General features: G+C 41.7%; 6 protein-coding genes and 1 pseudogene across 9 annotated transcripts; all 7 read right to left on the minus strand.

The window, feature by feature from the left end:
• Nucleotides 1-237: 237 nt before the first annotated feature.
• Nucleotides 238-17,863, minus strand: LOC145356945 (acidic mammalian chitinase-like). Its single transcript, XM_080209957.1, has 11 exons — nt 17,839-17,863; nt 14,821-14,850; nt 14,533-14,734; nt 11,058-11,114; nt 10,492-10,642; nt 8,980-9,104; nt 7,393-7,519; nt 7,107-7,289; nt 5,342-5,458; nt 3,388-3,523; nt 238-524 (listed from the first exon to the last, which is right to left on the minus strand). Exons 1-11 carry the CDS (start codon nt 17,861-17,863, stop codon nt 238-240), a joined length of 1,440 nt encoding a protein of 479 aa, XP_080066083.1.
• Nucleotides 17,864-23,993: 6,130 nt separating this feature from the next.
• LOC145356946 (acidic mammalian chitinase-like) lies at nt 23,994-45,647 on the minus strand (annotated as a pseudogene).
• A 10,322-nt stretch (nt 45,648-55,969) lies between these two features.
• LOC145356947 (acidic mammalian chitinase-like) lies at nt 55,970-70,640 on the minus strand. Its single transcript, XM_080209958.1, has 11 exons — nt 70,616-70,640; nt 67,522-67,551; nt 67,237-67,438; nt 66,945-67,001; nt 66,370-66,517; nt 65,089-65,213; nt 62,623-62,749; nt 62,321-62,503; nt 61,081-61,197; nt 58,353-58,491; nt 55,970-56,211 (listed from the first exon to the last, which is right to left on the minus strand). Exons 1-11 carry the CDS (start codon nt 70,638-70,640, stop codon nt 55,970-55,972), a joined length of 1,395 nt encoding a protein of 464 aa, XP_080066084.1.
• A 10,919-nt stretch (nt 70,641-81,559) lies between these two features.
• On the minus strand, nt 81,560-91,069 carry LOC145356948 (acidic mammalian chitinase-like). 2 transcript variants are annotated; one of them, XM_080209960.1, is made up of 11 exons: nt 91,045-91,069; nt 88,735-88,764; nt 88,447-88,648; nt 87,950-88,006; nt 87,386-87,551; nt 86,636-86,760; nt 85,819-85,945; nt 85,546-85,728; nt 84,665-84,781; nt 82,997-83,135; nt 81,560-81,801 (listed from the first exon to the last, which is right to left on the minus strand). In XM_080209960.1, exons 1-11 carry the CDS (start codon nt 91,067-91,069, stop codon nt 81,560-81,562), a joined length of 1,413 nt encoding a protein of 470 aa, XP_080066086.1. The 2 variants fall into 2 exon arrangements, with proteins under 2 accessions (XP_080066086.1, XP_080066087.1); XM_080209961.1 differs by having other exon boundaries at nt 81,560-81,779; nt 82,993-83,135.
• A 7,836-nt stretch (nt 91,070-98,905) lies between these two features.
• On the minus strand, nt 98,906-107,784 carry LOC145356790 (acidic mammalian chitinase-like). The gene is made up of 10 exons (XM_080209658.1): nt 107,706-107,784; nt 107,418-107,619; nt 105,726-105,782; nt 105,157-105,322; nt 104,409-104,533; nt 103,587-103,713; nt 103,303-103,485; nt 102,297-102,413; nt 100,620-100,758; nt 98,906-99,177 (listed from the first exon to the last, which is right to left on the minus strand). The coding sequence occupies exons 2-10, from the start codon at nt 107,549-107,551 to the stop codon at nt 98,906-98,908; spliced, it is 1,320 nt and encodes a 439-aa protein (XP_080065784.1). The 5' UTR covers nt 107,552-107,619; nt 107,706-107,784.
• A 5,643-nt stretch (nt 107,785-113,427) lies between these two features.
• On the minus strand, nt 113,428-121,415 carry LOC145356757 (acidic mammalian chitinase-like). The gene is made up of 10 exons (XM_080209625.1): nt 121,391-121,415; nt 119,635-119,664; nt 119,347-119,548; nt 118,430-118,486; nt 117,864-118,029; nt 117,111-117,235; nt 116,297-116,423; nt 116,012-116,194; nt 115,140-115,256; nt 113,428-113,610 (listed from the first exon to the last, which is right to left on the minus strand). Exons 1-10 carry the CDS (start codon nt 121,413-121,415, stop codon nt 113,428-113,430), a joined length of 1,215 nt encoding a protein of 404 aa, XP_080065751.1.
• Nucleotides 121,416-130,717: 9,302 nt separating this feature from the next.
• On the minus strand, nt 130,718-142,275 carry LOC145356791 (acidic mammalian chitinase-like). Of its 3 annotated transcripts, XM_080209661.1 has the most exons (11): nt 142,231-142,275; nt 141,952-142,153; nt 140,172-140,228; nt 139,544-139,709; nt 138,633-138,757; nt 136,682-136,808; nt 136,380-136,562; nt 134,559-134,675; nt 133,353-133,491; nt 132,862-133,090; nt 130,718-130,867 (listed from the first exon to the last, which is right to left on the minus strand). In XM_080209661.1, the coding sequence occupies exons 2-10, from the start codon at nt 142,083-142,085 to the stop codon at nt 132,876-132,878; spliced, it is 1,263 nt and encodes a 420-aa protein (XP_080065787.1). In that variant the 5' UTR covers nt 142,086-142,153; nt 142,231-142,275; the 3' UTR covers nt 130,718-130,867; nt 132,862-132,875. The 3 variants fall into 3 exon arrangements, with proteins under 3 accessions (XP_080065787.1, XP_080065785.1, XP_080065786.1); XM_080209659.1 differs by lacking the exons at nt 141,952-142,153; nt 142,231-142,275 and adding an exon at nt 140,352-140,400; XM_080209660.1 differs by lacking the exons at nt 141,952-142,153; nt 142,231-142,275 and adding an exon at nt 140,369-140,377.
• Between the last annotated feature and the right edge of the window lie 1,904 nt (nt 142,276-144,179).

The following is a 144,179-nucleotide window of genomic DNA, read 5'->3' on the forward strand; positions in this document are numbered from 1 at the left end:
ACTTTGTTGCCTAGAGCATCAATTATTGCCCACTTCTAACTGCTCCTGTATAAATTGTACATCCAGTCAACCACATTTTGTAAAATTTTACCCAAAGATTCTGAAATCCTGATGCATTACCTTAGGACTTAAGGCAATACTCGTATTTTAAATGACTTCAACATTGATCTTTTTCACAGGATATTTGCTTTCAACTGCTGTATAGGTTATTAAGCAAGCTTACCTTTTACTTTCTCATTATGCCCAGTTGCAACAGTCACAGGAAGGATCAAAGACTAATCCAGGAGCACAACTATTCTCATAGGTCCTTCCATTGACACATTGATAAAACTTGTTCTTGTCTTTTGGATCAGCGTAGGTACCATTAGCTCTGCCAGCGCAGAACCCACTTCCGCCACTGCTGCCGCCGCCAGTTCCGCCACCACCACCACTGCTACTTCCACCACCACCTCCACCACCACTACTACTAGGGACTGGAGTAGGAGGAACAGCTGGTGCCAGTGTTGTTTTGGATGGAACACAAGCTAGAAGGAAATAAAATTCACAAATTCATTCCTTCAAAATTAGTAGCAAAAAGAGATGAACATTGCAAAGTCATGAGTTATTGCTGCTTAGAAAATCTCAGATAAGGCTCAATTGCTTACAGTATCAGGAACAAACCCCTTGCAAATTCAGTCCAATAAAGGCTCCTGACAAATTGTTATTACATATCCAATTCTGTCTGCAGTCTGTTTGCTGGAATGCAAGTTTTGACACATGATTTAATTATAGTTTCATCTTAAATTCAGGTTACACAAAATAGGGCAGCGCAGTGGCACACTGGTTAGCACTGCTGTCTCGCAGCTCCAAGGACCTGGGTTTGATTCCAGGCTTGGTTCATTGTCTCTGTGGAGTTTGCACATTCTCCTCATGTCTTCGTGGGTTTCCTCCGAGTGCTCAGGTTTCCTCCCACAGTCCAAAGATTAGGTTGATTGGCCATGCAAAATTGCCCATTGTGGTCCTGGGATGTGTACAAAGAACAAAGAACAAAAACAGCCCGGGAAACAGGCCCTTCGTCCCAATAAGCCCACGCTGCCATTTTAACATTACCAGTACCCCCTCCACTCATGACTCTTATCTATGTAGGTAAGAGAGATTTGTGGGTTTAATGTGGGGGGTAGTGGGGATAAGGCTGAGATGGGATTGTTGTTGGTTCAGGCTCGATGGGCTGAATAGCCTCCTTCTGCACTGTAGGGTTTCTATGATTCTATGAAAATGTGTGGCAGATGTTATTGAACCCCATCTGTTAATAACTTAATGAATCACAATACATTTATCTTTTAATTGACACAGTAATATAACATACAACTTCAATTTATTCAACTATCAACATGCACTGGATGCAGCAGCCAGTACAGATTCATGACTTGGTCTATTATTACTTTTATTAAGAAGCATTATATAAAATATTAATTCATAAAATCCTCAGCTGTACCCTATATTCATGTGTATTAACCTTTTTCAGAAAAGACATTTTTCGCCAGTAAAGGACACTGGTTTGCAGCAACTACCACGTTGCATTTGTGAGAGATACAAATTGCTTTTTATCGAGACCAGGAAATCTTAGAGTGAGGCCAAATAATCCAGCTCTGGTGAAACGATACTGGATTTTGAACAGTCAAAGATAGACCTCATTAGGGCCAAGACATACTCCAATTCTCTTACTTCTGAAAACTCTCTCATCAAAGCTGAGCTGTTGGTGATTTGAAAAACCCACCACAAGAACTTATTGCAGCAAATTTATAGTAGTCCAAGTAGAATGCCACAGTCACCATGGGAATAACGTGAAGGACCATCAGTTAATGTGGACCAGGTCTCTTCAGCTACAAACAAGCATATGGTCACGTATGGTGATTTTCTTTTCAGTGACTCTACTTGTTACTTGGTCAAATGTTTAAAAGCTGATATTCAGAAGAGATTTCTTTTTTATGTCTGCTTGTTGGGTAGGGAGTGTGTTGCTGGACTGTGTATGTTATATATTGCTTGGACTGCTGAGAAATGATTCCTAACCTATTGCCATGTACAAATAATGACTGCTTACAGATGTGCATATCTGGGTATTTCTTTGCTGATTTTAGCAAAATTCTCATGCTTTGGGGTGGCACGGTGGCACAATGGTTAGCATTGCTGCCTCACAGTGCCAGGGGCCCAATTTCAATTCCCAGCTTTGTTTGTGCCTGTATGGAGTTTGCACATTCTCCCCATATATGCATGGGTTTCCTCCGGTTGCTCCGGTTTCCTCCCACAGTCCAAAGATGTATGGGTTAAGTGGATTGGCCATATTATATTGTCCCTTAGTGCCGGGGGATTAGCTAGGGTAAATGAATGAGGTTATGGGGATAGAGCCTGGGTGGGATTGTAGTCGGTGCAGACTCAATGGGCTGAATGTCCTCCTTCTGCACTGTAGGATTCTATGATTCTATGATTCATTCTTGGTCATGTGACCTTTGCATCATCATTATGGACAGTGTTCTTTACACTGTCCCACACATTAGACCTTGCCACATTTATACTACAGAATGTGTGTAGTTTATGCATTAGTGAGTTGTTGGACATATTTGCTCATTTTAAATCTTTTGAATAACTTTGGCATCTTTACGTGAGTGAGTTTTAGCAATAAAGCCAACTCTTTAATTGTTAACTTGAGCCTAGCTAGCTTATGGTATGCACCAAGCTATAAACAGTTAAATATATATTAAATTACCTCCATTTTAAATTCAAAAATTGTTACAACCAACTCAGGAATGAAACAAAAAGAGGAACCAGTTTACCGTGACAACACATAAGCATGTTTCAGTATTTTACTGTGTGTCTTATTGTGTTTTAGGAATTTTATGCTTGTAGATGCTTAACAATATTTTACTTCTTGGATTTTTTATTTCATGGGATGTGGGCACCAATAAGGTATTTATTATCCATCACTGATGATATTTAAGTGTCAGTTACATTGCTATGGGAGCCACATGTAGGCCAGACCAGGTAAGGATGACAGATTTTCTTCACTAAATGGCATTAGCGAACCAGATGGTTTTTATGATAATCGACAAGGGGTTCACAGTTGTCATTAAACTTCTAATTCAGAGTTTTATTTTAGTTGAATTCAAATTTCACCATCAGCCAGGGTGGGATTCAAACCTGGGTCCCTGTGCCTCTGGATTACTAGCCAAATGACAATACCACTATGCCCCTGTCTCCTCTTAATTTCCATGGATCTAACATTGTTGAAATTGTAAACATTTAGGGGACTCCAAGTAATTGCTCAGTTATATTAGTTACTAGTCGCTGTCAATGGATTTGTAGCAGAAACAAATAATCTGCTCCAAAAAAATAAAGAGCTCTGATATTTACTTGAAATTCCAAGTCCAGTGTGCAGCGCATTAACGAGAGGATAAGGCCGTTGGTTGCAGAAAGAACCAGAGAAATCATCCATAGCTAGAGTCCACACCATGGCTCCTCCAAAGTTGTTCTTTTTCAGCCACTCAGCCTGAAAGACATTGTTCACAACTTTAATTCACAAATCCTTGTTTGCAAGCAATTTTTAACTGAAATAGAATTTATTCTCCTCCCCTTGTTTTTCCTCATATATATTAATGACCTAGACCTTGGTGTACTGAGCACAATCTCAAATTTTGCAGATGACACAAAACTTGAAAGCATTGTGATCTGTAAGGAGATTGTGCAGGGCTTCAAAAGGCCATTGGTAAATTGGAGAATGGCAGAGAGGAGGCAGGTGAGGTTCAATGCAGAGAAGTGTAATTAGTTTTAACAGAAAGAACATGGGGAGACAATCCAAACTAAAGGGCCTAACTTTAATTAGGGTGCAAAAGCAACAGGCCCTGTGTAAATATGCGCATAAGTCATTGAATTTGACAAGACAGGTTGAGAAAGTAGCCAATAAAGGATAGAGTAGCCCAGATTTCATAAATATGGGCATGTGGCACAAGTGCAAAGAGGTTATGTTTAACTTTTATAAGTCACTATTGAGACACTGGTCCTTAACACATACAATATTGTGGGCTTTAGTAATAGGGATATAGAGCACAAGAGAAAGAAGATTACTCTGTACTTGCATAAGTCATTAGTTCAGCCTTAGATGGAGTATTGCATCCAGTTCTTGTTGCAGCACTTCAGGAAGTACATGAAGGCATGGGAGGGTGCAGAAAAGATTCACAAGGATGGTTCCAGGGATGAGGAAGTTTACTTATAATGATTATGAACATATATGGGAGGAAGTGGAACTATTTTCCCAATTTTTCAAAGATTGCTGTGACTTAATAGATGTGTTCAAAATCATAAGGGGTGTGGATAGAGGGGTCTAGTCAGCGGGGGCTGGATGTAGACAAACTTCTCACTCAGAAAAAGGATCAAGAATGAGGGGGCAAGATTTAAAGTGATTATTAAAGGAACCAAAAGTGATGCGAGGAAAAACATTTTCACACAATGAGTGATTCGGCAGTGGAATGCATTGTATGATGGAGGCAGGTCGAATTGGAGCATTCAGAAAACTGTTATGTGTAAAGAAAGAATGTGCAGGGCTACAGGGAGAAAGTAGGGGTTTGCTACTAGGTGAATTGTTCATTCAGAGAGCTGGTATAGCCAAAATGGGCCAAATAGCCTCCTCTCTACCATAACAAAATCTGTGATTCTGTAAAGATTTCCCACATAACTGAATATAGAAAGTAGCTTCTAAAATTGTGTAAATGCCCAAAGGTCCTCTGCTACCTTTGCATGAAAATTATTTCATTTGGCTTTGGTCATAGATCAGGAGGACACAAAAGTATTTACGCAATGTCAATTAAAACCGATATTCCAAATATCATTGATATTGCTGTATTAGTATCTGGGAAGTGAGTCACTTCAGAAGACATCTCTATTTCTGTGATTGACTGTATCTTGGCTACAAAGAGGTGTGTTGATTGAAATATGAACTTTCCCCAAAACTCTTGCATAAGGAAATAAATTAGAAATAAAAATAGTCGTTAAAATACATCAAACAAGATAGGTGGGATCTTACGGCCTCGCTCATTTCAAAACCATAAAATCCCATCCGAGGTCAACAGACTTTCCCATGTTCTGCCCCTGGCCTGCTCTGATCCCCGTGGGGCACACGGGCCGGTAAAATTCCAGCCATCAATATTTCATCCATGATGCATGCTCCACTAATAGTACAATGTTCCTGTTATTCAATTGATGGATATACCAAGATTCTAATACTGACTGTGACAATCTAACTGTGTTTCACAATAAATATTGTAGCAAACCACCAAATAGGAAGTATAGAATATCACTTTGTCAAAGATACCTTGTCTGCAAAGCTTTTCACATTGTCATATCCAACCCACGTATTTCCTTTATAACCATATGGAACCACCTGTGGAGCATTCCATGCTGAAGTACCACTTTTTAAAAGTGAGCAGATCTGTAAGAAGAATGAGACATTAGGTTTCATAAAATCAGTGGCCACAAAGGATCAATGGTTTGCAACATTCCCAAGATAGACTGACAACATTTCTCACTTCACTTTTTAATGATTTATTCAGCTATCATTTCATCATAATTGTTCCTGGCAAAGGCTGACTAATCACTTTATTCAATGATTTGGCTGGAACTTTGCAATTCCCGCCCAGGCGGTTTTTCTGCAGAGGAGGCAGATCACCATTGACCACTGACGGGATCTTCCAGTCTCACTGATATTGTTGACATTTTGCAGAAGATCCTGCTGCAGGAAAGATCAAAAATCCTGCTCAATTCCTCACATTGAATCTTTCTGGCCTGAGGCATTAGAGGAGCCAAAGAATTCATTCATGAACACACTGAGATTGATTTGCGTATGTAAAATCAACACCAGCTTGCTTACCCTTCCATCAATGTGGAAACCAGTCATTAGTTGTCACACAAGCCACTGAAGATTGATTGTAATCTTTGTACAAAATCCCCTGGAATTTTCTGCAGGGAGGGAGGTTGAGGATGTGAAAGGTTTTAGCCTCTATTTTACCTCCTTGTGCATTTTCCAGCCAATGGCCAGAGTAAGACAGTCAAACACCTTCCGATGATGAAGAGTGTGACATTGTCTCTGTTCATGATGACATTCATTGCAGCTCCTGTTCCTTTGGTACCTGAGTTGAGTGATGCCATGTGTTAATGATGCTGGCAGAGGCAGCAGGATCTTCATACAAGGAACAGATGATCAGCTGGAGGTGTCTTTGATAAGGATGTCAGAATGCATTGGCATAAATTTAACACTGGGCCATCCTGGATACTTTTATCACTTGAATGGCACAAGGTAGTAAGTAGACGTTTTTAAAATATATTCAAACACGTTGCTTAATCTGCCTGAGAATGTTCATACAATTGAGTTAATGTCTCACAGTAAAGCTTGAGTTTGTTGGTGTGATAACTCACATGAGTTCCATGGGGAATCACGAATTGATCTCCCTGTGGGGGTTATTGAATGTGAGCTCCCTTAGTAACAGGCAATGACCTGCCCTTCTGGATCTCATCACTTGTAACCTTTATAAGGCAGACAGCAGGAAGGGCTGAAGAACTGTTGCCCTGGCTGGAATGCCATGGAGCAGTGGCTTATTTTTATGCTTAATAATAAATACTGTTCCTTTCCAATTGGGCTTACTGAGCTATTACAGTTTCATAGAAACCCTAGAGTGCAAAAGAAGGCCATTTGGCCCGACACCAACGACAATCCCACCTAGGCCCTATCCCCATAACCCCACGTATTTACCCCACTAATCCCTCTAACCTACACATCCCAGCACACTAAGTGGCAATTTAGTATGGCCAATGCTCCTAATCTGCACATCTTTGGGCTGTGCACCCAAAGGAAACTCATGCAGATATGGGGAGAATGTGCAAATTCTACACAGACGCTGACCCAAGGCCAGAATCGAACCCAGGTCCCTGGAGTTGTGAGACAGCAGTGCTAATACTCTGCCAGTGTGCCATCCCAGTTGGGATGTAGAATCATAGATAGGGTGTAAAATTCAGTATTTCGTTGGTTAGTACTTTTGAATATGAACTCCTATGGAATAAAGAATGTAGCTCAGTATCAATACCTCATAATAGGACAGGATTCCAGCCTGTTTCGTGTACTTCCCAGCTGGTCCACCGCCGACTGATGGTGATCCGACCCCAGTCCTGGATGAGGTCAGTTTGAAGGTGTGGCCATATGAAGCAAATCCAACATTCAGTTTCTCCGAAGGAGCTCCATGATCTCTCCAGAATTTCATCGTATAGTTCTGTAGAAAAAACATGAAATTACCCGTTAGAAACATTTGCCAAGAATCAGGTTGAAGATGGAAATAATTAGGATGATTGGATTCAATGTCCATGAACACTTACCACATTAAAGTAAAGGTTGGTGTAGCCTCTGTTATTTGGAAGAGGAAAAAGAGGACTATTTTCTCCAGTGACGCTATTCCAGGGTCCAAAGAAATCGTATGTCATCACATTGAAGAAGTCCAAGATTCTGGATGAGAAGAGGCCTGAGTTATACTGATGCCCAGTTCTCTAAAATAAATGGTAATGGTCTAACTCATTAAAATAATGAGCTATGACATTTAAAATGGCAGAAAATAACCAGGGATCTTGCATTTATATTTGACCTTTTATGGCCTCAGAATACCCCTAAACAGTTTGCAGATGATGAATTACATTTAACAGGCTGTCACTGCCAAATGGAGACAAATGACCAGCGAGGTTGATTTGCTGCTTTTGGCTGTAGAATAAATATTAGCCAGAACAAGGCCTTTTACATTTAGTTCAGAGATTGGATTGGACTTCAGGTTAACATCACATCCAAAAGATGGCAATGCTGCACTCCCTGAGCATGGCACTGGAGTGCCAACTGACAACTCAGTTGTGGCTTGAACCCACAATTAACTGTTTGACTCAGGGCCGAGAGTGCTACCACTCAGCCTGCACTCAGACATTTGTGTTTCTATTGTGCATTCAAACATTTCATGTCTTTGTAAAAGAAACCAGCACCCTGTTTATGTGGAAAAATTGGAGTCTTGGGCACTGACAGCCGAACATATGCCCAACACAATGTCAAGCAAGCTTTGAAACAACCAGCGCTCACCTGCACTGAAACTGTAAAAGGTGGTACATCATTCAAATCCTTTCTTCTATTATTCACCTCCTGCTTTTTGTATTTTATTATTCATTGAAAGAAAGATACATTTGTACAACTTTCTGATCAGTAACCAAGCTGTGAATACAGCATAACTGGGATATTGTCAGGCAATGACCAAACTATCAAACCCCAAACACTGCAAGAAGCCAAGCTCAGATTCAGGGAGGTAAGTTCAATCCCTCTCTATCTTCAACTCCCCTGAACTCTGTCTCTCATTCTTTCACTCTTTATCCCTCTCTCTCTACTCCCTCTCCTCTCTCTCAACATTCACCCTCTTCTCTGTCACCTTGCTTTAAGAACTGGCAGAGTTAGACAAGATTATTTCTCTATTTCGTTGCCAACTTTCAGTTTTACAGGCATCACACAGCAAACTAATTATTATTGATGCCTAACTTTGACACTGAACACTGGTAGGCAGTTAACTGTGTAGAGATTGAAAGCAGAGCCCAACTCTATCTTCACATTATGACTGCGCTCGCCTCAAAACCGGAAAATCCAACTCAATGTCAACGGATCATTCCATGGGCTGCCCCTCTCCCACTATGATTCCTGTGGCAGGTGGCATGGGAAAACTTGCCCAAGTTATTCAGGATTATGGGACAGCACGGAAATACCAAGAGCCTCTAACATTGCCTCAGCTGGATTCAGCCAACTCAAAATCAACTGGAGGTTGAATGGGGGACTTTCCAGGTCTGGATGGTTCAGTTGCTAACTAATTAAACTTGCTGAACTAGCAGGAAGCACAACATAATTATCTCCATAGACAGTCCTGTGCAACAAAACATGGTACTTACTGTCCAAGCTTAGGAACCTGATATCGCATATGAACGTGACCCGGTGCAGCAGAAACTGCAGCTGAAATCAGCAGTCTGGATTTTCCAGAACTTTTCGCCTCTGCTTTGAAAGCTGCCAACATTTCCTAGAAGTTAAAAATGCACAAAGTTTCTCTTAGCGCCAGAACCTCACCATATGGAGGGTTTCGAAAAACTATAGTATTGTCCATCTTCAGATGTACTCATGGCCAAGTGTCTTACAATAATGATCTATAAGTTCCAGGTTCCCTAGCGTCAGTTTTGGGTGGGCCCCCAATGCTGCACTGGGGAATCCCTCCAGGAAGTTCCCACATAAAGGTTTACCCAGCAATTGCCCAGAAGCACTAACTTCCTCTGGATAATTGTGCTGAATTGGGAACCATGCAACAGAAGTGATTTAACTTTCAAACCTCAGATCGTTCTGCTAGTTTTATCCTGAAAGTTGTTTAGAAAGAATTCGAAAAAATAAAAATCACTTCTAACTCCAAAGAAACTATCTAAACCACCAAACATCCACCCATCCCCACCTCCCACCTCTGCTCCCATTCAGCTCTGACCCCCATTCCCAGTCTGCTATCAAAAGGGGGCATGACCTACCTCTCTGCACTTTAGTTACTCTGCACTGATTGGGATGGCATGGTGGCACAATGGTTAGCACTGCTGCCTTACAGCACCAGGGACCCAGGTCAATTCTGGCCTTGGGTCACTGTCTGGGTGGAGTTTTCATGTTTACTCCGTGTCAACGTGGGTTTCCTCCAGGTGCTCCCGTTTCCTCCCACACTCCAAAGATATGCAAATTAAGCTGATTGGCCATGCTAAATTGACCTTGGTGTTGGGGGTTAGCAGGGTAAGTATTTGGGGTTATGGGGATGGGGTCTGGCTGGAATCATGGTCGGTGCAGACTTGATGGGGCAAATGGCCTCCTTCTTCACTGTAGGGATTCTATGATGCGGCTGGGGATGTGCTACTGTCTCCCCCAACCTGAGTGTAGAAGATTGGGTGAGATTGAAGTTGTGTAATTACAACAAGTGTAAGTCTGTTAAAAGTGGCAATCCAACAGGTATTGCCACTCTGTGGAAGTTATGGGACAAACTATCAAATCTAAAGATATAGTCAGAGGTACGCCCAGGTTTAAATAAAGCCTAGATCAATAGCTGTTCCTGCACAATAGCCAGAATGGTGACTAATAAGGATGTACTTAAACTATTTTTCTGTGTAACTTCATTTGTTTCACATTCAAATATTCAAAATTTATGTTTTACAAATCCTACAAATCTGCCTTTTAAAGCTGTCACTCTCAATTGGTTAGCTTGCCGATCAGCCATGATCCCACTGAGTGACCAAAAAGTTGGAAGAGCTCAGTGCCAATGTCTGTCCCGGTGTTCCGTGTCTTTGGTGAGGACCTTGACAGGAAATTTACATTTGCAAATAGGATGAAAGATGTCTTAGTTCAGCTAGTGGATGAAACATCTTGTTAAGTCCATTTGGTCCTACCTTTACCAACACGGTGAAGTACAGTCTGCCTTCTGGTCCAGGAAACTCCCAGTCAATATCCAAACCATCAAATCCGTAACCTCGCAGGAAGTCAATCACAGATTTGATGAAAATCTGGCGAGTTTGAAATGTGGAAGCCATGGCGGTGAATCTAGAGGAGAGTAGAATGTTAAACAAGGTCACAAGGTTTCAGTAGTTTAAAAGCTTTGAATCTTTTATAGTTTCACAATATACAAGGAAACCAATTGTAATTTGCTGAAAGAAAATTAAGATACGATGTTGCATTGTTACTTCTGTTGATAAACAGTTGAATCAATCTTCATTGTGTGCATTAATGAAAATTAAGCCTTTGTAAAAATTATGAAATCTTTCCTTATAAGTATCATCTCATAAATATTGTTTGAATTATATTTTGCACACATTTGAACACAGTCACAGTAAGCTCAGTATTAAAATTCTATTATTCTCAAATCTATTTCTTTGACCCTAGTTTATTTTATATTATGAACATTAGGAAAATAACCACTTTTCATGTTAAATATTAAAGGAAAATATTTTCATCTTACTTCTGACTTCCAAACTTCCAGCCTCCAATGGACAGGAGTGTCTTAAGGTTTCCATTTCTGTTGTAAGAATGAATAAATTGTTCTTTTAGGATGAGGAGAATAAGCAAGTGCATTTATTAAATAACAGCACTTTTGAAATTAATATTGTCAAAATTGGGATAGTGAAAAGGGTTGTTTCTTGCACACTGGACAGACAAACATAGCATTCATAAAATACACAGAGGAGAAGGGAAGTAGAGGGTGCAGAATATTGTGTTACAGTCATAGCTAGGGTGTAGAGAAAAACCAGCTTAATAAAGGTTGGTCCACTCAAAAGTCTGATGACAGCAGGGAAGAAGCTGTTGTTGAGTCATTTGGTACATGTTCTCAGACTTTTGTATCTTTTTCCCAATGAAAGAAGATAGAAGAGAGTCCAGGGTGTATGGGGTCCTTTATTATGCTTGCATGCTTTTCCAAGGCAGCCGGAAGTGTGTGTTTTGTATAATAAAAATGTAAATGCCATCTCACTCACTCTAAGTTTCCAAATACAGTGAAAATTCAAGCTCTATCCACAGCCCAGTGTTTCTGCACTTACATTTTGTATGCCACACATGACAGCCTGTTGGAACCAACTTATTCTAAGATACAAGAGCAACATTTAGTACATTTAGCAAGTACAATCTAGCTGACGCTAATTAAATTAACTTCTCTGTTTGATCTACCATTTTTGTTGAATTTGGCAGTGCATTAATCAGCAGAAAAGAACCGTTTAGTTCACCAGCGGCAGTGGTGTGATTTTGCATCATGCTTTTAGTCACTCTGAAAAAAATAATTCTCTGAGGCATAAGGCCTCTGATTCACCACCCCACCATCAACTGAGTACTTCAATCAGCAAGATGCTCCATTTAAAAACCACCTCAGCACCAAGGAGGAACTCAACTGTTCCTGTGCAAAGGGTAACGTGAGTCCCAATAAACCAAGCGAGGACCCAGAACACCATCATCCATCACACCAGACTAATGTGAGTCATGTCTTATCTATTTGAAGGCTCCTGCTATGTATTAATGAAATCTCTACTCTTGCAGGCACATCAGAAGGGCAGCCCTGGTATCTATCAGCCAGCTTAGTCCACCTCAGAGACCAGCACAGCTGACTTCTCAGAAGTGGAAATCAAGGTGCCATTGCAGTTCTTACTAACACAGTCTATAAGTGCAGAGAACATCCTCAGTGGGACAGTATTAGAAAGGCCTTGGGGTCACAGTCTTATGAGCACTTCACTCTCTCAGATCCACAGTAGACAGAGACATGGACGTACATCCCAGAGTGCCAGCCCTCGAAAGGTTGCTGAAGGCCAGAAATCTGCTGCGTCCCAGTCAGACGAAGAGCCTCTGTATTCAGGCATGCCTCAGTCGCTGGAGTTCCAAAGGCGAGATGGGTACAGGAGGCCTCCCATTCACTGACTCTGCCTACACTTCCCATTGCCTTGGGAAAGCAGCCCTCATAATCAAGGACCCCATGCACCCAGACATATTTCTTCTACCTTTTTCTGTTGGAATAATGATACAGAAGTCTGAGGTCACATACCAGCCGATTCAAGGACAGCTTCTTCCCTGCTGCCATCAGACTTTTGAGTGGACCTTCCTTGCATTAAGTTGATCTTTCTCTACACCTTAGCGATGACTGTAACAATACATTCTGCACCCTCTCTTCTCCTTCTCTATGAGCAGTATGCTTTATCTGTACAGCACACAAGAAACAGTACTTTCACTATATCCCAATGCACGTGACAATAATGAATCAAATCAAATCAAATCAAACCAAATCAAAAGAAGGTATTGAATGACTAATGGAGGAGTTCTACAGCCTTCTCCCTGAGAAGATAGTGCTGGCGCTCAGAGGCAACCAGATCAACACAATGAGGCTGGCAGCTGCACTAGAGACATTTGTCCTGCACTGGTGCAGAATATTCAGCCATCAGTGCAATGTCAGAGGATTGTGGGGCTTCTCAAACTCACTCCAGCTTCCTCTCTCTGTTATGAAGAAAGCCCAGGACCTTGGGTCATCCATTGAAAAGAGGATCGGCCGGTGCACATCCCTTATCCATCCATCCAGGTGACTTCAGAATTAAACAACCCCACTCCCCTATCTGAATCTGAACCCTCTTTCTGTGACCACTTCAACTCCAGCTCTCAGGCTGAGGAGGATGGCACTGTCACGCAGCAACACCTTAAAGCAGGCCATGGCATCCTCAGCCATCAAGAAAATGCCTGCCAAGGTCATCACAGACAACAGTGTGGTGAGTTATTGAGCATAACTTGTTCAGCTGTCAGACTGAAGAAATGTTAATTGACTTGTAGATGAAAGATCTCAGCTGCAAAGGAATATTCATGGCTAACCTGCTTCTGCATTAGACTTGACCTTGTCAGTAATGAATTTGGAGACTCCCCTCCTGCCCCACAACTGAATGGAACATTAGCCCATGATGACTGACCACCCATACAAAGCACTCGCCCCGGCATTCCTTTCCAGTGACAGGACCCACCAAGAAGGCAGAGGCAGGAGCAAAAGAATGCAGCATCATGAAGGGTGTATTTAAACATAGAATCCCTACAATGCAGAAAGAGACCATTCAGCCCATCGAGCCTGCACCGACAACAATCCCATCCAGCCCCTATCTCTTAACCCCATGTATTTACCCTGCTAATCTCCCTGACACTGAGAGGTAATTTAGCATGGCCAATCCACCTAACCTGCACATCTTTGGACTGTGGGAGGAAACTGGAGCACCCAGAGGAAACCCACGCAGACACAGGGAGAACATTCAAATTCCACACAGACAGTGACCCAAGCTGGGAATCAAACTTGAGTTCCAGGCCCTGTGAGGCAGCAGTGCTCACCACTTCTGATGCTTTCCTCCCCTTCTGATGCTCAGACTCCACCTGCTTCTGGGCTCAAATGTTCCCATGTTGTAAATGGTATCCTCGAACAATCACTCCACTTTGGGCAAATGTTGTAGCCTGGTGGATTGTTTGCTTTACTGAGGCCTGATAATGATTTGCAAATGTATTAAAATAAGATTCCCAACTTAGCACAGTGGTAACCCTGTTATGCTACTAGTGATGGGGAGGTTGGTAGGCCAATCGTGTCAGGGCTTCCGCTGATATAAAACACAATTTGAACCACTTGTGAGGTTTTCCGCTCCTGTCATTATTCACACTAGATGTGAGCGAGGGCAGAAATTCCCTGCCAAAGTATTTTTTCTTGTTTATGTGGTACAACATGTTGCTATCAAGATTATATCAGCCATTATCAGACTCATTGGGCATTGACTCATCTCTGTCAATGGGACACAAATCAACATAATCCAATTTCACCCATTCATCAACTATCTGACTGGGTATATAATTCCATATAATTTGGCATAATGAACAGAATATGAAAAGGACCTCAAACTCTACATTGCAAGTAGGTTCTGATATTTATAGAAAAATTATACTTGTTTTTAAGGCTGTTGAATGAGTGGTAGAGAGTCGCATCATTCGCTTCAGTGGTGGTGATTTGATTGTCCTTCATCCCAGCGAAAGCGTAGATCAAATGTGTGCACAAGCAGGGATCCACATTCTCTGGTGTGTACTTTCCTGCTCCTGGTCTGTACTGAGCCCAGTTTGTAAAGTAACAAACCAGTCTGTAGGCAGAGCCTGAGAGTGAGGAGAAAGGAAAATCAGCACTGAGCGTCTACTCATTACACATAATTCAAAATAGATCAAAAAGCACAAAGACTCACCCAGTTCCAGGCACGCCAACAAGACCACCACTGTAATAAAGAATATAGAAGTGTTGAAATAATGATCAAAATATTCTAAAAGATTTAAGTGTTCACAACAATGCTGTTAGAATCAATCCTTGGTCAAACCCCTTTCCTCATCTATTTGCTACCCTTTGGTGCGATCAGTGACAGGCATGGGGTCAAGATCTGCACATCCATTGATAACACTTGGCTCTACCACATTCACAACTTCCCCAGCTCTGCCTTTGTGTTGTCAGATTATTTGCCCAGCAATCAGTTTGAGATGAACTATATTTCTCCAACTAATTATTATAAGACTGAATTTATCATCTACAGCCCTCATGTCCAAATTTGCCACAGATTCCTTCTTGTTTAGTGTCTCAGTCTGAACCAGGCTGCTCAGCAGCTCATGTCCTTTTCAGTTCCCATTAAGCTTCCAAGTCCAGATTGTCTCAATCACAAAGCCAAACTATTTTCCAGCTCAGTAACATGGTTACTATCTCAAAACACCTTCAACAAAAAGCATTTTAAACAACTTTGTCATCTTCAAAATCAGTAGGTTAGAAATTAGACTGGTCCATCCTAGAAATGGACCACGGGTCTCGACTAGATCTTTTGGGTGAGCTGTCTGTATCAGTCCTGTGCCTATAGCTTGCTTCCCATAAAGTAGGAATACAGTTTGGTCAATGAGGGAGGGAAGGCCGTGTAGCTCCAAGTGTGTGATGCTCCAGGCAGCATTCCTGTTCCACATAACTCCACAGAAATTGAGTGATTTGCTACATTAAAGGCACTATACAAACTTGGCATATTCTTGCTTTAGTTCATATCCTCTGAATCATTACTTTACTTCAGATACATACTTTTCAACTCACAGAATCATGGAATCCCTACAGTGTAGAAAGAGGCCATTCAGCCCATTGACTCTGCACCAACAACCATCCCTCACACAGGTCCTTTCTTTGTACTTACCCTGCTAATCCCACTGACACTATTGGACAATTGAGCATAGCCAGTCAATCTAACCTGCACATCTTTGGTCCTTGGGAGGAAACCAGAAGAAACCTGCACAGACACAGGGAGAATGTGCAAATTCCACACAGAGTGCCCAAGCCAGGAATTGAACCCAGGACCCTAGAGCTGTGAGGCAGCAGTGCTGACCGCTGTGCCACCATGCCACTAAGTGTTCCACCTAGCTCTGGTTTTGGAAGTATTGATGTAAAACAGTTTAAATGACAAAGGCTGCAAAATGTTTTTTTCAAGTCATTGTGAAATTGATTATGTTTAAGTAAGATCTACAGATGAACCAATTTTTAAATGCACCTGGAAGTATTAAAGTGATATTAATTAAGATTTCCATAAGCTTGAAATATCGAGCACTATAATTGAGATGAATTGTAACACTGCAAAGCACCCCTAACTGGAGTAAGTCACTCACTTCAATAATAGCACTTCCACTGGATACAGCCAACCTTTCACTACGCAGTACAATCTGCCTCAGTCCTCATCTGTTTTGTGGCTTTAATTCCCTTTCAAAGGATGCATGGAAGGATCCTTCCCTGGAAGGATCTTTTTCACTTTCCTGGAATTTTCTCTCCTCCTTTCTTTCCTGTCTCTGCTTTCTTTTTCCTGGAAATCTCATTTTCCTTTTCCTGTTCGCTCTTGACCTTTCCTTTCCTCTTTTGTTTCTTTGAAATTCTAACTCTAGTTTCAGTGGCTCCAGCTTTGTCTTTGCCGATGCTAGCCTGCCCATTTCACACTCCATGTCTGCCTTCTGTTCTTCAGCTTCCATTGAAATGTAGCTGGCCAGAGGTTTGAGGATTTGCATTTTTCTAGCTTTTGAGCAGAAATTCATTTCTAAATATCCATCTCCCTAATTCTTCAATATAAAAAACTTTAGAAGTATCTCAAGGCAATCTTTCTCTATGATGGCACTTTCCTGATATGTGGTCATGTTAAGATTTTTAATATTGTAATGCACAAAGAAATTCTTAACTGGAAGGTTAAAAATACTTTTAAGGATCAATGTGATTTTGCACTTCCAATTCCTCATTGTCGATGATTCCATTGCAGACCCTGCCCTCAAATATTTGTTAAGATCGGGTGGGAAGTGTTAGAATGGCTCCTTGCTCTTTCCACCCATGTTAGCTGACTGCAATTGATGTTTCTAAAGGATTTGTTTACCAACTCAGTGAACGTTCAACTATTTAAATGCTGTGACCGTAAAGGGCACAGACAGGTTTTTCACATGCATTCAAAACACACACACACACACACACACACACACACACACACGCACACGCACACACACACACACACACACACACACACAATGTTAAATTGCTTAAAAGTCCAATGATGCCGATTGTATCAGGATCTTATAGATTGATGTCTTGGATAGTTTCAGACAAGACCTGATGTCCTTTCCTGATACTGTATCAAAGCAACCCTCAGATGTTTATGGACAATTTCCATCTTCCCACAGTCAGCAGCTGCTGTGTTGATACTTAAGATGCTGCTTACTGCGTGTGAATGGTGCACAAGCTTGTAGGACAGTTGGAGAGTGAGGATGCCAACTGAGGATCCTTCTGGTCTCATTTTAACTGACCCGGTAAGAAGTAAATTCTTAAAACACAAAGAGGGCTAGCTTGCTCATCACGTGATCTCTCTCACAAACAGGCCAGTTATCCAAACATGGTCATAGTGAATTAATTTCATGCCCACTATTTAAAAGTTATTAGATTATATGGCTGATGGAGTTCCTTTCCCTGTTAAGATCCATTGTCCAAGATGAATGATTTCATGGCTTACCCCACACCCACCTGAATCTATAGGTTAAGTCTGGACGTGTTATGAATGGTTTAGGAGATGGGCCACGCATCACATTTCAAAAGCTGTTGTTCAGCTTTTCTTAAATTTGTCTACTGGGTCGAGCCCCTCAATAAATGAAGTAATTTTCAATATAAAACGTGATTTCAGAACAATATCAAAGGTAGTGAAATGATAAAACAGGCTTACCTGTTCCAAGTAGAAGCTTTGCCATCTTGCAGCTGGTGTGCCGTGGGCATTGGCTCTCTCTTTTATACACTGAGTTTATCATTAGTGCTAAATAACTCCAAACATCATTAAGTTTATCACTGGGAAAGGGTCAGGCACAACGGAAAAACAACAAGCCTTACTTAACCTTCATGATATCGTTTTCACCTTCCTATGAGTAACAAAATTTCTCCTCTGTAATGTCACCTGATTTGTCGACATTCACTGTAGCCCCAGATTTGTTCTTGCATGGGAAATAAGTAATTGGTGGGAAGGGTCAAGGATCCCATGTCCTTTTAAGGTGGGATCAGGAAAAGCAGGAAAGCTTGTGCTTCAGCTCCAGGTAGGTATGGAGCTTCTGATGGACAGCGTCATGTTGAATTGTGTGCATTCAGCACAGAGTGAGTGAACTAGAGAACAATTCAAAAATCAAACTGATCCTGTAAGATAAGCAGAATTCTAATTTAAATAAAGTATTTCTGCCTTTCAATGTTCCTGATATGAGCTTTTAACATCAGCACAAACATTTTAACCAATATTACAAAGGTTACACTTTCAACCATCTACAAGGCACAAGTCAGGAGTGTAATGGAATACTCCCCAGTTGCCTGGATGGGTGCAGCTCCAACAACAGAGGCGATGACCTAGTGCTATTATTAATCTAGAAATTCAGCTAATGTTCTGGAGACCCGAGTTCGAATCCCGGAATTTGAATTCAATAAAAAATATCTGGAATTAAGAATCTACAGATGACCATGAAACCATTGTCAATTATCAAAAAAACCCATCTGATTCATTAATGTCCTTTAAGGAAGGAAATCTGTTGTCCTTGCTTGGTCTGGCCTACATGTCGCTCCCGAGCACAGCAATATGTTTGATTCTCAACCGCTCTCCAGCTAGGGATGGGCAATAAATGCTGGCCAGCCAGCAACACCCATGTCCCACGAATAAGTAAAGAAAAATCAAGAGGCATGGCACCATCCAGGACAAAGCAGCCTGCTTGATTGGCACCAGATCTGTAAAATTCAATCCCTCTACCATCGACGCTCAATAACAGTAGTGTGTACTGCAGTGCGTACTACAAGATGCACTGCAGCAGTTCACCAAAGATTCTTAGGCAGCACCTTCCAAACCTACAGACACTTTCATCTAGAAGGACAAGGGCAGCAGGTACACAGAAACACCACCACTTGCAAATCACTTACCATCCTGACTTAGAAAAGTATTGCAGTTCCTTTGCAGTAGCTGAGTCAAAATTCTAGAATTCCCTTTTTTGATTTTTTTTGATCTGATTTATTATTGTCACATGTATTAACATACAGTGAAAAGTATTGTTTCTTACTTGCTAATACAGACAAAGCATATCATTCATAGAGAAGGAAAGGAGAGAACGGAGAATGTAGCATTACAGTCATAGTTAGAGTGTTAGAGAAAGATCAACTTAATGCAAGGTAGGTCCATTCAAAAGTCTGATGGCAGCAGGGAAGAAGCTGGCCTTGAGTTGGTTGGTACATGATCTCAGACTTTTGTATCTTTTTCCTGACAGAAGAAGGTGGAAGAGAATATGTCTGGGGTGCATTGAGTCCTTAATTTTGCTGGCTGCTTTTCCGAGGTAATGGAAAGTGTAGACAGTGTCAATGGAACACGGACTGCAGAGATTCAAGAAGGCAGCTCACCACCACCATCTCAAGGGCAATTAGGGATGGGTAATAAATGCTAGCCAGCCAGCAACACCCATGTCCCGTGCATTAATTAAATAAAAAAGAACACTTTAAGTTTGGAAGAACAAGTGGCAGAGAGTGATGTCTCTGAACCAGTAATCCAGAAGCCTGAGTTAATGCCCTGAAATAGTAACTGGATAAATTTAATTAATTAATCTGCAATATAAAGATGGCTTCAGTTATAATGACCATGAAACTATCGTTGACTGTTGTAAAAACCCATCTGGTTCACTAATGTCTTTTCATGGATGGAAATCTCCCATTCTTATGTGACCTGGATAACATGTGACTGCGGACTTACAGTGGAATGGTTGACTCTGAAATGGCCGGGTCTAGGGCAATTACAGATGGGCAGCAAACGCTGGCCTTGCCACTCATGCCTACCTCTCACGAAAGAATAAATTTAAAAATTCCTTGCTGCCTCACATGCTGGGCATACTATCGACCTTTTACTGTCCAACAATGGTTGATGTGCAGCTTAGTTTGGAGACCAGAGAGTCCTTGAAATTACTATTATGAATTATCAGAATTCCACACAATATGTAAGGCTGAAGATAAAGTAAATGAGCCAAGAAAATGGTTAATGAATAAAATGAAGAACACTGAATAAGCTCAATGGATTCTGTTTCCTAATTCTTTTCCTATTTCTTCTGTGAGGGAAATAGCCAACAACTTAAGTTGGACTTAAATCACCCCAGTTCTTTAGTAAAGCTATCCAATTAATCTATCAAATCTTCCAAGTTTCTCATCAAATATCTATCCAATTCTCTTTCGAATGGTTCTGAAGCTGCACCCACCATCCTTTCAGACATGGAATTCCAGTTTAAAACAACTCACTGCACACAAAAATGACTCCTCATGACAAGTGGTTACCTTAAATTGCCACCCTCTGGTTACTGAGCTTGTGTGGCCAGGCATGGCATCAGAACTACTCAGTGTTGGTTCAGGTAGCATTGAAATTCCTAATGGGTGTGTGAAGTTCCATCATTCAATGCAAATGAGAGTGAAGTCCCCATTTCAATGGGGCATAGTATTTATCTGTGTTTATTCCTTTGGGCCTCTTTTACTGAAATAAGTGATTTTTAACTTAATTTTACATTTTAACCTGAAGAATAGTAGAGTGATCTGGGATTCAAGGCTACCCTCAAATTTTATGAGGGAACTATAAATTGAATCCAATAAATTTGATGTCAGATGTTTCATGTTTGATAGTTTAATCCAAATCATTAAAATACTAATTAAGATCTTTTACAGAATTTGAGCCATCATCTTCACAAACAACAGCTAGAATGATGTGGGAGAGGGAATTCTGCTATAGAGCATGGTGGGTAAGTATGCTAAATCACACAATGGTCAGTCAGTTCATTAATTGTGCAGGCATATGATTCATGATTAGTCTTGTTGCAGGGTGGACAGGAAGTTGGCTGCCGCGCTGTCATGTCCAGGCACAATGTTGAAAAGCTACATGGAGGTTGCAAACTCCAACCCCAAAATTTTGTGATGCCTCTTTGGAGGGTCTCCTCCAAGTCATGGGCTTTCTCTTTCAAAGTGATGGAGCAGGAGGCTTTCCACAACTGACCACTACCTGGGAGTATGCCACAAAGGTGGTCAGTGCCTAAGGGGTTCATAGGAGGATAGCTCTGCAGTAAACGGAACAAGTCAATGATCTAATCTGCTCTACTAAGGAAGGTGAACATTATGCTTATTCCAAACTCACATCACCATTCATTTTTGCCTATCTCTAACTGTCTTGAGGAGATGGTTCTATGCTGTCTTTGCAAAGTGTTGCAGTCCATACACTGTTTTATTAGGGAGGCAGCTTCAGGATTTTAACTGAGCCACAGTGAAGGCACACCTGTGAAGTGTAATCCCAAGTGCCTGTTGCCATTGTCTGATTAACAGGCAACACTCACAAGTATGGAAGATAATACCAAAGGAGTCTTGCTGAGTTGCTGCAATGCATCTGGTACACTGCTGTCACTGCATTGGTGGTGAAGGGACTGAATATTGAAGATGGTGGTCAATGGGGTGCTGATTAAGCAGGCTGAATTGTCCTGGATGTTGTCTAGCTTATTAAGTTTCTACGGAATTGCATACACACTGCTAATGGGAGAGTAATCCATCACAGTCCTGATCTGTGCCTTGTATATAGTGGCAAAGCATTAGGGAGTCAAGAGGTCAGTTAGAAGCTATGTAATTAGTAGCTTATGACCTGGTCTTTCATCACACTTACTCACAATTAATCCATCTGTCTTTGTTCAGAAGAGGGCAACAGGGGAGAGAGAGAGAAGACAGAAGATGCATTGCCAGAGCTGTTATCCCTCACTGCATCTGAGCAACAGGCAGGGGAGAATAGGGACCATGTCTATGCCAAGGGTGAGGCCGACATTTCCCAACAATCCAGCATGCATTATCCTGAGACCTTCAGAAACTCAATGTAATGTTTGAGCCAGACCGTCAACCACTCTCAAGTTTCTCCATTCCAGGCTCCTACAAGAAGAGAGAAAGTCCAGTCCCCTCCTATGAAAAAACCCAAGAACTGAGGCCTCTTCCTTGGAAGAGATTTTCTCACCTGTAGACCAGTCACAGTATTCACCTGCATCCTTCCTCAGTGATACACACTTTGGTGGCTCATAGGCTCAGGTTCACACTCCTGTGGTCACTTCACACACATGGGTGCACAGCAGATGCAGGCAAGGACAGTCAAGGTTTCTGGCATTTGGAGTACTTAGAGTCCACAACCTGCTATATCCAAGTCAGTTGATGAGACTATGGAATTGACTATCAAGGAAATGCTGGAGATAGAATGAGAAGCACGGAAACATTTGCCAGAGGCCCTCAGTGGAGGGGTCCGTCCATGTGCTTTCTGATATTATGGCTCTGGATTTAATTGCGATGGTCTAATGCGTCCTAAGTAACCACAGATATATATTGATGTTATTATATTAACTGTTATGATAAATGATTTGGTTCTGAACAAACTGATTTTATGTTTAATATTTAAATTAGCAGAGAATCACACAAATTAAAATTGTTTGATTATTTCTAAATGGAAACTGACGCAATGGTGCCGACACCGTATCTGAGAATGATAATAATCAGCACCTAGACCCAGAAAACAACAGTGGGTTGTTCCAGCTGCCCTACCTCCCCCCACATCAAGACCTCCTGTCCCATCAAATGCTGTAAGAAGTCTCACAGCAGCATGTGCTGGAATGAGTGTAGATATCAGAGACCATTTTGTTTTGTGTCAAAGTTTCAAATGTCTGTTTCTGCCTTAAACTGTTAAGTTTGAAATGAGTTCATGCAGGTGATATACAGCAGATAATGTTATATTTCAATCATTAAAAACACCAGTAACTGTTTTCTTAATGAACCAATGATTTTATTTTGTGGTTTAAAATGCAATTCACTCAATCTTCAATTAAGACAAATTAGATGTGGTACATTAAAGGTCTTCATCCACAAAGTAGTGTCACTTCAGTAATTAAATTGAAGACCAGTTACAGCTTCCCTGGTGCCCAACGAAGATTAATGGCAGGCTGGAAAAATAAAGAGTATTTTAGTGTTCTCTTCTTCAACAATAACATTCTAATACACATCAGTCACATTAAAAACAGTTTTTATATTAGGTCTGTTTTTTAATTATAATTCTTTTCTTGTTTCCTCACCTTTCTTCTTCCCCAGCAACACATCTTCACCCAACAAAACTGACCAGGACCACACAGGATTCCCCAATTCTACAACCAGGTTCTGGAACATTTAAGGAAAGGCAGCTTGGGCTGAAATAAACCCAGCAACATCGCTTTGTGAAAATGTCACTGCAGATGTTTATGATGATGTGGATATGCCGGCGTTGGAATGGGGTAAACACAGTAAAAAGTCTGACAACACCACGTTTAAGTCCAACCGAATTATTTGATAGTAAATTCACAAGCTTTAAGTCCAACTTAAGTCCGAAAGCTTGTGAGTTTACTATCAAATAAATCGGTTGGACTTAAACCTGGTGTTGTCAGACTTTTTACAATGTTTATGATGTCAGAGTATTGTCGCGGGGACTGCAGCGGTTCAAGATAGCGGCTAATCAAGGGTAATAGGGGATGGGCAATAAATATTGCTGATGTCAGTGACACCCATATTTCATAACCCAGCACAAACTACACCAATATGAGATCATAACATCCATTTCAACCCAAAATGAACCATTCATTTGACGTGGACATTGTCAGGATTTTTTAAAATTGCATTCACAGCAATTAAATTTTAACCATTCATGTTGAAATCCTGAGGCATTATTTTATGATGCCTGATAAAGGCTACTTTAGCATTTTATATCACCTCAACATTATTGTTTTCCACACAATGCCTGCTTTGAATTGTTACTTTGGTTAGAAATCAAGCCTACATTCTCCTATCTCATTTCGGCCAGTTGCAATAGGTACAGGAAGAATCATAGACTAATCCAGTAACACAACTCTTCTGGTAGGTCAGTCCATTGTCACATTGATAAAATTTGGCCTTGTTCTTCGGATCAGTGTAGATCTTGTTTGCTTTGCCAGCGCAGAACCCAGTTCCACCACTACCACCAGGGGAATGACTAGGAGGAACAGCTGGCAGCAGTGTTGTTTTCGATGGAACACAAACTAGAAGCAAATAAATCTCACAAATTCATTGCCTGCTTCAAGATTAGCAAATGAAGATAAACATTGCAAAGTTAAGGTCTGTTTGTGCACTGAAGAACCACAGGTGGAGCTCAATTTCTTATGGTAGCGGAAACCCAGTTAAACAAGAGTCACTGAGGAAATCCTGTAACATAGCCAATTCTTCTGGAGTGTCGGAGTGCAGATGTTGAAGTATGATATAAATACAGAATGATTTTATGTCAAGTTAGACAAAATGTTACTGAATTCTGTCTGATGGAAAGCTTGATAAATTTGTATGACAATATATTATCCTTTTAAATTCCACAACTACAAAGCACATTTTCCACTTATTAATATAATAGAATAATAGAATCCTACAGTAACAGTCAGCCCATCGAGTCTGTACCGACCACAATCCCACCCAGCTCCTATTCCCACAGTTCTACACGTTTACCCTGCTAATCCCCCTGACACAAGGGTCAATTTAGCACGGCCAATCCAGCTAACTCACACATGTTTGGAGCATGGGAGAAAACCGGAGCACCCACAGGAAAGCCACACAGACACAGAAGAATGTGCAAACTCAACACACAGTCACCCAAGGCCGGAATTGAACCTGGGAATCTAGCACTGTGAGGCAGCAGTGCTAACATTGTGCCATCTCACCACCCTATCAATAGCAATTAGCAATGCATTCCGGATCTAACAACCAGCACAGATTCATGACTTCGCCGATTAGTGCTGTTATGAACGTGTGTTATATCAAATATTAATTTAAAGTTAAGAAATTAATTTATAATGTTGTTGATTAGATACTCATTTATATTGATCTTTTTGAATGGCAAGGTAGTGGTGCTGTCACTGGACTATTAATTCAGTGACCTAGGGTAATTCTCTGGGGATGAGAGTTCAAATCACACGGCAGATGGTGAAATTTTAATTTAAAATTCTAATGATGATCATGAAATCTTGGTCGATTGTTGTTAAAAAAAATTTGGTTCACTAGTGTCCTAAAGAGAAGGAAATCTACCACCTTTACCTGCTCTGGCCTACATATGATTCCAGATCCACAGCAATGTGGTTGTCTCTTAAATACCCTCTAAATTGGTTTAGCAAGCAACTCAGTTTAAGGCAACTTCAGTATGGGTAACAAATGCTGGCCCAGCCAGTGACACTCACATCCTATGAATGAATAAAAACGACACTTTTCTTCAGCAGAGGACACTAGCTTACAGCAATTACCATGTTCTATTTGTAAAGGACACAAACTGCTTTTTATGGAGTCCAGGGGATCTCAGAGAGGGGTCATATAATCCAGATCTGGGCTGAAAAGACACTGGATTTTGCATTGTCAAAGAGAGATTGCATCAGGGCCAACAGTCTTGCCGCATCTCTCTTTTTTCCTGAAAATTGATCAAAGCTGAGCTATTTGTGATTTGAAAAACCTAGCAGAAGAACTTATTGCTGCAAGCTGAAAATGCCAGAAGGAGAATTCTGAAACATAACTATTGTGTCCAGGAAAAAACTCTAAGGAGCAGCAGCCATTGTGGACCAGGACCCTTCAGCCATTTACAAGCATCTGGCTACCCTGTAATTTTTTCTTCTCTAACTCCACTTTTATTTGATCAATTTTTTAAACATCTCATAATCTGTGGAACCGTATTGCCTGTTTCACGTCTGTCGAGCAGGGAATGGGGTTGCCTGTGTCACTTGTATCATTATTATGGCCAGTGCTGTCTATAAATGAAGCCTCACAATCCTAATACTACAGAGAGTATGTCTGCTGTTTTTGCATAAGTGAGCATTTAGACACATTTATTGATTTTAAGCCTTCTGTAGGTAAATTCTGCATCTTCACCTGAGTTGGTTTTAGCAATAAAGCTGAATCTTTACTTACAGGATCATAGAATCATAGAAACCTACAGTACAGAAGAGGCCATTTGGCCCATCAAGTCTGCACTGACTACAATCCCACCCAGGCCCTACCCCCACAACCCAATGTATTTACCCTAGCTAATCCCTCTGACACTAAGAGGTAATTAGCATGGCCAATCCATCTAACATGCACATCTTTGGACATCTTGTTAACTTAAGGGAACTGGCCAGCTTATTTCTTGCACCAAGTTATAGACAGTTAATTATTTATTAAATTGGCAATATCATCTCTTTATTCAATGCAAACTGTCTATGATAACCAACTCAAGAGCAGGATAAAATAGCAATCAATTCACCCCTGCAACCTTCTGTCATTCGTTCAGAATATTATGCTTATAGGGATTTTTAAGGAGACAGATGCAGTTTTAAGTAATCTAAATTTGTATTTCTGTGTATTAGGAATCAGGAATAAGTTGAGGTTTAAGCTTAATTCATGTTTCTTGTAGTTGTGTGCTGAGAAATGGTAAAATCTTCAGTTAGCTTCATGTTAAACAAAGTTGCCTATATGTCTGTGGGTTTTAGTTTCATTTAAAACTGTGCCTGCATTCTAATTAAAGGGTTTACAATGTGAAAACAAATAAAGTTTAAAGAAAGACTAGGTTGTTGCTTAGCAACCAAATGCCAAAACTGAATTGCATAAGCATTTGTAGTTTAGTTGGGACCAGATACCTGAGAAGAAAGCAGCTTTCACAAAAACTACCTGCAGAGAGGTAGGACAATGGAGTAAGGAGCAGAAAGCAAGTCCGAGACTAAAGAACAGATAGTTAATGTTAAAGTTTAGTCATTAGTTGCAAGTCGGCCTACATTCACACTGCAAATAAGTTACTGTGAAAATCCCTTAGTTACCACAGTCCAATGCCTGTACGGGTAACACTGAGGGAGAATTTAGCAGGGCCAATTCACCTAATCTGCACATCTTTGGACTGTGGGAGGAAACCAAAGCACCCAGAGGAAACCCACACACACACAGTGAGAATGTGCAAACCCCATTCAAACAGTGACCCAAGTCAGTATTTGAACCCAGGTCTCTGGTGCTGTGAGGCAGCAGTGCTGAACAGTGTGCCACTGTGCCACCTATTTCTATTCCAGAAGCTAGGGAATGTAAAGACAAGTCCCAAAAAGCTGAAGTCAAAGGAATAGAGAAGTGGAATATGAATAGGGTAAAATTCACTGAAGTTAAAGACCAAGCTGAGAGGTGCAGAACTGAGAGGGTGGCACAGTGGCATAGTAGTTAGCACTGCTGCCTCACAGCGCCAGGGACACGAGTTCAATTCTGGCTTTGGATGACTATGTGAACTTTGCACATTCTGGGTATTCTGGTTTCCTCCCACAGTCCAAAAATGTGCAGGTTGGTGGATTGGCCATACTAAATTGCCCCTTAGTGATCCAAATTGTTTAGGTTAGATGGATCAGCCATGGTAAATGTGTGGGGTTATGGAGATAAGGTCGGGGAAAGAGCGTGAATAAGATACTCTGTCTTGGTGCAGACCTGATGGATTAAATGGCCTACTTCTGCACTGTGGGAAGTCTATGATTCTATGATGAAATCTAATAGGGTGAAGCTAGACACCTGAAATACTAAGGTTGGTGACACCTTAATACAGCCTCTGAAGCAGTGGTGTTTTGTTGGAATGGTTAGGTAACTTAGAGATCGTGTGGAAACTCGAATGTAAGTAGCAATCCAAAGCAGAAGAATACCATGAGGAGAGACTGAAATCCTGGAAGTGGATCACTGGTGAAGGCATCTGAAATCATTGAAATTGGAGTTCCAATGAGGCTAGCTGGCTCACAGTGTGATAAATAGCTGGGAAAGGCGGGGGTGGGGGGTGCGGGTAGGGGTGCAGTGGTTTATGGAAAATCAACAGAAGGTGTATTGAGTGGCATCTGCCACTTGGTTTCATACATGTGGTGCGTATGATCACAATGAGCCTGTTGCTTTGCAGGGACTGTCTGTACTCGCTGAGAATATTATAGTTTAAGATATATTTTGCAACTTGTGTTACCATTAAAAATATGAGTATCTGGGAAGATATAGTTGCAGTGAAGGAGTATTATGTTTTAGTATTTTCAAATTTAATAAACGGTTGGTTCTTTTGTTAAAAGTTAACTGGCAGTCCTGTGACACTGTTCATCCAACTCCCTAAACAAAAAAAAGTTACAGTCTTTGAGCCAGTGTTCAAACCGGGAACCTGACTGTCCAACAGTAACATCAGCTGGGACTGCAACAATTTACAATATCTTCATTGTCAGATTTCTGTGACTCTCACAAAGCTGAAATTGAAAAGTATTTAGGTACTCCAAATGATTGCTAAGCTATATCGGTTATAAGTTGATGCCCCTTTTGAGTTTGTGACAGAAACAAATAATCTGATCCAAGGATAAAGATTGCTGATATTTACCTGAAGAAATTCCAAGCTCAGTGTGCAGAGCACCAATGAGAGGATATGGCCCTTGGTTGCAGAAAACACCAGAGAAATCATCCATAGCAAGAGTCCATACCATGGCTCCTCCAAAATTGTTCTTCATCAGCCATGCAGCCTGAAAGACATTGTTCACATTAATTCACAAATCCTTGTCTGCAAGTAACTTCTACCCAAATATAACTCATCCTCCCCCCAGGAGTCAGTGTTGGGACCTTTGCTTTTCCCCATATATATTAATGACCTCGGTGTACGGGGCACAATTTCAAAGTTTGCAGGTGATGCGAAACTTGAAAACATTGTGAATGGGGAGAAGGGTAGTGCAGGACTTCAAAGGGCCATAGGCAAATGGTGAAATGGGCAGACAGGAGGCAGATGAGGTTTAGTGCAAAGAAACATGAACTAATTCATTTTGAGAGGAAAAACATGGAGTGGCAATAGAAAATAAAGGATATAAATTCAGTAGAGTTGCAGAAGTAGAGGGATCTTGATGTATATGTGCACAAGTCAATGAAGATGATAGGAGAAGTGACACAGAATATCATCATACAATTCCTACAGTGCAGGAGAAGGTCATTCAACCCATTGAGTCTGCACCAACTTTTTGACAGCGCATCTTACCCAGGTCCCAGCTGATTCCCCCACGCTATCCCATAACCTCATGCATTTACCATGGCTAACGCATCTAACCTACACATCTTAGGACACTAACGAGCAATTTACCATAGCCAATCCACCTAATCTGCACATCTTTGGACTATGGGAGGAAACTGGTGAACCTGGAGGAAACCCACATAGACATGGGGAGAACAGACAGTCAGCTAAGGCCAGGATTGAACTCAGGTTCCTGGCACTGTGAGGCAGCAGTGCTAACCACTCTGCCACCTTGCTATCCTGAACAGCAAGATCAAGGAGATCATATTTCTCATGTATAATCCATCAGTTTGGCCCTAGCTGGAACATTGCACCCAGTTCAGGACACCGTGCACTTGGATGAATATGAAAGCATTCAGGGATACAGAAAAGATTCATGAAAATGATTAAAAGGGAGAAAAACTTCAGAAATTAAGATAAATGCAAAATATTGGGACTGTTTTCTGCAGAAAAAGGAAGACTGAGAGGAGATCTGAATGAGGTATTCAAACACATGACAGATGTGGACAGAGCAGGAAAGGAGAAATTGTTCCCATTCATAAAAGGATCAAGAATGAGGGGTGACAGTTTTAAAATAATTCATAAGAGAAGAAGAAGCGAGTTGTGGAATATCTTGTTCACACAGTGAGTGGTTCAAGTCTGGGACGCACTGCCATCTTATCTACAAAAAGGCGAGTTGACTAAATATGCCTTCCTCCCTACAATATTGTGGAAGAGACAACATCAGAAAGAAGGATGGTTAAAGCACATCAAACAAGATACCTCATCCATAACGCATGCTCCAAAAGTCATATGTATAATGGTGTAATTTTTGAGTTATTTACTTAATCAAATAACATCATGATTCGCGTACTTATTGCAACAAATTAATGGTACATCGCAAATGTTTCACTAACCCAGCAAATAGAATGTGTAAACTATCAGTTTAACAAAGATACCTTGTCTCTAAAGCTTTTCACATTGTCATATCCAATCCACGTACTTCCTTTATAACCATATGGAACGCTCTGTGGAGCATTCCACACCGAAGTGCCAGTTTTCAGAAGTGTGCAAATCTGTGAGAAGAGTGAGACAGTTAGCTTCCATACCATCAGTGGTCACAAAGGATCAGTGGCTAGCAATGCTCTCTCTGAAAGACATTGTTCACATTAATTCACAAATCCTTGTTTGCAAGTAACTTTTACCCAAATATAACTCATCCTCCCCTCAGGAGTCAGTGTTGAGACCCTTGCTTTTCCCCAAATATATGAATGACTTTGGTGTATCGGGCACTATTTCAAAGTTTGCGGATGATGCGAAACTTGAAAACATTGTGAACTGGGAGGAGGATAGTGCAGAGTGTACACTCACAACCTTTCTCACTTCATATATCTTTAATAATTTATTCAGCTATCATTTTCTCTTATTTGCATTCCTCAAACTGGGAGCACTGTTCTTTTTTGCTATTGAAAGATAGCAAATTGGAAACAGTAAGGCCCTTTATTATAATCACTGATTCCTCACACTGTACATTTCCATTCTGAGGCATGGGAAAAGCCAGAGAAGCATCTGGACTTCACTCGAGAACAATATATAGAGATTAATTTGAATAAGCTTCCTTACCCTTCCAACAATGCAGTAATCAGTTATAGGTTGTCACAAAAACCGCTAAGGATTGACAATAATCTTTGCTCAAAAACCCCTGGAATTTTCAGCAGGGAAGGAGGTTATATCCTCTATTTTGCCTCCTTGTGTATTTTCCAAGGCTGACAGACTAACAAAAATGTGCAGAGTAAGACAGTCAAACAGTTTCTGATAATGGAGGGTGTAACATTGTGGGGGCAATTCTCTGACCTCTTCAGACTCCAGTGGCAATCCAGATGCCCCAGCGAATGGGATCTCAGCCAAAGAACTGGATTCCCGATGAGCATGAGGGGTCTTGGGATTCACTTGACCCACTCCCCAGCCCTAATCAGGTTCGCACAGAGCACACAGCAGCCCAATAATTACGCAAACCCACTGATTTAAATGTCATTAACCAATTTGGGAGCCCATTCACCAGTGTCCCACCATTCACCTGCTTTGCCAGTAACAACAGCACCAGGCAGCCTTTATAATTGCTACCCACAAGTGGGGAAATGGCATGCTGGACCCCAAGAGATCAGGGGAGCACCACTAACCCTTCAGAAAAGAGGAGCATCCATCCCCTCCACACAAATCACTGCTCAAACCCGCCCTCCACATACAGCACGCAGACATGAGGGTTACTTGAACCTGCTGCAGATCCCCCCACTCAACTCCCTTCTCACTCAGCCACCCCTTCCCCCTCAAACATTCCAATCAGCCCCTCTCCTCCCTCAGACCCCACTCAGCCTTCCTTCCCTCTTAAATCCTCCCACTTAGCCCACCCTTCCTTCAGACCGCGTGCCTTCACAGTGCCAAAAGTGCATCGCCCCTGACATTCTGGCACTGACACCCTGGCCTTGTGCCTTGGGCCCCAAAGAGGGCTTGAGGAGGTAGGCCCAGTGGCCATTTGCCACTGCTGCTGCCAGGCTGCAGATGAAGTTTCCCTCAAGGGTCCTGCGGGGTGGACTCAGATTGGGGACACTGGATTAAGTTCACTTCTTCATTAGGATGGGATGTTTTGGCTGGACTGCTCTGGAAGACCTGAAGATCACCCCTGACATGATGATTTCAGGCAGCCCTCTGATCAAAATCTGCATTCCTGCCTGCGAACTGTGCCAGCTAACGTGAATCTCTATGCCTCCAATCACCTGGCAGACTTTTGAGTCATTGCAGCACTCCATTCTGCAGTGGAGATTCCCTTTTAAGAGGAAATGAAACCATAAACTGTCAATCAGGCTCAGACTCTATCAATGTTGTGGTCAGGATCAATGGGGTACTTGAGATGCATTCAAGCGTGAAGGAAGAAATGAAAGATGAAAGACAATAGGCATCCATTTGGCTGTCAATGAATTTGTTAGAGATCAAAGGGTTCCATTGGAATGGAGAGGGTTTCGATGATTTCAACTCACTAGAAGCCTCAACAACTTCAAATTAAAGCTGTGTAGCATATATTGAAGTAAGTGCACTGCCCCAGATGAAATTGACACTTCTGACTGTCATAGGACTTCAGTCGCCTGCTCACACATGCAGTTTCTGGCAGGCAGAAAGGAAAAGTCTCTGCTGCAGACTAGAATGCTGCAATGATTTAAAATCTTGCTAGGTGACTGGGGCATGGAGGTTAAAGTGACCTGGCCACTTCAGAATTTGCACAGCTGACAGGCAGGAATGAAGATGGTGATATAGAGCTGCCTGAAATCACCATGCTGAGGTGATCTTCAGGTCTGCCAGTAAAGAAGAGGGTGGGCAGTCCAGCCATGAAGCACCCAGACCAGGGGGGATGTGCCAAAATTAAAGCCTAGCCCCAGCATGAGCCCACACAACCTCCAGGGCAGTTGAGGGACACCTCTATATGCTGGCAATAGCAAATGTCAAATGGCTACTGAATGTACCATCTGCAACAACCTTAGAGCCCAAGGTGCCTGGCCAGGGTGTCAGTGTTGGGGTGCCAGAGGGCAGTGCATCATTGGTACTGGCAAGATGTGTGGCCTGAGTGGAGGCTGAATGAGGCGTATGAATGGGAAGTGGGGCTGAGTGGAAGGCCTGAGGGGGAAGTGGGGCTATGAGGGAGGGATCTGAGGGCAAAAGGGACTGTGTGGGGTCTGATGGGGAAGGGATGTTATAGGTGGTCTGATTGGGGGATCTGAGGGGGGAAGGAGGGCTGTAGGGGAGTCTAAAGGAAAAGGGGACTCAGTGAGGAAATCTGAGAGGGAAGGGGCTACGGGGGGTCTGACGGGGGTGTCACATTAGGTCACTCATGCCTGTGTGATGTGGCTGGGGGATAACCCATTATTTATGGGTCAGGGGCGGAGGATGCCCCTCTTTGGCGAGGGGTTGGTGGTACTACCCTGGTCAATTAGGTACTGGGGTTGGGAGGTGGGGAGAGACACTATTTAATGTTTTGGAGGGAGCAGGGCCTGTCTCTGAGTACCTGAGCTCAGAATAGCAGGACTAGTTAGTGGATTGCTTGAAATAAGCTCACCTGCATCTTTCAGGGGGGAGAATCCCACTGGACAGACAGCCCCAGCAGCAATAGGAAGCACTCTTGTCTTCCTGCCAGTGTGAGCACTTAGTCCTAATTTGGAAGAATTTGGCCCTATATTTCTGTCCATCCAAGTATGATGATGTTCATTTCTGTACCTGTCCCTCTGGAGCTAAGCTGAGTGATGCCACGTGTTGTGACGCTGGCAGAGGCAGCAGGATCTTCTTACATGAGACAGTGATTAGCTGGGGTTGTCTTTGGTTAGGCTGTGAGACTGCAATACCTGATTGATTTAACATTGGGCCATTCTGGATACTTTCATCACAAGGGTAGTAAGTAGATGTTATTCTGCCCAAGGATGTCCATATGATTGAGTTCCTTTCTCAAAGTAAAACTTGGGTGTTTTTCGAGAGTCTTCAGATATCCGATCTTAAGGAATAAAGAATCTGCATTGGTATCAATACCTCATAATAGGCCAAGCTTCCCATTGATCTGGTGTACTTCCCAGGTGGGCCAGGGCCTCCAGATGGGGCTCCAATACCGTGGTCAGATGGAAGGTATAGCCATACGTAGGGAATCCAACGTTCAGTTTGTCTGCAGGAGCTCCCTGAATTTTCCAGTAATGCATTGTAAAGTTCTACAAAACAAATTGAAGGTATTGGCTACAAAGGCTGTGAAAACCATCAGTTTGAAGACATTTGTCCATTGGAAATACTAAATATAATTGGATTCTACTTTCCTGAACACTTACCACATTAAAGTAAAGGTTGGTGTAGCGATGGTCATTTGGTAGAGGATAAAGGGGGCTATTTTCTCCAGTGTGGATATTCCCAGATCCAATATAATCATACATCATCACATTGAAAAAGTCTAGGTATCTGTAGGAAGGGAGATTTGAGTTATACTGATACCTTGTTCACCAAATAAATGGTAATTATCTAACTTATTAATCAAATCAGCTGTGCCAATTAAAACTATAGAAGATAGTTGCATTCATATAGGTAAATTCATAGCCTCAGAATTTCCAAAAGCAGTCCACAGATGCTGGATAACTTTCAACATAAAGTTACTGTCACGGTGAGGTAATTGACTAAGGAGAACGATGCTGTTAGTCTGAACACAGGGAGAGCTCTCCCTTGAATAAAGCACAGGGGTCTCTTACACCTAGTTAAAAGATCAGAAAGGACTTCAGATGTTAATATCCAATTAGTGGCAGTGTTGCACTCCCTGGCAATGGCATTGGAACGTCAGCTGAGACACTCCGGTTGGGTTGGGGCTTGAAACCACAGTGGTCTGACTCAGGGACAAGAGTACACTGAACCAGAACTAAGACATTGGTGTGTTTCTCCACCAATATTCAAACCAAGGTCTATTTTAAACCTGCAATCCTGCTTATGCTAAACGCTTTGGCGGCTAATGAAATATCCTAGCCACTAGTGTGCAGGTATCTTTTGCAATGAGATTTTCAAGCGCTGACCAGCATTCATCTAATACAATCAAGACTGTAGTTAGATTCCTAAATAGTCTAATTTGTCCATTATCGAACACAAATGGAATCATTCTGGATGGACAGTAAGAGGTCTCACAACACCAGGTTAAAGTCCATCAGGTTTATTTGGTAGCACAAGCCACAAGCTTTTGGAGTGCTGCCCCTTCATCAGGTTTATTTGGTAGCATAAGCCACAATCTTTCGGAGCAGTACCCCTTCATCACCTGATGAAGGGGCGGCGCTCCAAAAGCTTGTGGCTTGTGCTACTAAATAAACCTGGTGGACTTTAACCTTCTTACTGTGCTTACCCCAATCCATCTCCACATCAATGGATGGAACCATTGATGCTCAGGTTCAACGACAGAACTTTTTATTATACTGTCCTTACTGCTTGAGTGTCTCCAGAATGAACTGGTGCCCAGAAGTAAGTGTGGTAAATGTAGAATATTGCCATTTATATATTGCCATGACCCATACACCAGAAGTGACGTGTCGGTAACATGGGAGTTCACACGGTGTGTCTACAAATGTGGTGTGCTGCTGAAGATCTCACACTGAACCATTTAAATTTAGTCCTTTGTCATCATTCCTACACAACCCAGCAACTTGACAGTATAGTATCCACAGAGCACAATGCAACACGGCGCAACTGGTGAAAAGTTGACTGTACATTGTAGAGTCAGAGATCTAAATGAGAAAATAAAGTCAAAGATTAATACACAAATTATGTTTGAAGAGGGGAAATGCATAGGCATTTCTTAACTAACTTAGAACTGCAAGGTGGCACAGTGGTTAGCCTTGCTGCCTCACAGTGCCAGGGACCCAGGTTCGAATCTGGCCTTGGGTGACTGTCTGTGTGGAGCTTGCACATTCTCCCCATGTCTATAAGGTGCTCCAGTAAATGTGCAGGGTTATGGGGTTAGGGCAGTAGTTGGGTCTGTATAAGATGCTCCTCTGGAGAATCGGTGAAGTCTCAATGGGCCAAGTGGCCTCCTTCTGCACTGTAGGGATTCTATGATTTATGTTATCAAAACTATATTTTCCTTGTTTATTCACTGACATTGATCATTAAAGCAAAACCAGAAGAAAAAGCTATCTGGCCATCATGTTATTGCTGTTTCTGGGGCATTTTGTACGAGTTTAATAGTTGCAGCAGCCGTGTCCACAGTATTCCAAGGTACTTGTTCTCTGTAAATATCTTTGGAGTGCCCCGAAACAGTTAAAGGTGGTGCACAAATAAATGTCTTTTTCCTATTACTTGCCTGCTTTTCACGTGTTTCAATTCATTGAAAGAAAGAAACATTTATCCAGCTGTCTTAGCATTACCCAGGCTATGACTGCACAATACCCATAAACAAACTATTATACACAAAACCTCGGATGAAATAAAGCTCAGACTGCAGTACACTGTGTCAAAAATTCATTCTTCATCCTCTCCACCCTCCCCCACATTGTGCTGTGTGACTAACATGGATACTTACTTTCCAAGTTCAGCAACCTCATAGCTCATACCAATGTTAGCCATCCCAGCAGACACTGCAGCTGAGATCAGCAGTCTGGATTTTCCAGAGCTTTTCGCCTCAGCTTCGAAAGCTGCCAACATTTCCTAGAAGTTAAAAATGAACAAAGTTTCAGATTGTCACCAAATGGAGGGGTTCAGACACAGACTAAAGAATTGTCCAACTTCATAAAATGGTCAAGCATGTCGCAATAATTATCTAATCTAAGGGTAACGAGAGAGGTAGGATATGGTGTAAATAGAGCCCAGATCAATAGTTCTTACTGCACAGTGGTCAGAACAGTGATGAGTGAGGGTGCCATTAAATTGTTTTGTTGTATGGAGTCTTATGTTTCACATTTAAATATTCCATTTACATCTTTCACAAACTCTGAGAAACTGGATTCCCCGTGCTCTCCCCACGGTGTGTTTTGCAGTGGTGAAGGCAGTCCACCATTGGCCAGCAGCAGGATCACTAGTCCGCCATTAACAACAAAGGGGTTTCCCATGGTATGACTCCCCCCTCCCCCTCCAACCTCCAGCCGCCAGGAAGCCTACAGAGGATGTTCGCCATCGGTAGGACCAGAAGATGTCGGCGGCAGAAAAATCCAGCCATTGTCTTTTAAAATTCCATTTCTAAAATGTGAATCTGTGGTTGGTTGGATTGCAGATCAGCCATGACCTCATTGAATGGCAAAACAGATTGGAAGGGCTAAGTGTCTGGTCTGTTTCTATGTTCCATGTCCTTGCTGAAGACCTGGGAGGAAATTTAAATTTACAAACTGGATTGAAAATTCATAGAGTCATAGAGATTTACAGCATAGAAACAGGCCTTTTGGCCCAACTTTTCAATGCCACCCCTTTTTTTTAACCACTAAGCTAGTCCCAATCACCCGCATTTGGCCCATATCCCTCTATATCCATCCTACCCCTGTAGCTGTCTGAACACTTTTTAAAAGACAAAATTGCTCCCACCTCTACTACTACCTCTGGCAGCTCGTTCCAGACACTCACCACCCTCTGAGTGAAAAAATTGCCCCTCCAAACCCTTTGGTATCTCTCCTCTCTCAACTTAAACCTATACCTCTAGTTTTAGTCTCCCCTAACTTTGGGAAAAGATATTGACTGTCTAGCTGATCTACGTCCCTCATTATTTTATATTCTCCTATAAGATCGCCCCTAAGTGTCCTACACTTCAGGAAAAAAAGTCTCAATCTATCCAGCCTCTCCTTATAACCCAAACCATCAAGTCCTGGTAGCATCCTAGTAAATCTTTCCTGCATTCTTCCTAGTTTAATAATATCCTTTCTATAATAGGGCGACCTGAACTGTTCACAGTACTCCAAGTATTGGCCTTACCAAGTTCACAGTATTGGCCTTACCAATGTCTCATACAACTTCAACAAGATGTCCCAATTCCTGTATTCAATGATCTGACCAATGAAACCAAGCATGTTGAATGTCTTCTTCACCGCTCTGTCCACCTGTGACTCCACTTTCAAGAAGCTATGAATCTGTAGCCCTGGTTAGCTTAACTGCAAGACTGAGAACATCCTGTGAAATTTGTTTTCTCCTACCTGTGCCAACAGGGTGAAGCGATGTTTGTTTTGTGTCCCAGGATATTCCCAGTCAATGTCCAAACCATCAAATCCATAACCACGCAGGAAGGCAATCACGGACTTGATGAAAATTTGGCGGTTTTCCTGTGTGGAAACCATGGTGGTGAACCTAGAGGAGGGTGAAATGTTAAACAAGGTGCAGAACTGGAGTATTTCAGTCTCTGTAATTACCAACTGAATGAGTAAGGGGTGCGTAATCGCAATTTCAAAATATACAAGGAAACAAATTATAATTTACAAAATGTAATTGTGACATGTTGCTGTATTGCTACCGCTCTTTGTAATCAGTTGAACCAATTTTCACTGGGTGTATTAATATAAATTAAGCCATTGTAAAATAATGCATTGTCAGATATCATTTCATAAATATTTTTTGAATTATATTTTGTAGACAGCTGAACATAGTCACAGTATGCTCATTAACAGACGATCTACATATTTATCTAAAATTATACAGTTGGCGTTTCAAAAACTATCTCTTTGATCCCAGAATAATTTACATTATGAGCAATAGGAAATTAAGTATTTTTCACCCAGTACTAAAATAAAATATGTTCAACTTACTTCTGAGTCCCGAAGTTCCAGCCTCCAATGGATAGGAGCGTTGTAAGGTTTCTATTTCTGTTGTAAAATTGAATAAATTGTTCTTTTAGAATAAAGAATATAAGCAATACATTTAGTAACATTACAGGAATTGCTAACAATCATTATTGTCTTAATGTTTTTACTGCTTTTTCCTTTTGGTGCTAAATTTTAATTGAGCAATAATAACCTCAGTGCAGAACATATATTTCACAACAAGATGTGCCAGTGGAAAGAGGACATTAGGTTCATGCAGGTTGTGGATGTCACAGCTAAGACAGCCTTTGATCCTCATGGGTAATTGCACTTGCAGCGATGGTAGTGGGTGGTCATGTGGAGCAAAGAGTAGTATCCCTACTCCTGAGACAGAAGTTCAGGGTCCAAGTCCCATTCCAGGACTTAATAACCTAGGCAGGTACATCCATAATGTAACCAATCCAGCTTAGTATTCCTTGGTAAATCCTTCCAACATACACAAAAAGGCAGGTGAAAGGAGAAATTACTGGTCAGCCATGGTGTGAAAAGAAGTTGGAGTCACCACCATCACCTTCCGGTTATAAGATGCATGCAAGGGGATTAGGTGCCAAAACAGCTTGCCTCCTTAGAGCTTGTTACTCAGTTGGCTGGACAGTCGATGTGGACAAGATTGGTGCCTAGGGGTTTGATCCCTGTTCTGGCTGGGATGGATTAGGGTCAGGCCTCTTTATCCTCCCCATGGTGGAGGTCACAACTCTGGATGGTGCTGTGACTTTTATGAGCGGGACATGAAGAAGCTGGACATGATCCATTATCTTGAACTGTTGCAGTCCATCTGTGCCGTAATCCCGATAACTCTGCTATGAAGAGAATTCCAAAATTCAACCCAGTGACAGTGAAGGAATGATGATATGATTTCAAGTCAGGATGATGTGTGGCTTGGACAGGAACTTGCACTTACTGATATTCCCAGGCATCAGTATGGCATGGTGGCACTGTGGTTAGCACTGCTACCTCACAGTGCCAGGAATCTGGGTTCAATTCTAGCCTTGGGTCACTAACTGCGTAGAACTTGCACATTCTCTCCATGTCTGCATGGGTTTCCTCCACGTGCTCCAATTTCCTCCCACAATCCAAAGATGTGTGGGTTAGGTTGATTGGCCATGTTAAATTGACCCTAGTGTCGGGAGATTAGTAGGGTAAATATGTGGGTTTATGGGAATAGGGCTTGGGTGGGATTGTGGTTGGTGCAGCCTCAATGGATCAAATGGCATCCTTCTGCATTGTCAGGATTCTCTGATCTGCTGTTCTTGTCCTTCTAGGTGTTAGAGATCAAGGCTTTGGAAGGCGCAGTCCAAAGAAACTTGGTTCGTTGCTGCAGAGTGTCTTTAAGATAGTACACATTGCTGCTACTGTGTGTCAGCGTTGGAAGGAATTTAAGCTTGTGGATGGAGTGCCACTCAAAAACACCCCTTTTTACTTGAAGGTATTGAGTTTCTTGAGTGTTGTTGGAGCTGCACTCATTCAGGCAACTGGAGAGTATGCAGTCACTATCCTGGCATGTGCCTTGTACATGGCGGACAGGATTTGGGAACTGGAGAGATGAGTTACTGACCTCAGAATCCCACACTCTGGCCTGTATTTGTATCCATACAGCTGGTCCAGTTCAGTTGGTGCTCGATGGTAACCTCCAATACGTTGACAATGGTTGTGGGCAAGGGGATGTGTAGTGATGGAATATCTTTAATGTTGTGAGGAGTCCTGACACCACAATCAGACAAATGTTGCACTGATTATAAATGCTGTTGCTTTTACATGCATAAAACTTGTCAGCAGCATACAAATTGCAGTTTTAATGCAATGTCTAGGAAGATTGTGGAGGGTGGAGACCTTACAACCCTTTAAAAAGTCTTTGGATGAGTTCTTGAAACATCATAATATTCAAGAACACGGAACAAGTGTTAGAAAACGAGATTAGCATGACTAATTGTAGTTATTATCTGGTCAGATTTGATGGAGTGAATGGCCTTTTCTTCACTGGATGACAAAATTCTATGACTATTTATTTATTTATTTGAGTCACAAGTGGGCTTACATTAACACTGCAATGAAGTTACTGTGAAAATCCCCTAGTTGCCATATTCCGGCACCTGTTTAGGTACACTGAGGGGGAACTTAGCATGACCAATGCACCTAACCAGCACATCTTTAGGATTGTGGGAAGAAATCAGAGCACCCAGAGGAAACCCACGCAGACACAGGGAGAACATGCAAGCTCCACACTCACAGCAACCTAAGCCAGAAATCAAACCCAGGTCCCAAGGCTATGAGGCAGCGGTGGTAACTACTGTGCCATCGTGCCATCCCAATGAGTAAGCATCAGTCGCCTGGATAAAACAAATTACTGCAGATGCTGGAATCTGAAACCAAAAGAGAAAACGCTGGAAAATCTCAGCAGGTCTGGCAGCATCTGTAAGGAGAGAAAGGAGCTGATGTTTTGTCAAAGAGGATAAAGGGTCATCTGGACTCGAAATGTCAGCTCTTTTCCCTCCTTACAGATGCTGCCAAATCTGCTGAGACTTTCCAGCATTTTCTCTTTTAGCATCAGTCACCTGGTTTTCCTCTAAGGCAAGAAAGTACAAAGGGCAAGAGAGGAGTTTAAAACCAGGGGAACAGAGTCACTTCCTATTGGGCTTCAATAATGGGAACTAGTGTCAATTTTGTGAAAATATTTAACATTCACTGATTGGTGCTTTTTAGCTGGCTGGAATAATTGCTGAACGGAGTTGAAATTCCAGCTCTCTCCACAGCCCACTGTTTCTGCACAAATGCAGGTTTGATCTCCCATCTCAAGGGTGTTTGCAACATTGGATGCATATAATGTGATTTCTTGTTTTTATGGCACAACATGGTGATATCATGATTACGTCAGGCATCATCTGACCCATTGGCCATTGACTCATCTTTGCCAATGGGAACACAAATCAACACAACCTAATTTCACCCATACATCAGGTATCTGATTGGATCAGTCATGACACTTACACTAATTCAATGCAATTTTTCAATGTTGAACAGGATATAAAAAGGACTTCAATCTACTTTTAGCCATTGCAGATATTTATAGAATAATCATACTTGTTTTTAAGGCTGTTAAATGAGCGGTAGAGAGTCAGATCATTTGCGTCAAAGATGGTGATTTTATTGTCCTTCATCCCAGCAAAGGCATAGATCAGATGTGTGCACAAGCAGGGATCCACATCATCAAGCTTGAACTTCGCTGGTCCTGGTCTGTACTGAGCCCAGTTTGTAAAGTAACAAACCAGTCTGAAGGCAGAGCCTGAGAGTGAGGAGGAAGGAAAATCAGCACTGAGCTTCTGCTCATTATATAAAATTCAAAATAGTTTGGAAAGCACAAGGACTCACCCAGTTCCAGGCAGGCCAACAAGACCACCACTATAATGAAGAATTTAGGATAAAAGTGTGATCAAAATATGCTGAAAGGTTTAAGTGTTCATAACAGTGCTATTATATGAGTGAATAGGAATCATTAAGAATCAATCCTTGGTCAAACCCTTCTCCTCATCTATTTGCTGCCCCTGGTGAGATCATTGACAGACATGGGGGTCAGGATTTACACGTACATCGTCAATACCTCGACTTCTTCTGTCTCTATCTTGTCCAATTATTTGCCCAACAATCAGTCTAGGATGAACAACATTTTTTCCCCCGACTAATCGTTCTAAGACTTTATCATCCACAGCAACTCCCCCCATCCCCAACATTATCACCAACTCCTTCCTGTTTACTGTCTCAGACTGAACCAGATTGCTCACCAGCTCATGTCCTCTTCAGTGCCCAGCTGAACTTCCAAGCCCATATTCCCTCAATCGCAAAGACAGCTTAATCCCACCTCAGTAACGTGGTCCAGTCTCTCTCCTATCTCAGACCAACCTCGGATAAAAGCCTCGTTAACACCTTTGTCATCATCAGACATTAGGTTGGTCCATTTCAGAATTGGAATTTGGGCATTAACTCAATCTTTGGGATTAGCCACCATGCCGCCCTAAATTATAAATCACAGCATCATCATCCATGTACAAATAATTGTTGCATCAGTTGGTTATTGATGGAAATATTCCAGTCAAATGAACAGAAATTGAAATGCCAGATAACTTTCTGAGCACACCCTTGAGATGGAAATCTTCTGGGATAAATCATATCAAAATTACCAATGTGATTGCATGGCATTCCTTTGTTATATTTAACTCTCAATGCTAAGTAGGCCCAAAATTCACATTTCCAAGCAGTTTTACAGCTTTCACTCAACATAATCTAATTCTATTTAATTTCATCAACTTCGCCATTGGTTGAAAAGGGAAACAGGTAAACCTGACAATTAACATGAACCTAGTTTCTCATTATCACACTTACACTTTTATGTTGTTTTGCATCACAACACAAACATACAGATGCACGTCACTGTCAAAGAACATTAAGTGGAGTTACAGCAGGTGGATAAGTGATTGAATATCTTCCTACTCTACCCCTCAAGTAACAACACTAGATGTCTTTAAAGGTTAGCTAGGCTTTCTTGTCCGTTTTAATTGAATATTTAGGAAACAGTATTAATTGAACTTCACTTATTTTAATACTTATCACACACTCAATCTGAATAAGTTAATAAAAATGCTTCTACTTTCACTTGCAATGCATTGAAAATTTACCCACACACACACACACACACACACACACACACACACACACACACACACACACACACACACACACACACACACACACACACACACACACACACACTAACTATTTGAAAATGGATGGGACATCTCTTAATCCAAAAGGCATAACTCAGGTTTGGAATATGCCATCTGGTGTTACAAAACCCCTGTTTCATGCATTGTTCTGATGTACCCTAACGAAGCAGATGATTTTTTTCCTTTAACTATTAGACATCAGTTTGAAGGTGACCTTTTTCATTACAATGAAAGTGCACAGGGATTGGGGCATTAATTGTATTCTTAGCATTTACCCATTCAGTCTGAGGAGGGGCCCTGAGCTTCCATTTTTACTATCTGGTTATTCTCCTATTTCTCTCCACCTTATTTTGGGGTTTGCTTACCTGGCTAGGGAAAGATTTCCGTTGGGGAAAGAGTTTGCAGACATGTTTGTAGTCAACCATAATCACTGCTTGATTCACTTTGGAGTTGAGGTGAAAAATGCTTCCAGATCCTTCTCATCAAAGTGACAAAGTTTTGGGACAAAGTGTGAGTATTTTAGAAGCTCAACATTCAGCACTGAGTTACCTGACTTTTTCCATTCTTTCTTGTCTTTTTCTCCTTTCTTGAAATTCTAACACTGGTTTCTGCTGCTCCAACTTTGTCTTTGCTGGTGCTAAACTGCCCATTTCAGATTCTATGCCCACCTCTTGTTCTTCAGCTTCAATTGAAATGTCACTAGCCAGAGGTTTGAGGATTTGGTTTTCCCTAGCTTTTGCAGAAATTCATTTCTAAATGTCCAACTCCCTAACTCTTTCAACAGGAAAGGTTTTTAAAGTATCCCAAGTTATTTCATTCTGTTCCATGAAGGTATTATCCTCAAATATGAACAAGTATATAGTATTATAACCAACCTGTATAGAAGGTTTAAGATATTTCCGGGGATTTCCTGATTCCATTTCCTCATTGTTCATGAATCCAATCACAGATACAACCTCTAAGTTTCTGTTAAGATCAGGTGGGAAATGATAGAATGGCTCCTCAGTCTTTCCAACCCTTCTCAGTTGACTATAATGGGTGTTTTTAAAGGACTAATAAACAGTGTTCCAAGTAGAAATTTGTCATCTGGTAACCAATGTGATGTGATCATCAGATCTCTCTTTTAAACGTAAGTTTATCATCAAAGCTAAATAATTACATTTTTCAATAGCTTTATCATTGAAAAAGGATTGCCAATTGATTGAATGTTTAGCTGTAACCGTTTAAGTGCTGTGTCTGTAAAATATCACACAGACTGATCTCCTTTTAACATAGAAACATATAAGATAGGAGCAGCAGGAGGCTATTTGGCCCTTTGAGCCCACTCCGCCATTCATTATGATCATGACTGATCATCCAACTTAATAGCCTAATCCTGCTTTTTCCACATAACCTTTGATCCCATTCACCCCATGTGCTATATTCGGCCACCTCTTGAATACATTCAATGTTTTAAGCTTGAGCAGAAAAGAGTATTTCTCCAACTGTCAGTCACACAGGAATTTAAAATACACACACACACACACACACACACACACACACGTTTCAAAAAAAGCCGGTATGGTGAATTATCTAAATGTCTAAAAATAGTGAATTCTATGCAGATCTTGTAAAACGACACTTTGGATAGTTTTGGACTGGACTCAATGCCCTTTCCTGATACTGCATGAAAACAACTCAAAGATGTTTAAGGGCAATTTCCATCTTTTCCTCTTGAATTAGCAGCTGGTATGTCAATATTTAAGATGCCACCTGCATTGGAACTGATCAAAAGGCAGACAGGGAACAAGCTTACAGGACAGTTAGATAAAGACAGAGACAGCGTGCCAATTAAGGATCTTTCCAGCCTCACTCTCACTGGCTTGGAACAAAGCAGTTTCTTAAAACACAAAGAGGACTAGCTTGCTCATCTCATTCTCCTCTCACGGATTAGCCAAATATAGTCGTGCTAAGCACATTTCAATCCCATTGTTTAAAAGTTATTAAATGCTACAGCTGATTGAGTTTCTTTCTCAATGGACATCCATTGTCCAAAGTGATTGATTTAATGGTTTAGTCCACACTCAGCTGGATACATAGGCTGTACCTGCATGTGTTGTAAATGGTTCAGGAGGTGGGTCATTCGTCCTTATTAGTTGCCTCTTAAGGGCTACTTCTAGACAGCCCAGCTACTTGCTGTTGGCTTTGTAATTTGTAAGATACAGCTTTGTGAATGTTTAGCCATTTTAGGAGTTGCTGTTTAAGTCAAAATGCTATTCCTCAGCCAATGTAAACTTATGTGCTGGGTTCAGTTCCTCAAAAAGTAAATTTTTGATATAAAACATGATTTTAAACAATAGCAAAGGAAATGGAATGGCAAAACAGGATTACCTGCACCAAGTAGAAGCTTTGCCATCTTGCAGCTGGTGTGTTGTGAGCATCAGCTCTCTCTTTTATGCACTGAGTTTATCATTACTACCAAATAATTACATCTGTCAAAAGGATTAGCCATAAGGGAAAAATAACAGTTTTTATCTTATCTTCATAATATCATTTCACCTTCTCATGAGTAACAACTTTTCTCCTCTACAATGTCATCTAGATTGTCGATTTTCATTGTAATGCCAAACCTGTTCTTGCAGTAGAAACAAGTCAGGAAATTGGTGGGGACGTCTGAGGGTCCGCATGGGATCAGGAAGAGTGGGGATCCTCGATGCTTCAAGTCCAGGTATGCATGGAACTTCTGTTGGTCAGTGTGAGTAACTTCAGCACAGTAACTTCATTGCAGTGTTAATGTAAACCTACTTGTGACTAATAAATAAACTTTTTGTGTTGAACTGTGTGCAAGATAAGCAATTTTCTAATTTAAATAAATTATTTCTGCCTTTTGATGTTCCTGACATGAGCTTTTGTCATTAACTAATGTTACAAAGGATGCACTTTCAACCAGAACATTGTAGATTGGACAGTAATAGTGGCAGACTGGTGATGCCACTGAAGCAGTAATCCAGAAGCCCAAGTTAATGCTCTGGGATTAGAATTAAAATTCCACCATACTAGCTGGTTGCATTTAATTAATGAATTTGCAATATAAAGATAGCTTCAGTAATGGACAGTACAGTGACATAATGGTTAGCACTGCTGCCTCACAGTGCCAAAGATCTGGGTTCACTTCCAATCTAAGGTGACTGTTGGAATGGAGTTTGCATGTTCTCCCCACATCTGTATGGGTTTCCTCCGGATGCTCTGGTTTCCTCCCACACTTCAAAGATGTGCAGGTTAGGTGGATTGACCATGCGAAACTACCCCTTGACTGTCCAAACGTATGCAGGTTAGGTTTAGTGGGGTGGCTGTGTGGGGTTACGGAATAGGGTGTGGGGCCTGGGTGGGATGCTCTGTCAGAGAGTTGGTGGAGATTCAATGGACTGAATGGCCTCATTCTGCACCATATGGATTTTCTGATTCTATGAATGGTGACCCATGACACTCTGATTGATTGTTGTAAAAACCCATCTGGTTCACTAACCTCCTTCCATGGGACATAATCTGCCATCTTTCCATGATCTGGATGACATGTGACTGTAAACTCACAGTGAAGCAGTTGACTCTTAAATGTCCGGGTCAATGGCCAATAAGGAATGGGCAAGAAATGATGGCCTTTCCACTGATGTCCACATTCCATGAAACAATAAAGAAAAAACATGCTTCCTGCCTCACATGCCGGGGGCAATGTAGGCCTTGCTTTTTGTGAATGAATGGTTGTTTTGCCACTGATGCCTGAGGCTGGAGTTCCCTCAAAATTATTATGAATTATCAGCATTCCAATCAAGACAAACCCTTCCAGGCAGTGAATTCCAGATCATATCATCCCTCTTTACACAAAAATGCGCCCTAATGGCAAGTGATCACTTTGAATTGCTGCCTTCTGTTTATTGTCCTTGTGTCTTTCTGATGCCTCACAATCATATTGTAAGTATTGTATATTGTACCCTCTCTCCCGCCTAAGGTAAGGCCTTTTGCATTACTTTTGCCTTATTATGTAATTTTATGCAATGTCCGTTAATGAAAGCCACGTACAGGATATCTGCCTAGAATAGAAGTCGGGGACCATCACATACGCAAATTTTATTCTATGCAAATTAGATCCTTTACTGACTGTATGATCCAAATCGAAATGGATTTGCACCTCTGTAGAAATTGATCTGCCCAGATATTCTGTGGAGGCTATAGGGAGAAATGTTGCTCCTAGTACCAGGAAACCACTCTTGCTTCAGCCCTGAACCTGCCTACAACACTCGTCCACTACCTGTAGGTAGACATGGCATCAGAATCACCCAGTGTTGGTTAGGGTTGCATTAAAGTTCCTGATGGGTGTGAATAGCTCCACCATTCAATGCAAGTGAGAGTGAAGTCCCCATTTCAATGCAGCACAATATCTATTGGTGTTAATTTCATTGGGCTCCTTTTACTGAAATAACTGATCTTTTAAAATTGAAAAATACTCATGTTATCTGGGATTTGGAAGATGGAATAATTCCTCAAACTTGTGTGAGAGGTGTAAATTCAAGCCAATAAAGCTCATGTCAGATACTTCATTGCTGATAGTTTATTCCATATCATTAAAATACAAACTGTATTTTGTTTTTCAGAATTTGAGCCATTATTTGTTGCAAGATCACCAACCACAGCCACTGAGTGGAATTTTTTGCTCTGGAACAATAGCCTTGGTGGGAGTGGGAAGTCAGAGAGATCTACATTGCAGAGCAAAGTGGGTAAATGCACTGAATTGCACAATGTTCAGCTCACTCATTTAACCTCGAGGCAGCACGGTGGCACAGTGGTTAGCACTGCTGCCTCACAGCACCAGGGACCTGGGTTGGGTCACTGTCTGTGTGGAGTCTGCACACTCTTCCCATGTCTGCATGGGTTTCCTCTAGGTGCTCTTGTTTCCTCCCATAGTCCAAAAGACATGCAGATTAAGTGAATTGGCCGTGTTAAAATTCTCCCACAGTGTACCCAAACAGGCAACTAGGGGATTTTCACAGTAACTCCATTGAGGTGTGAATGTAAGCCCACTTGTGACTAATAAATAAATAAATCTGCATGGTTTACATTAAGTCTCTTGGTGGGATGGATGTTGAACAGCTGCTCTGTCCTCATATCCAAATGCCATGTTGAAACAGACACAGACAGGCCTTTGTTAACAATTGCAGGACTCTTGCAGAAAGATCTGCAGCAGAGGACAGCAAGACCTGGTCCCTTGATTTAGCAATGCCACCTACTGTCAAGGAAAGGCAGATGCCCTCTTTCTCAGGGATGGCAGCAGGAGGTCCACTCAACTCACCTAGCAGAAGGTTACGAGGGGAGCCAGCACCCATGGGGTCCATAGGACATCTCCCTGCAGTGCAGGAAAAGGGTCAATGATCTAATCCACACCATTAGGGTAAGTGAACATTTTACTCATTCCAAATTTGCATCACCACTCATTTTGTGATTCTGTTATGGGACCTGGGTGTCACTAGCAAGGCCCACGTTTTTGTTGCTCATCACCTCATGCCCTTTTTGAAGGTGGTGGTGTAGTCATTTTGCAACGTTGCAGTTCACAGTGCTGTTAAGGGAGGGATTTTCTGAATTTTGATCCAGTGACAGTGAAGGAACAGTGATATTATTCAAAGTCAGGATTATGTGTGACTCCGAGACAGACTTGCTGGTGGTGTCCCCATGTGTCTTGTCTTTCTATCTGGCAGTAGTGGCAGGTTTGGAAGATGCTGTGGAAGGAGTCTGATGAGTTGCTATAATGCATCTTTATAGGTAGTGCAGGCGGCTGATACTGTGCACCACTGGTGAAGGAAGTGAATATTATGATAGTGAATGAGGCGCTGATCAAACAAGCTGCTTTCCTGAAATGTGCAGTTTCTTGAGTGTTGTGAAGCTTCAATATGACTTGGATGCTGCTCATTCTTGTGTGGGTGAGATATCATCCCAAACATCAGAATAGTGCATATTGAGCCACCCTACATCTAAATGATTCTGGACTGAAGTTGAGAAGATCTGCCAGCCTCTGGCACAGACACGTGTGTATGCCTATAAGTGCCTGAACCATGGAGTTCATGTCCTGCACCATAGCGTTCATGCTCTGTGCCATGGAGTTCATGTCTTGCATCATAGCATTCATGCTCTGCACCATGAAATTCATGTCCTGCTCTATAGCGTTCATGCTCTGCGCCATGAAGTTCATATCCTCCACCAGTGCAAAGCAGAAATCTTACTCTCACTGCTTCCACCACACTTGCACTGTTGACCTGGCTGCCTTGGAGTGCTAGCACAATCTCCTTGAACAGAAGGCGCCAGAACTCCTACATTTGGCCTTTCAATCTGAGGGGTGTAGATGACAAAGCCTTTGCAGCTCCAGCAACTGAGGCTTGATGAGGACATGGGTCACAGAGGAGATGAAGATTTGTTTGGGAGAGCATGTTGTGGCTTCCCTTGAGGTAGCAGTGAGTGAATTCCCAATGGATGTGTGATGGTGGGTGTGTGAGTGCATGTGAATGGAGAGTGCTGAGAGTGACTTACCCTGGCAGAATGGAGATCATGCATCCATTTAGGGCACTCAATGGCCAGCTTCTGCAGCAGGTTGGCGCTTCCCCGTGCAGTCACAGCCTCCTTCACAGAGTTGGTGACCTTGCTTGAGGGTCTCCTCCCTATGCGTGGGTACAGGATGTGCTGATGCTCCTCCACTGCATCCAGTATTTTGCAAAGGATGTCCCACTAAGTCTTCCGGAAGACTTCTTTGTAGCTACTGTCTGCATTGGACCTGGGGAGCGTGAGGAGCATTGGGTAGTGCTGGAGAAAGCTGGGGAACATTGGAGAGCACTGAGAAACACTGGGGAGTGCTGGAAAATGCTAGGGAGCACTGGGAAACACCAGGGAGTGCTGCAGAGTGGTGGCGGTGCTGGAAAATGCTGGGGAGCACTGGGTGTGCTGAAGAATGCTGGGTCGTGCTCGAGAGTTCTAGGAATGCTGGAAAATCCTGGGGAGTGCTGGAGAATGCTAAGGGGCATGGACGTTAAGTGGAGCTGGTTGAAATGCTTAGCTGCTGGCAGGGTGGGCCAATCAAAAGCCACTCTCCACAGAGGTGGCTTGAAACCCATGCAAATATGGCACAAAAATGCAACAATGGTACCAATGAGTTATTCATCGGTTTTCCCATCCAAAACCACACTTGAGGTGGGATTTTTCCAGTTGAGCAACCCCAAGACCAATAATTCCAATCCAAGTTCAATAGACCTTTAAACATTCCATCACTTTTTTTGTCCCACCCACAACATTGGACACAGAAATGCTTTCCCTGTGATGTGCTGGAATGAGCGTAGATATCAGAGAGCTGCGCTTTGTCTGTGTGTAAAAGTTTCAACTGTCTGTTTCTGCCTTAAACTGTTATGTTGGAAATGAGTTCATGCTGGTGAAATCCTTTCAACCGATATTGTTGCATTTCATTCATTAAAAACAAAACACCAATAGACAGTTTCCTTAATGAACCAATGAATTTATTTTGCTGCTTAAACTGCAATTCTCTCAATCTTCAGTTGAGACAAATTAGATGTGGTACATTAATGGTTTTCATGAACAAAGTGACATCCCTTCAGTAATTAAACTGAAGACCAGTTACAGCTTCACTGGTGCCCAACGAAGATTGGTGGCAGCCTAGAAAAACAAAGAGTATTTTAGTGTTCTCCTCTTCTACAATAATGGTTCAATTTAAATAAAAGTAAATTACTGCAGATGCAGGAATCAGGAAAAAAAATCGGAAAACGCTGGAAAATCGCAGCACTATCTGTGGACAGAGAATAGAGCCAACATTTTGTGTATGGTTGACTGTTCATTAGAGCAGAAGGCAATAGAAAATGGGATGAGATTTATACTTAAGCTCTGATGAAGAGCCATTCAGACTCGAAACATTAGCTCTATTCTCTCCTTACTGATCCTGTCAAACCGGCAGAGATTTTCCCGCATTTCCTGTTTTGTTTTGCTATGATGGGGTGGGGAGTGTTTGGGGGTGCTGCAGTGTTGGAGAGGGGGCCAGCAGTGGTGGAGATGGGAGAAATTGACAAAGAGGTCATGGAAAAAAAGACAAGGGGAATATAAATGGTGGTGATTATGGCTAAGATCATGGCTGATAGCTGCACATTAGAAGATCAGAACGTGTTATTGGCAGAACAAAGGTAAGCAGAGTATCAAAGGACAGCCTGAGTGGGTTGATGGAAGAGGAGGCAGTGGTAAGGAAAAAAAGATGGAAAGTGAGATTTTAAAAAAATGAAACAATGGAAGAAATGCAAATACGATTTTAAAAATATAAAATTAAATAAATGTAAATTGGGTGAAGGTGGAGGAGAGAGTTCACAGTCTGAAGTTATTGAACTCTGTGTTAAGTCTCGAAGGCTGCAAAGTGCCTAACGGAAGATGAGGTGCTGTTCCTCCAGTTAGCATTGGGCTTCATATTGCAACAGGCCAAAGACAGACATGTGGACAGGAGAGCAGGGTGGTGGATTATGATGGCAAGCGACAGGAAGGTCTGGGCTCTGCTTGCAGACTAAGGGAAGGCATTCTGCAAAGCAGTCACTAAGTCTGTGTTTAGTCACTGCAATGTAGTGTAGACCACATTAGGAGCAGTGAATGCAATAGGCCCGATCAAAGGAGGTGCATGTGAAGCACTGCTTCACCTGAAAAGAATGTTTGGGCCCTTGGATAGTGAGCAGGGAGGAGGTGAAGGGGCAGGTGTCGCATCTTCTATGATTGCAAGGGAAGGAGCCCTGGGAAGGGGATGATATGTTGGCTGCGATGAAGGAATGAACCAAGGTATCCCAGAGAAAATGGTGCCTGTAGAATGACAACATGTGGTGGTGGCATGCTGGAGTTGACAGAAATGGTGGAGGATGATCCTTTGACTGTGGAGACTAGTCAGGTAAAAGGTTAGGATAAAGGGAACTCTACCCTGGTTCTGGGAGGGAGAAGGAGTGAGAACAGTGACACAGGAGGTAGGTCAAATTAGGTTGAGTACGCTGTCAGCCATGGTGAATGGGAAGCCATGATTAAGGAAGATGGAAGACATATCGGCAGCACCATTTTGGAAAGTGGCATCATCGGAACAAATGCATTGGAGACAAAGGAACTAACAGAATGAGAAAGAGGCCTTACAGGACATGGGGTGTGAAGAGCTGTAGTTGGGGTAACTGTGGAGTTGGAGAGCTTGTAGTGGATATTAGTGGATAGTCTATCACAAGACATGGAGACAGAGAGACCAAGGAAGGGAAGAGAGGTGTCAGAGGTGGACCATGTAAAGATGATAGAGGGGTGAAAATTGGAGGTGAAATTAAGCATTTTTTCCAGATGCCAGCATGAAGCAGCACCAAAACAGTTGTTGATTTACAGGTAAAATAGTTGTGGGAGGGGGCCGGAGTGGGCTGGAACAAAGAATGTTCCAAATACCCCATAAAGAGACAGGCAAAACTAGAACCCAAACAGGAACACATAGCCATACCTTTTATTTGGAGAAAGTGAAAGAAGTTAATGGAGAAATTGTTGAGTGAGAGAACAAGTTCAGCCAATTGGAGGAGAGTGATGGTGGATGGGAATTGCTGAGACCTCTGTTTGAGGAAGAAGTGAAGAACCCTCGGGCCATCCTGGTGTGGAATGGAGCTATAGAAGGATTGAACATTCATGATAAAGTGGAGGTGATTTGGGCCAGGGAACTAGAAGTTATTAATATGCTGTAGGGCATCAAAGAAATTGCAAATGTGGATGGGAAGGGACTGGATAAGAGGAGCGAGGATGCAGTCAAGAGAGGAAGAAATGAGTTCCGTGGGATAGAAACAGGCTTTTCCACATCTATCTTAACCTCCAAGTGGATTCCTTTGGCACTTCCAATAAAGGCTATATCTTAAACAACTTCCACATTATTGTTTTCAACAGAATACTGCTTTGAATTGTTACTTTGTTTACTGTGCATATATAGAGTAGTGAATAAAATTGGGGACTTAACAGTTGCAGATTTCATTGTGGAAGTATAATGTAGTGATAACACAGACTTGGCTCAAGAACAAGCAGGACTGGGCATTAAATATTTCTGGGTGTAAGGTGTTCTGGAAAGGTAGGAAAGAGGGTGAAATAACTGTATTGGTTAGGGAGAGCTGGAGAAAGAGGATGTTTCCGAGCGTTCAAGCACAGAATTAATTTAACTAGAGTTAAGGAACAAAAAAGATGCAATTACAAAACTCAGTGTAGTCTATTGACTACCAATTAGTGAGAAGGATGGAGAGGAACAGAGAAATTACAGATAGATGCAAACGTCATTGAGTAGTTATAATGGGTGACTTTAATTACTCAAATGTGGACTGCACCAGAAGTACTGCTACGGGTAGAGAGGGGCAAAATTTCCTAGGTTATGTTTCGGAAAATTTTCTACCACTGTATGTGCCCAGCCCAACAAGAAAGGACTTGGTTCTTGAAAATGAAGTGGGGGAAATGAATCAAGTGGTGGAATCTTTAGGAGACAATGATCATTATAGAGTAAGGTTTAGGATGATGACAGAAAAGGAAAACGGGCAATGCAGAGTAGAAATAATTAACTGGGGAAAGCTGACTTCAATGGATTAATAATGGAGCTGCAATAAACTAAAACAAAAGGTTGGCAGAAAAAACCTACAGCTGAACAATGGGATATATTCAAACAGAAATGGTCCAGTCAAGCTATATTCCCTTAAAAGGAAAAGGCAGGACCAACAATTCCAGAGCTCCCTGGATGAAAAGGAAGTAAGTGTGCTTTTGACAGGTGTCAAGTAAAAAGTAAAGTTGAGAACCAAGAGGAACACAGGAGGTTCAGAAGGGAGTGAAAACGCATATTGGAAGAGCAAAGAGGGATAATGAGGTAATACCAGCAGCTAACATAAAGGAGAATTCCAAAGTCTTCCACAGGCATATAAATAGTTAATGATGGTGAAAGGAGGAATAGGAACCTAAAAGGAGATTTACACAGAGAGGCAAGGGGGCATGTCTAAGATATTAAATGAATACTTTGCATCCACCTTTATCAAGAAAGTAGGCACTATGCAGGACATTGTGACAGGCAAAACAATTTTGTCCCTAGAAGGGTTTAAAATTGATAAGGAGGAAGTGTTGAATAAACTGTCACTTTGACAAGGCACTGGGGACAGATGAGATGTATCAAGGATATTGAAGGAGGTGAGAATGGAAATTGCAGAGGCACCGGCCATAGTTTTCCAGTCTTCTCAAGACTCAGAGGAAGGGAGGTGCCAGAGGGTTGGAGAATTGCAAATGTTAGGCTTATATTCAAAAAAATTTATAAAGATCGCCCCAGCAATTACAGAAGAGTCAGTTTAACATCAGTAGTACACAAGCTTCCAGAAACAATTATTCGGGATAGAATTAGTAGTTATATGGAAAAATATGGGCTGCTAAGGAAGAGCCAGTTTGGATTTCTAAAGGGGAAATCATGTTTAACTAACTTGCTGGAGTTTTTTTGAGGAGGTAACAGAAAGGACTGATATGGATAATGTAGTGGATGTGATTTATATGGACTTTCAGAAGGCATTCAACACAGCTCCACATAACTGACATGCAAGAAAGGAATAAAAGGGACAGTAGCAATGTGGATACAAAAGTGGGTGAATAATAGGCAGCAGAAAGTAACAGTCAACGGATATTTTTCAGGCTGGAGGAAGGTTTGTGCTGGAGTTGTCCAAGAATCAGTACTTGAACCCTTGCTTTTCTGATATACACTAATGTTCTAGATCTTAGTATGCAGGGGATAATTTAAAAGTTTGCAGGTGAAACAAAACTTAGAAGCATTGCAAACTGTGATGAGGATAGCATAGAACTTCAAAAAGACATAGACAAGTTGGTGGAGTAGTCAGATAGATGGCAGACGAAGTTCAATGCAGGGAAGTGTGAAGTGATGCATTTTGTGGAAGAACTTAGAGAGATAATATTGGTGTATATGTGCACAGATCATTGAAGGTGGCAGGACAGGTGGAGAAAACAGTGAATAAAGCATATAGTATTCTGGACTTTATTAATAGAAGCCCAGCCTCTATTGGAGGAAGAAGGTAATGCAAAATTTATACAAGATGTTAATTAAACCTCAGCCAGAATATTGTCTACAGATTGGAATGCCACACTGTCGAAAAGATGTGAACACATTAGCGAGAATTCAGAAAAGGTTTATAAGAATGGTTCCAGGGATGAGAAATTTCAGTTATGAAGATAGATTGGAGAGGTTGGGACTGATCTCCTTGGTCAGAAGAAGGCTGAGAAGAGATTTAATAGAAATGTTCAAAATCATGAGGGGACTGGACAGGGTAGGAAGGGAAAAACAGTTCCTGCCATAAAAGGATCAAGAACATGAGGGCAAAGATATAAAGTGATTTGCAAAACAAAGGAAATGTGACGCTAGACACAGCTTTTTTCACACAGCGACAAGTTGGGTCTGTATATTGCACTTCCTAGAAGCTTGGGGGAGGCAGGTTCCATTCAGACATTCAATAGGGCATTAGATGATTATTTGAATAGAAATAATGTGCGGAGGTATGGGGAAAAGAGCAGGGAATGACACTGTCATGATGTTTATTTGGGGAGCCAGTGTTAACAAAGTGGGATAAATGATTTCCTTCTACGTGGAAACAATTCTGTGATTCTGAGTAAGCAAGCTTACCTTCTGCTTTCTCATTGCGGCCAGTTGCAACAGTTACAGGAAGGATCAAAGACCAACCCAGTGGCGCAATTCTTCAGGTAGGTCACTCCATCATCACATTGGTAAAATTTGCTCTTGTTCTTTGGATCAGCGTAGGTACCATTAGCTTTGCCAGCACAGAATCCACTTCCACCACTGCCGCCTCCACCGCCTCCATCAGGAGACCGTGTAGGTGGAGCAACTGGTGCCAACGTTGTTTTAGATGGAACACAACCTAGCAGAAAACAAAATTCACTATTTCATTGCTTGCTTCAAAATTAGTAGCAGACAAGATAAACACTGCAAAGTAAATAGCTGTTGCTGCATTTTGGCTAAGATCAAGCATCAGATCAAGCTCCAGATTAGGTGCAATGCCTATTCTTATCAGCTTGGACTTTGTATGTCTCTCTTTTGGGGACCATGGATTGGATTCAATTTAAATTTGGTTTTTGGAGCAAGCAAGGTCACGGATTGAGAGCTTGCCCTGCCCACTCTGCACATTGCCTTTGTAATTTTAAGAATGGAGTAAAAAAAGTTCTTAAATTCTAAGGTAGAAGTTCCATTCATTATGGTATCAGGAATGAACTCTTTTGATATTCAGTTAAATAAATATTACTGAGCAAATCTTGTAACAGAGCCAATCCTGTCTGGAGTTTATTTGTTGGAGAGCAGATTTTGAACTGTGGTCTAATTATAGTTTTATTTTTGGTCTAGTTGCACAAAATGTTATTGAATTCTAATAAAAAGCAACTTAATAAATTTGTATCACAATACGTTATCTTATAAATCACACATCTTGAACTTATTTAATTATCAATGCATACTGAATGCAACAACCAATACAGATTCTTGACTTCACCTGTTACTATTTTCATGAAGACATGTTGTATAAAATGTTAAATTAAGATGTCATCAGCTGGACATTCATGTATATTAATTTTTTTTAACAGGACATCTTTCCTCAGCAGAGGGCATTGGCTTACAGCGGGTGCTATGTTTCATTTGCAAGGACCTCAGCGTGAGGTCCCATGATTCAGCTCTTGTGTAATAAGATACTAGATTTTAATAAAGCGAGGCTGTGCCAGGGCAAACTTTTGGTGAAAACTCTTTCATCAAAAGCTGAGCAGTTTGTGATTTGGAAAAACCCAATAGAAGACCTTATTGCTGCAAACCAGGAGTCCTAAAGGGAGAACTCTGAATCAAAACAAAAATCACCAGGGAAAAAGCATAAGGAAACAGCAGCTACTGTACAGCTACCTTGAGCCATGAATAAGTTTCCGGACACTATGGACAAGATTTTCCATCCACCCCCACCTCAAGACTGGAAAATTCCGTCCAAGGTCAACGGACCTTTGCATTGTCCATGTCCCACCAGCTATGATTCCTGTGGCAGGCGGGATGGGAAAATCACACCCCATGTTTATTTTTCTGCCTGAGTCTACTTATTACTTTTAACATCTGATACTCTACAGAATCTTACTTCTATGTTGCATGCTTGTTGGGTGGGTATATTGGATTGTGTGTGTTGTAAGTTGGTTGGACTGGCTGTGAAATGGTTGATGGGACATTGATATGGCCAAAACCAAGACCAACTTATTAGATTTAGGTGAACAATATACAGATGTACAAATCTAGATATGAAGGTAGAAACATTGTCACTCATCGACTATTGGTCATGTGTGTCTTGCATCATCATTATGGCCAATACGTTAAACTTCACCAGCCTGCAGTATTTGAAAACAATATTGACAAATGCAACCTGGTAGCTGCTGTAAGCCAGTGTTCTTTGCTTTGAGGAAATGTCCTTTTCAAAGAAGGTTAATACTTCAGTATGTGTGTTGTTTCTGCATTAGTGAGTATTTGGCCATATTTGTTCATTTTTAGCCATATTTGTTCATTTTACACCTTTGGTTAGCAATTTTTGTATCTTCACCTGCATAGGTTTTAGCAATTAAACTCACTCTTTACTTGTTAACTTAAGAGAACTGGTTGGCTTATTTCTTGCACATAGCCATACACAGTTCAATTATATTAAATGGGTAAAAGTACCTCTCTTTTAAATTCCAGCTCTTGAATATGAGTTATTCCTAATTTAATACCGGAACAAATTGTGTATAACCAGTTCACCCCTGCATCCCTGCATCATTACAACATGGTCCAATATTCCACTGCACGTCACATCTGATTTTAGGAATATCAATCTTATAGAGGCTCAGCAATATTCAAGTAGTCACACTTCTGTGGTTCTCACAATGTTGAAATTAAAATATATTCAAATACTCCAAATAATTGCTCAGTTATATTAGTCATTAGCTGCTGACCATAATGATTTTGTGGCAGAAACAAATAATCAGAACCAAGAATTGTGATATTTACCTGTAGAAATTCCAAGCCCACTGTGAAGTGCACCAATGAGAGGATAAGGCCCTTCACCACAGAAAGCACCGGAGAAATCATCCATAGCAATAGTCCACACCATGGCTCCTCCAAAGTTGTTCTTCACCACAAAATCGGCCTAAAAGTAAAGCAAAGCAATTAAAAAGTGAAGTAAAGTAAATATAGAGTGAAGGAAAGTAAAAGTAAAGTAAAGTAAAATGTAAAGTTTATTTATTAGTCACAAGTAATCTTACATTAACACTGCAATGAAATTACTGTGAAAATCCCCTAGTCGCGATATTCTAGTGCCTGTTTGGGTACACTGAGGGAGAATTTGGCATGACCAATGCACCCTAACCTGCACTTCTTTGGACTGTGGGAGGAAAGCAGAGCACCCGGAGGAAACTCACTCAGACAGGGGGAGAATGTACAAATTCCACACAGACAGTGACCCAAGCCAGGAATCGAGCCCAGGTACCTGATGCTGTGAGGCAGCAGTCTAACCACTGTGTTACCATGCTGTCCAATTACAAAGGACATTGTTCACAATTTTAATTCATAAATCCTTGTTTACAAGTAACTGTTACCCAAATATAATTTATGCTCCCTGACGTTCAGTGCTGGGACCCTTTCTTTAACTCATACATCTTAATGACATCAACATTTTTGTATCAGGCACAACTCAGACCTTGAAAGGCCATAGGCAGGTTAGTGAAGTGGACAGAGAGGCGACAGATGAGTTCAATGCAAAGTATTGGAGGGAATGAGCCAACTGATTCTTCTGACACCATATAAAACTTCAACAAAAACGGCTTTATTCAATATGCATGAGGGAGAGTAGGACTCAAAGCTGTAATTCCAGCTTGCTTCTGAGCTACTTTGCTTATCATTGGTTCTTACACATTCTTACACTCTTTTCTATGTTACAAAGCATTATGTTTATATTAGGTCATATATTGTTACTTAGAATTGGTTACAGTTCTGTTTTGATCACATTATGTGGATCCATTGTCATGTGTGCTTTAACTTTAATTGTTTTCTGGACATATCCTATCTACCATTTTGAAATATCAAAGTGTTTTGTTTGTCAAACCGATTTCGATGCTGTGTTAATTGTCCCCATATCCTTTAATACTTTATTCATTTTCCAGGTGCACAATAGATCCTCTCGACATTGTGAGGCCTTAATAAGTCATATTGATTCTTTTGTTGTTGCTGTAACCTCAGAAAGATCTCACCTGGGGTGCGACTGTTTAGCACTGTCAGGGATGTAGTTATTTGTAATTTGTCATGTGTCTGCCTGCAGTGAATGTAGTTACTCCAGTCAGGCTGTTTGTTTAACCCTTTATATTCATTCCTCTCCTACTGCAGCTCACACTCCATGCATTTGCCCTACTACACAGAGAAATGTGAAATAATTCACTCTAATTGGAAAAACATGGAGCAACGGACACTGGTGCATATGTGCTCAAATCATTGAATGTGGTAGGACAGGTTGAGAGAGTGGTCATTAACACATACAATACCCTGGGCTTTATTAATTGGGGTGTAGAATACAAGAACAGGAAGGTTTTCTAATTTTAGCTGGAGTGTTGTGTCTGGGCATTGTACTTTCAGAAGGGCTTGAATGTTTTAAAGGATGCGGAAACGATTAACAAGAATGGTTCCAGGAAAGAGGAGCTATGAGGAGAGGCTGAATAAATTAGGCTTGTACTAGAGTTTGGAAGAATGAGGGGAGATCTCATTGAGACGTATAAGATGATGAATGGGATGGATAGGATAGAGGTGGAGAGATCTTCCCGCTCAGAAAGGACAGTAGGACTAGGGGGCACAGCCTCAAGATAAAGGGGGTGCGGCTTAGAACGGAGTTGAGGAGGAACTTCTTCACCCAAAGGGTGGTGAATCTCTGGAATTCTCTGCCCATTGAAGTGGTGGAGGCTACCTCGCTAAATATTTTTAAGACGCGGGTTGATGGGTTTTTGATAAGAGAGGGGATTAAGGTTTATGGGGAGAGGGCGGGAATGTGGAACTGAGCCACGACAGAAGACAGACTGGAGAAGTTAGGACGATTTTTCTTCGGGAAATGAATGCCATGAGCATACAGGATTCAAAATCATGCTGGATCTGAGCAGAATAGAAAGGGGGAACTTCCCATTCATGAAATGATCAAACATTAGAGATCTTAGATTTAAAGTAATTTGTGTGAATTGAATTTGGGAAAATCTTTTCCAAGCAGCAAGTGAGTAGGATCTGGGAAGCACAACCAAAGAAGTGAGTTAACAGAAGTGTGAATTTCTCCCAGCAGGTCTGTGTAAGAGGCTGCATCAAAAGTTAAAATGGTAGTTCAAACACACCAAAGCCCATCTCATCCATAGTACACAGTCCAACAATTGTGTGTGTATATAATGGTCTAAGGTTACTCTTCATCAATTGATTGATATACCAACAAGATTCTACTGCTGATTGCAATAAACAAGTTGGCCATTCTTGCCAGTGGTGTTCTCTGGTCCCACTGGTGGCGCACCCCCTGCCACGGGTTTCCCACCGGCATCGGGTGGCTTCAATGGGATTTTCCATTGACAGCAGCAGAAACAGAGAATCGTGCCACCAGCACATGATGCACTGCCTCCAGCCGCCCAGAAAAATGCTGAGGGGAGACCAAAGAATCTCACCAACTGTATATGACAATGAATATTGTGGCAAATAAACATCAGTTTATCAAAGTTACCTTGGCTGCCACACTTCTCACGTTATCATATCCAATCCATTCATTGCTATTATAGGCATATGGAACCATCTGTGGAGCATCCCATCCTGCATGGCCAGTTTTCAAAAATAAGCAGATCTGTGAGAAGAGTGAGGCATTAGCTTTCAAAGCATCAGTGGTCACAAATCATCAGTGGCTTACAATTCTTTCAATGTACGCTAATAACCTTTCTCACTTCATATAGCTTCCATCTTTTAATCAGATAAAATTTTCTGTCAATTGAATTCCTCAAACTGGGGTGCATTGTTCCTTATTGCTGTTGAAAAAAGATGTTTTTATTCAGTAATAGCAAATGGTGAGTAAGATTATCCTTTATTAAAAGATAATCATTGATTCCTCACACTGCATCTTTCCAATCTGAGTCACTGAAGGAGCCAAAGAAGTGCCTGGATTTCATTTAATCACATTATAAAGAGATTGATTTAAAGAATAGCATCAATACCAGCTTCCTTACCTTTCCAATAATGTGGAAATCAGTCAAATGTTGTCACACAAACTGCTAAGGAATGGCTGTATTAAGTGTACCCAGTAAAATGGAAATTCCTTGAGGGAGGGAGGTTGAGGATGTGACAGGTTACATCCTCCACTTTCTCCTTGGAGTATTTTCTGAGACTGAGAATAATGGCCTGTGTAAGACAGTCAAACATTTTCCAATGATGGAGGATGTGGCATTGTCTCTGTTCATTAGAATATGATGACATGTTTCAGCTCCTGTTCTGTTGGTGCCTAAGCTGAGTGAAGCCATGTTTTGTGAGGCTGGCAGAGTCAGCAGGACCTTCATACATGGGATAGATGATCAGCTGGAGTGTCTTTGATAAGGATATCAGAATGCACTGCTTGATTTAACACTGGGCCATCCTGGATACTTCTATCACTTAAAGTACACAAGGGTTTTACCTAAAACTGTCCTTTAGTTTGTGAAAGTCTTCATTGTGGCCATTTCTGTACACAGGAACTCAAATCAGCATAAGCTTTGCTCACTACTGAAGGAGCATGACATCTTTGTCGTGGTTGACAACAATGATAGTGATAAAAATACATTCTAACATGTTACTTAATCTGCCTGAGGATGTTCATATGATTGAGGCAATCTTTCACAGCGAAGCTTGGTTTTGGTGGGGTGTAGGTTTCAGCACTTGGTTAATTTGTATTTGCAAATGAAACATTTTACAGAATATGGAAACTGCACTGGTATCAATACCTCATAATAGGCCAAGGTTCCAGTTGCTCTGGTGTACTTGCCAGCTGGCCCAGGTCCTCCAGATGGGGCTCCAACACCATGTTGGGATGTGGTTAGTCTGAAGGTATGGCCATATGTACCAACTCCAATGTTCAGTTTCTCTGGGGGAGCTCCCTGACTTTTCCAGTAATTCATTGTAAATGCCTGCAGGGAAGAAAAAATATGAAAGTATTGGCTAGAAAAGCTTTGCTATCCATCTGGCAGAAAACAGTTACCCACTGGAAATAATAAATATGGTAGTTACTATTTTCATGAACACTTACCACATTAAAGTGAATGTTGACATAGGTATTGTCATTTGGAAGAGGATAAAGGGGGCTATTTTCTCCAGTGTGGGTTCTCCCAGATCCAAAGTAATCGTACGTCATCACATTGAAAAAGTCCAAGTATCTGTATGAGGAGAGATCGGAGTTACACTGATAGCTTTTTCACTAAAATAAATGGGAGTTTTCGGGCTCATTAAAACAAATTAATTCGAACAATTACAAAACAAAAAGGGCATTTATCTAGGACTGTTCATGGTTCAGGATATCCCAAAACAGTTCACAGACACTGAATTACTTTCAACATCTAGTCGTTGAGATAAACAGTCAATGGGAGCTATTTGGTGCTTTTGGCTGTGGTAGAAAAGGCAAGGTCACCACAATTCCAGATGACCATAGGCTGCTCTCCCCTTTGAGGGGGAGAGCTGACGAGTGGTGCTTTAACCTGAAGATCACCACACCTCAGGCAAAGGGCAAAGTTGCGAAGGAAAGGCCTTAATGAATAATCTCAGCCGGTACGGGAATTGAATCTAAGCTGTTGATTCACTCTGCATCAAGAACCAGCCATCCAGCCAAGTCCCCTGGGCACTGGGAGAATAATGTCATGGAGCCTTTTGCATGTGGTTAAGAGATCAGATTGGACTTCAGTTTAATATCATGTCTGAAATACAACAGAGCAGCACCCCTTGAGCATGGCAATGGAGTGCCAGATGACCCACTTCAATTCAGTCATGGCTTGAGTGCACAATGGTCTGACTCAGAGCCAGGGTGCTACTACTGAGCCAGCATGAAGACTGTTATATATTTCTATTGTGTATTCAGACTTCTTATAAAATGCAGCACCCTGTTTAAGCTGAACAGTAAGAGATAAATGAAATGTCCTGGGCACTGATGTTGGGGATGGGGGGGTGGGGTGGAGGGTCCCACTGCCACTCTGCGGAGGGATTGGTCAGGGAATGAGGGAGGCCAGCGGTCACGGGGGCTGGGGGAGTGGGGGAGGGCAGCTGGGGGAGGTGGGCAGCCTGCTGGGGGTTCAGAACTGTGGGGGGGGGGTCATCAGAACTGTGGGGGGTTAACTGTTGGGGGAGGAATGGGGGGGATGGGGATGAGGAAATTGGAGAGATGGGGGTGGGCCGAATCGGGGGGAAAGACATAATGTTCTAATTGGGCAAGACAATGTAGATTCAGAAAGAATATTCCCAATGGTGAGGGGGTCCAGAAGTAAGAGTCACAGTTTGAGGATTAGAACTGAGGTGAGGAGAAATTTCTTCACCCAGATGGTGGTGAATATGTGGAATTCACTATGATAGAATATAACTGAGGCCAAAACATTGTCTGATTTGAAAAAAAAATCAGATATAGCACTTGGGGCTAAAGGGATCAAGGGATATGAGGGAAGGGGGGATCAGGATACTGAATTTGATGATCAGTCATGATCAAAATGAATGGTGCAGCAGGCTCGAAGAGCCGAATGACCCACTTCTGCTTCTAGTTTCTAGATGTTTCCATGGGTTGGGGCTGGGCCCAAGAATGGTCGGGGGTCCAGCGATCAGCCCATGGGGAGTGTGGGGGGCAGAGGACCGAGTTGGCCAGCAAAGGGGGAGGCTGTCAGTGTGGGGCCACTATGCATGTGCTGATCTCGGCACTGACAGACCAGCACATGTGCAGTGGCCCACTTGGCTCACTGATTTCAGTCTCTCCAGCAGGAATAGGCTCTGCCCCCTGAGATTGAATGATATCCATGATGGTGGCCTTTGCAGTGCACAGTGTGTGGGAGATTTTTGATGGACCTCCCACTGGAAAAAAACTCCAGTTACTCTAGTTGAATTCGACACTTAGAAATTTTTTGGGTTAATTCCAGCCAATATCTTTGGGATTCTCTGAAGCTGTTAAAAGTGGCACAAATTTGTTTTCTACTGCTCGCTTGCTTTCATGTTTTGCTTTCTCAGCATTACCCAGGTTGTGAATACAGCATAAACGGGTCATTCCCAGTCAATAAGAGAAACTATTAAACCCAAAGCCATGCAAGAAACAAAGTCCAGACTTGAGTACATGAATTCAACCTCCCTTTAAAGAACAAACAACAAAGAACAGTACAGCACAGGAACAGGCTCTTTTGCCATCCAAGCCTACGCCGATCACATTTATCTATCTAAACAAACTGCTTATATCCCTCTATTGCCCGTTTGTTCGAATGCCTATCAAGATAAATCTTAAATGCCACTAACGTATCTGCCTTGACCACCTCACTTGGCAGTGCATTCCTGGCCCCCACCATCCTCTGTGTAAAATATTTCCCCTGAACATTTCCACTGAACCTCCCCCCTCCCCCTCCCCCCCCACCTTATCTTGAACTTGTGCCCCTTATAATTGTCATTTCTGCCCTGGGAAAAAGCTTCCAACTATTCACTCTATCTCTCTTCACCTCCCCTGTACTCTGTCTGTGTGATTAATATGGATACTTACTTTCCAAGTTCAGGAACCTCATAGCTCATTTCAATGATGCCCATCCCAGCAGACACCACAGCTGAGATCAGCAGTCTGGATTTTCCAGAGCTTTGTGCCTCAGCTTCGAAAGCTGCCAACATTTCCTAGAAGTTGAAATGAACAAAGTTTCTCTTACCAACAGAACCGCAACAAATGATTTGACTTGATTTGGTTTGATGTATTATTGTCACAAGAGCGAAAAGTATGGTTTCTTGTGTGCTCTACAAACAAAGCATGACATTCATAGAATACACTGGAATAACAGAGATTGAGGGGTGACCTGGTAGAGGTTTAAAAGATTATGAGTGGCATGGGCAGAGTGGATAGTCAGGTGCTCCTTCTGAGGGTACAGAAGGCATCCACTAGGGGACATAGTTTTAAGGTTCATGGGGGAAATTTTGTGATGTGCAAGGCAAGCTTTTTTAAACAGAGGGTGGTGAATGGCTGGAATGTGCTGCCCGAGGAGGAGGTGGGAGAAGGTATGATACTGGCATTTAGGCGAATACATTAATAGGATGGGAATGAAAGGATACGGACTCTGTAAGTGCATGTGGTTTTAGTTTAGGTAGGCATCATGATTGGCGCAAGTTCAGAGAGCCAAAGGCCCTGTTCCTGAGCTATACTATTCTTTGTTCTTTCTACACAGGGGAGAAGGAAGGGAGAGAGTTGAGAATGTAATGTTACAGTCATAGTTAGAGTGTAGGGAAAGATTAACTTAATATAAAGTAGGTCCATTCAAAAGTCTGATGGCAGCAGGGAAGAAGCAGTTCTTGAGTCAGTTGGTATGTGATCTCAGATGTTAGGTTTTAAACACAGACTGAAGAATTATCCAACTTCGAAAAAAGAAAGGATAAGTGGCTTATAATAATTTACCAAATCATGATCAGATGTAGGGCAATGAAACACAGATCATTAGCTATTATTGCACAGCCGTCAGAACAGTGTTGAATAAGTATGCCATCAAATTACTTTGTTGTGAAAATTCAAATGTTTCATATTAAAATATTCCATTTTCATCTTTCGCAAATTCTGAGAAATTTTCTCTTAAACCTCTCTTCCTAACTGTATTAATAGAGGGTATGTTACAGATCAGCCGTGACCTCATTGAATGGCAAAACAGACCAGAAGAGCTCAGTGACTTGTCTCTGTTCCTATGTTCTGTGTCCTTGGTGAGGATCTGGAATTTACAAACTGGGATTGAGAGGTGTTTTATTTCAGTTGATAGACTGAGGGCATCCTGTGAAATACGTTTTCTCCTACCTTTGCCAGCAAGGTGAAGCGATGTTTTTGTGAGTAAGGATATTCCCAGTCAATATCCAAACCGTCAAATCCATAACGGCGGAGGAAGGCAATTACAGACTGGATGAAAATTTGGCGGTTTTCTTGGGTGGAAACCATGGTGGTGAACCTGGAGCAGAGAGCAGAGTACAGTCTTAAACAATGTCTGCACTTCGGTTTCCAAATTTTACAATTTCAAATATACAAGGAAATCAATTATAGCTAGCTGTGCTATGAAATATAACTGCTCTCGGTAGCCAGTTGAATAAGTCTTTACTGGGCATATTAACCTAAATTAAGCCTTTATAAAAATGATGCATTAGTTCCTGTCAAATAACATCTTCTAAATAATATTTGAATTATGTTTTACCGACAGCTGAACATTGCCACAGTATGCTCATTAGCAGGTAATCTATAACCACTATGGTTTTATTATCTAAAACGATAATGTAAACTTTTCCAAAAATACTTCATCGATCTTAGTGTATTTTATATTATGAGAAATAAGAAAAAAAGCACATTTCACCCAATACTATAATAACATATTTTCTTCTTACTTCTGAGTTCCAAAGTTCCAGCCTCCAATGGATAGGAGTGTTTTAAGGTTTTTATTTCTGTTGGAAAAAATGAACAAATTTTAGAATAAGTAACATGAGCAAATGTATTTATTATCACATCAGGAACTGCTAAAAATCATTATTGTTCCTCTCTTTTTACTGCTTTCTTCTTTTAGTGCTAAATTTTAATTGCACAAAGAAACCTCAATGCAGAATACTCAGAATATAGAAAGGACTTCACACTACATTTAGCATTGTAGTTACTTTCTCGATATTTATAGAATAATCATACTTGTTTTTAAGGCTGTTGAATGAGTGGTAGAGAGTCAGATCATTTGCATCAAAGATGGTGATTTTATTGTCCTTCATCCCAGCGAAAGCGTAGATCAGATGTGTGCACAAGCAGGGATCCACATCATCGACCTTGAATTTCCCCGCCCCTGGTCTGTACTGAGCCCAGTTTGTAAAGTAACAAACCAGTCTGAAGGCAGAGCCTGAGAGTGAGGAGAAAGGAAAATCAACACTGAGCCTCTACTTACATAAAATTCAAAATAGTTTAGAAAGCACAAAGACTCACCCAGTTCCAGGCATGCCAACAAGACCACCACTGTAATAAAGAATGTAGGAGAAGTGTTAAAATGTGATCAAGATATGCTGAAAGGTTTAAGGTTCACTGCAATGTTATTATAGAGTGAATAGGAACCATTAAGAATCAATCCTTGGTCAAAATCCTTTCCTCATCTATTGGCTGCCCTTTGGTGAGATTGACAGACATGGGGGTCAGGATCTACACTTACATTGAAAACACCTGGCTCTACATTGAAAGAACCTTACCCTCCTCTGCCTCTGTACTTCAGATTAACAAGTTTGAGACAAAGCATCTTTTTTCCAGCTAAGCATTATAAAATTGAATTCACTATCCACAACACCCATTCCTAACTTAACCACCAACTCCTTCCTGTTTACTGTCTCAGACTGAACCATATCATTCACCAATTCAGTGTTGTTCAGTGCCCAGTTGAGCTTCCATTCACTTATTCTGTCAATTGCCAAGACAGCTTATTTCCACCTCAGTAACATGGTCCAATTTCTTTCCTATCTCAGCCTACCTTGAGACAAAAGCCTCATCAACACCTCTGACATCTTCCAGTTCACTGAGATAGAAAGTAGACTAATCCATCCCAGAATTGGACCTTGGGTGTTAACTAGATCTTTGGGATGAGCTGTCAATATCAGTCCTACCTCCACAGTTCATTTGCCCTACAGGGAAGCATATTTGGACAATGTGGGAGGTAAGGGTGCAAATCACCAAGTCTGTGATCTTGGCAACACTGATTCTGGGGAATTGCAGTGATTTTCTACATTAAATGCAATATATAAATGTGAGTCATTCCTGCGTTAGTTTATATCTTGAGGTTAATAGGATGCAGTCGTTTACCAACATAGGACACTTGATCTTCTGACTAAAGTTGGACCTTTATAGAGAGGTACAGAATACAACCGCAAGACTTTGCATTTACTGCATATGGCTCAATAATCTGGCTGTACACTAATTAAAATAATGCGTCAGTCTGATCGACCAGCTCAATACTTCTGAATTGTATAGTTGAATGACCTTATTTAATAGCAGCAAATTTCTTTAAAATGGGGATAGTAGCGCAATGGCTCGCACTGCTGCCTCACAGCTCCAGGGACCTGGGTTCAATTCCGGTCTTAGATCACTGTCTGTGTGGAATTTGCACGTTCTTCTGTATGCCTGTGGACTTTCTCCAGGTGCTTCAGTTTCCTCCCAAAGGTGTGCAGGTTAGGTTGATTGGCAATGCTAAATTGTCCCTTAGTGTCCCAAGATGTGAAGGTTAGGGGGATTAGTAGGGTAAATACGTGGGGTTACCAGGATAGGGACTGGGTGGGATTCTCTGTTGGAGAGTTGATACAGACTCAATGGGCTGAATGCCACCTTCTGCACTGTATAAATTCTATGATTTTACCCTTTGAATCATTATTTTTACCTCAGATACTACTTTTTTCAGCTGCAGTTAGGGCTACTATCATACTCAACTCTTTATTTTCATCAACTTCACCACTAATCAAAATTGGAAACAGGTAAACCTAAGAATTAACATGGGGCCATGTACTTTGTCACGCTTGTATATAGATGTTATTTTGCATCACAACACAAACATTCAGATTCATGTTACTGTCAAAGAGCATTTAGCGGAGGAATAGCAGGTAGAGAATTCAATAGGTTATTTACAATAGCGTTGAGTTTGATCAAAACATGCATTGACAACAGATCACCCAACAACAAGGCATCTTCAGTTAAAGTTAAGAATCAATTCATTTACAATGAGGGTTGAATTTGAGAAAGGTGTCTTCACTTTCTTCTAATCACCTTATAATCTTAAGGCTGAAATTACAGATAGCATCTTACAATATTGTTAAGGTGACGTGATAAATGGTAGAATAACTTCACTCCCTACCTCTCAGTTGACCATAATATATGTTTTTAAACAATTATATAGGTTTCTTGAATGGTTTATTGGAAATAGTATTTAATATGCTTTACAAACATGTAACATCTGTATTGTACAAAACAAAGAACAAAGAGCAAAAGAACAGAAACAGTACGGCACAAGATCCAGCCCTTCGGCCCATCAAGCCTGCAGCTTCTATTCCTCTGTTTGCCTCAGCCTCAGAAACATTCTAACTCACACATACACATTTCACATACACACAAACATACAAACGTGCATGCATGCACACACACATAAGCACGCACATACACACACCAGATGATTATAAATGATTTATGTCTTCTTTTGGAGTCAGTAGCTGCTGTGTTGCTATTTGAGGCTGGTCAAAAGTTAGGCAGGGCCCAAGCTTCTGTTGGACACGGAGAGACAGACCATGCCAACTGAGGATCTTTCTGATCTCCTATGACTGGTCTGGGAAGAAGCAGTAGCTAGCTCGCCACAGGATCTCCATTGTACAAAGTGATTGATTTAATGACTTGGTCCACATCCAGCTGAATATAAAGATTATGCCTGAATCAGTTGTGAATGGTTCTGGAGGTGGGACATCTGTCATAGAATCCCAACAGTGCAGTTGGAGGCAATTCAGTCCATTGGATTTGCACCAACTCTCCAACAGAACATCTTACCCAGGCTCTATCCCCATAACCCCACATATTAACCCTACTAATTTCCCTCACCTACATATCTTAGAACACTAAGATGCAATTTAGCATGGCCAACCGAACCCACACATCTTTGGAGAATGGGAGGAAACCAGAGCACCTGGAGGAAACCCACCCCAACGTGGGGAGAACGTGCAAACTCCACACAGTCACCAATGGTTGGAATTGTACCCAGGTCAATGGAACTATTAGGCTGCATTGCTAACCATTGTGTCATCATGCGACCCTGCCTATGTCTGTGGTGGGCTGCTTGTAGACATCCCAGCTTCTTGTTGCTGGTTTTATAATTTGTAAGGTACAGCTATCTGACAGCTCAGCCAATTTAGGAATTGCCATTCCAGTCACTTTTAAAATGCTGATGGTCAGTCTTTTTGAACATATCAACCCACTCAGTAAATGAAGATTTATTTATATAAAGCATGGTTTCATGTTCATGGACAATATCAAAGGTAATGAAATGGTAAAACAGACTTACCTGTTCCAAGCAGAAACTTCCCCATCTTGCAGCTAGTGTGTTGTGGGCATCGATTCTCTCTTTTATACACTGAGTTTATCATTAGTGGTAAATAGTTGTACAAATCATTAACCTTATTACTGGTGACGGATCAGTCACAATGGAAAAATAATGGTTCTTATCTTATCTTCATAACATTATTTTCACCTTCTCATGAGTGACAATTATTGCCTGTGCAATGTCATCAAGTTTATTGACCTTCATTGTAACCCCAAACTTACTCCTGTACTGGAAAGAGGCTAGGAATTTGTTGGCAAGCACTGAGTGACCCATGTTCTTCTAACGTGGAAAGAGAGGAATAGCCCAATGCTTCTGATCCAGGTAGATAAGGCTGTTCCTGTTGGCTTGCGTCATGTTGGGCTGTGAGAGTTCAGCACAGGATGAGTGAGCAACTGGGCGATTAAAAATTTGATCCTGCATGTAAAGCAGAACTATAATTCATATAAGTTATGTTATGAAATGGCAGACAGTAATTTCTGGGCTAACCTACCCCAAAGGGAAACTTGGTAATTTATCACAAAGATTTCAATTTATGTTTCGCTGCAACAAGATGCATATGCTAAAGTCAGCGATCACATATTCCAGTAATACTTCTGGATATTTTGACTTGGAAATTAAAGTATTTATTAAAAAGAGAAAAGAAAACTTAAACACACAAAATTACATTTACATAGTAAAAATTAATCTTACAGAACATATCCCCTATAGATTTTTACTTGATTAAACTCATAAATAAATGCAATTTTAGGCAACAATCTTTATAGAAACTTCAAAAATATGCCAATAATGTTATCACAAGGCACAAATCACTGTTGCTAATGGTGAGGTATTTCACAGGGCCCACTCTCTCTATCACTCGACTGTGGAAATCAAAAGCGTGAAGAAAAATCCTGCTGCATTGAACAAAGAGACACTTCTTTCTAGGTGACTCAAGACTGCTTCATATTGCTCTTTTCACAACTCTGTCCTAGCACAGCACACAGCAGGATCTTACATGCCATTCCCCTCAACACAGATCCAAACCCTGACAAGGTAAATGAGCTAAGAAAATTGTGGATGAATAAAATGAAGAATACTGAATAAGCTCAATGGATCCTATTGTTAGCTGAATGCTAAGGTGCAAAAAGATTTGGGTGTTCTTGTGCATGAGTCACAAAAGGTTAGAATGCAGGTGCAGCATTAATCAGGAAGGTTAATGAGTGCTATCCTTTACTAGAAGAGGAATGGAACATCAGATGTTATGCTTCAGTCATGCAGGGGATTGGTGAGACTGCATATCCAATACAATGGGTGGGATTTTGTGGCCTCGCACGAGCGAGACTGGAAATTCCTGCCTGAAGTCAGTGGACATTTCTGTTGTCCGCCCCTCATCCGGTCTGATCCCGTGGCAGGTGGGGCTGTAGAATTCCAGCATATGTGTGGTAAGGAAGGATGCAAATGTGTTGAGGTGGAAGTTCAGAGCAGGAATGAGCAGGTTGTCTTATGAGGAGAGTTTGAACAGACTGAGCTTGTTTCCACTGGAGTTTAGAAGTGTGAGGTGGTAACTTGATTGAAATATATAAGATCCTGAATGGTGTGGAAGGGATATTCCCTCATGTGGGTAAGTCTGGAACTAGGGGAAATTTTTTTTTAAATGAGGGTCACCCTTTAGGACAGAAATGAGGAGAATTTTTTTCTCGCAGAGTGTTATGTGCCTTTGGAACTCTTTGGGCGCAATCTTATTTGCTATTCACACCGCACAGCAAGGTCAGAGAGTTTGGTGACCAGCCAAATCTCCATTAATTGCAGTGGGATGGGAAAATCCTGCTGACCTGAGCAGTGACAAGATTTTGGCCTTTGCCTCAGAAAATGGTGGAAGTGGGATCATTGAATATTTTTAAGACAGAGGTAGCCAGATTCTTGCGAGGCAAGAGAATCAAAGGTATTAATTAACAGGAGTAGATGGAGAATGTGGAACTCAGCACAAATAGATCAGCCATATATTTTTTATGTCAGGGAAATATCCAACAACTTACCAGTTAGGCTCAAATCACGTGGTAACAAGGAATGTCAGCACAGATCTGCCAAACGGTGGTAAAGTTATCTAATTAATCACACTCCACCACCTTTCTCAAAAGCGTTTAAATATTTTCCTTTCAAATATTTATCCAATTCTCTTTTGAATGTTTCTGAAGCTGCACCTCACAATATATTCCAAATGACAACTCACGGTACACAGCAATGTTTGTATATTTAAGTTTCCTCATGATAAGTGATCACCTTAAATTGTCACCTTCCAGTTACTGACCTTGTGACTTTTAGTTGTTTCACAACCCCTCTTTCTTTCAATTATCTGCCCGTCTAAAGTAAGGAATTAACATGTATCTTGTACATTTTCCATTGGCTGGAAGCCATCTGCAGTTCACTTGCCTAGAATAGAAGTTGGGTGCCTCACTTGTATAAATCAGGGTCTCAGCACTGGCTGTAGGGTCCCAATCAGAATGGATCTGTACCTATGTGGTATTTGATCCTCCCAGTTATTAAATTTAAAGTTTATTTATTAGTCACAAGTAAGTCTTACGTTGAATCTGCAGTGAAGTTACTGTAAAATTCCCCTACTTGCCACAATCCAGCACCTGTTCAGGCCAAAGCACCTAACCAGCACAACTTTAAGAACGTGGGAGGAAACAAAAGCACCCAGCAGAAACCCACACAGACACAGGGAGAACATGCAAACGACATACAGACGGTCACCCAAGCAAGGAATCAAACCCAGATCCCTGGTGCTGTGAAGCAGCAATGCTAATCACTGTGCTACTGTGCCATGGAGCCCACAGAAAGCAATGTTGCCCCTCGTGCCAGGGAAACATTCTTGTTCCAGCCCTGAACCTGTGCATTTTACTCATCGGCCATCCGTAGACAGGCATGGCATTGGAGTCACCCATGTGTTGGTTAGGGTGACATTGAAATTCCTGATGGGTGTGAGTAGCACCACCATTCAATGCAAATGAGGCTGACATCCCCATTTCAATGGAACACAATATCTATCAGTGTTTATTCCATTGCTTTCCTTTTATCAAAAGCCTGAAGGATATTTTAGGGGTTTGTGGTTCAGAAATGAAAATAATTTCTCAAATTTATGAGGTAATCAAATAAGCCTGATTTTGGATGTTGCATTTTTCATTGTTTCATCTCATAATTTTAGATTGGCAATTATATCAACAGCATTTATGCCCCTATTACAATCATACTTACAAATTGTTGCAGAAACACATATACTGGACTGTAACTATAGTATCCGGGTGGCATGAAGCCATTTTTCCACTCAGAGTCATTCATCATATCACAGCTCAACTCTCCCATTTATCAATTTCAATTAGTAAACAAAATCATTTTGAAATGAAAGGTTTCTTAGAGGAACATAGCTGCCAAGCAAATTAAATATTGTCCACGTGATGATCTTTGGAGCAAACACTATTTTCTTTGATTATTTCCTGTTCAAATCTCTGCATGGCATGTGAGAAAAATGCTGGGAATAAAGTGATGTGTCATCCTTTATGGAAATAATAATTTGTTTACTGAAAGTTTCTATAAACCAATCAGAAAATAATTATTATTATTTGTGTTAAATGGTGCTCAAATCATATTCTTGGACAAAGAACAGAAGCATAGCATTTGAATTACCAATTCTAATTTCGGCCCCAATCCATATTTGGGTCTCAACATTCAACTATTCTGCACATAATTGCTTAGTTTCATGCATTCTTGAGAAACCAAATGTCTACAGAATACTGGATACCAAAACTCTGCTGGTTTCATTTTCCTTCCTGCGTTGAACCCAAAAATGCTTTCACTGTGTGCCACAATGATTGTAGATATTGGAGTACCATACTTATGTTAACAGTTCTGCTATCTTTACCTATGCCCTCAAACATTTTGTTAGCCTAAGATCTCAACTGAAAGAAATATCAAATCATTAAATAAACTTTGTTCGATTGAACAGCTACAGACTAGGTCCTGAAGAAAATATATCATGCCTCCCAACTTAGCAAAGTTATCTTAGGATGGACTATACATAGGGGTATATTATGCAGAATGAACTATTGTTAAGCTTCCCAATATCAGCTCTTAGAATTCAAATTTAGAATCCCAGAATAAGGTGACACAGTGGTTAGCACCGCTGCCTCTTAGCATTCAGGGACCCAGGTTCAATTCTGGGCTTGAGTCACTGTGCGGACTCTGCACGTTCTCCCGGTGTCTGCGTGAATTTCCTCCGGGTATTCCGGTTTCCTCTCACAGTCTGAAAGATGTGTTGGTTAGGCGCATTGGCCATGCTAAATTTTCCCCTGTGGATGCGAACAGGTGCTGGAGTGTAGCGACTAGGGGATTTTCACAGTAACTTCATTGCTGTGTTAATGTAAGCTTACTTGTGACGCTATTAATAAAAATCATTTGTATATGTGTTTTTGTGAGACATAGGTGTGAGATTACAACCTTTATATACAAATTGAATAAATGTTTATTGTTAGAATCAATGATAGATTACAGTTTATAAATTGAGTTACATAATATAGACAGTGAATCCTGTTCAAGATAACATATATAATTTAAATCCACCATGATAAATAGATCTGGACATACAAACAAATTTGGATAAAAGATAATTATATTTATAATCCAGTATAATTTCTTAAGGTTTTGGAGTGTCTTTGCCACAAAAAATAGGGAATTCTGGGAAAGGCCAGAACCAAAGATGGCTGAACTCACTGCCACCTCATCATGGCATGTATTTTAAAATAAACTGGAATTGAAGTTACACAAACTCTATTGTCTTTGTGTGTTGTCTCTCACAAAATCAATTTAAAAAAAGCAAGCTCTTATCAATTTAAGAACCTTGAGGACGATGTTCGGATATCTACAAAAATCCAGCTGTATGGCACGCCTCCAACAGCAAGGTAACTCAAGGACTTGTTATTTCTTGTGACTGGGCTTTTTGGTTATGATTCAAATTCTGAAGTGATACTTTCAATCCTTTATGTTGAGCAGTACTAAGTTATTGTTTGCCTATTAATTCTAATTATGTCTGAAGTTTCCTATTAAATGTACCAATTCTGTAACACTTTGAGTTTGTGTCAAAGTCTCAAATTTTCAAACAAAGTTTCCATTTTTTCCAATGGAGTAACAAGCATAAAGGTCTTAATCAAGAGCAATGTCATGGCAGAAGACCTCAGACCCATGAAGTGCTCCTCCTGCACAATGTGGGAGATGGGGGATGCTTCCAGTAATTACCATTTGCGCAGAAGATGTGTCCAAATGCAGCTTCTAGCTAATTGTATTTCAAGGTTGGTACTGCGGGTGGACTCATTGTAGGGTATCCACACTGCTGAACAAGTCATGAGTAGCATGTTTAGTGAGATGGTCACACCCCAGGTGAGGACTGAAAATACAGAAAGGGAATGGATAACTGTCAGAAACATTAAAATATTCAGGAGGGTAATGCAGGAGTTGCCTGTGGTCATCCCGCTCTTGGATAGATACTGTGGAGGAGGATGGCATCTCAGGGAAAAACAGCAGCAGCCAAGTTCATAGGCAAAATTGGTAGCTCCAATATCCAATATCTTATTGTCTTCAGATATGAAAGAGTGGGAGATAGAAAGGAGGCGGAATAGTACTAATGGTTAAATAATCAATTCCAATTATGAGAAGGGATAACATACTAAATGGGTCAACAAACAAGACTTTATGGGTTGAGTTTAGAAACAAAAAAGGGTCAGTCACACTACTGGGCGTACACTACAAAGGGTGGAGCAGCAGCAGCACTGTGAGTACAAACCTAACTTACCTCAGGGATCCACGACCTAGCCTCCAGGGAGCAGGTCCAGAGCAGAAGAGCAGCAGAGGCAGCACTGTGAGTGTAAATCTAACTTACCTCAGAGATCTGTGGCCTAGTCTCCAAGGAGCAGGCCCAGAACAGAGCAGCAGCAGCAGCACCGGAAGTATAAATCTAACTTCCGGCAAAAAAACCTGAAAGGTGATGTCACAGGAAAGGTTATTACATTCACATTGCAATGAATTTCCTGTGAAAATCCCCTAGTCGCCACACTCCGGCACCTGTTCGGATACACTGAGGGAGAATTTAGCATGACCGATCCACCTAACCTGCAGATGCACAAAGTATTTTACACAGAGGGTGGTGGGTGCCTGGAACACACTGCCTGGAGAGGCAGAGGAAGCAGATATGATAATAACTTTAAAGGGCATCTTGACAAATACGTGACTCGGATGGGAATAGAGGGATATGGTCCCCGGAAGGGTAGAGGGTTTAATTTAGTCGGGCAGCATTGCCAGTACAGACTTAGAGGGCCAAATGGCCTGTTCCCATGCTGTAATTTTCTTTGTTATTTATTCTTTAACCTGATTGGCTGGCAGGAAATCTGCGCTAAATTTGAAAAAAAACACTGCAAAACGAAAAAAGAAACTAATTTAATTAATTAATTAAGTAGAGATAGCTGGGCAGGTGATGTACTGGAGTTGTATGATGTGGGAGCTGGCAGATGCCATTGCAAACTGTAGTGACCACATCTGCAGCAAATGTTGATTGCTCCAAGAACTGCAGCTCAGAATTGATGAGCTGGCATCCAAGCTTCAGATGCTGTGGCACATCCGGGAGGGCAAGAGTTACCTGGATACTTTGTTTCAGCAAGCGATCACACCTAGTAGATTAGGTACTTCTAATTCGGTCAGTGGTCAGGGACAGCAGAGTGTGACTCCAAGTGAGGCAGGTAGGGTGATCCTGAATTCAGGAATGGAGGAGCCTCAGCTCTTGACCTTGTCCGACAGGTATGAGATACTTGCACCCTGCGTGAATGACAAAAAGGGCTGTAGGGAGAATGAGCTAGCCAACCACTGCACCATTCGTACAGAAGGCCATTCAAGAGGGGGGAACAAAAAGACAAGTGGTAGTTGTAGGGGGTTCTATTATTAGAGAGATTGGTAGCATCCTTTGTAAGCCAGATTGTGAGTCCTGCATGGTATGTTGCCTGCCTGGTGCCAGGGTAAGGGACATATCTGACTGGCTTGAAAGGGTATTGAGGGGGAGGAGGGAAATACAATTGTTGTGGTCCGCATTAGAACAAGCAGCATAGGCAAGACTAGGAAAGAAGACCTGTTCGGAGAATTTCAAACACTAGAAACTAAATTAAAGAACAGGTCTTCAAAGGATATAATCTTTAGATTACTACCTGAACCACATGCAAATTGGCATTGGGTTGAGGAACTTAGAGAAGTTAAGATGTGGCTAAAGGAATGGTGCAGGAAAGAGAGATTCCATTTCATGGCGCATTGGTATCAGTATTGGAACAGGAGGGATCTGTACCATTGGGACAGTCTTTACCTGAACCGATCTGGGACCAGTGTTCTAGCGAAAAGGATAAATAAGGTGGTCACAAGGACATTAAACTATCAAGGTGGGGGAAAGGGAAGAATAAAACTACGGGAAATGTAACGATTAATGGAAAGCAAAGCAGCAGGTTAGCATGTGGGGAGAAGTTTTCAACTACTTCAAAAATCAGGACAAATGTTAAAAGGAAGGAGACTCAGAAGATGTTATTAATGGAAGTGTTAAGATTCAAAAAGAAGGTACAAAAATCAGCGTAAGGGTGCTTTATCTGACTGCTCGTAGCATTTGAAACAAGATAAATGTGTTGACAGCACAAATCACCACGAATGAATATAACTTGGTGGCCATTACAAAAACATTGCAGGATGGTCATGACTGGAAGTTGAATATCCAGGAGTATCAAAGTGTTTGGAAGGACAGTCAGGAAGGTAAGGGAGGTGATGGAGCTCTGATTTTTAAGGATGACATCAGGGCAGTAGTGAGAGGTGATATAGATTCTATGGAAAAAATGGTTGAATCCATTTGGGTGGAAATTAGAAGTAGTAAGGAGAAAAAGTCACTGATGTGTGTAATCTGTAGGCCATCAAATAATAACATCATGGTAAGATGAGAAATAAACAAAGAAATAACTGAAGCATGTAAAAATGGTGCAGCAATTATCATGGGAGATTTTGATCTGCGTGTCAATCAGTTAAACCAGGTCAGTAATAACAGCCTTAAGGAACAGTTCATAAAATGTATTTGTGACTGTTTCCTTGAACAGCATGTAATGGAACCTAGATCTGGTCCTGTATAAAGAGACAGGAACAATTAATGATCTTACAGTTATGGATCCTCTTGGAAGAAGTAATCACAGTATGTTTAAATTTAAAATACAGATGAAGCACAAAAAGTAAAATCAAATACCAGCGTCTTGCGCTTGAAGGAAGGAGACTACAATGGGTTGAGGGAGAAATTGGCTAAGGCAGGCTGGGAGCAAAAACTTTATAGTGGGGCAATTGAGGAACAGTGGAGGACTTTCAAAGCGATTTTTCAGTGTTCAGCAAAACTATATATCAGTGATAAGGAAGAACGGTAGAAAAAAAGATAATCAGCCACCCTCAATCAAATACTGCCTTGATATCATCCTACTCTTCACTTTTGCTCTTTTGCCTACGTTTGGACCAAGGGTGCAACGTAGTTACGAACTGACTGTCCCTGTCGCTACCCATACTGGGCATCTGTCACCATGCTATTGCTCAGTGAGAGTTGCTTGATTCCATTCTCAGTGATTCCTCCAATCATTTGCTGATGACCAAAAGTAGTAAGGGATTAAGACCTCAAGACCTCATGCTTTATATTTTTATAATATAAATATCTTTACATGGATAAAACTATGCATGTATGTTATCCCAGAACTTCAGAAGCCACTTTGCAGTTTCATAAATCTCATACCTAATGGTGCATTAAGGCAAACTTTCACCTTTTTCCATAGCTAGTAATTCCCAGAACAGGTCACTAGTCACTACTGAGATGACACGGTGGCACAGTGGTTAGCACTGCTGCCTCACAGCATCAGGGACCCAGGTTCCTGGCTTGTTTCACTCTCTGTGCAGAGTCTCCCCGTATCTGCATGGGTTTCCTCCGGGTTCTCCGGTTTCCTCCCACAGTCCAAAAAATGTGCTGGTCAGGTGCATTGGCCATGCTAAATTCTGCCTTAGTGTACCCGACAGGTGACTCGGGGATTTTCACAGTAACTTCATGCAGTATTAATGTAAGGCTAATTGTGAAACTAATAAATGAACTTTAAAATTTTAATCTGTCACCAGATTAAAACTGTAAATAAATCTATAACTTTAGGGGCTGTACTCCTCAACAAGTGTAGTTGAGCAGGAGCCTTCGCTGCTCTTCCCACCAGCCACTGACACATTGGTCCGATTTGCAGGTTGACGCTTTCAATCTCTCTGAGCATGTTATGAATGCACCTTCCTTGGCCATCAAGTCCTGAGGCAACTCAAACCTGGTGCTTCTGACTCAGGGGCATAGATACAACTCATTGCACCACAAGACCTCCATATCCTGTTGGCAGGAGGAGACGGATTGGGCAGGAAATGGCCAAGTTGGATTTGTCCTGTCTTTTGTAGAACAAATTGCCTTGGCATTTTTACACATGTTGTCAGAACCCCAGAACTTTTTCAGCATCACTTCACTCATAAAAAAAGACAAGTAAATGGTTTTCTTTATGAATCAATGATTTTATTTTGCTGTTTTAAACTTCAGTTTGCATCTTCAGTTGAGACAAAGTAGATGTGGTACATCAATGGACTTCATCCACAAAGTAGCGTCTCTTCAGTATTTAAACTGAAGACCAGTTGCAGCTTCACTGGTGCCCAACAAAGACTGATGGCGGGCTGGAAAAATAAAGAGTATTTTAATGTTCTGTTCTTCAACAATAATGTTTCAATATCATATTAGCAGCATTCAAAACTTGATATGTTGGGTCCAATTTTTGATTATATTTATTTTCTTCTTTCCTTACCATTTCTTTTCTCCATGGAGAAGAGTAGTTGGGGAGAGTCAATAATCAGCCAGGTTACCGGGCCAGGCTGAAACCATGATCAGGTCGGGGATGGGGCTTGTCCATTGCACTTGGAGTGTTCTGATGCCCGCAATCATGGTTTGCCTAAGCTAATGTAGAGTAAAGGATCAGGGTGGCCAATGAGATAAAATGTGGGCTTCACCTGATGCAATTTTTCAAAATCTTTTGGCTAATATGAAAATGTTAGATCAAGTGTGGGACGGGGTGCAATGTCTTGTTTTGTTAGCTTGGATTTGGTTTGTCCCTCATTTAGTGACCATGATTGGATGGAATTTGAATTGGATTTTTTGATTAGAAATTATGTACCAAAAGGCACCAAAAGAAAAAAACACATTTTAATAGAACAGAGCTAACCAAGACCACATGGAAAGACTTCCCCAATTCCATAACTTGGGGTATATTTTCCAATCCTGCCCATAGTGGGAATCATAAATGACCGGTACTAGGCCCTGTGACCTTGGGACTGGAAGATCCCACATCTGGAACACATGAGTAAAAAGAGCTTGCGCTCAAATAAAGCCCTGTAGTAACCATCTTGTGTGAAAATGTCATTGTAGATGGCTGTGGTGCTCAAGCATTACCATAAAGCAGAGGGTCAAGATAACAGCTAATCAAAGTTAGTTAAGGTGAACAACAGAAAATGCTCATGGCCAGTGACATCCACATGCCATGAACAAGACCAGTCATTCATTTCTACCCACCAAAACTCAGAAAGTGAACCTATATTCATTTGACATGCACATTGTCAGGATTTGTTGGAATTGTACACCCAGTCAACTGTGTTTTATTAAATTTTACCCATCAATCTTGTACTTCCAATTAACTCCTTTATGACTTCAACTGAAGGCCACACTGGCATTTTACACCACCTCAACATTATTGTTTTCCACAGAATGCCTACTTTGAATTGTTCTTTAGGTTCTGAGCAAGCTTACCTTCTGCTTTCTCATTATGCCCAGTTGCAGCATTTGCAGGAGCTGTCATAGACCAATCCAGAAGCACAACTCTCCTGGTAGGTCCTTCCACTGACACATTTATAAAACTTGTTCTTGTCTTTGGGATCAGCATAGGTACCATTGGCTTTGCCGGCGCAGAACCCACTTCCGCCACTGCTGCCGCCACCACCTCCACCACTAGGGGCACGAGTAGGAGGAACAGCTGGTGCCAATGTTGTTTTAGACGGAGAACAAGCTAAAACAAAATAAAATTCACAAATTCAAACAAAGATAAACACTACAAAGTCAAGGGCTGTTCAAGGGCTGTTGGCTGCATTGAAAACCTTCAGATAGAACATAGGTCATCACAGTAACAGGAACAAACTACTTGGAAATTCAGGAGCCTTGGAGGAAATTTTACGACACAGTCAATTATATCTGGAGTCTATCTTTGGAAATCCAAATTTTGAAGTGTAATTTAATTATCCTTTTACTTTAAGTCAAGTTACACAAAATGAGTGGAAGATGTTATTGAGCTCCCTCCAATAAAAATAATTGATAAATCTGTATTACAATATTTTGTGACTTTAGATGACACAATATCACAGAGCATATCACTAATTTAATTGTCCATGTATGCAGGACGCAACAAGAAGTACAGATTCATGACTTTACTTTGGAATATATATACATGTTTCAGTATTGTAACGTAGAACTCATTCTAATTCAGTTTTATTCTCAAAAACGTTTAGCAATATTCCTGTAGTCAGATTTTTGTGACTCTACCAGTTTTGAAGTTTATTTATTAGTGTCACAAGTAAGCATACATAAGCTCTGTAATAAAGTTACTGTGAATCATAGAATCCCTACAGTACAGAAGGAGACGATTCAGTCCATTGGGGTTCTACCAACCACAATCCCACCCAGACCCTATTTCCATAACCCCACACATTTACCCAAATTCCCCTCACACCAGGATCAATTTAGCATGGCCAATCAGCCTAACCTACACATCTTTGAACTGTGTAATGAAACTAGAGCACCTGGAGGAAATCCACGCACAGAAGGGGAGAAAGTGCAAACTCCATGCAGACAGTGAGTCAAGGCCTCAATTGAACCTGGATCCCACTAACCACTGTGCCACTATGCTACTCTAACATGAAAATCCCCGAGGTGTTACACTCCACTCCTGTTTGGGAGAATTTAGTATGACCAATGCACCTAACCAGCACACCTTTCAGATTGTGGTAGGAAACTGGAGTGCCCAGAGGAAACCCATGCACATAAAGGGAGAACATGCAAACTCTACACAGACAGAGACCCAAACTGGGAATGGAACCCGGGAAATTGGAACACATTAAGGTACTCCAAACAATTGCTGAGTTGGTCCGTGCTGATTTTGAAGTAGCAACAAGTAATAAGATCCAAGTATGAAGACTCCTGATATATACCTGATGAAATTCCAAGCCCAGAGCGCAGAGTGTTAATGAGGGGGTATGGTCCTTGGCCACAGAAAGCACCAGAGAAATCATCCAGAGCAAGATCCCACACCATTGCTCCTCCAAAGTTGTACTTTATCAGCCATGCAACCTGGAATACATTGTTCACAAATTAATTTCATAAATCCTTGTTGCAAGCAATTTTTTCCCCAAATATAATTTGAGATTTACAAGGCACCACAGCTGAATACAAAATGAGTCTTCTAAAACTCTGGAAATGTCCAAAAATCCTCTGAATATATCTTCACAAAAATTGTTTCAGTTGACGTTTGTAATGGACCAAGAGACATGGAAATATTTACTGTAATAAGTTTAAGATGATCAGCCAATTATCATTGCTATTACTGTATTAGCATCTCTGAAGTGAGTCATTTTACCAAATGGTTCCATCAGTGACTGTAACTTAGCTACAAGGAGATGAGTTGAGAGATATAAGAGCTTCTTCTACCCCCATATAGCCTCACTGCAGGATCCCACCAAGGTGTCCTCCCTCTGTATTGCTGTGACATTCTTCCTAATCAGTAAAGCAACATCCCTACATCTTTTGTCACCCTCTCTATCTTGTCTGAAGCATCTAAATCTTGGAATGCTAAGCTGCCAGCCCAGCCTTCTTTCATCCAAGTGTCATTAACTGCCACAACATCATATAGTGATCCAAGTTTTAAGTTTATCCGCCTTACCTGTCACACTAGTTGCATTAAAACAAACACACCTCAGATCATCTGTCCTGTCCTGTTTTGTTCTCCATATGTTTTATTACTCTTAGCATTACTGGACCCATTGACTGAGTTCTCCATAGACTCTGTACACTGTACTTTGGTCCTTTTTGATTTTTGTCTTTGGCTTCACTGACTTACACTTTTTTCCTTGCTGCCTTTTGATTTTGACCTCGCTTTACTTCCCTCTCAAATTCTGCATTGGTTCCTAGCCCCTGCCACATTAGTCTAAACCTGCCCCAACAGCTCTGGCAAACATTCCCTCAAGGGCATTGGTTCCAGTCCTGCCCAGATATAAATAATCTGATTTGTACTGGTCCCACCTACACCAGAACCAGTTTCAATGTCCCACGAATCTGAATCCCTCCCTCTTGCACCATCCCTTCGGCTACGTATTCATCTTAGCCATCCTGACACTCCTACTCTGATGAGCATGTTGGATTACTCCCTTTGAGGTCCTACTTTTTAGTTCAACTCTAAACTCTCTAAATTCAGCTTTATAGAGCTCATTCTGTTTTTCACCTCTATCACTGATATTTTGCCCATTTTAAATTAAAAGCCACTCAATATCTAACTCAGAAGACATGAATTAACTCTTTTTGTGTCATTGTTTCATTGAAAGTTTTGTGTGTAATCATTAGCAGGAATAAATGAGTCATCTCACTGGAGGTCTTGTGTTATGATTTTTCCTTGGTCTCATCACCTAAGTTGAGGCTCAGGATACAAGATCAATGCTTGGGACTTTCTTTTACACAAGTTATGCTCCAGCCATCTTATGTGTAATGGTGTAATGTCCCAGTCATTCAACTGATCAATAATGTGATTCTAATGCTTATAGTTGCAGATTCAAACATATATTGCATCAAAGCAACAGATAAAAAAGTACATCAGATTCTCAAAATACCTTATCTTGAAAGCTCTTCACGTTGTCATATCCAATCCATTCCGTTCCCGTGTAAGCGTATGGCACCATCTGTGGAGCATTCCATTCAACAGTGGCACTCTTGATCAATGTGCAGATCTGTGAGAAGAATGAGACATTCTAAATGTCAGAGATCACAGATAAGCAATGGTTTGCAACATTCTCAATATACATTGACAAGCTTTCCCACATCACTTTTCTTTACTGGTTCAATTCAACATCATTTTCTCTCAAATCCAATCCTCAAATTGGAGGTACTGTTCCTTTTTTTAAAAAAAATAAAAACCAAATGCTGAACAATATTATTTTTCATTAATACAAAATGATTCCTCACACCACATGCTCTCAACATGAGGCACTATGGGAACCAAAGAAGCATTTGGGTTTTACTCATTTAAGAGGAGAGGTGGGGTTCTTTACCCTCCATCAGTTGGTAAGTAGTGCAAAAGGTTGGGACATAAACTGCAAAGGATTGAAATAATCTTTGCACAAAAAACCCTGGAAATTGCTGTTGGGAAGGAGGTTGAGGTTGTAAAAGATTATATCCTCTATTTTACCTCCTTGTGCATTTTCCAAGAAAGACAACAATTACCAGACTAAGACAATTAGGCACCTTCCGATGACAGTAGGTGTGACATTATCTGCTGATTAGTGTATGATGAAGCTCATCTCAGATCCCCATTCCTTTGGTACCTAAGCTGAGCGATGCCACATGTTGTGATACAGGCAGAAGTAGCAGTATGTATCAAATGTTACCACGGTAAAATCTGACTGTTTTTGGAGGGTAAAATTCGCTACTTGGTTAATTATTATTTTTAAACATAAGATCTTATGGAATGAAGAAGGTCCATTGTTATCAATACCTCATAATAGGCCAAGAAGCCAGCCTGTCTGGTGAACCGTCCAGCTGGTCCAGCACCTGATGCTGGGGCCCCAACACCATGGGCAGATGATGTCAGTCTGAAGGTGTGGCCATATGTGGGGAATCCAACGTTCAGTTTCTCTGCAGGAGCTCCCTTCTTTAACCAGTATTTCATTGCAAAGTCCTACAGGAAAAAAATATATGAAAGAATCTGCTTGGTTGGAGGTATTGGAAATATTAAAAGTAACTGGATTCTATTTTCATCAACACTTACCACATTAAACTCAAGATTGAGAGTGCTCCTGGAATTTGGGAGAGCATAAAGTGGGCTGTTTTCTCCAGTGGTGTGACTCCAGGGTCCAAAGAAATCATAAGTCATCACATTGAAAAAGTCCACAGTTCTGTGTGAGGAGAGATCTGAGTTACACTGACATCCAGAAGTCTTAGCTCACAATGTGTCACCAAGTCCCCAAGTGGCGGTTGAACCCACAATCATCCGATTTAGAACCAAGTGCTACCACTGAGCAGCTGCTCAAACCATTGCATGTTTCTACAGTGTACTAAAATATTTAAGACCTTTTTGATTTCAACCTACAACTTTGCTCATGCTGTAAAATGGAGTGGTGATCTAGTTGAAATGTCTTGGGCACAAGTCTATCTACTCGATTTTCAAGAATGCGGCCAGCGCTTATCTGATACAAACAAGAGCTTTTTTGACTTTTTGACTTCTACACTCATTATCATACCTTAATAGGATCATTTCAAATCAATAGGTGGAATTATTGTCCCACAGGTTCAATCACATGACTTCATATTATAATATCCACAGTCCTTGAATTTTCCACAGTGGTCATCAATTCTATCCTCACCAGATGATCAGATACATACACTGTAAGCCGGGGGGTTGCAGGACAGCAAACAGGAATGAGAACAACATTGCCAAATTACCTTAATACCTCTAACATTGCCTTAGCTAGTTTCAGCCAACTCAACACCAACTGGCGATTGAACCGAGGACTGTCCAGATCTCTACGACTCAGCTGCTAACTGATGAAACTTGCTAAACCTGTGGGACTAACAAGGATACTCACTGTCCAAGCTCAGGAACCTCATAGCCAGTATCAATGTTATTCTTCCCACCAGCAACTGCAAGTGACAGCAGCAGTCTTGGTTTTCCAGATGTTTTTGCCTCAGCTTCAAAGGCTGCCATCAGTTCCTGAAAATTGAAAATGAATCAAGTTTGATTTAGTACAAATAGTAAAGAGTTTCAGATGCACAGCAAAGCATTTTCTGGCTTCATAAATTGTATGCGTGACCAAGTATCAGACAATCGTCTGTCCATCCAAGGGTAGTCAGAGGGAGGACCAGGTTCAAGAGGAGCTCTGAAGAGTCATGTGGAATCAAAACATTAGCTCTCTGTGTCTTTCTCCACAGGCACTGCCAAGGCCACTGAGATTTTCCAGCATTTTTTAGTATTTTTGTTAAATGGATCACTGTTATTGCACAATAGTTGCAATGGCCATCTTTTATCACCGTGATTAATGAGGTTGCTATCAGACTATTTTACTCTGCAAATTCATAAGTTTCATGTTTGAAAATTCCACTTCTATATTTCACAAATTGTGCAAATCTGTTTCTATAATAATTGGTTAGTTTGCATATCAGCACTGATCCCTTTGGATGACCAAATAGCCTGTAACAGCTCAATGGCCCATGCCTGTCCCTTTGTTCCTTGACCTTGATGACAACCTTAAAAGGGAATTTAAATTTACAAACAGCATTAAAAGGTGCTTTATTTTAGCAAGTTGACTAAGCATCCTGTTAAATACATTTGCACCTACCTGTGCCAGCACGGTGTAGAGATGTTTGTCTTGTGGGGGACTTCCTCTTGAGCCAGGATATTCCCAGTCAACATCCAAACCATCAAACTCATAACCACGCAGGAAGCTAATCACAGACTTAATGAAAACCTGGCGGGTTCCTGCTGAGGAAACCATGGCGCTGAATCTAGAGGAGAGTAGAATGTTAAACAGGTCAGAAGTGATGTAGTTAGCTCTCAGTGATTGCCAACTGAACCTTTCAGGGATCCATACCTTTAACAATTTCAAAATATGGCAGCAAACTAATTATAATTTTAAAAATATAGTTGTGAAATGTTGCATTTTTGCTGCTCTCAATAATCATTTCAATCAATATTTTTGAAAATGGTGCAGCCTTTTTCTCAAACAGTGAATATCTTGCTTAGATTGTATTTACAGGGAGTTCAGCATAGCCATATTACACTCATTGTCTGATAATCTATATATTTACCCAAAACTACATGGCTATCATTTCCAAAATGATCTCTTTGACCCCACACATCTTATGAACAATAGGAACAGAAGCTCTTTTCACCCAATACTTACTTCTGAGTTCCAAAGTTCCAGCCTCCGACAGACAGGAGAGTCTTAAGGTCTTTATTTCTGTTGAAAAAAATGAACAAATTGTTCTTTCAGAATAAGGAACATAAGCCACTGAATTTAGTAACACAACAACACCACTGAAAGTCATCATTGCCCTACTCTTCTTACTGCTTTCATCTCTCTGTTACGAGGGATGCAGTGTATCAACAAAATGTCCATCAAGACGTTGATGCGACATGGGGGTTGGTGGGGGGAACAGGGGGCAGTTGGTGTGGGGGTGGGGGTACATTTGGCATTGGGTTAAGCTGCCAAAGCGACACAAATCAATGTAACCTAACTTCACCCATATATCAAGATTGCTCAACTATCTGACTGGGTCAGTCGTGTTATATTTACATATAAATGAGCAGAATATTTCAATATGCAGTAAAATATACTAAGGACCTCAATCTATATTTAACATTGCAGGTACGTTCTTAAGATTTATAGAATAATTATACTTGTTTTTAAGGCTGTTGAATTCGTGGTAGAGTTTCACATCATCCCATTCATAGGTCGAGATCTGGTTGCTCTTCATCCCAGCGAAAGCGTAGATCAGATGTGTGCACAAGCAGGGATCCACATTCTCTGGCATGTACTTCCCTTGTCCTGGTCTGTACTGAGCCCAGTTTGTAAAGTAACAAACCAATCTGTAGGCAGAGCCTGAGAGTGAGGAGAAAGGAAAACCAGCACTGAGCGTCTACTCATTACACATAATTCAAAATAGCTCTAAAAGCACAATGACTCACCCAGTTCCAGGCACACCAACAAGACCACCGCTGTAATAAAGAATATAGGAGATGTGTTAAAAATGTGATCAAAATATGCTGAAATTAAGTGTTCAGCACAATGCTATTATACGAGTGAATAGGAACCATTAAGAATCAATCCTTGGTCAAACTCCTTTCCTCATCTATTTGCTGCCTTGTGGTGAGATCATCGACAGACATGGGGTCAGAATCTACACAGATAACACCTGGTTCTACCACATTCCCCTCCTCTGCTGCTGTGCTGTCGGATTATTTGCCCAACAATCAGTCTGGGATGAACAATAGTATTCCAGCTAATTAGTGTAAAACTGAATTTATCATCTACAGCCCTTATATTCAACTTTACCACCAACTCCTTCCCATTTACTGTCTCAGACTGAATCAGATTGCTCACCAGCTCATGTCCTATTCAGTGCCCCGTTGAGATTCGAAACCCATCACAAACACAGCCTATTTTCCACCTCTGCAACATACTCCAGCTTCTCTCCTATCTTAGACCGTCTTCAAATGCTTCATCAACAGTTCTGCCATCTCGAATCTCAGTGGGGTGGGGATTAGACTGGTCCGTCCCAGAATTGGACCTTGGGTAATTTTAGGTCTTTTGGCTGAGCAGCATAACAGCAGCAGATTTCATTTACATCCTTGTCCAAATCCTCACTTTTACTGTAGGATACACATTATTTTAATTGTTCCATTTTGCTGTGGTTCCAAAGATATTGATGGTTAAATTACACAATGTGTACACTTTATTTCAGGTTATCGTGCTGTTAATTATGTTTAACTAGGCAGCTACATTAAACTCTAGAGGCAGATCAGTTTTCAATACCTTCAAAATATTCTGCTGCCATTAGACTTTTGAATGGATCTATTTGGTATTAAGTTGATCTTTCTTTCCACCCCAGCTATTGCGGTAACACTACATTCTGCACTCTCTCCTTTACCTCTCTATTTATGGTATGCTTTGTCCGAATACATACTTTGTCTGAAACAATACTTTTCCCTGTATACTAATACATGTGACAATAATAAATCAAATCAAAATCATTTCCATAAACTTGAAATGTTGACGTGAATATTAACACCCCAAACTGGAATAAGCAGACTGGCTGGGAACAAAAGAATAACTCATAACACCATTATCCATGAATAAGTTCTTGATGCTATTTTGTTACTGATGGAAACATTTCAGTTAATTGAAATCTCCTGATCGCACCCTTGCGAAGGAGTTCTTCTGGGGCAAATCATATTGCAGTTTCCAATATGGTTGTGTGGCATTCCATTGCCAATCCTAAACAGGTTAATGCTATTGCTAAAAGTGCCAGGCCAAATAATTTGTTGCTCTCACACAATATTATCTGTCTCTATATATCTTCATCACCTTCATAATTAGTTAAAAATGGAAATGGGCAAACGTGGAACTAAGTCTATTCACCATCACACTTGTACTTTAATGTTTGCATTACAGCACAGGCATTCAGATGCATGTTACTGTCAAAGGGCATTTAATGGAGGAACAGCAGCTGGATAATCCATTAGGTCATTTGCAATGCTGTTGAGTTTGATTAACACAGTAAAAAGTCTGACAACACCAGGTTTTAGTCCAACCAATTTATTTGATAGTAAACTCACAAAACCTCACTCATTGTGCTGTCTGGAGACAATAGACTAAATAGACTAAAACCTGGTGTTGTCAGACTTTTAGACTAATAGACTAAAACCTGGTGTTGTCAGACTGTTTACTGTGTTTACCCCAGTCCAACGCCAGCACATCCACATCGAGTTTGATTAACACAGTAAGAAGTCTCATAACTCCATGTTAAAGTCCAACAGGTTTATTTGGTAGCACAAGCCACTAGCTTTCAGAGTGCTGCCCCTTTGTCAGGTAAGTGGGAGTTCTGTTCATAAACAGGGCATATAAAGACACAAACTCAATTTACAAAATAATGGTTGGAATGCGAGTCTTTACAGATAATCAAGTTTTAAAGGCACAGACGATGTGAGTGGAGAGAGCGTTAAGCACAGGTTAAAGAGATATGTATTATTTCCAGACAGGACAGTTAGTGAGATTTTGGAAGCCCAGGCAATTCATAGCAAGTCACTAGTTTCATTAAAAAAGGGAGCAGCTTGCAATTTGAAGGATACAATTCTGTGAATGTTCAAACATCTTCTGAGCTGCTGTTTAAGTCACTTAGAGTAGTGCTGTATTTTAACCTTACCAAATAGCTTCAATCCACCCAATTAAAGTTTTATAACAATATCAGAGGTAATGAAATGGTAAAACAGACTTACCTGTTCCGAATAGAAGCTTTGCCATCTTGGAGCTGGTGTGTTGTGGGCATCGACTCTCTCTTTTATACACTGAGTTTTATCTTTAATGGTAAATAATTCTGTACGTCATTAGCTTTATCCCTGGATAAGTTCAGTCATAATGGAGAAATAATCATTCTTATCTTTATAACTTTGTCTTCACCTTCTCCTGAATAATAACATATTTCATCAACAATGTTACCTGAATTGTAACGTCATTGTAATGGTTGGCATGGTGGCACAGTGGTTAGCACTGCTACCTCACAGCGCCAGGGCCCCAGGTTCAATTCCTGGCGTGGGTGACTGTCTGTGTGAAGCCTGCACATTCTCCCTGTGTCTGTGAGGTTTCCCCCAGGCGCTCCCATTTGCTCCCAAAGTCCAAAAGATGTGCTGCTTAGGTGTATTGGCCATGCTAAATTGCCTCTTAGTGTCACATAGATTAGCAGGACAAATATCTGAGGTTACGGGGATAGGGACAGGATGGGATTGTTGTTAGTGTGGGCTTGATGGGCCAAATGACTTCCTTCTGCATTGTAAGGATTCGATGATTCTAAACAGGCCAGGAAATAGGTGGAGTGGTTTGAGGGGCCCATGTTCTTTTAACATGGAATCAGTCAGAACAGAAATTCTCAATGTTTGAGGTCCAAGTAAGTATGGCTCTCCCACTGGCTGGTATGATGTCGAGCTGTGTGAGCTCAGTTCAGGGTGCGTGCGCTGCTGAGCAATTCAAAAATCAAAACCTGATCATGCAGAACTCTACAGAAGATAAATTATTTCCACTTTTCAATGTTCCTGACATGAACTTCTGACATGAGTACAAGCACTTTAACCAATATTACTTTCAACCAGAAAGCTGTAGACCGGGGAGAGACAGTGGGTTGGTAATGATGTCACTGGACCAATAATGCAGTGGCCCAATCTAGTGCTCTGGGACATGAATTCTAACCACACCACAGTCACTGCTCAAATTTAAATCTAATTAATAAATCCAGAATGTAATGAGAACTTCAGTATTTTACTTGATCTGGGTTATATTTAACTCCAGAACCATAGTGGGAGGGGTGGTGGAGGTGGGAGTCGGGTGGGGAGGTGGAATCCACAGACACAAACCCATAGTGAGTCGGGGGGGTTGGTGGCGGAACCCACAGACACAAACGCCTACTGACTAAACCACCTGGTGATCAGGGCCTCCCTTGCCGCCCTCGCATGCCTCATTTGGGCTGCCAACCCTCCAGCAGCCGGTTGGTTTTCCTCAGCATGCTCTTTCTCCTCTTCCTCCTCCTCCTGCTGGTCATCCTCCCCAGTGATACCTGACTGGTCAGCCTCTGCGTCCTCCTCCTCCTCCAATTGGTCACCTCTCTGTAGAGCCAGATTGTGCAAGACACAGCACATGACCACTATGCAGGAAGAGATCATTGGTTTGTATTGGAGGACCCCAACAGACACAGCCTCCCCACCAATTCCCCCAACCACACGCTCCTCACAATCACAACCCTCTTCCAATTCCTCCAGCCACATGCTTCCCACAATCACAGCCCCCCTATCCCCCCAGCCACATGTCCCACAACCACAACACCCCCTTCCCCCAGCCACATGCTCCCCACAATCACAATTCCCCCATTCCCCAAGCCACATGCTCCCCACAATCACAATTCCCCCATTCCCCAAGCCACATGCTCCCCACAATCACAATACCCCCATTCCCCCAGCCACATGTCTCTACATTCACAACCCCCTATTCCCCCAGCCACACATCCCCACAATCACAGCCCCCCAATTCCCCCAGCCACATACTCCCACAATCACAGCCCTCTTATTCCCCCAGCCATATGTCCCCACAATCACAGTCCCCCAATTCCCCCAGCCACATACTCCCACAATCACAGCCCTCTTATTCCCCCAGCCATATGTCCCCACAATCACAGCCCACCATTCCCTGATTCACAGGCTCCCCACAAACGCAACACCCCCAATTCCCCCAGCCACATGCTCCCCACAATCACAGCTCCTTGCAAACTTGCAGCAGTGCAATTTGCAAGGGCTTTGTGCACATCCTTCAGCTGGACCGGTGGTCAGTGCTGGGACTCATGTCCGTGCTGCAAGTCAGACATCAGGGACCCTGCAGAGCAGCAGCCCCCCATCCCCCAAGCACTCACAGAGCCGCCACCAATCCGAGGAAGAAAATGGCTGCAAAAAGAAGACACTCATGAGCAGCAGAGAAGAGTCGGACATGATGCACTTACCTCCTCGCTAACCCTCAATGATGGAGTGCCTGAATCAAACTTTTATAGAGCATGTCTGCTTTGCGCCAATTCCAGATTGGTGAATGCTGTGCTAAAGGAGAAAGTGCCAGTAAAGTTGGGCATGTAGCCCATTAATTCAATTTAAATGCATTTAAATGGCTGTTGCACCTATTTCCTGATTGTGGATATTTTCAGACTTGGTAAAGGGGGGACCAGCGCGGAAGTGGGCGCAGATTGTGCTACTTGCCTCACAGCGACTTTGCCAAGTTTTCACACCCAAAAACGGGCGCAACTCGATGGTGAAATTGGGCCTTGAAAGTCGGCAAAGGGATATAGATAGTCTAAGTGAATGGGCAAGGCTCTGGCAGATGGAGTACAATATTGGTAAATATGAGGTCATCCTTTTTAGTCAGAATAATAGCAAAATGGACTAATATTTAAAAGGTAAAAACTTGCAGCATGCAGCTGTGCAGAAGGACCTGAGAGTCCTTGTGCAGGAATCACAAAAAGTTGATTTACATGCACAGCAGGTAATTAAGAAGGCAAATGGAATTTTGTCCTTCATTGCTAAAGGATAGAGTTTAAAAACAGGGAGCTTATATTGCAGATATATAAGGTGTTGGCCAGGCCACACCTGGAGTACTGTGTATATCTTTGGTCTCCTTACTTGAGAAACGATATACTGTCTCTGGAGGGGGTACAGAAGACATTCACTACGATGATTCTGAAGTTGAGAGGGTTGGTTTATAAGGAGAGACTGTGTAGATTGGGGCTATGCTCATTGGAGTTCAGAAGAATGAGGGGAGAGCTTATGGAAATATATAAGATTATGAAGGGAATCAATAAGCTAGAAGCAGGGAGGTGAAATTAGAACTCGGGGGCATGGCCTCAAAATAAAGGGGAGCAGATTTAGGACTGAGTTGAAGAGGAACTTCTTCACACAAAGGTGTAAATCTGTGGAATTCCTTGCTCAGTGAAGCTATTGAGGCTACCTTGTTGAATGTTTTTAAGACAAGGTTAGATAAATCTTGGCAAACCTCTCTCCCCCCACCCTCTCCCAGCAAACCACTCCTCTCAGCCCACCCCGATGGCTGGCTACCCTCCAGCCCCAACGGATCTCCATACAGAGTGGCAGCGGGATCCCCCACCCCCACCAATTGCCCTAAGCCTTGCCCTCACCAAGCCCTGCCCCCTGAGCTCTGCCCCCTTTGCACTGCCCCACACCTGGTGGGCAGTGCCAAAGTGCCCCTTGGGCATAAGCTCTCTGCCCTTTGGCAATGCCAGGTGCACAGGCTGGCACTGCCAAGGTGCCCAAGCCCAGGGAGCCCAATAATCACATTAAAAAGAGATGTAAATTAATTTAAAATGACTTACCTGGTGTTCCAACTATGAGGAGAGATTTGATAAGGTGGAGTTCTTTCCCCTGGACCAAAGAAGACTGAGGGATGTCTTGATTGAGATGTGCAAAATTAATAGAGGAAGAGATGGAGTGGACAAGATAAAATTATTCCCCTTGATGCAGAATTCTAGAATGAGGGGACTTAGATTCAAGATAAGTGACAATTGGTGCAGAGGGGACACGAGAAGGAACTTTTTTACAGAGGATGGTGGAAGTCTGGAATTGACTGCCCAAGTTGGTGGAGGAGGCAAAGACCCTAAATTATTTAAAAAGTACATGAATCTGCAACTTTTGTACCATAAGCTGCAGGTCAATGGTCTGGGTGCAGGAAGATGGGATTAGAAAGGGCAGCCGGGTGCCCTCAAGCTGCTTTGGACAAGGTGCGCCAGATGGCCTCCTTCTGTGTTATAACTTTCTAATAGTTCTACGTTTCTAGTTTGAATTGTTATGTTGGAAATTAATTCATACACGTGAATTCCTTTCAACTGAAAGTGATTTTTTAAAAAACTCTTTCATGGGGTTTGAAAATCATTTGCTTCATCAACATTTATTGTCCATCCCTTGAGAAGCTGTGGTGAACTGCCTTCTGAATCACTATCATCCATATGATGTGGGTACACCCATAGTGCTGCCAGGAAGGCAAATTTCTGGGTTTTGACCTGGTAATAGTGAAGGAATGGTAATGCAGTACCAGTTCAAGATGGTGTGTGTTTTGGAGGAGAAGTTCTCAGTGAAAGTGCCCCCATGCATCAGCTGCTCTTGTCCTTCTAGGTGGTAGAGGTGCAGCTTTAGAAGGTGCTCTCAGTGAGCTATGGTGAGTGATGGCAGTGCATCTTTCAGAGGGTACTGGAGGGAATGGATGGTTAAGATGGTGGATGGGTTACCAATCAAACAGCCTGCTATGTCCTCGATGTTATACAGTGTTATACAGTCCTGTTTGTGCCTTGTAGATGATGGAGGGGCTCAGGGAAGTCAGTAAATGAGTTACTCTCCACAGGACTCTCAACCTCTAACCTTCTCTTGAAGCTGCAGCATTTATCTAGCTGGTCCGTTCAATTTCTAGCCAATAGCAGCCCCCAGGATATTGACAGACAAAGATTCAGCAATGACTATCTTGTTGAATGTCAAGAGCAGATAGTTAGATCCTCTCTTATTGGAGATGGTCATTGTAGCATTTGCATGGCATGAGTGTTACCGTTTATCAACACAAGCCTGAATGTTGTTCAGTTCTCTCTGCACAGCGACCTGAACTACTTCAGTATCTGAAGAGTCATAAATGGTGCTGAACATTGTGCAAAATTTAACATACCCACTTCTGTCTGACCTCGTGATGGGGACTGCAATTGACCAGAAACTAAATAGGACCAGCCACATAAATCCTGAAGAGGTTAGAGGCTGAGAATTCAGTGCAGAATAACTCATTTACGGACACCCCAGAGCTTGTCCACTATTTACAAGGCACAAGGCAGGAATGTGTATCACTCTACTTGTCCACTCAAAGACACAGCATCTTCAAGTGAGGAAGCAGGTGACGATGGTTTGGCATAGGAAATGCATGCAACTATGTCCCAGGACTGAAGACTGACATGATTGACCGCTAACCTCCAAAAACCACCTTCCTTTGTCTAGATAAGACTCCCATTATTAAAGAGCAACCTCTCACCACAAACACCCCCTCCGCCACCACCCCCCTATCCCACCCCAACAACCCCACTATGCGATTCCCATTAACTCCAGGTTTGCTAAGGCTCCTTAATGCCACCCTCAATCAAATGCTGCCTTGATATCATCCTACTCTTCACTTTAGCTCTTTTGCCTATGTTTGGACCAAGGGTGCAATATAGTTACAAACTGATTGTCCCTGTCGAACCCATACTGGGCATCTGTCACCATGTTATTGCTGAGTGAGAGTTGCTTGATTCCATTGTCAATGATTCCTCCAATCATTTACTGATGACCAAAAGTAGTAAGGGATTAAGACCCCAAAACCTCATGCTTTATAGTTTTATAATATAAATATAGCAGCCCAAATACCTTTGCATGGATAAAACTATGCATGTATGTGACCCCAGAACTTCAGAAGCCACTTTGCAGTTTCATAAATCTCATACCTAAGGCAAACTTTCATCTGTTTCCATAGCTAGTAATTCCCAGAACAGGACACTAGTCACTACTGAGGTGACACAGTGGCACAGTGGTTAGCACTGCTGCCTCACAGCATCAGGGACCCAGGTTCCTAGCTTGGATCACTGTCTGTGTGGAGGCTCCCCCTATCTGCATGGGTTTCCTCTGGGTGCTCTGGTTTTTTCCCACAGTCCAAAAGATGTACTGGTCAGGTGCATTGACCATGCTAAATTCTCCATCAGTGTGACCAATAGGCAACTCAAGGATTTTCACAGCAACTTCATTGCAGTATTGAAGCAAGGTGACTTGTGACACTAATAAATGAACTTTAAAAACTTTAATCTGTCACCAGGGGCTTATAGCTTTAGGGGCTATACTCCACAACAAGTGTGGCTGAGCAGGAGCCTTTGCTGCTCTTCCCGCCAGCCATTGACACACCGGACGAATTTGCAGGTTGACACACTCAATCTGTCTGAGCACGTTATGAATGGACCTTCCTTGGCCATCAAGTCCTGGGGTGCAACTCGAACCTGGAGCATCTGGCTCAAAGGCATGGATGTGACTCATTGCACCACAAGACCTCCATATCCTGTTGGCAGGAGGAGACGGATTGGGCAGGAAATTGCCAAGTTGGATTTGTCCTGTCTTTTGTGGAGCAAATTGCCTTGGCAATTTTACACATGTTGTCAGAACCCCAGAACCTTTGCAGCATCACTTCACTCATAAAAAAAGACAAGTAAATGGTTTTTCTTGTGAATCAATGATTTTATTTTGCTGTTTAAACTGCAATTTGCATCTTCAGTTGAGACCAAAGTAGATGTGGTACATCAATGGACTTCATCCACAAAGTAGCATCACTTCAGTATTTAAACTGAAGACCAGTTGCAGCTTCACTGGTGCCCAATGAAGACTGATGGCAGGCTGGAAAAATAAAGAATATTTTAGTGTTCTGTTCTTCAACAATAATGTTTCAATATCATATTAGTAGCATTCAAACTTGATACGTTGGGTCCAATTTTTGATTATATTTATTTTCTTCTTTCCTTGCCATTTCTTTTCTCCATGGAGAAGAGTAGTTGGGGAGAGTCAATAATCAGCCAGGTTACCGGGCCAGGCTGAAACCATGATCAGGTCGGGGATGGTGCTTGCCCATTGCACTTGGGGTGTTCTGATGCCCGCAGTCATGGTTTGCCTAAGTTAATGTAGAGTAAAGGATCAGGGTGGCCAGTGAGATAAAATGGGGGGGTTTACCAGATGCAATTTTTCAAAACCTTTTGACTAATTTGAGAATGTCAGATGAAGCCCGGGACAGGGTTCAATGTCTTGTTTTGTCAGCTTGAATTTGATTTGTCCCTCATTTGGTGACCATGATTGGACGAAATTTGAATTGGATTTTTTGATTAGAAATTAAGTACCAAAAGGCACCAATAAAAAGCATCTTCATACAACAGAGCTAACCAAGACTAAATGGAAAGTCTTCCCTAATTCCATAACCTGGGGTACATTTTCCAATCCTGCCCACAGTGGAAGTCATAAATGACCGGTACTGAGCCCTATGATCTTGGGATTGGGAGATCCCACATCTGAAACACATATGAAAAAGCAGCTTGGGCTCACATAAAGCCCTGTAGTAATCATCTTGTGTGAAAATGCCATTGCAGATGGCTGTGGTGCTCAAGCATTGCCATGGAGACTGCAGAGGGTCAAGACACAGCTAATCAAAGTTGGTTAAGGTGGACAACGGAAACTGTTCATGGCCACTGACATCCACATGCCATAAACAAATAAAAATAAGACAAATGCAAGACCAGTCATCCATTTCTACCCACCAAAATTCAGAAAGTGAACCTACATTCATCTGACATGCACATTGTCAGGATTTGTTGGAATTGTACACCCTGTCAACTGTGTTTTATTAAATTTTACCCATCAATCTTGTACTTCCAATTAACTCCTTTATGACTTCAACTGAAGGCCACACTGGCATTTTACACCACCTCAACATTATTGTTTTCCACAGAATGCCTACTTTGAATTGTTCTTTAGGTTCTAAGCAAGCTTACCTTCTGCTTTCTCATTATGCCCAGTTGCAGCATTTACAAGAGCTGTCAAAGACCAACCCAGAAGCACAACTCTCCTGGTAGGTCCTTCCACCGACACATTCGTAAAACTTGCTCTTGTCTTTGGGATCAGCGTAGGTACCATTGGCTTTGCCAGCGCAAAACCCACTTCCGCCACTGCTGCTGCCACCACCACCACTACCACCGCCACCACCACCTCCACCTCCACCACTAGGGGCACGAGTAGGAGGAACAGCTGGTGCCAATGTTGTTTTAGATGGAACACAAGCTAAAAGGAAATAAAATTCACAAATTCATTTTGTGCTTCACAATTGGCATCAAACAAAGATAAACACTGCAAATTCAAGGGCTGTTGGCTGCATTGAAAACCTTCAGATAGAACATAGGTCATCAAGTTAACAAGAACAAACTATTTGGAAATTCAGGAGCCATGGAGGAAATTTTATGACACAGTCAATTATATCTGGAGTCTATCTTTGGAAATACAAATTTTGAAGTGTAACTTAATTATCCTTTTACTTTAAGTCAAGTTACACAAAATGAGTGGAAGATATTATTGAGCTCCTGCAATAAAAATAATTGATAAATTTGTATCACAACATGTTGTGACTTTAGATGACACAATGTCACAGAGCATATCATTAATATAATTGCCCATGCATGCAGGATGCAACACCAAGTATGGATTCATGACTTTACATCGGAATATAGCTATATGTTTCAGTACTGTAACATAGAACTTATTCTAATTCAGTTTTATTCTCATCAACATTTAGCAATATTCCCGTAGTCAGATTTTTGTGACTCTACCAGTTTTAAAGTTTATTTATTAGTGTCACAAGTAGGCTTACATTAACAGTGTAATAAAGTTACTGTGAATCATAGAATCCCTACAGTACAGAAGGAGACAATTCGGTCCATTAAGTCTCTACCGATCACAATCCCATCCAGGCCCTATTTCCATAACCTCACACATTTATCCTGCTAATTCCCCTTATACCAGGGTCAATTTAGCATAGTCAATCAAACTAACCTACACATCTTTGTACTGTGGGAGGAAACCGGAGCACCTGGAGGAAACCCATGCAGAGAAGGGGAGAAAGTGCAAACTCCACAAAGACAATGAATCAAGGCCACAGTTGAACCTGGATCGCTGGCATTGTGAGGCAGCAGTGCTAACAACTGCGCCACAATGCAACTCCAGCACAGATATCCCCGAGGTGCTGCACTCCAGTCCCTGTTTGGGAGAATTTAGTACGGCCAATGCACCTAACCCGCACATCTTTCAGATTGTGGGAGGAATCTAGAACATCCAGAGGAAACCCATGCACACAAAGGGAGAACATGCAGTCTCTACACAGACAGTGACCCAAGCTGGGAGTGGAACCCGGTTCCCTTCCAGATTCAATGGTGAAATTGAAACACATTTAGGTACTCCAAACAATTGTTGAGTTGGTCTGTGCTGATTTTGCAGTGGCAACAAGTAATAAGATCCAAGGAGGTGAGCTGACAGATATATGAGCTTCTTCTACCACCATAAAGCCTCACTGCAGCATCCCACCAAAGTGTTCTCCCTCTGTATTGCTGTGACATTCTTCCTAACCCGTAAAGCAACGTCCCTACCTCTTTTGTCGCCCTCTCTTTCTTGCCTAAAGCATCTAAATCTTGGAATTCTAAGCTGTGCCAAGTATGAAGACTCCTGATATAAACCTGTAGAAATTCCAAGTCCAGAGCGCAGAGTGTTAATGAGGGGGTATGGTCCTTGGCCACAGAAAGCACCAGAGAAATCATCCAGAGCAAGATCCCACACCATTGCTCCTCCAAAGTTGTACTTTTTCATCCATGCAACCTGCAATACATTGTTCACAAATTAATTTCATAAATCCTTGTTTGCAAGCAATTTTTTTCCTCAAATATAATTTGAGATTTACAAGGCACCACAACTGAATACAAAATGAGTTTTCAAAAATTCTGGAAATGCCCAAAAATCCTCTGAATATATCTTCACAAATATTGTTTCAGTTGATGTTTGTTATAGACCAAGAGACATGGAAATATTTACTGTAATAAGTTTAAAATGATCAGCCAATTATCATTGCTATTGCTGCATTAGCATCTCTGAAGTGGGTTGTTTTACAAAATAGTTCTGTCAGTGACTGTAACTTAGCTACAAGGAGATGAGTTGACAGATATATGAGCATCTTGTACCTCCATATAGCCTCGCTGCAGGATCTCTCCAATGTGTCCTCCCTCTGTGTTACTGTGACATTCTTCCTAACCAGTAAAGCAACATCCCGACCTCTTCTGTCACCCTATCTCGTCTGAAGCATCTAAATCTTGGAATACTAAGCTGCCAGTCCAGCCTTCCTTCATCCAAGCCTGCTTAACTGCCACAACATCATAGTCCCATGTAGTAATCCAAGCTTTAAGTTCATCCGCCTTACTTGTCATACTTATTGCGTTAAAGCAAACAACATCAGATTGTCTATCCTGCCCTGCTTTATACTCCGTATGTTTTATTACTCTTAGCATTACTGGACCCATTCACTGAGTTTTCCACAGACTCTGTATTCTGTACTTTGGTCCTTTTTGATTTTTGTCTTTGATTTCTCTGCCTTCCACTTTTCTCCTTGCTGTCTTTTGTTTTTGACCTCGCTTTACTTCCCTTTCTCTTCCTGCATCGGTTCCTAGCCCCTGCCACATTAGTTTAAATCCTCCCCAACTGCTCTGGCAAACATTCCCTCAAGGACATTGGGTCCAGTCCTGCCCGTGAATATTTCATCTGATTTGTACTGGTCCCACCTACCCCGGAACCAGTTTCAATCTCCCATGAATTTGAATCCCTCCCTCTTACACCATCCCTCCGGCTACATATTTATCTTAACCATCCTGACACTCCTACTCTGATGAGTACATTTGAGGTCCTACTTTTAAGTTTAACACAAAACTCCCTAAATTCAGCTTGTAGGACCTCATTCGGTTTTTCACCTATATCGCTGATACTTTGTCCATTTTAAATTAAAAGCCACTCAAGTATCTAACTCAGAAGACTCAAATGAACTCTTTTTGTACCACTGTCTCATTGAATGTTTTGTGTGTGATTATTAGCAGAAATGAATGAGTCATCTCACTGGAGGTCTTGTGTTATGATTTTTCCTTGGTCTCATCACCTAAGTTGAGGCTCAGGATACAAGATCAATGCTTGGGACTTTCTTTTACACAAGCCACACCCCAGCCATCCTATGTGTAATGGTGTAATGTCCCAGTCATTCAACTGACCAATAATGTGATTCTAATGCTTATAGTTGCAGATTCAAACATTATTGCATTATTGCATTATTGCATTGAAGCAACAGATAAAAAAGAACATCAGTTTCTCAAAGATACCTTATCTTGAAAGCTCTTCACGTTGTCATATCCAATCCATTCCACTCCTGTATAAGCGTATGGCACCATCTGTGGAGCATTCCATTCAACAGTGGCACTCTTGATCAATGTGCAGATCTGTGAGAAGAATGAGGCATTCCAAATATCACTGATCACAGATAAGCAATGGTTTGCAATATTCTCAATATACATTGACAACCTTTCCCACTTCACTTTTCTTTACTGGTTTAATTCAGCATCATTTTCTCTCAATTATAACCCTCAAATTGGAGGTACTGTTCTTTTTTTAAAAAAATGAATAAAAACAAATGTTAAACAATATTATTTTTCACTAATAATGAATGATTCCTCACACCACATGCTTCCAACATGAGGCACCATGGGAACCAAAGAAGCATTTGGGTTTTACTCATTTAAGAGGAGGCAACAACATGGGGTTCTTTACCTTCCAACAGTTGGTAGGTAAAGTGTTAAGGATTGAGATAATCTTTGCACAAAAAACTCTAGAATTTTCTGTCAGGAAGGAGGTTGATGTTGTAAAAGGTTATATCCTCTATTTACCTCCTTGTGCATTTTCCAAGAATGACAACAATGTCCAGACTAAGACACAGTAAGTAGTCTCACAACACCAGATTAAAGTCCAACAGGTTTAGTTAAAATAAACCTGTTGGACTTTAACCTGGTGTTGTGAGACTTCTTGCTTTGTTTACTCCAGTCCAATGCCGGCATCTCCACATCAGACTAAGACAGTCAGACACATTCCGATGATGGAGGGTATGACATTGTCCGTTGAGCAGTGTATGATGAAGTAATCTTAGCTCCCATTCCTTTGGTGCCTAAGCTGAGCGATGCCACATGATGTGATACTGGCAGAAGCAGCAGTATCTACCAGATGTTACCACAATAAAATCTGAGTATTTTTGGAGGGTAAAATTCACTACTTGGTTAATTATTATTTTTAAACGTAAAATCCTATGGAATGAAGAAGATCCATTGTTATGAATACCTCATAATAGGCCAAGAAGCCAGCCTGTCTGGTGAACCGTCCAGCTGGTCCAGCACCTGATGCTGGGGCTCCAACACCATGGGCAGATGATCTCAGTCTGAAAGTGTGGCCATATGTGGGGAATCCAACATTCAGTTTCTCTGCAGGAGCTCCCTTCTTTAACCAGTATTTCATTGCAAAGTCCTACAGGAAAAAAAATATGAAAGTATTTGCTATGAAAATATCTTGGTTGAAGGTATTGGAAATAATAAAAGTAACTGGATTCTATTTTCATCAACACTTACCACATTAAACTCAAGATTGAGAGTGCTCTTGGAATTTGGGAGAGCATAAAGTGGGCTGTTTTCTCCAGTGGTGTGACTCCAGGGTCCAAAGAAATCATATGTCATCACATTGAAAAAGTCCACGGTTCTGTGTGAGGAGAGATCTGAGTTACACTGACATCCAGGAGTCTTAGCTCACAATGTGTCAGCAAATCCTCAAGTGGCGGTTGAACCCACAATCGCCCGAATCAGAGCCAAGTTCTACCACTGAGCCACTGCTCAGACCATTTCATGTTTCTGCAGTGTACTAAAATATTTAAAACCTTTTTTATTTCAACCTACAATCTTGCTCATTCTGTAAAATGGAGTGGTAATCCTACTTGAAATGTCCTGGGCACAAATCTGTCTACTCAATTTTCAAGAATGCAGCAAGTGCTTATCTGATTCAAACCAGAGCTTTTTTGACTTCCTCAATGGGCTCCTACACCCGTTGTCAAACCCAGAAATGATCATTTCAAATCAATAGGTGGAACCATTGTCCCATAGGCTCAATCACATGACTTTATCATTCAATGCCTACATTTCTTGAACGTTCCACAGTGATCACAAATTCTATTTTCACCAGATGATCAGATCCATACACTGTAAGCTGGGGGGTTGCAGGACAGCAAACAGGAATGAGAATAGCATTACCAAATGATCTAAATACCTCTAACATTGCCTCAGCTAGTTTAGCCAACTCAGCATAAGCTGGCGATTGAACCGAGAACAATCCAGGTCTCTGCGACTCAGCTGCTAACTGATGAAACTTGCTAAACCTGTGGGACTAACAGGGATACTCACTGTCCAAGCTCAGGAACCTCATAGCCAGTATCAATGTTACTCTTCCCACCAGCAACTGCAAGTGACAGCAGCAGTCTTGGTTTTCCAGATGTTTTTGCCTCAGCTTCAAAGGCTGCCATCAGTTCCTGGAAATTTAAAATGAATCAAGTTTGATTTAGTGCAAATAATAAAGAGTTTCAGATGCATTCTCTGGCTTCATAAAATGTATGCGTGACCAAGTATCAGACAATAGTCTGCCCATCCAAGGGTAGTCAGAGGGAGGACCAGGTTCAAGAGGAGCTCTGAAGACTCATATGAAATCAAAACATTAGCTCTCTGTGTCTTTCTCCACAGACACTGCCAAGGCCACTGAGATTTTCCAGCATTTTTTAGTATTTTTATTAAAGGGAGTTAATTGGATCACTGTTATCGCAAAATAGTCAGAACAGACATGTTTTATCACCGTGATTAATGAGGTTGCTATCAGACTATTTTACTCTGCAAATTCATAAGTTTTATTTTTAAAAATTCCACTTCTATGTTTCACAAATTGTGCAAATCTGTTTCTATAATAATTGGTTAGTTTGCATATTAGCACATCTCACTGAATGGCCAAATAGCCTGTAACAGCTCAATGGCCCATGCCTGTCCCTTTGTTCCTTGACCTTGATGAGGGCTTAAAAGGGAATTTAAATTTTACAAACAGCATTAAAAGGTACTTTATTTTAGCAAGTTGACTAAGCATCCTGTTAAATACATTCACACCTACCTGTGCCAGCACGGTGTAGAGATGTTTGTCTTGTGGGGGACTTCCTCTTGAGCCAGGATATTCCCAGTCAACATCCAAACCATCAAACTCATAACCACGCAGGAAGCTAATCACAGACTTAATGAAAACCTGGCGGGTTCCTGCTGAGGAAACCATGGCGCTGAATCTAGAGGAGAGTAGAATGTTAAATATGTCAGAAGTGATGGAGTTAGCTCTCAGTGATTGCCAACTGAACCTTTCAGGGATCCATGCCTTTAACAATTTCAAAATACAGCAGCAAATGAATCGTAATTAACAAAAATATAGTTGTGAAATGTTGCATTTTTGCTGCTGTCAATAAACATTTTAATCAATCTGTTTGAAAATAGTGCAGACTTTTTTTCAGATAGAGAATATCAATATTGCTTGGATTGTATTTACAGAGAGTTCAGCATAGCCATAGGACACTCATGATCTGATAATCTATATATTTATCTAAAACTACATGGCTATCATTTCCAAAATGATCTCTTTGACCAATCGTATCTTATGAACAATAGGAACAGAAGAACTTTTCACCCAATACTTACTTCTGAGTTCCAAAGTTCCAGCCTCCGACAGACAGGAGAGTCTTAAGGTCTTTATTTCTGTTGAAAAAAATGAACAAATTTTTCTTTCAGAATAAGGAACATAAGCAACTGAATTTTGTAACACAACAACACCACTGAAAATCATCCTTGCCCTGCTCTTCTTACTGCTTTCTCCTTTTGGTACTCATTTTTACTTGAATAGAAATACGCCAGTGCAGAGCAAATATTTTACAACATGACATAAGAACATAAGAAATAGGAGCAGGAGTAGGCCATCTAGCCCTTCGAGCCTGCCCCGCCATTCAATAAGATCATGGCTGATCTGTCGTGGCTCAGTTCCACATTCCCGCCCTCTCCCCATAACCCTTAATCCCCTCTCTTATCAAGAACCCATCAACCCGCTTCTTAAAAATATTTAGCGAGGCAGCCTCCACCACTTCAACGGGCAGAGAATTCCAGAGATTCACCACCCTTTGAGTGAAGAAGTTCCTCCTCAACTCCGTTCTAAACCGCCTCCCCTTTATCTTGAGGCTGTGCCCCCTAGTCCTACTGTCCTTTCTGAGCGGGAAGAGTCTCTCCACCTCTATCCTATCCATCCCATTCATCATCTTATACGTCTCAATGAGATCGTGCCACACAAAGAGGTTAAATTTCATTAAGGGATGTCCCACAAACAATAAAACAATCTCTTTATTTCATTCTTTCATAGGATGTGAACAACACTGGCAAGACCAGCATATGTTGTCCAACCCTAATTGCACTTGCCAAGGTAGTGATGAGCCATCTTCTTGAATTGTTAGATTCAGTCTAGTGCAGTTACACTCAAGATGCTAGTAGGAAGGAAATTGCAGAATTTTGACAATGAAGGGACAATGATATGGGCTGTATTTCCCAGCCCCAACATAGCAGTGCCCGTTACGAGGGATGCAGTGTGTCGGTGAAATGTTCATGGAGCTGCAATGGGACCAGAAGAACACAGCAGTAGGTGGGACTGAAAAGCCCAGCCAAAGTTTTAAATCAGGGTGTTGTGCAGCTTGGAGGTGAACTTCCAAGTTTTGATGTTCCCATCACACATCTGCTATCCTTGTCCATCTTGGTGGGAGAGGTTCTGTCATTGTGAGATGCTGTCAAAGGAGCCTTGGTGAATTGCTGTAGCACATCCTGCTGCATCTATATATTAATGGTGGATGAGTGAATGTTTAAGTTGTTGAATTGGTAAACTGCTTCATCATGGACAGTGTTAATCTTGGGGACTGCTAGAATCATATGCAGGCCAGTGGAAAGTATTCCAGCAGACTCCTGACTTTTGCCTGATGGTGGACAGGTTTTGGGAGGACAGGAGGTGAGTTACTCAGTATTCCCAATCTCTGACATGCACTGGCATATGTCTGTTCAGATCCTGGTCAGGTGACCCCCCCCCAAAATGTTGATGTGGCGTGGGGGTTGCAGGGGTGGCGGGGGTGGGGGGGGTGCAGTTGGGGGGAGGATCCATTGAGCATTGGGTTAAGCTGCCAATGCGACACAAATCAATGTAACTTAACTTCACCCATGTGTCAACTATCTGACTGGGTCAGTCATGTTATATTTACATATAACTGAGCATATTTTTCAGTATGCAGCAAAATATACTAAGGACCGCAATCTATATTTAGCATCACAGGTATATTCTCAAGATTTATAGAATAATTATACTTGTTTTTAAGGCTGTTGAATTCGTGGTAGAGTTTCACATCATCCCACTCATAGGTCGAGATCTGGTTGCTCCTCATCCCAGCAAAGGCATAGATCAGATGTGTGCACAAGCAGGGATCCACATTCTCTGGCATGTACTTCCCTTGTCCTGGTCTGTACTGAGCCCAGTTTGTAAAGTAACAAACCAGTCTGTAGGCAGAGCCTGAGAGTGAGGAGAAAGGAAAATCAGCACTGAGCCTCAACTCATTACACATAATTCAAAATAGCTCAAAAAGCACAATGACTCACCCAGTTCCAGGCACACCAACAAGACCACCGCTGTAATAAAGAATATAGGAGAAATGTTAAAAATGTGATCAAAGTATGCTGAAATTAAGTGTTCATCACAATGCTGTTATATGAATGAATAGGAACCATTAAGAATCAAATCCTTTGTCAAACTCCTTTCCTCATCTATTTGCTGCCCTGTGGTGAGATCAGCGACAGACATGAGGTCAGGATCTACACTGATAACACCTTGCTTTACCATATCCACACATTCCCCTCCCCTGCCGCTGTACTGTCGGATTATTTGTCCAACAACCAGTCTGGGATGAACAATAATGTGCCAGCTAATTTTTGTTAGACTGAATTTATCGTCTAAAGCCTTATACCCAACTTTACCACCAACTCCCTCCCATTTACTGTCTCAGACTGAATCAGATTGCTCACCAGCTCATGTCCTATTCAGTGCCCCGTTGAGATTCGAAACCCATCACAAACAGTCTATTTTCCACCTCTGCAACATAGTCCATCTTATCTCCTATCTTCATCCGTCTTGAAAAACTTCATCAGCACTTCTGTCATCTCGAATCTCAGTGGGGTAGGGATTAGACTGGTCCATCCCAGAATTGGACCTTGGGTAATTTTAGATCTTTTGGCTGAGCAGCATAACAGCAGCAGATTTCATTCACATCCTCCTCCAAATCCTTATTTTTACTTTAGGATACAAACTATTTTAATTCTTCCATTTTGCTGTGGCTCCAAAGATATTGATGGTTAAATTACACAATTTGTACACTTTATTTCAAGTTATCATGCAGTTGATTATATTTAACTCGGCATCTATATTAAACTCTAGAGGCAGATCAATTTTCAATAAACAAAAGAACAAAGAACAAAGAACAACCCAGCACGGGAAACAGGCCCTTCGGCCCAACGAGCCCGCGCCGCCGCATCACCCTACACCTATTCTACCCTGCGTATCTACGAATGGAACCCCTAACTTAGCCAGATACAGGGGAGAATAGTGTCAATTTGGTAAAACCAATCAGCCTAAGAGCACATCTTTGGGGTGTGGGAGGAAACCGGAGCGCCCGGAGGAAACCCACGCAACCACAGGGAGAATGCGCAAACTCCCACAGACACAGGCCCAAATCCATGTATCTGCACAGCTAGCAGTGCTAGTCACCGAGCTGTTGCGGCGCCCGTCTACCGGTCCAGGATCAAGCACACACACCGACACGAAGTACTAGGCCACTCCCAGAACCTCCAAGAGCAGCCCACGCACGACCCACCGTGTGCATGCCTCTCGTTTGACAACGAGGTGGACCTCCACCTGCGGAATAAAAGACAAAAACATTAATCTTACAAGCCTGCTTTTCCGGTGTCTCCCGAGGTTCTAACCTTATTTAATGGCCCCTACCATAACCCTCCATCCTCATTTCACTCATGTGTCTATCTAACTGCATCTTAAACGAGTCCAACGTTCCTGCCTCCACCACCCGACTTGGTAGCGCGTTCCATATCCCCACAACTCTCTGCGTAAAGAACCTTCCTCTCACATCCAAATTATACCTCTCCCCCCTCACCCTTAAATCATGACCTCTCGTATTTGTACCCAGTCTAGGGAGCAGTCTCTCACTATTGACTCTATCTATTCCCTTCAGTATCTTATATACCTCTATCATGTCCCCCCTCAATCTCCGTCTTTCCAAGGAGAATAGTCCCAGTTTCTCCAACCTTTCCTCGTAACCCAGCCCCTCCATGCCAGGCAACATCCTGGTAAACCTCCTCTGTACCCTTTCCAGAGACTCCACGTCCTTCCGGTAGTAAGGTGACCAGAACTGGACGCAGTACTCCAAATGCGGTCTAACCAACGTTCTATACAACTGAAGCATTAGACGGCAGCTTTTATACTCTATACCCCTTCCTATAAAGGGTAGCATTCCATAAGCCTTCCTAACAACCTTCTCCACTTGTGTCGCAACCTTCATGGATTTGTGAACCTGCACTCCCAGGTCCCTCTGTATTTCTATACTCCTAATCTGTCTATCTTTTATCACATAGCTCCTCTCTGCATTATTCCTTCCAAAATGCATCACCTCGCATTTGTCAGGATTAAATTCCATCTGCCACCTATCTGCCCAATGCACCAACCTATCTATATCCTGTTGTATCACCTGACAATCCACTTCAGTACCCGCCAACCCTGCCACCTTGGTGTCATCAGCAAACTTGCTGATCACACCACCTACGCTCTCTTCCAAGTCATTTATGTATACTACAAGGAGGAGAGGTCCCAGTACTGAGCCCTGCAGCACACCACTGGTCACTGGCCTCCAGCCCGACAAGGTCCCCTCTACAACTACCCTCTGTCTCCTATTACCCAGCCAGTTCTCAATCCACCTAGCTACCTGACCTCGTATCCCATGCGCCTTAACCTTTTCTACCAGCCTACCATGAGGGACTTTGTCAAACGCCTTACTGAAATCCATATAGATGACATCAACGGCTCTCCCATCGTCAACCGTTTTTGTCACCTCCTCAAAGAATTCCACAAGATTCATAAGGCAAGACCTCCCTCTAACAAAGCCATGTTGCGTATCCCTAATCAGATCACAATGCTCCAAATGCTCATACATCCTACCCCTAAGTATTTTTTCCATTAATTTCCCTACCACCGATGTCAAACTCACCGGTCTATAATACTTTTAAAATGTTCTGCTGCCATCAGACTTTTGAACGAACCTATCTGGTATTAAGTCAATCTTTTTTTCCACCTCAGCCATGACTGTAACACTACATTCTGCACTCTCTCCTTTCCTTCTTTATGAATGGTATGCTTTTTCTGAATACATACTTTGTCTGAAACAATACTTTTCCCTGTATACTAATACATGTGACAATAATAAATCAAATCAAAATGATTTCCATAAACTTGAAATGTTGACATGAATATTAACACCCCAAACTGGAATAAGCAGACTGTCTGGGAACAAAAGAATAAGTCATAACACCATTATCCATGAATAAGTTCTTGATGCTACTTTGTTACTGATGGAAATATTTCAATTAATTGAAATCATCTGACTGCACCCTTGCAAACGAGTTCTTCTGGGGCAAATCATATTGCAGTTTCCAATATGGTTGTGTGGCATTCCATTGCCAATCCTAAACAGGTTAATGCTATTGCTAAAAGTGCCAGGCCAAATAATTTGTTGCTCTCACATAATATTATCTGTCTCTATATATCTTCTTCAACTTCATTATTAGTTAAAAATGGAAATGGGCAAACCTGGAACTATGTCTATTCGCCATCTCACTTGTACTTTAATGTTTGCATAACAGGCATTCAGATGCATGTTACTATCAAAGAACATTTAATGGAGGAACAGCAGCAGGTTAATCCATTAGGTCATTTGCAATGCTGCTCAGTTTGATTAAAACAGGGAGCAGCTTGCAATTTGAAGGTTACAATTCCGCGAATGTTCAAACATCTTATGAGCTGCTGTTTAAGTCACTTAAAGTAGTGCTGTATTTTAACCTTATCCCGTAGCTTCAACGCACCCAATAAAAGTTTTATAACAATATTAGAGGTAAACAAATGGTAAAACAGGCTTACCTGTTCCAAGTAGAAGCTTTGCCATCTTGGGGCTGGTGTGTTGTGGGCATCGACTCTCTCTTTTATACTCTGAGTTTATCATTAGTGGTAAATAATTCTGTACGTCATTAGCTTTATCACTGGATAAGTTCAGTCATAATGGAAGAATAACCATTCTTATCTTAACTTTATAACTTTATCTTCACCTTCTCCTGAATAATAACATATTGCATCAACAATGTCACCTGGATTGTTGACCTTCATTGTAACGTCATTGTAACAGCTGGCATGGTGGCACAGTGGTTAGCACTGCTACCTCACAGCGCCAGGGCCCCGGGTTCAGTTCCTGGCTTGGGTGACTGTGTGAAGCCTGCGCATTCTCCCCGTGTCTGCGGGGTTTCCACCAGGTGCTCCCGTTTGCTCCCAAACGGGGGGGGGGGGAGGAGGTGGTTCAAGAGGTCCATGTTCTTTTAACATGAAATCAGTGAGAACAGGAAGTCTCAATGCTTGAGGTCCAGATAGTTATGGTTCTCCCATTAGTTACATGTGTTGATGTTTTTCTCTTTTACTCCACACGTGCGTCAGTCCACCTTGTTGTCTAACGAGGGTGTACACGCGGTGAGTCATGCGTGGGCTGCTCTTGGATGTTTCGAGAGTAGCCTAGTACTTCACATCGTTTGTGTATGCTTAAACTGGACCAGCAGATGGGCACCACAACAGCTCAGTGACTATCACTGTTTGCTGTGCAGATACATGGATTTGGGCCAATGTCTGTGGGAGTTTGCGCATTCTCCCTGTGGTTGAGTGGGTTTCCTCTGGGTGTTCCGGTTTCCTCCCACACCCCAAAGATGTGCTCTTAGGCTGATTGGTGTAACAAATTGTCCCTAAATTATTCTCCCCTTAATCTGGTTTCCAATGGGGGTACCATAAGCACAGACATGGGTCAAGGATGGAGGAGGAAAAGCACATTGTTAAGATGGCGGCGCGGGCTTGTTGGGCCGAAGGGCCTGTTTCTCGTGCTGTGTTGTTCTTTGTTCTTAGTTGGTATGATGTCGAGCTGTGTGAGCTCAGTTCAGGGTGCGTGCACTGCTGAGCAATTCAAAGATCAAAACCTGATCATGCAGAACTCTACAGAAGATAAATTATTTCCACCTTTCAATGGAAATCCAAATTTTGAAGTGTAATTTAGTTATCCTTTCACTTTAAGTCAAGTTACACAAAATGAGCGGAAGATGTTATTGAGCTCCCTCCAATAAAAGTAATTGATAAATTTGTATCACAATATGTTGTGACTTTCGATGACACATATCATTAATTTAGTTGTCCATGCATGCAGGATGCAACAACAAGTACAGATTCATGACTTTACATTGGAATATATGTACATGTTTCAGTATTGTAATATAAAACTCATTCTGTTTCAGGAGTTTTATTCTCATAAAAATTTAGCAATATTCTCATAGTCAGATTTTTGTGACTCTACCAGTTTTAAAGTTTATTTATTAGTGTCACAATTAGGCTTACATTACATTGTAATAAAGTTAATGTGAATCATAGAATCCCTACAGTACAGAAGGAGACCATTCATTACATTGAGTCTCTGCCGATCACAATCCTACTCAGGTCCTATTTCCATAACTCCACACATTTACCCTGCTAATGCCCCTCACACCAGGGTCAATTTAGCATAATCAATCAAACTAACCTACTCATCTTTGGATTGTGGGAGGAAACTGGAGCACCCGGAGGAAACCCACACAGAGAAGGGGAGAAAGTGCAAACTTCTCAAAGACAATGAATCAAGGCCACAGTTGAACCTGGATCCCTGGTGCTGTGAGGCAGCAGTGCTAAACACTGTTCTACTATGCTACCCTAGCACAAAAATCCCCAAGGAGCCACACTCCGTCACCTGTTTGGGAGAATTTAGCACGGCCAAGGCACCTAACCAATACATCCTTCAGGTTGTGGGAGGAACCTGGAACGCCCAGAGGAAACCCATGCACATAAAGGCAGAACATGCAGACTCTACACAAACAGTGACCCAAGCTGGGAATGGAACCCTGGTCTCTTCCGGATTCAATGCGGAAACTGAAACACATTTAGGTACTCCAAACAATTGTTGAGTTGGTCCGTGCCGATTTTGCAGTATCAACAAGTAATAAGATGCAAGTATGAAGACTCCTGATATATACCTGTCGAAATTCCAAGCCCAGAGCGCAGAGTGTTAATGAGGGGGTATGGTCCTTGTCCGCAGAAAGCACCAGAGAAATCATCCAGAGCAAGATCCCACACCATTGCTCCTCCAAAGTTGTACTTTTTCATCCATGCAACCTGGAATGCATTGTTCACAAATTAATTTCATAAATCCTTGTTTGCAAGCAATTTTTTTCCTCAAATATAATTTGAGATTTACAAGGCACCACAACAGAATACAAAATGAGTTTTCAAAAATTCTGGAAATGCCCAAAAATCCTCTGAATATATCTTCACAAATATTGTTTCAGTTGATGTTTGTTATAGACCAAGAGACATGGAAATATTTATTGAAATAAGTTTAAAATGATCAGCCAATTATCATTGCTATTGCTGCATTAGCATCTCTGAAGTGCGTTGTTTTACAAAATGGTTCTGTCAGTGACTGTAACTTAGCTACAAGGAAGTAAGTTGACAGGTATATGAGCATCTTCTACCCCCATATAGCCTCACTGCAGGATCTCACCAACGTGTCGTCCCTCTGTAGTGCTGTGACATTCTTCCTAACCAGTAAAGCAACATCCCTACCTCTTTTGTCACCTTCTCTATCTCGCCTCAAGCACCTAGATCTCGGAATACTAAGCTGCCAGTCCAGCCTTCTTTCATCCAAGCCTGCTTAACTGCCACAACATCATAGTACCATGTAGTAATCCAAGCTTTAAGTTCATCCGCCTTACCTACATACTCACATTAAAGTAAACATACCTCAGATCATCTGCCCTGCCCTGTTTTGTACTCCATGTTTTATTATACTTTGTGTTACTGGATCTATTGACTGAGTTCTCCACAGATTCTGTATTCTGTACTTTGGTCCTCTTTGATTTTTGTCTTTGGTTTCACTGCCTTCCACTTTTCTCCTTGCTGCCTTTTGTTTCTGACCTTGCTTTACTTCCCTCTCACTTCCTGCATCAGTTCCTAGCCCCTGCCACATTAGTTTAAACACCCACCCCCACAACAACTCTGGCAAACACTCCCTTAGGACATTGGTTCCAGTCCCACTCAGGTGTCGATTTGTACTGGTCCCACCTACACCAGAACCAGTTCCAATGTCCCACAAATCTGAATCCCTCCCTCTTGCACCATCCCTTCGGCTACATATTCATCTTAGCCATCCTGACACTCCTACTTTGATGAGCATGTTGGATTACTCCCTTTGAGGTCCTACTTTTTAGTTTAAGTCCAAACTCCCTAAATTCAGCTTTACGGACCTCATTCTGTTTTTCACCTCTATCACTGATATTTTGTCCATTTTAAATTAAAAGCCACTCAACTATCTAACTCAGAAGACATGAATTAACTCTTTACGTATCGCCGTCTCATTGGAAGTTTTGTGTGTGATCATTAGCAGAAATGAATGAGTCATCTCACTGGAGGTCTTGTGTGATGATTTTTCTTTGTCTTCTCACCTAAGTTGAGGCTCACGATACAAGATCAATGCTTGGTTCTTTCTTTTACACAAGTCACACTCCAGCCATCCTTTGTGTAATGGTGAAATGTCCCAGTCATTCAACTGTCCAAAAATGTGATTCTAATGCTACAGTTGCATATTCAAACGTATATGGTATCAAAGCAACAGATAAAAAAGGACATCAATTTCTCAAAGATACCTTATCTTGAAAGCTCTTCACGTTGTCATATCCAATCCATTCCATTCTTGTATAAGCGTATGGCACCATCTGTGGAGCATTCCATTCAACTGTGGCCCTCTTGATCAATGTGCAGATCTGTGAGAAGAATGAGACATTCTAAATGTCGGTGATCACAGATAAGCAATGGTTTGCAACATTCTCAATATACATTGACAACCTTTCTCACATCTCTTTTCTTTACTGGTTTAATTCAGCATCATTTTCTCTTAATTACGATTCTCAAACTCCCTTTTTAAAAAAATTAATAAAAACCAAATGCTGAACAATATTAATTTTTATTAATAATGAGTGATTCCTCACACCCCATGCTCCCAACATGAGGCACCGTAGGAACCAAAGAAGAATTTGGGTTTCACTCATTTAAGAGGAGGCAACAACATGGGGTTCTTTACCTTCCAACAGTTGGTAAGTAGTGCAAAAGGTTGGTATGTAAAGTGCTAAGGACTGAAATAATCTTTGCACAAAAAAACCCTAGCATTTTCTGTCGGGAAGGAAGTTGAGGCTGTAAAAGATTATATCCTCTATTTTACCTCCTTGTGCATTTTCCAAGAATGACAATAATGGCCAGACTAAGACAATTAGGCACCTTCCGATGACAGTAGGTGTGACATTATCTGCTGATCAGTGTATGCTGAAGCTCATCTCAGATCCCCATACCTTTGGTACCTAAGCTGAGCGATGCCACATGTTGTGGCAGAAGTAGCAGTATCTACCAAATGTTACCACGGTAAAATCTGAGTGTTTTTGGAGGGTAAAATTCACTACTTGGTTAATTATTATTTTTAAACTTAAGATCTTATGGAATGAAGAAGGTCCATTGTTATCAATACCTCATAATAGGCCAAGAAGCCAGCCTGTCTGGTGAACCGTCCAGCTGGTCCAGCACCTGATGCTGGGGCTCCAATACCATGGGCAGATGATCTCAGTCTGAAAGTGTGGCCATATTTGGGGAATCCAACGTTCAGTTTCTCTGCAGGAGCTCCCTTCTTTAACCAGTATTTCATTGCAAAGTCCTACAGGAAAAAAATATATGAAAGTATCTGCTAAGAAAATATCTTGGTTGAAGGTATTGGAAATATTAAAAGTAACTGGATTCTATTTTCATCAACACTTACCACATTAAACTCAAGATTGAGAGTGCTCTTGGAATTTGGGAGAGCATAAAGTGGGCTGTTTTCTCCAGTGGTGTGACTCCAGGGTCCAAAGAAATCACATGTCATCACATTGAAAAAATCCACAATTCTGTGTGAGAAGAGATCTGAGTTACACTGCATCCAGGGATCTTAGGCCACAATGTGTCTCCAAGTCCTCAAGTGTGGGTTGGACCCACAATCGCCCAATTCAGAGCCAAGTGCTAGCACTGAGCCACTGCTCAGACCATTGCACGTTTCTACAGTGTACTAAAATGTTTAAAACCTTTTTTTATTTCAACCTACAATCATGCTGTAAAATGGAGTGGTGATCTAATTGAAATGTCCTGGGCACAAATCTACCTACTCGATTTTCAATAGTGCGGCCAGCGCTTATCTGATACAAACCAGAGCCTTGTTGAACTCTTAAATGGTTTCTACATCTGTTGTCAAACCGATATGGGATCATTCCAAATCAATACGTGGAACCATTGTTCCACAGGCTCAACTTCATGACTTCATCTTACAATGCCCACAGTGCTTGAATGTTCCACAGTGATCATCAATTCTATCCTCACCAGATGATCAGATACATACACTGTAAGCCAGGGAGTTGCAGAACAGCTAACAGGAATGAGAACAGCATTACCAAATGATCTAAATCCCTCTAACATTGCCTCAGCTAGTTTAGCCAACTCAACACTAACTGGAGATTGAACAGAGGACTCTCCAGGTCTCTGTGACTCAGCTGCTAACTGATGAAACTTGCTAAACCTGTGGGACTAACAAGGATACTCACTGTCCAAGCTGAGGAACCTCATAGCCAGTATCAATGTTACTCTTCCCACCAGCAACTGCAAGTGACAGCAGCAGTCTTGGTTTTCCAGATGTTTTTGCCTCAGCTTCAAAAGCTGCCATCAGTTCCTGGAAATTGAAAATTAATCAAGTTTGATTTAGTTCAAATAGTTTCAGATGCACAGCAAAGCATTTCCTGGCTTCATAAAATGTCCCCATGACCAAGTATCAGACTACAGCCTGCCCATCCAAAGGTATAGTCAGAGGGAGGACCAGGTTCAAGGAAAGCTCTGAGGAGTCGCATGGAATCAAAACGCTAACTCTGTGTCTTTCTCCACAGACGCTACCAGAGCCGCTGAGATTTTCCAGCATTTTCTAGCATTTTTATTAAGTGGAGTTGAATGGATCACTGTTATTGCACTGTCGTCGAAACATACATCTTTTATCACCGTGATTAATGAGGTTGCTATCGGACTATTTTACTCTGCAAATTCATAAGTTTTATTTTTAAAAATTCCACTTCTATGTTCCACAAATTGTGCAAATCTGTTTCTATAATAATTGGTTAGTTTGCATATTAGCGCTCATCTCATGGAATGGTCAAATAGCCTGTAACAGCTCAATGGCCCATGCCTGTCCCTTTGTTCCTTGACCTTGATGACAACCTTAAAAGGGAATTTAAATTTACAAACAGCATTGAAAGGTGCTTTATTTTAGCAAGTTGACTAAGCATCCTGTTAAATACATTTGCACCTACCTGTGCCAGCACGGTGTAGAGATGTTTGTCTTGTGGGGGACTTCCTCTTGAGCCAGGATATTCCCAGTCAACATCCAAACCATCAAACTCATAACCACGCAGGAAGCTAATCACAGACTTAATGAAAACCTGACGGGTTCCTGCTGAGGAAACCATGGCGCTGAATCTAGAGAGTAGAATGTTAAACATGTCAGAAGTGATGTAGTTAGCTCTCAGTGATTGCCAACTGAATCTTTCAGTGATCCATACCTTTAACAATTTCAAAATATGGCGGCAAACTAATTATAATTTTAAAAATATTGTTGTGAAATGTTGCATTTTTGCTGCTCTCAATAATCATTTCAATCATTCTTTTTGAAAATAGTGCAGACATTCTTTTCAGACGGAGAATATCAATATTGCTTGGATTGTATTTACAGAGAGTTCAGCATAGCCATATTACACTCATGATCTGATAATCTATATATTTATCTAAAACTACATGGCTATCATTTGCAAAATGATCTCTTTGACCAATTGTATCTTATGAACAATAGGAACAGAAGCTCTTTTCACCCAATACTTACTTCTGAGTTCCAAAGTTCCAGCCTCCGACAGACAGGAGAGTCTTAAGGTCTTTATTTCTGTTGAAAGAAATGAACAAATTGTTCTTTCAGAGTAAACAAATGCATTTAGTAACACAACAACACCATTGAAAATCATTATTGCCCTGCTCTTTTGCTGCTTTTATCTCTCTGTTACAAGGGATGCAGTGTATCAACAAAATGTCCTTGGACCTTCAATGGGATCAGAAGAACACAGCAGTGGGTGGGACTGGAAAAGCCCAGCCAAAGTTTCAAATCAGGGTGTTGTGCAAGTGTTGATGTTCCCACCACACACCTGCTATCCTTGTCCATCTTGGTGGGAGAGGTCCTGTCATTGTGAAATGCTGTCAAAGGAGCCTTGGTGAATTGCTGCAGCACATCCTCCTGCACCTATATATCAATGGTGGATGAGTGAATGTTTAAGTTGTTGAATTGTGAACTGCTTCATCATGGACAGTGTTAATCTTGGGGATTGCTGAAACCAGACATATGCAGGTATGAAAGTATTCCAGCAGACTCCTAACTTTTGCTTGATAGTGGACAGGTTTTGGGGGGCAGAAGGTGAGTTACTCAGTATTCCCAGTCTCTGACATGTAGTGGCATATGTCTATTCAGTTCCTGGTCAGGTGACCCCCAAAATTTGATGTGGGGTAGGGGTTAGTGGGGTGACGGGGTGCAGTTGGAGCTGGGGGGGTCCATTGGGCATTGGGTTAAGCTGCCAATGCGACACAAATCAATGTAACCTAACTTCACCCATATATCAACTATCTGACTGGATCAGTCATGTTATATTTACATATAACTGAGCATATTTTTCAATATGCAGCAAAATATACTAAGGACCTCAATCTACATTTAGCTTCACAGGTACATTCTCAAGATTTATAGAATAATTATACTTGTTTTTAAGGCTGTTGAATTCGTGGTAGAGTTTCACATCATCCCACTCATAGGTCGAGATTTGGTTGCTCCTCATCCCAGCAAAGGCATAGATCAGATGTGTGCACAAGCAGGGATCCACATTCTCTGGCATGTACTTCCCTTGTCCTGGTCTGTACTGAGCCCAGTTTGTAAAGTAACAAACCAGTCTGTAGGCAGAGCCTGAGAGTGAGGAGAAAGGAAAATCAACACTGAGCCTCGACTCATTACACATAATTCAAAATAGATCAAAAAGCACAATGACTCACCCAGTTCCAGGCACACCAACAAGACCACCGCTGTAATAAAGAATATAGGAGAAATGTTAAAAATGTGATCAAAGTATGCTGAAATTAAGTGTTCACCACAATGCTATTATATGAGTGAATAGGAACCATTAAGAATCAATCCTTGGTCAAACTCCTTTCCTCATCTATTTGCTGCCTTGTGGTGAGATCAGCGACAGACATGGGGTCAGAATCTACACAGATAACACCTGGTTCTACCACATTCCCCTCCTCTGCCACTGTGCTGTCAGATTATTTGCCCAACAACCAGTCTGGGATGAACAATAATGTGCCAGTTAATTATTGTTAGACTGAGCTTATCATCTACAGCCTTATACCCAACTTTACCACCAACTCCCTCCCATTTACTGTCTCAGACTGAATCAGATTGCTCACCAGCTCATGTCCTATTCAGTGCCCCGTTGAGATTGGAAACCCATCACAAACAGTCTATTTTCCACCTCTGCAACATAGTCCAGCTTATCTCCTATCTTAGTCCGTCTTGAAAAACTTCATCAACACTTCTGTCATCTCGAATCTCAGTGGGGTGGGGATTAGACTGGTCCATCCCAGAATTGGACCTTGGGTAATTTTAGATCTTTTGGCTGAGCAGCACAACAGCAGCAGATTTCATTCACATCCTCCTCCAAATCTTTCCTTTTATTTTAGGATACAAACTATTTTAATTGTTCCATTTAGCTGTGGTTCCAAAGATATTAATGTTTAAATTATGCAATGTGTAAACTTTATTTCAAGTTATCATGCAGTTGTTTATGTTTAACAAGGCATCTATATTAAACTCTAGAGGCAGATCAATTTTCAATATTTTTAAAATATTCTGCTGCCATCAGACCTGTGAACGAACCTATCTGGTATTAAGTCAATCTATCTTTCCACCCCAGCCATGACTGTAACACTACATTCTGCACTCTCTCCTTTCCTTCTCTATATATGGTATGCTTTGTCTGAATATATACTTTGTCTGAAACAATGCTTTTCCCCATGTGACATGTGGCAATAATAAATCAAATCAAAATGATTTCTATAAACTTGAAATGTTGACGTGAATATTAACACCCCAAACTGGAATAAGCAGACTGTCTGGGAAGGAAAGAATAAGTCAGAACATCATTATCCATGTATAAGTTCTTGATGCTACTTTGTTACTGATGGAAATATTTCAGTTAATTGAAATCATCTGATCGCACCCTTGCGAAGGAGTTCTTCTGGGGCAAATCATATTGCAGTTTCCAATATGGTTGTGTGGCATTCCATTGCCAATCCTAAACAGGTTAATGCTATTGCTAAAAGTGCCAGGCCAAATAATTTGTTGCTCTCACACAATATTATCTGTCTCTATATATCTTCATCACCTTCACAATTAGTTAAAAGTGGAAATGGGCAAACCTGGAACTATGTCTACTCGCCATCACAGTTGTACTTTAATGTTTGTATTACAGCACAGGCATTCAGATGCATATTACTATCAAAGAGCATTTAATGGACGAACAACAGCTGGATAATCCATTAGGTCATTTGCAATGTTGCTGAGTTTGATTAAAACAGGGAGCAGCTTGCAATTTGAAGGTTACAATTCCATGAATGTTCAAACATCTTATGAGCTGCTGTTAAGTCAGTTAAAGTAGTGCTGTATTTTAACCTTATCCAGTAGCTTCAATCCACCCAATAGAAGTTTTATAACAATATCAGAGGTAATCAAATGGTAAAACAGACTTACCTGTTCCAAGTAGAAGCTTTGCCATCTTAGAGTTGGTGTGTTGTGGGCATCGATTCTCTCTGTCATACACTGAGTTTATCATTGGTGGTAAATAATTCTGTACATCATTAGCTTTATCAGTTTGGTCATAATGGAAAAATAATCATTCTTTTCTTATCTTTATAACTTTGTCTTCACCTTCTCATGAATAATAATGTGTTCCATCAACAATGTCATCTGGATTGTTGACCTTCATTGTAACATCATTGTAACGCTCAGCATGGTGGTACAATGTTTGCTCTGCTACCCCCGGGTTCAATTCCTAGCTTGGGACACTGTCTGTACAGAGTCTTCATGTTTTCTCTATGTCTGTGGGATTTCCTTCAGGTGCTCCGGTTTCCTCCCAAAGTCCGAAAGACGTACTGGTTAGGTATATTGGCCAAGCTAAATTCTCTGTCAGTCTACCTGAAAAGGCACCCACGTGTGGCAACTTGGGGATTTTCACAGTAACTTCATTGCACTGTTTATGTTAGCCTATTTGTGACAATGATAAATAAACTTTAAAAAAAACTTGTCACGTACTAGTGCATGGCATGGTGGCACAGCGGTTAGCACTGCTTCCTCACAGTGCCAGGCACCCAGGTTCAATTCCAGCCTTTCAGTGACTGTCTGTGTGGGATTTGTACGTTCTCCATTTGTCTGCGTGGGTTTCCTCCGAGAGCTCTGCTTTCCTCCCACACTCCAAAGATGTGCAGATTAGGTTGATTGGCCATGCTAAATTGCCCCTTAGTGTCAGGTAAATTAGCAGGATAAATATCTGAGGTTACGGGGATAGGGACAGGATGGGATTGTTCTCAGTGTGGGCTCGATGGACCAAATGACCTCCTTCTGCACTGTAGAGATTCTATGATTCTAAGCAGGCCAGGAAATAGGGGTGGTTCGAGGGGGCCGTGTTCTTTTAACATAGAATCAGTAAGAACAGGAATTCTCAATGCTTGAGTTCCAGGTAGGTATGGCTCTCCCATTGGTTGGTATGATGTTGAGCTGTGAGAGCTCAGTTCAGGGTGCATGCACTGTTGAGAAATTCAAAAATCAAAATCTGATTATGTCGAACTCTACAGAAGATAAATTATTTTCACCTTTCAGTGCTCCTGACATGAATTTCAGACACAAGCACAAGCATTTTAACCAATGTTACTTTCAACCAGAAAGCTATAAATTGGGGAGAGACAGTGGCTTGGTAATGATGTCACTGGACCAATAATGCAGTCGCCCAATCTAATGCTCTGGGACGTGAATTCAATCCATCCCACAGTCTCTGGTCCATTTAAATCCAATTAATAAATCCAGATTGTAATGAAAGCTTCAGTATTTTACTTGATCTGGATTACGTTTGACTCCAGAACCACCATGAAATAGTTGACCCTTAACAGTCCTCAAATACAGTTGAGTGAAGGACAATTTGGATGGGCAACAAATGCTAGCCTTACGAGTGTCTCCCACATTCCATCATAGAATCAATTAAAAATATATTTCCTTTGATGTTTGGGATACAGTAAGCCATATGTTGTCTGGAGATTGGTTGCTGTACAACTTAATTTAAAGGCCTGTATATCCTGGAAATTACTATTACGAGTTATCAGAATTCCAGTGATGCTCTGCAGAACTTTACGTAAAGCTAAAGATAGGTAAATGTGTCAATTCGATCATGCTAGTTTCTAGCTCTTTGTGTCCCTGGAACACCTAAATAACAAAAACACCAATGTTTGATTCCTATTTATTGATTACAGCTCAGTCTTCAACACCATTATTCCAGTGAAACTCATCTCCAAACTCCATGGTCTGGAGCTTGTCTCCTCCCTCTGTGACTGAACCCTGAACTTCCTAATCCACAGACTGCAATCAGTAAAAATGGGCGACAACACCTCATCCTCAACAGTGGTGCCCCACAAGGCTGGGTCCTCAACCCCCTACTATATTCCTTATACACCTATGACTGTATGGCCAAATTCCCCACCAACTTGATTGTCAAGTTTGCTGATGACACCACCAGAGTGGGTCGGATCTCAAACAATGAGACAGAGTACAGGAATGAAATAAAAAAATCTGATGAACTGGTGCAACGATAATAATCTCTCCCTCAATGTCAACAAAACAGAAGGAGATAATCATCAACTTCAGGAAGCATAGTAACGAATATGCCCCTATCTACATCAATGGGGATAAAGTAGATATGGTTGAGAGCTTCAGGTTTTTAGGTGTCCAGATCACCGACAACTTATCCTGGTACCCCCATGCTGACATTATAGTTAAGAAAGCCCACCAATGTCTCTACTTTCTCAGAAGACTAAGGAAATTTGGCATGACAGCTACGACTCTCACCAACTTTTATAGAAAAGTTGAAAAGCATTCTTTCTGGTTGTATCACAGCTTGGTATGGCTCCTGCTCTGCTGGCAAGAAACCACAAAAAATCGTGAATGTAGCCCAATCCATCATAAAAACCAGCCTCCCATCCATTGACTCCGTTTCACTTCCCGCTGCCTCGGAAAATCAGTCAGCATAATGAAGGACCCCATGCACCCTGGCCATGTTTCTTCTACCTTCTCTCATCAGGAAAAAGATACAAAATCTGAGGTCACGTACCACCCAACTCAAGAAAAGCTTCTTTCCTGCTGCCATCAGGCTTTTGAATGGACCTGCCTTGCACTAAGTTGGCCTTTCTCTGCACCCTAGCTATGACCATAACACTACATTCTGCACTTTCTACCTTCCTTCTCTATGAATGGATGCTTTGTCTGTATAGCATGTAAGAAACAACTCTTTTCACTGTATGCTAACACATGTGACAATAAATCAAATCAAATAAAGCAATCCAATTAATCACAGTTCACCAATTTTGATCAAGCAGTTTAAATATTTTCCCTTCAAATATTTATCCAAGTCTCTTGGAATGATTTTATTGAAGATGCATACAGTACACTTCCAGGCAGTATGTTCCACATCATAACTCACTGTACAATATGTTTCCTCATGGCAAACAATCATCCTAAATTGCTGTTCTCTGGTAATGGTGGTGGGGCCCTCTGGGACTGTTCTGATCAGTCCCCCAATCAGTTCAAGGATCAGTAACCAATTCTTCTTGAGACAGCGAGAAGTGTCAGGACAGGGGACAGGAATAAGTTTGATTAGGTAAGTTAAAAGAAGTGAGCAGAGAAATGGGCTCCAAATTAAATAAAGAGCTGTAGTTAGCAGACAGGCTCCAGGTTGTGCACCACTAGGGCAGGTGTACATCTTTGGAGAAACAATGCTCTGCTCATCACTGTGAAAGAACTGAAATTTATTTTTTTATTCATTCATGGGACAAGGGTGTCACTGGCTGGCTGGCATTTATTGCCCATGTCTAGTTGCCTTTGAGAAGGTGGTGGTGAGCTGCCTTCTTGAGTCCCTACAGTCTATGCTCTGTGGGTTGATCCACAATGCCTTTAGGGAGGGAATTCCAGGATTTTGACCCAGTGAGGAATATATTTCCAAGTCAGGGTGGGTGGCTTGGAGGAGAACTTGCAGGTGGTGGTCTTCCCATTTATCTGCTGCCCTTGTCTTTCTAGATGGAAGTGGTCATGAGTTTGAAAGGTGCTGTCTAAAGATCTTTGGTGAATTGCTGCAGTGCATTTTGTAAATAGTACACACTGCTGCTGCTGACTATCGTTGGTGGAGGGATTGAAGGTTTATAGATGTGGGGCCAATCAAGCAGGCTTCTTTGCCCTGGATAGCATCTAGCTTCTTGAGTGTTGTTGGATTTGCATCCATCCAGGCAAGTGGGGAGTATTCTATCACACTCCTGCTTGTGTCTTGTAGATGGTGGATAGGTTTAGGGGAGTCAGGAGATGCGTTACTTGCCACAGTATTCCTAGCCTCTGACCTGCTCTTGTAGCCACTGTGTTTTGAGTCCAGTTGTGTTTCTGGTCAATGGCAGCCCCAAGGACGTTGACAGTGGGGGATTCCGTGATGATGCTTGTGAGCAAGTGTTTAAGTATATTCAGGAATCCAGGTTAAAGAGATCTCAGAAGGTGAGAATTCCTCTGAGGTGGGCTATTGTTAAAGCCATCTGAGTAGAAGCAACATTTGGAGAGAATTCCAAGGAAAGATCTTTGCTGATGTATCTGGAAATGCCTTGTGAGACACAGTTTTAAAAATATTATTTCACTTGGTAATAATGATAACCTGGGTGGATTCTTGAGAAATCCATTGCATCATCTTGATTGTATCTGTCATTTACTCTGTAGTGTGCTGTTCAACCACAGTTCACAGTTTATAATTATCCTGAATGTTAGAGTATAAGGTATGACTTGTAAGTTATTTTATCTTTTTGACATTGTATTGTAAATTTTGTTTTTGTTTGTTAAAATCCCATGAAATATTTTTATTTCAAGTGCAGGTGTCTTTAATCTCAATCACTATCTACTTCAAACAGAATGTTATTGGTCGTTAATTGGAACTGAGCCACATCCCAGGATATGGTTAAGGACCTTTACACCTTCTGCCTTTCAGTTGTCTCATGGTCACATTGTCCCTTCTTTCCTTTGAGTACGTGCTTGCCTAAAGTAAGGTCACTTTTTGGTGACCATGTATTTCGTACATTCTCCACTAAGAGACCATGGTTAGAAGCTATATGTAGGTTGCCTGCTGAGAATAGAAGTGGCTGACTCACGTGTGCAAATCAGGATGATAAGATTTTAAAAATCTGAATCAAGATTTATACGGTTTGATTTGATTTGATTTGATTTGATTTATTCTTGTCGCATATATTAACACACAGTGAAAAGTATTGTTTCTTACGCGCTATACAGACAAAGCATACCATTCATAGAGAAGGAAATGAGAGTGTGCAGAATGTAGTGTTAGTCATAGCTAGGGTGCAGAGAAAGATCAACTTAATGCAAAGTAGGTCCATTCAAAAGTCTGACAGCAGCAGGGAAGAAGTTGTTTTTGAGTTGGTTGGTACATGACCTCAGACTCTTATATCATTTTCCCAACAGAACAAGGAGGAAGAGAGAATGTCCAGGGTGCGTGGGGTCCTTAATTAAGCTGGCTGCTTTGCCAAGGCAGTGGGAAGTGTAGACAGAGTCAATGGATGGGAGGTTGGTTTGAGTGATGGATTGGGCTACATTCATATCCTTTTGTTGTTCCTTGCAGCCTTGGGCAGAGCAGGAGCCATACCAAGCTGTGAAACAATCAGAAAGAATGTTTTCTATGGTGCATCTGTAAAAGTTGGTGAGAGTTGTGACTGACATGCCAAATTTCCTCAGTCTTCTGAGAAAGTAGAGGCGTTGGTGGGCTTTCTTAACTATAGTGTCAGCATGGGGGTACGAGGGCAGGTTGTTGGTGCTCTGGACACCTAACAATTTGAAGCTCTTGACCCTTTGTACTTTAGCCCCATTGATGTAGACAGGGACGTGTTCTCCTTTACGCTTCCTGAACTTGAGGACAATCTCTTTTGTTTTATTGACATTGAGGAAGGGATTATTGTCGCTGCACCAGTTCACCAGATTCTCTATATCATTCCTGTGCCCTGTCTCGTCATTGTTTGAGATCCAACCCACTACTGTGGTGTCAACAGCAAACTTGAAAATTGAATTGGAGGGGAATTTGGTGACATAGTCACAGGTATATAAGCAGTATAGTAGAGGGCCGAGAACACAGCCTTGTGGGGCACCAGTGTTAAGGATGATCATGGAGGAGGTATCGCTGCCTATTCTTACTGATTGTGATCTGTGAGTTAGGAAATTCAGCATCCAGCCACAGAGGGAGGAGCCGAGGCCCAGGCCACAGAGTTTGGAGATGAGTTTTAACAGTGTTGAATAACACTGTTAAATAACAGTGTTGAAGGCTGAGCTGTAGTCAATAAATAAGTGTCTGACATAGATGTCCTTGTTATCTAAGTTTTCCAGGATTGAGAAACGAGAGTGTGCAGAATGTAGTGTTACAGCCATAGCTAGGGTATAGAGAAAGATCAACTTAATGCAAGGTAGGTCCATTCAAAAATCTGACAGCAGCAGGGAAGAAGTTGTTCTTGAGTCAGTTGGTACATGACCTCAGACTTTTATACCTTTTTCCCAATAGAACAAGGTGGAAGAGAGAATATCCAGGGTACATGGGGTCCTTAATTATGCTGAATGCTTTGCCAAGGCAGCGTGAAGTGTAGACAGAGTCAATGGATGGGAGGCTGGTTTGTGTGATGGATTGGGCTACATTCATGACCTTTTGTTGTTCCTTGTTGTCTTGGGCAGAGCAGGAGCCATACCAAGCTGTGATACAATCAGAAAGAATGCCGAGATAGCATCTGCTGTGGACCTGTTGCTGTGGCAGACAAACTGTAGTAGATCCAGGTAGTCTGGGAGGCTGGAATTGATTCGCACCATGATTAACTTTTCAAAGCACTTCATAATGATGGATGTCAGAGCCACCAGCCGATAGTCACTAAGGCACGCTGCTAGGTTTTTCTTAGGTATCGGGATGATGGTTGTCTTCTTGCAGCAGATAGGGACTTCAGATTGTTGTAAAGAGAGGTTGAAGATGTCTGCAAAGACTCCCGCCAGCTGATCCACACAGGATCTAAGTACTCGTCTGGGTAGCCCCCACCACCTCCCCCCCAGCCCCCCACTCCTCCGACCCAGAGAGCTGCGACCTCCTGCTCACTCCAAGCACTCCCTCCACTCCCCCTTCTACAATCATCTCACACTCCTAAAAATAAACTCTCACAGCCTCACAATCACTAACACTGCTCTTTTAAATCCACTTGCAGATCTAGAGATCCCCCAACGTCTGAAAGAAGACCCGACTGGCAATGATCCAGTGGACCCCAATACACAGACTCATCCGTGACTGAGACCCAGGGGCATCATCCACTTACTGGCCTTCGACCCATCCACTCCTGAGAGTGAATCTGGAAATCCAATGACCGGCGAAGCCAAAACACTGCCTGACAGCGACCCAGAACTCCCAACCACGCAGACCGATCTACCGACGTAGGAGCCACAAGCAAGGCAACAAATCCTCCATCCACACACCAACCGGAACAAAGAACCTCATTAGACACAACCATACCCTTAACACCGCAAACCACTCTCACTGACTCCCAGGTTCGAAAAGAAGTAGACACTCCAGGAAGCGTGGAAAATGTGCACCTCTCCCGCCACCACCACCGCCCCCCCTCGCCACCACCGCCCCCCTGACCCCTCCCCCAACCCCCAGCTTACAGCTTGCAAATGTCCAATCCCTGGAAAACAAGCTGGATGAACTTAGAGCCAAATTCACTTTCCAAATAGAATTGAGGGACTGCGCCGTTCTCTGTTTCACAGAGATGTGGCTCACTCCTGCTTCACCGGACAGTGTCCTACAACCAGAGGGCTTCTCAATCTATCAAATGGACCACACAGCGGCCTCCGGTAAGGCTAGTGGAGATGGGATCTACTTCCTAATCAACACTAATCAGATTCATACCAGGTTTCTCACCTCTTGCAATCTTACCACGCCCTAAATCAATTTAAATGTTGATTTAAATATTATTAGTGAACCCAGGGAGCAATTCTCTGGGCTCACTTGCCTCAGTGGCTTCACGGGTGAAGTCACTCACAAACAAGCCTCACAATGGCCCCCAGCAACCGGGACTTGACATGATAGCCTTGCCAGTAGGACCTGAGGCCATTGAGATCCTTCTGGGAGGTCAGAAGTAGGACGCAGTGCCCCTTGGGCCAGCCTAGCACCCTGGCACTGCCTACCAGGCACCCTGGCACTGCCAGGCTGACACTACCCACTGGGCACTGAGCAGCATGAGGGACAGGGTCTAAGGCGAGAGGGTGGGGCCATAATGGGGCAGGGCATAATGGACACGGACAGGGGTGGAGCTGCGCATTCTACAATGTGAATCAGCTGGGGTGGAGGGCGGCAATTGACCAGGTTGGAGAGGATTGACCAGGCTGGAGTGGGCATGCGATCATCCGGAGAGGGTGGAGGGGTGGTGAAATCCAATGGGAGGGATCCACCAGGGAGGCCAGTGACTGCACAGAACAGAGAGATCTGCGCATGTGCAAATATGCCCTCTTATATGAGCAACTGGCTTTCTGGTGAGCTTAGGCCCCATCCCCTCCTTACTGACAGGAATCAAATAGTGCATCATTTTTTGCACTAAGTGTTGTAAGATTTAATTTGTGGCCTCACTGAATAATTGAATCAGAAACCCTACCATTTTCACATTCGCTCAGCACTTAGGTCGATGACATGATAAAACATTTACAGGTGATACAAAAATCAGAAATGTATTGCCAATTAAAGTTTCTGTCCCAACCTATATCTGTCTCTCATGCAATTAATATGCTAACTAAATTATTAATTTCACTTTAGAAGTGAGTTACTCTCCACAGAATTCCCAACCTCCAACTTGTTTGTGTAGCTACATGATTTGTACGGTTGATCCAGTTAAATTTCTGATCAAGGGGAACCCCCAGCAGATAGATGGGGATTCCATTGAATTGGAAATATAACCAGGTTCTTTCTTATTGGAGATGGTGTGTGCTTGGCATTGAGTGTCATGAACGTTACTTGTCACTTAACAGCCCCAATCTGAATGTTCACCGGATCTTCCTGCATATTGACATGGACTGCTTCTGAGCAGTAGGAAACTGTTGAGCAATGTGCAATCATCAGAGAATATAGATTTCTGACATTATGATGGCAGGAAAGTCATTGATGAAGCAGCTGAAGATGGTTGGACACTACTCCATGGAAGTCTTACAACTATAATCTAGGATTGAGATGATTGACTTCCAACAACCACAACCATCTCCTTTTGTCTACGTATGACTCCAACACTTGATTCCCATTGACTCCAGTTCTGCTAGGCTCCCTGATGCCACACTCAGTCAAATATTGCCTTGGTGTCACCTCATGTTTGAGTTTGGCTCTTTTGTCCGTGTTTCCACAAAGGCTGTAATGAGATTAGGAGCTGAGTGGCTCTGACTGAACCCAAGCTGACTCTCAGCAAACATGTTACTGCTGAGCATGTGCTGGATGAGGCACTGTCAATGACCCCTTCAATCTCTTTGCTAATGAGTAACAGTAGTGTAATGGGGCAGTATTTGGACAGATTGGATTTGTCCTGCCTTATTTGGATTGAACATACCCGTCAATTTTTCACATTGGAGGGGGCAGATTCTGAAAGAGCCTGGCCAGGGATTCAGCTATATCAGCACAAGTCTTTAGCACCATTGTCAGAATGTTGTCAGCCTTTGCAGTATCACTTCACAAAAAAAATGCAAGGAAATAGTTTTTTTAATGAATCAGTGATTTTATTTTGCTGTTTAAACTGCAATTTACATCTTCAGTTGGGACAATTAGATATGGTACATTAATGGTCTTCATCCACAAAGTAGTATCACTTCAGTAATTAAACTGAAGACCAGTTACAGCTTCACTGGTCCCCAATGAAGATTGATGGCAGGCTGGAAAAATAAAGAATGTTTTAGTGTTCTCTTATTGAATAATAATGTTCCAATATCACATCAGTCACATTAAAAACAATTCTTTATTAGGTCTATTTTTAAAATTATAATTCTTTTCTGTTTCCTCACTTTTCTTCTTCCCCAACAATTCATCGTCACTCAACAAAACTGACCAGGGCCACACAGGATTCCCCAATTCTACAGCCAGGCTCTGGAACATATAAGGAAAAACAGCTTGGGCTGAATTAAAACTCAGTAACCTTGTTTTATGAAAATATCATTGCAGATGTTTATGATGTCAGATCATTGTCGCAGGGACTGCAGCAGTTCAAGATACCAGCTAATCAAGGGTAATTAAGGACGGGCAATTAAAGCTGGGCAAGACAATGAAACCGACATCCGATAAGCCAATAAAAAATTGTATGAAAGTGGGGGCATACAACGGGATATTGATAGGTTGGTTGATTGGGCAGATATATGGCAAATGGAGTTTAATCCGGATAAATGTGAGGTGATGCATTTTGGCCGGAATAATGTAGGGGGAAGTTATATGATAAAGGGTAAGCCCATAAGGAGTGTAGAATTGCAGCAAGACCTGGGGGTGCAAGTGCACAAGTCTTTGAAGGTGGCAGTGCAAGTGGAGAGTGTGGTGAAGAAAGCCTATGGTATGTTAGCCTTTATAGGAAGGGGTATAGAATATAAGAGCTGGAGTCTAATGTTGCAGTTGTACAGAACGTTGGTTAGGCCGCATTTAGAGTACTGCATCCAGATCTGGTCGCCTTACTACCGGAAGGACGTGGAGACTCTGGAGAGAGTGCAGAGGAGGTTTACCAGGATGTTGCCTGGTATGGAAGGACTGGGGTATGAGGAAAGATTGAAGAAATTGGGGCTGTTTTCCCTTGAAAGATGCCGACTGAGGGGGGATCTAATAGAGGTATATAAGATTATGAAGGGTATAGATAGAGTAAGCAGAGGTAAGCTATTTCCTACGATAGAGACACGTAGGACAAGGGGCCATGGACTTAAGGTGAGGGGGGGAGAGGTACAACACAGATATTAAAGGGAGGTTTTTCACACAGAGGGTAGTGGGGGTATGGAATGCTCTGCCAAGTAAGGTGGTGGAGGCAAACACGCTAGAGTCATTTAAGAGTAACTTAGACAGGCACATGACTGGGTTGGAGTTGGGTGGATATAGGAGATTGTTTTAAATAAGGGTCATTAGCATTGGGGCGTCCCTGGTAAGGTAAATGGATATGGTACAATAATAATGGGTTTTTTTCCCTTTTCATTCACAGGTTTTAAGTCGGTCCGCCTTGTGTCCAACGAGGGGCATACATGCGATGGGTCGTACTGGGGCAGCTCTTGGTTGTTCGAGATTGGCCTAGTGCTTCATGTCATTAGTGTGTGCCTAAACTGGACCAGATACTGGGCAAGACGACAGCTCAGTGACTATCTATGATTACTGTGCAGACACATGGATTTGGGCCGGTGTCTGTGGGGGTTTGCGCACTCTCCCAGTGCTTGTGTGGGTTTTCTCCGGGTGCTCCGGTTTCCTCCCACACCCCAAAGATGTGCTGTTAGGCTGATTGGCAGGAATAAATTGTCCCTAAATCAGTTTCCCTCAATCTGGATGGCCATAAAACATTAGACAAGTGTTGTGGGTGGAGAGGGGGACTGGTGGTGTTGAGATGGCGGCGCGGGCTCGTTGGGCCGAAGGGCCTGTTTCCCGGGCTGTTTTTGTTCTTTGTTCTTTGTTCATTCAAACCCAATCAAAACTTGGAAAATGAATTTACATTCATCTGACACACATCATCAAATGTTCTACTTGTACAGCCTGTGAGCTGCGGTTTATTAAATTTTACCCATCAGTTTTGAAATTCTAATGAACTAGGACTTCGATTGAAGACCATACTGACATTTTACACCATCTCAACATTTTTAATTTCCACAGGACGGCGACTTTGAATTGTTATTTAGGTTCTGAGCAAACTTACCTTCTGATTTCCCATTATGGCCAGTTGCAGCATTGGCAGGAGGTGTCAAAAACTAATCCAGAAGCGCAACTCTCCTCATAGGTTCTTCCATTGACACATTCATAAAACTTGCTCTTGTCTTTGGGATCAGGGTAGGTACCATTAGTTTTGCCAGCGCAGAATCCACTTCCGCCTCCACCACCACCGCTAGGGACAGGTGGCTTCTGTGGTTTTCTGGAAGGAACACAACCTGGAGTGAAACAAAATTTGGAAATTAATTCCTTTCTTCAAAATCAGAAGCAAGCAAAGGTAAACATTGCAGTCAAGGGCTGCTGCTGCAATGAAAGTCTCTAGTAGAACTCAATTCCATACGGTATAAGGAACAAGCTTCTTGGAAATTCAGTTCACTGAGAACTACAGGGAAAATATAGGTTCCTATACTCCGCCATATTAGTTGAAACATTCCCCAACCATTCTAGCAAGTTCCAAGTATAAAGAATCCTGATATTTACCTGTAGAAACTCCAAGTCCACTGTGCAGAGTGTTAATGAGAGGGTATGCTCCTTGGCCACAGAAAGCACCAGAGAAATCATCCAGAGCAAGATCCCACACCATTGCTCCTCCAATGTTGACCTTTTTCATCCACGCAATCTGAAATACATTGCTCACAAATTAATTTCACAAATCCTTATTTCGGAGCAATATTTACTTCAAATATAATTTGGCGTTTACAAAGCACCACAGCTGAATACAAAATGAATCTTCTAAAATTCTGGAAATGCCCAAAGATCCTCTGACTACTTGTACTAGTTGACTTCAGTCATAGACCAGGTGACATGGAAATATTTACTGTAATTACTTTAAAATTGATCTCCCAAATATCATTGCTATTGCTGCATCTGTGATGTGTCATTTCATAAACTGCCTCTCTTTCAAACATTGATTCCATCTTGGCTACAAAGAGGTGAATTGACAAAAATATGAACTTTTTCCAACATTCTTGAATGAAAGGTTGAATTGAAATCATGGAACCCTACAGTGCAGGAGGAGGCCATTCGGCCCATCAAGTCTGCACCGACAACATTCCCACCCATGCCTGATCCCCATACATTTACGCTGGCTAGTCCCCCTGACACTAAGGGTCAATTTAACATGGCTAATCCACCTAACCTGCACATCTTTCAGAGTATGGGAGTAAACCAGAACACCAGGAGAAAACCCATGCTGACACGGGGAGAACATGCAAACTTCACACCGTCAGTGACCCAAGCTGTGAATCGAACCCAGATCCCTGCCACAGCAAGGCAGCAGTGCTAACCACTGTGCCACCGTGCCACCCCAAGCAATAAAAATGATGGTCAGAACAAATTTAAAGAGATAATTTCTCCATTTTAAATTAAACTAACTCATTTTGCTCTGTTGTCTCATTGAAAGTTTTGTATGTGATCATTAGCAGGAACAAATGAGTCATCTCACTGGAGGTCTTGTGTTATCAATTTTCTTTGGTCTCATCACCTAAGTTGAGGCTCAAGATATAAGAACAATATTTGATACTTTTTTTTTACAGAAGTCACGCTCCAACCATTCCATGTATAATGGTGTAATGTTCCAGTTAATCAACCAATCAATAACATGATTCTAATGCTTATAATTGCACATTCAAACATATATTGCATCAAAGCAACAGATAAAAAAGGACATCAGCTTCTCAAAGATACCTTATCTTGAAAGCTCTTCACATTGTCATATCCAATCCATTCTCTCCCTCTGTAAGCATATGGGACCATCTGTGGAGTATTCCATACCACTGTGGCAGTCTTTAAAAATGAGCAGATCTGAGAGAGGAGTGAGACATTCAAAATGTCAGTGATCACAATGCTTTGCAACATCCTCAATATACATTGACAACCTTTCTCACATCAGTTTTTGGCGTTTTTTTCAGCTTCATTTTCTCTCGATTACAATCCTCACATTGGAGTTACTGGTGTTTTTTTTTGCTGTTTAGGACGATCTAGTGAATTCAAAAAAATTAAATGCTGAACAATACCACTTTTCATTAAAAATAATCAATGATTCCTCACACCCAACATGTTCCCAACATGAGGCACAGGAGGAGCCAAATAAGCATTGGGATTTTACTGTTGCTCCTGACAAATAGATGGATTTAAGAATTTGTAAGTAGTGTGAAAGGTAGGCACAACAACTGCTAAGTACCAAGTGTATTCTTTTCAGAAAAAACCCTGGGATTTTCGGTAGGAAGGATGGTTTGGGATGCAAAAGTTTACATCTTCCATTTTGCCTTGTGTATTTTCCAAGGTTGACAACAATGGCCAGTCAAGCAACTTCGGATAATGGAGGCTGTGATGTTATGGGTAGAATTTTCCAGCCATTCACATCGGAAGGCTTTTATGGTCCCGCTGCAGTGAACGGAAATTTAGCTGAGTGCCAAATTCTCCACCCTTGCTTGCAATGGCAGCGGGATGTGAATGGCCGGTAAGATCGTACCCTCTGTCTCTGTTAATCAGAGGATGATGATGCACATCTCAGCACCTGTTCTTTTAGTACCTAAGCTGAGTGATGCCATATGTTGTGTTGCCGGCAGAGGCAGCAGGACCTTCATATATGGGACAGGTAGCAGAAAGAGATGTCCTTGATAAGGATGCCGGAATGCAATTTCTGTCTTTTAAAGGAGGTCATCCCAGAAGCATTCATCACTCGAACTGCATCAGGGTCAAATATGCTTTCAGTCACATTATTACTTGTTACTTAGTCTTTCAAAGGAAGTTTATATGATTAAGGTAATGCAGATGTACTCATTTGTGGGACATGGGCATCGTTGACTGGCCAGCATACGTTGCATTGTCACAGTAAATTCTGTCACAGTAAAGTCTGAATGTATTTGGAGGGAAGATGGTGGAGGATGGGGACATCCTGCTGGGGTTGGGTGGTTGGGGGGGTAGCGTTACGTGGTGGAGCTGTGAGAGTCAGGGGACGATCGGGAATTCGGGGGCGGGGGGGGGGGGGGGGTCGGGGCTGCCAGTGGGGGTTGGGGGAGTGCAGGGAACAACAGGGGGATCAGGAGAACAGGACTGCCAGGGGTTGGAAGAGAAGGGAGAGAAATCGAGGTGGGCCGAGGCAGGTCATTGGGGCTAGCCAGAGATGTCCAGAAGGAGACCAGCAAACAGGGCATGGGAGGGTCAAAGGGGTTGCTGTGCTGGCCAGCGATCGAGCTGGCCAGTGATTGGGAGACTGGCAGTGTGGGATTAGTGCACATGTGCCAAGCTCCGCTATGACAGATCGGTGTATGCGCAGTGTCCCACTCAGCACTATGCAGTTGGCCTCACCAGCAGGAATAGGCCCTGCCCCCTGATTTTTATTGAGATTCACGCTAGGGCTCTCTGTGACGCACAGAGTGTGGAAGTTTCTAAAAAAAAGCAGTGGGATTTATCCAATTTTTACACAAATTTGGCACTTGGAAATTTTTTTCAGGAGAATCCTGTGAGTCTTACGAGATAAAGAAGTTGTATCGGTATCAATACCTCATAATAGGCCAAGAAGCCAGCCTGTCTGGTGTACGGTCCAGCTGGTCCAGCACCTGATGCTGGGGCTCCAACTCCGTGGGCAGATGAGGTCAGTCTGAAGGTGTGGCCATATGTAGCGAATCCAACGTTTAGTTTCTCCGCAGGAGCTCCCTTCTTTAACCAATATTTCATTGCAAAGTTCTACAGAAAAGAAAATACACAAAATTATCTGCTGGAAGATCTTTGCATCCAGCTGGTTGAAGATATTTACCATTTAGAAATATTAAATGTAACTGGATTCTATTTTCGTCAACACTTACCACATTAAACTCAAGATTGAGGGTGCTCTTGGAATTTGGAAGAGCATAAAGTGGGCTGTTTTCTCCAGTGGTGTGATTCCAGGGTCCAAAGAAATCGTATGTCATCACATTGAAAAAGTCCACAATCCTGTGTGAGATGAGATCTGAGTTACATTGACATCCAGGAATCTTTGCCCACAATTCTGTCCAAGCCCTCAAGTGCGGGTTGAACCCTCAATCATCCAATTCAGAGCCAATGCTACCACTGAGCAACTGCTCAGATCATTGCATGTTTCTATAGCGCAATAAAATATTTGAGCCTTTTTATTTCAACCTACAATCTTGCTCATGCTGAGAAATGGAGTGATGATCTAATGAAATATTGTGGTCTGCCTGAAGGACAATGCAGCAGAACTTATAACAGATACCCTTTACATCAAAGCTCAGTTATGAAGAATAGGGCCTTTACCTTCAGGAATCTGAATAAGATGATAAAATCCAAGAACAATAGGCTACATAATAATTGATGAGGGGGGATCTTAATGCATGAACACCTTTTGCATAACTTAGACATACTTTGAGCAAGATGCTCTCCTTGTGGGGAATCCAAAAGTAATGGTCATAGTTTGAGGATAAAGGGTAAAGTTTTAGGACTGAGATGAGGAGACATTTCTTCATCCAGAGAATGGTGAACCTGTGGAATTTATAACCACAGAAAATAGTGGAGGTCAAAATGTTGTGTGATTTCAAGAAGAAATAGCTCTTGGAGCTAAAGTGATCAAGGGATATGGGGGGAAGGTGGGAGGAGGTTATTGAATTTGATAATATGCCACAATCAAAAGGAATGGCAGAGCAGACTCGAAGGGCCAAATGGCCAATTCCTGCTTCTTCTATCTTCTATGTTTCTATACATTCTCCTTGTTTCCTCAACAATGTCTATCCTTCAGTCTTCACTAGAAAAATCTTCAGATCATCTCAATGCTTAATTCATCAGTGAGGTCATGAAGACCAACCAGGCTGCAGCTGCGATGCAATCCAAACAATGACACATTGTCGATGTGTGTCTGCCAACTAAACCTGAAGACATTTTTAAAGGAATCTATCTTGCCACTGATAAGGCCATTGCTTAGCTCTATGACTATGTGCAGGCTAAAAAAAAGTTAAATCTCATCATTTCTGAGATCTTGGTGTAAGTTTCTTGGTTGCTGTGTTACACTTCTACAATGTCTACATTCCAAAATGCTTAATCGACTGTGAATATTTTTGGGATACCTCAAAGCTGTAAAATTCTAATCCTTTCTTCTATTACTCATTACTATTTTTCACATTCTGCTATTCATTGAAACAAAGAAGCATTTGTACAGCATTTTCAATATTACCTAATTTGTAATATTCTCAGTCAATATCCAAAATATTAAACCCAAAATGATGCAAGAAGCTGAGCTCAGGCTTTATGAATGTTTGACAAAACACTCAGTCTGCAAATTGATCCCCTCTCTCTTCATGTCCACTTTACTGTGTCCCTCTTTCCTTCATCTTGCCATCTCTGCCCCTTTCTCTACCCTCCGCTCATAATTACCCCCTCACCGTTGCCTTGCTTCAAAAACTGCAGAATTAGATGTTTCCTCAATGATTTTCCATCCCTTTGCCAGAATGCAGTTCGACTGGCATCACACGATGAACCAATATTGAAGGCTTAGCGTTGAGAATCAACACTGATTGTCGATTAACTGTGCAAAGATTTAAAGAGGAGCCCAGTTGTAACCTCACCCAATGACCGGATGTAAGCACTGAGAGCCACAGGAATGAGAACAGCATTACTAAACAATCTGAGTACCTCTAACATTGCCTCAGCTAGATTCAACCAACTCAACGCCAATCGGAGATTGAATCGAGGGCTGTCCAGATCTGTACAGCTCAGCTGCTGATTGGTTAAACTTGCTAAACTTGTGGGACTAACAGGGATACTCACTGTCCAAGCTGAGGAACCTCATAGCCAGTATCAATGTTACTCTTCCCACCAGCAACTGCAAGTGACAGCAGCAGTCTTGGTTTTCCAGTGCTTTTCCCCTCAGCTTCAAAGGCTGCCATCAGTTCCTAGGAGTTGAAAATGAATAAAATTTCATTTAGCACAAATAATAGAGTTTCAGATGCATAGAAAAGCATTTTCTGGCTTCATAAAATCTCCATGACCAAGTGTCAAACAATAGTCTGCCCATCCAAGAGTACAGACAAAGGGAGGGTCAGGTTCTAATTGAACTCAAATTGAGACATACAGAATCAAAGCATTAACTCTCAGGGCACAACTTTAGCTGCCATTCATGCCACGTGCCTACTGCAGTGAGGTTGGAGGATTTGGTGCCCAGCCAAATGTCCGTTCACTGCAGTGAGATGGGAAAATCTCACTGGTATGAACAGCAATAACATTCTGGCCTCTTTCTTTCTCCACAGGTGCTGCCAGACCTGCTGAGACTTTCTAGCACTTTCTCGCATTTTTACTAAATGGAGCCTAAATGGATCACTGTTATTGCACAGTAGCCAGAAGAAACATCTTTTATCACCGTGATTAATGAGGTTGCTCTCAAACTAATTTTGCTATGTAAATTCATAAATTTCATGCTTGAATGTTCCACTTCTATGTTTCACAGTTTGTTCAACAGTATATTTTACATCTGTTTCTATAATAATTGGTTAGTTTACGTATCAGCACTGATCTAATTGAATGGCCAAACAGCCTGTAAGAGCTCAATGTCCCATGCCTGTCCCTATGTTCCTTGTCCTTGATGAGGACCTTGAGAGGAAGTCTAAAGTTACTAACAGGATTGAAAGATTTGTTCTTTTAGCTAGTAGATTAAGAATCCTGTTAAATACATTTGTGCCTACCTGTGCCAGCACGGTGTAGAGATGTTTGTCTCGTGGGGGACTTCCTCTTGAGCCAGGATATTCCCAGTCAACATCCAGACCATCAAAACCGTAGCCGCGCAGGAAGCTAATCGCAGACTTAATGAAAATCTGGCGCGATCCTGCTGAGGAAACCATGGCGGTGAATCTAGAGGAGAGTAGAATGTTACCAAGGTCAGAAATGATGTAGTTAGCTCTCAATAATTGCCAGCTGTCCCTTTCAGAATTTCATACCTTTTATAATTTCAAAATACAGCAGAAAACTAATTATAATTTACAAAAAGATATTTGCGGCATGTTGTAATTTTGCTGCTCTCGACAATCAGTGCAATCAATCTTGAATGGTTTTATTAATTACAAATGTATCTTTCTGAAAATGAGATGCTTTCGTTTCAGACAGAGATCCTGTCAGTAATATTGTTAATATTGTTTGAATGATATTTTATAAAAGCTCAGCATAGTCATAGTATATTCATTACCAAATATATAGTTGTATAAAACTACAGTTATCATTCCAAATCTAGCACTTTGACCCAGTTTCTTTTACATCATGAGCAATAGGAAAAGAAGCACTCTTCACCCAATTTTTTTTAAAAAACTTTCAACTTACTTCTCAGTTCCAAAGTTCCAGCCTCCGACGGACAAGAGTGTCTTAAGGTTTTTATTTCTGTTGCAGAATTGAACACATTGTTATTTTGAAAAAAAGAACACAAGCAAATTGCATTGTTATTGTTCTAACCTTTCTATTATTTTCTTCATTTAGTCCTAAATCTTGGTTAAGCAGAAATACCTCAGTGCAGAACATACATTTCACAACATAGTGTGCCATAGGAATGAGGATATGGTTCATGCAGGAATGTCCCACAATCAATAAAGCCATGTGTTTATTTTATTCTTTCATGGGTGTGGCATTTTTGGCAAGGCTAGCATTTGGCAATGCCATTAATTCACCCAGGGGGGTGTTAAATTCTTTATTATTGAGATGTACATTCCGTGGCACTTGTGTGACATGAATGCTAATTGTCCCTTATCAGCTTAAAGCCTGAATTTTGACCAGGTCTTGCTGCACATAGACATGGACTGCTTCTGAATCTGTGGATTATCAGATATTATTGAACATTGTGCAATTATCAGAGAGCATCTACTTTTCTGACCTGATGATGGAGGTCATTACGGAAGTAGTTCTGATATTGAGTTCAATGATTGGGACTGAGATGATTAGCTTCCAACAACCATGACCATTTTCCTTTTGCCAACTATGAATCCAACTAGTGAAGAGCTTTCCCCGTGATTCTCACTGACTTCCATTTGCCACGGAACGTTTATGCCACATTCAGTCAAATGCAGATGTCACACTCATCTCCTATGTGTATACCAAGGATGAAATGAGGATAGAAATCAACTGACACTGGTGAAACCCAATCTGAACATCAGTAAGCAGGTTATCATTATGTGACTGCTGCTTGATAGCACAAGGACACATTCCAACATTTTTCCAATCATCAAATGGAGCCTGATGGGGCAGTAATTGACTGTGTTATATTTGTCCTGCTTTTCTTGGATACTCAGGAATTTTACACCTTGTCAAATTGCTGCCAGCGTTGTAACTGCACTGGAGCAATTTGTCTAGCGGAGTTTTGGTAATTGCAAATTAACCAGATTTTATTTAATAAACCTTGCTGGATGACATGCATATTGTAGCATTGAATGAACATCAACAGCAGAGTCCTGTGAACGATAGTTACCTGGTTGTCCTCTCAGTAAAGAAAGTACAAAGGGCAAGGGAAGAGCTTAAAAGCAGGGGAGTAAAATCATTTCCTATTGGGCTACAATAATGGAAACTAGTGTGAATTTTGTGAGAATATTTAACATGCAATGATTGGTGTTTTTTAGCTGGGTGGAATTATTAAAATGTAAATGCCATCTCACTCACTCTGAGTTACTGACCTGAGTGGAAATTCCAGCTCTCTCCACAGCCCAGTCTTTCCACATAGATGCAGGTTTGTACACACTGCACTTTGTATGATATATGTTTACTGCATGTAGCAAGTATAATCTAGCTGCACACTAATTAAAATAAATTCTCAGCTCACTCTACCACCTCAAGAGTTTTTGACACATTGAAAGTGTTTTCTTGCTCATATGGCACAACATGGTGATATCATGAATGTTTCAGGCACTGTCAGACCCGTTTGGCATTAACCCATCTCTGCCAATGGGACACAAATCAGCATAATTCAATTTCACCCAAACATCAGCTATCTGAATGGGCCAGTCATTTTAAATTGCATATAATTCAGCATAATTTTTCAATGTGCAACAATATATAATAAGCACAAAATACACTTGACATTGCAAGTATGTTCTCGCAATTTATAGAATAACTATACTTGTTTTTAAGGGCGTTGAATTCATGGTAGAGTTTCACATCATCCCATGCATAAGTGGCTATTTTATTGCTTCTCATCCCAGCGAAAGCGTAGATCAGATGTGTGCACAAGCAGGGATCCACATTGTCTGGCATGAACTTCCCGTCTCCTGGTCTGTACTGGGACCAGTTTGTAAAATAACAAACCAGTCTGTAGGCAGAGCCTGAGAGTTAGGAAAAAGGAAAATCAGCGCTGAGCCTCTACTCATTACACATAATTCAAAACAGGTCAAAGACTCACCCAGTTCCAGACATGCCAATAAGACCAGCACTGTAACAAAGAATATAGGAGAAATGTTAAAAATGTGATCAAAATATCTGAAATGTTTAAGGCATCACAACAATCTATTATACAAGTGAACAGGAACCATGAAGTATCCATCCTTGGTCAAACTCTTCTCCGCATCTATTTGCTGCCTTTGGTGAGATCATTGACAGACATGGGGCCAGGATCTACACATCTATTGATAACACCTGGCTTTAACTCCTTCCTTTTCTCTACTTCTGTGCTTCAGATTTCTTTGCCTGACTATCAGCTTGAGACGAACCATATTTTTTTTCACTTAATCATTGTAAGACTGAATTTATCCTCGACAGCCCCCCATGCCCAACTTTACCATTAACTCCTTCTTGTTCACTGTCTCAGAACAATCAGATTGCTCATCAGTCAATTGCCCACTAAAAGTCTTATTGATCATCTCCAAACTCAATGGGATAGAAATTATACTGATCCATCCCAGAATTGGGACTTGGGCCTTAACCCGGTCTTTGGGTTGAACTGTCGACATCAATTCTGCCTCCACTGCAAGCTCACTCTACAGGAGAAATACATTTTAGATAATGGGGGAGGGGAAGGGAGTTCATTCCTAAACAACTTTCTGCTTGTTCTTAAGCGAATAAAATGTTCTGGGGCAAATCACATTGCCATTGCCAATGTGGTTGTATGGCATTCATTTTGACAATTTAACCAGTTAATCTTAGGGAGTTTATTGCTGTTGCTGAAAATGCCAGGCAGAGTAATTTCTTGCCATTTTACTGCTATCACATAATAGAATTTAACTTTATTTGTTTTCATCAACTTCACTGTAGGTTAAAAACAGAATTGGGAAAACTTGAGAAGTAACAGAGGACCAGGGTTGGTCACAGTCACACTTATACTTTGATGTTATTCTGCGTCACAACATAAATATTCAGATGCATGTTACTGTCAAAGAGAGTTACGTGGAGGAACTGAGGATAGGAGAATCCAACAGGTTATTCAGGATGCTGTTGTGTTTGACCAAAATATGAACCAGACAACAAGCCACCCAACAGTAAGGCATCTTTAAGTCGCACAGCGAGGGATCAATTCATTTATGATTAGGCTTGAATTTGACAAACAAGTCTTCACTTTGTTCTATTTCCTGTTTGAATTCTAATTCATAAAATAAATTACAATATCAAAGGTAATGAAATGATACACAACAGGCTTACCTGTTCCAAGTAGAAGCTTTGCCATCTTGCAGTTGGTGTGTTCTGGGCACCAGCACTGCCTTTTATACATTGAGTTTATCATCAGTGATAAATAATTCCAAACGTCATTAACCTTATCACTTGGAAAGGGTCAGTCACAAGGAAAAATAACAGTTCTTATTTTGTCTTCATATACATTTTCACCTTATCGCGAATAACAACTTATCTCCTCTACAATGTCATTGAGATTATCAACCTTCATTGTAACCTCAGATTTGTTTTTGCACTAGAAACAGGCTAGGAAATTGATAGTAAAGGTTGGGAGGTTCATGTTCTTTTAATTTGTGGTTAGGAACAAAGAACAAAGAAAAGTACAGCACAGGAACAGTCCCTACGGCCCTTCAAGGCTGCGTCGATCATGATGGCCATTATGTGTCAGTGAGGTCATGAGTGGCATTGACTGGCATGCGGGGTATGATTGCTCATGGCGGGGTGGGTGTGGGAGCTTGAGTCAGTACTAAATTAGCACGGGGAGTGAATGGCCATCGGGTTGGTGGAGTATGAATGGTGAGGACCAAACCATCAAAACAACTGGAACAAATTTTCACAGAACCAAGGCTAGACTTCTAGCCAGCAGGCTTTGACTCTTGTCTACCTCAATGGCAGCCTACACACCACTTCCAGAGTTAACAGGCTCAACTCAATCCCATTGACATCTCCTTGCAGTGAACATTGTGT

This window comes from Carcharhinus amblyrhynchos, chromosome 22, assembly GCF_965287045.1.
Source record: "Carcharhinus amblyrhynchos chromosome 22, sCarAmb.v2.hapA, whole genome shotgun sequence".
Taxonomy (NCBI): Eukaryota; Metazoa; Chordata; class Chondrichthyes; order Carcharhiniformes; family Carcharhinidae; genus Carcharhinus; species Carcharhinus amblyrhynchos.

Coding starts and splice junctions, on each gene's coding strand:
- LOC145356945 (XM_080209957.1), bottom strand. CDS start 17,863: ATGGCAAAGCTTCTACTTGGAACAG. Junction 9,105..10,491: donor ACTTCACCGTGTTGGTAAAG/GTAGGACCAAAT, acceptor TTTAACTTCTAG/GAAATGTTGGCAGCTTTCAA. Junction 525..3,387: donor CACTGGACTTGGAATTTCAA/GTAAATATCAGA, acceptor ATTTCCTTCTAG/CTTGTGTTCCATCCAAAACA.
- LOC145356947 (XM_080209958.1), bottom strand. CDS start 70,640: ATGGGGAAGTTTCTGCTTGGAACAG. Junction 67,439..67,521: donor GTTGGCATGCCTGGAACTGG/GTGAGTCTTTGT, acceptor CCTCACTCTCAG/GCTCTGCCTTCAGACTGGTT. Junction 65,214..66,369: donor GCTTCACCTTGCTGGCAAAG/GTAGGAGAAAAC, acceptor TTCAACTTCTAG/GAAATGTTGGCAGCTTTCGA.
- LOC145356948 (XM_080209960.1), bottom strand. CDS start 91,069: ATGGCAAAGCTTCTATTCGGAACAG. Junction 87,552..87,949: donor TGGAACTTTGGAACTCAGAA/GTAAGTATTGGG, acceptor ACTCTCCTCTAG/ATTCAGCGCCATGGTTTCCT. Junction 86,761..87,385: donor TCTACACCGTGCTGGCACAG/GTAGGTGCAAAT, acceptor TTCAATTTTCAG/GAACTGATGGCAGCCTTTGA.
- LOC145356790 (XM_080209658.1), bottom strand. CDS start 107,551: ATGCCAGAGAATGTGGATCCCTGCTTGTGCACACATCTGATCTATGCC. Junction 105,783..107,417: donor TTCAACAGCCTTAAAAACAA/GTATAATTATTC, acceptor TTTTTTCAACAG/AAATAAAGACCTTAAGACTC. Junction 104,534..105,156: donor TCTACACCGTGCTGGCACAG/GTAGGTGTGAAT, acceptor TTAAATTTCCAG/GAACTGATGGCAGCCTTTGA.
- LOC145356757 (XM_080209625.1), bottom strand. CDS start 121,415: ATGGCAAAGCTTCTACTTGGAACAG. Junction 118,030..118,429: donor TGGAACTTTGGAACTCAGAA/GTAAGTATTGGG, acceptor TCTACTCTCTAG/ATTCAGCGCCATGGTTTCCT. Junction 115,257..116,011: donor GCTTCTTGGCCTATTATGAG/GTATTGATAACA, acceptor TTCTTCTCACAG/ATCTGCACATTGATCAAGAG.
- LOC145356791 (XM_080209661.1), bottom strand. CDS start 142,085: ATGCCAGACAATGTGGATCCCTGCTTGTGCACACATCTGATCTACGCT. Junction 133,492..134,558: donor TGAAGAGCTTTCAAGATAAG/GTATCTTTGAGA, acceptor AATGTATTTCAG/ATTGCGTGGATGAAAAAGGT. Junction 133,091..133,352: donor TGGACTTGGAGTTTCTACAG/GTAAATATCAGG, acceptor GTTTCACTCCAG/GTTGTGTTCCTTCCAGAAAA.